The sequence below is a fragment of the Mixophyes fleayi genome, chromosome 9 (assembly GCF_038048845.1).
Source record: "Mixophyes fleayi isolate aMixFle1 chromosome 9, aMixFle1.hap1, whole genome shotgun sequence".
Classification (NCBI taxonomy): Eukaryota; Metazoa; Chordata; class Amphibia; order Anura; family Limnodynastidae; genus Mixophyes; species Mixophyes fleayi.
In genome coordinates, this window is record NC_134410.1 from 29051198 (window position 1) to 29195376 (window position 144179).

The following is a 144179-nucleotide window of genomic DNA, read 5'->3' on the forward strand; positions in this document are numbered from 1 at the left end:
TTACCAATAACCAGTATTTTGGTTGGATCATTCACTTAACAAGAATCTCTATTTCCAGCTTGTGCATGACATATAATCATGCTGCTCTATCCAACACACCCTCCTCCATTAGGGAAGTGTAGCTGTCAGGTAAAGGTTTATGGTAAAGAAGGGAGTATTATAAACAATGATAAAAAGGAAAATAAAAAATAAAATAAACATAAAATCATTTACATGCATTGGTTAATTGTCTAGTTTTCCTACATGGTGAACAGAGCCCGGAGGCACAAAAGGGGTACGTCAGTGGTTATGATATGTTTGGTGGTGCAGTGTTTTACTTAGAATTTGCTGAACATAATCATTTCAGTTTGAAGAATTTATCATTCATTTTTCTAGGCCTCTTGTAAAACAAACTATACATGTTTCAATCATCATATCATATAAAGAGCATATAAAAGAAAATATCAGCTCCAGGAAGCTGGAAACCTTAGTGACAGACAGAATGAAACAGAACTCTGCTAGAGAGAGATGTATCAGAAATCAATGTCAGGAGGGTGCACAGGCCTGACAGTAACATGAGCTCATGCTTACCATGCAAAGTTCATTCTGTCTAGCGAAACAAAACAAGAGATCCTGCCAGCCATTGCTATTACCAGAAGAAGGGTCAGTAATTTATGTTCATTTCTACATGTGCAGTAACAAAACACTGCAGGGCAAATGTTTGTTGCTTGAAACACAGTACACATAATATACTACAGGCAACATTATACTGAAGAAAACACATTTTTTTTTTTCAATTGATGAAAATGTATCATTAGGAAATAAAAATAAATATTTTTAGAAATGTTCATAAATGACAAACTACTGGTTAATAGCGTATTGCGGATTATGAAATGGTGCAGGAGTCTAATTTAGCCCCTGCCATATCCCCTATAATCACAGCTTTTGGAGTCTGAGAGGAAGAGCTTAAAAAATTTAGAAGCATAGTATTGGTAAATATGAACGAAGATTGGCTCTGTATCAGAGGCGGGCTGGACCGGGGGGCAGGGGGGCAGCGGGCACCCGGGCCGCTTGGTCTAGCGGCTGTTCGGGCCGGCCGCCTCCCTTCATTTTTACCCCGCGGCCGCATCGCGTGTCACGTGATGCGGCTGCCTGTGCGCCCCCCCCCGGGGCCGAAAACTGCCAGCCCGCGCCTGCTCTGTATTATTCTCTAAGCCATACTTGCCTACTTTTTATATGTACCTCCGTTAGATGCAGTGGTCATACATAAAAAGAAGTGTTTGCCATGAGATGATCAAACTATTTGCATCATTAAGTAGACAGGGCAAGGCATATGATGATGGGTATGGGAACACCACAACCCCACCATCCATTCGAATCAAGTGGTTGGAGCAAAGCATATGATGGCACAATCATTATTACTGCACATCCTCACTCCCTTTCCAGGCCATTGAGTACCCTTCTGGCAGCACTCTGGTAGGTCAACCAAATAACCAGAATTCTCCCAGTAGGCAACTATGCAGTAACCTAAACTGGGAGACGTTTTTTTTTATCTCTAAGAAAAAGACTATACTGCTCTCTATCCTTTGCACAACATGTATTTAAAAACAATTAGATTTTTTTAATGTGTTAATATCTGTCTATTAGAAATCCTTCAAAATTGTTGGTTGGCCATGCGCACAGCACTTTGAGTTAAAAACAATAAAAAATAGGAAAAAGGTATGTGCTATAGAGCAAATGCATGATTTTTGATTACTCTGAGACGCTAATAATTCAGAGTCTGATTCATCTTCGGACGTAATTTCTTTTGCTTGCTGTATCTTGCGTGAAATAGCTCTGCACGTGCTCAGAAACAGACTTTACGCCAATGAACGCAATTGCATGCAATTCATTTCTGAATGTGAATGCAAGGAAGATAGACTATAACAATGCATTGTATGTACAATACAGTACACATTAGGAACATTCTGATTTATGTATTAATGTAGAAGGCTTTCTAAACTACATTGTACATGGGCGCATACTTACATTATCCCCTTGACAACAGCGATAATACCGTCGCCATGGTGAATGACGTCATGAAGTAGAGCCGGCTTCTAACTTTATCGTGATTGGTTGAAGATGCTTTGAAGAGTAGTCGTCATCAAGCTACTACAGGCAGCTTGGTGATGATGTCATCAAGTAAAGCCAGATATTATTTTGCGCTGTTTAATGGTGGTTGATCAGTGGTTGATAAACTCTCCACTGAAGTGTATCTAACAGCAATGCACCCCTGACTTTTTGGAATCAAAGCCATTGAATGGGAACACTGTTTCTGGAATGCCTGCCCCACATATACCCAAATACCCAAATGTGGAAACAGTTCTAATTGTTTGATACTTCAGTGACATGAGATATATGATGTGGTGGAAAATATGCTCCCTGCAGGAGTAGTTGTATGGTATAGAATAAAAGCATAGCACCCACTTTAGATCAAGTTTAATTGCTTTACTTCAACTCAATTTAAAGTGAAGGATGAAAGGACTGTGCATGACTTGCTTGCATGCATCTGCCCAGCAGTAAAGTGTCACTGGAGATTATTTGAATATACTGGCTGGGGGCGTATTGGGAGCTTTAAATGTAAAAAAATTCTGAAAGTGGCCTCATGTAGGCAGGATCAAATCAACTGTAGGCAGGGTCAACACAAAGTAGATGGAGTTAGCACACCATTAGCCTTAGCAAAAATGGTGGCAAGTGGGGCCAATGCTGAGGTCGTTATAACATAACAGGTATTGCGATGGTACAAGTACTGCCACAATAATTGTTAAATAGACTTCCCCATACAAAGGAAATCTTTCTGCTGGCGAGTTACCATTGGCGATAGCAGCATTATCCCATGCAGTAACTTTACCATTCTAATTTATTAAATAGCTTTTCACCCTTTGATAATTTAGCACCTTTGTGCATGTAAATTTCTCAATGAGCAATCCCTGACCAGCAGTGTCTCACAACACCATTAGTGTGTGCACTAAATGGTTTTGAGAAGGATGAATAAGACCCATAATGTAACAAAAGTTTACCATTCAAGTACTTAGACAATCAGAAAATTGTGCTTACCTGCCATCCTTAGGATCAGTTATGTGGCGTAGGAAAAAATAAGAGTTGAAAAAATCTTTCCTTTAGCGTTTAGTGTCACAGTAGGGCCCCTTTTGCCCCTAGTGATTGAATTTGACTCCTCACTTGAAGATATATTGATATAGTAGACTTTGAACAATACAAAATATTCATGAAGTGCAAAATGGCTGTTCCTCATAGGTGGCAACTGAAACACAAAATGGCCACCAACAAACTAAGCCTTTCTGCTTCTGTAAACAGTATCCCTAAAGGGACATTTTTAAAATTAAGGAGGAACTGCTTGGACCTGACAACCATTAGCAACAGAGCCAACGATTTAGAGGCTCATCTGATGGAAAGAGGCTATAGTAATAGATTGATAAAATATAATCAAGAAGAGAGGTTGAACGTCATATAGATAATTTGATATTTTCAAAATCTAAAAAAACAAATACCTTTGGGAGAGTATTAGGACCATCTTGCACTGGTCAGTTCTACTTACGGATGAAGATCTAAAACATATCTTGGGACCAAATGTATCCATCAGTTGGAGACACTCTAAGCATATTAAAGATCTACGGGTTCACAGCCACTTTATCAGCAATCCAATAAAAAAATTTAAATAATAGGAACCTATCCTTACAGTAAATGCAAGGAATGTTGACATGTCATTAATAAGACAATCATGACAGATTGATATAATATGCAACAAAAAAATCAAGGAGTACTTTAATTTAATGTTAATGTTCATGCAATAAGATCTATACAGGGATGGCCTTTGAAAAAAAAATGCATCTTAGAAGACCTAGGAAATATCAGAATTGCGGATACAGATCAAAAGAAATGTAAGACTCTAATCTCAGTGGCCAAGCACTTTCTGGACAAACATGGAGGAAACTCTAATGATTTGGTGGCCTTTGGCTTGGAGAAGGTTATTTTAGGCATTAGGTGACCTCAATGGAGAATTGCTAAAAAGAGAGAGCAAATAGATATTCTTGATGGACAGTGTTGCATCTATTGGTATTAATGAGTGTGTCAGCTATGGAGTCTTTCTGTGATATGGAGAAAACATCACCTGAAATAAAGAGAATTCGAAAAAACTTTTAAATTACATTTTCTTCATAATAACAGAAATGGAGACTGAGCCCTGTTTTCTACCCATTGTCTAATTTACATTAAGTCATTAGGAAAAACAAATAATATGCAAATAATATTAATCAATTGGAAACACTTATCTTTGATGTTGGTCTGGAGTGGTTGTGCGTTTTCCCCTCCCCAGGTGGCAACCTAGAGAGAAAAAATATATCACAAGATTTATGACCATAATAAATATGACACCACTTTAGGTAGTTCTGGTTGTCCAGGAGATGACTAGAGTAAATAAACAATATTTTCAACCAATCAATTGCAAACTATTATACTATATATTTTTTCATGCTTAAAAGGTAAATAAATATGAGACAATTTCAAGTGTCAATCAATCAACTCTATTAGTGATTGGCCACAAGAGATTTAAAAACTTCACCGGAATAAGAGATGAGTTGATACCCTGATGATGCTAAATCGAAACACGTGCCAGTGGCAGGGACACAAGATACTAATTTAGAGATTTTTGTAAAATAAAGGCATTGCCACCAGAAAAATAGTATGCTCATGATTGATCAGATTTCTGTCTGCTGGGAGAGCATGAATTCACTGGAACACTTATTGTGAAGGTAGCAGTTTTTCTGGCCCAATTCTACCCACTTCACTTTGGTTGACCACCAACGGGTGTCTTCCTATGCCAGGGAAGTCTACCCAGTACCTTCTAGGGTTCTTGGTCACTCAGGCAAAATGCAGTTAGAAAGTAAAGCAATACATTTATTGTGATAAAAACAATCACTAGATTATTATGTACACACAGTAAATAAATGCCAGGCAGGTGTACCACATCATCTGTTCCTTACCCCACTAGCTTAAGAAGCTACAGTCACCTGGCTGTCCAGACTTGATGACCCATGGATCTTTCTCAGCTGCATATGTAGACTCTGGTAGAGAACGACAACTCAAAACCAGATCTTGCACCTTCCATGAATGAAATCCCAGAATGAACACCACCTCCCCCCTGGAGTGGCTCCTTATATCTGGGGTAAAGTTTCCACAGTGCTTTCCCCTCCCTCTCAAAAACCCCTGGGTCTCTCTCTCTTTAAACATTGGTAGGTCCTTGATCAGTGGGTTGGAGGGGGGAGTGAAGATGAGCTGTGCTTCCACAGAAGCCCCCTGCTGGGACGCAGACTAAACATCTGGACAAGTCCTATGGAGAACAATGGATGCTAATTGGCTTCCCCCACCTCCAACGATAGGGTAGCAGTCAGCCCCTCTTAAAATTAACCCATTACACTACTCTGTTATGTCACAGGGTCCCCAGCTGTTCCATGCTTCCTCTAGAGGAAGGAGAGGGGAAAATGAATGCAGCTCCAGCCCCCTCACCCGTATCCTGGACACCATCTGATCTTTACCCATAACCCACCTGGCTTCATTTTAAGGACAATGAATAACAACCTCACTGTCACATCATCAAAATACAATACACAATATACATATTTACTATGAGCTGTAATGTCCCCTTATCCACATATAATTAGACACTGCAGTGGTATTCTGTTGAGCTGGGGAACAAAAGCAAGGGCTATAAAAAGTACACACTATAATCCACATTTTGTGAGAAATGAGAAATAGGCTGGTTACAGTGTTATCACACTCATTTTGTCACACTTCTCAATATGAAATTGAATGCCAAGAGTGAACAAATATGTTATCTTTACAAGACATGTTAAACATACTTCAGGTGTCCACAGCCCTTCTTCCACTGTGAAGTCAGAACCAAAAAGTCTGTGTACATGCTAATGAGTTTCACAAAAGTCTTTTTAATTCATCTGTCAAGTCAGGGATTCTTTACACAGGCCTATCTACTTACCAGAGTGTCGTACAAAGATGATAGTTCCTCCACACAATAGGTCATAAGTTTCCCTTAATTTACATACTAGATAAGACTCCTGTAAGTATGATATTTGAGAAAATATGATATTTTCCACTGTTCTTATTTCCCTTAATTCAAATTTATCCCATCAACCCAGTCTCCTGTCACCCACTTGAAATGTCCTCAGATATCATAAAGGGGTCTGTTGTTGGATATTATTGATGACATTAACATAATCCTAAACAGAGATTCCCAGAGGTTTTAACTTTTATGCCTGTGCCATAAATTGGTATGTGGTACTCATCAGTAGCTAAGAACACACATCTGGATCTCTTTCTACATAATCACATCATGGCTAGAGCACTAGAAATTAGAGAAAAGGAGATAACAATGTAATCTAGACTCTCCCGCTCAGATTTTAATCCATGGTTGAAAACAAAGTTCCTGTGTGCCACACAATATTAATACTATGAATTAAATAAAAAAACACCTATTTGCAGATTATACGACTTGAAAGTAATTTGCATATGGCACTCACAATCACACTATTATTCCTACAGTACTCCCATATAAAAGCCTTATAGACTTAGTAAATGATGCTGCAGAGCATAGGCAGCTGAATCAAGTGCTACATGATATGGCTGCGTCACTTACTGATACAATAATAACAATAATAGTCCTAAAGGACTCCCGTAGGTTACAGGATTTTTATAGGAAAACTGCAGCGATTAGCAGCTCCTGGATCTTCATCTAGGTGAAGGGGCATGTTAGTAAAATATTTTCCACAGTAGTGCCGCTAGAAAACTGAGATACACTTGCAACAACTTTCTGTGATCTATAAGTACCACTGCTGTACACTAGCTTTCTTTAAGATGAGACACGAATGATCACAGTTAAACTATCAATCCAGACTCGAATTTGAGGGCCGCACAATTGGCAAGAGCCTAGAGTGGCAATAACTGTAGTCCAGATGTGAGCAAATTAAATTAGCATTAAAAATAACAGATTTCCAGTGGCAATAAAAAGAACAGATATCAGCCCTACATTTGCGGAAGATTAGCAGACCTCAGGTGCCCCCCAGGGCCGGTGCTAGGGTCCACGGCGCCCTAGGCATTTTTAAAAAAGTGCTGCCCCCCCCCCCGCAAAAATCGCCGCCCTCCTCCCTCCTCTCCTTACCTTGTCTCACCACCGCCGCCTCTCTGCTCCGTCTCCTCCCCTCCACTCACTGACACTAGTAAGTAGAGGGGAGGAGACGGAGCAGAGAGGCGGCGGTGGTGACAAAATAGCCTCTTCCCCCCTCCCCGTGCATCTGAATGCTGTGCGGCGGCCCTGACAGGTATGGTCAGCGGTCGCCGCACAGTTTTAAAGTATTTCAGAATTCTGTGGAGCCCTCCAGAGCCTGGCGCCCTAGGCAAGTGCCTAACCTTGCCTAATGGGAGCGCCGGGCCTGGTGCCCCCACATGTGTTCCTGTAATAATGTGACCTGCCTCAGCAGGCACAGAAAACAAGTTTTGTGCACAGCAAAATGAAGGTAAATTAGTTAAAATACCATGTACTAAAATAGTAATATTTTAGTTGCCATCTCATGCAGAAGAATGGCTGCACACACTTGGGTGTCCAATATGATTCTGTATATTTCCCTTGTAAAGAGAATCTATACAGCTTTTTATTTTACACAATTAAATGTGGATAGGGTGCAGGACCTCAGCATGTTAATTCAGTGCACTAATGTATAACAGAAAACAGACACGTGAGGAGATGTAAAAGAGGAACAACTATAACTGATCTTCCAAGAGGAAATGCTATTCCCAGCTGAAAGCTATTTATAGGTGAGAGGTGGAGTGATTTCCCCTGTTCAGAGACAAGCTTTCAGTGATGACATCACAGCGATTATTTGTTAACCACTTAGTAAGTTGAAACAATAATTGTCATGCCACATAAATGCTTGCAATAAAGGGTGCTTCAGTCCATTGCACTTCAAATATAATTCCAACCACACTTATTATAAAAGGTGCAGAGGTGCAGAATCATCCCTTAGGTTGCAGAAAAATTGATATCCCCCACAAATCATGCATAATATATGCTGGATAAACATTATATATACATATTAACACACTGATATATATAAATGAACACACTGATGAATCACATTTATTTAATTATTCTCCCGTCAGTTGGGTTTTAGCACAATACAGCCTGTGAGGAATCTTGCTAGTGGGGCTGTTCCTGACACCAAAAACTGTCATCCCACCTCAGGGGCAGGAACATAATTAAACAATCATCCTTTGGTGTCACTGCCCACTATTCCCCCTACTCCATTCACTGAAAGTTCTCCATCACCACCCGTACTTGTGCACTTCCCATACACTGACAGGGTTAAGGTCATATACTGACCAATTAGCTGCTTCTTTTTGTCAGTGTCTGAATAGTGACAGTGACTGACATTCAGGGATAATGAAGGAGAACAACATGAGAGAGGATTATTAAAGACCTGGTTACGTGGATGTGACACAGCAAAAATACATAAATATGATTTAATATATTATTAATGATAAATATAATTTTTTTCTGTTACTTAATAAAGTGATAATTGGTGGCTTACCCTGGAGCCCCTATAGAGTCTCCTGCCAGAGATGAGTTGCTCACCTTGTCTCACATCAGAAACATCCCCTCTGTGTTAGAAGAAAGTGATTGTGCAACCTTTATTTTGTGCTACAGTCAGGCCAGACTTTTTGATCTGAAATCTTATTAAGAGATCCAATATTTTTTGCATCAGATCTTAGCATTGATCTTTTGGCATTAAATGCATTGTCTGGAAAATGCATAGCAAATACACATGTGGGGCCTGAGTCATTAGGGAGAGCAAGGCAAAGAAAGGAGTAAATGTGATCCTGGACAAAACCATGTTACGATGCAAGGGGTGCAAAATAGCTTATTGTATTGCACATATCATCATCATCATCATCATCATCATCATTATCATCATCATTTATTTATATAGCGCCAACATATTCCGTAGCGCTTTACAATTGGGGACAAACATAATAAACTAATAAACAAACTGGGTAAAACAGACAAAGAGGTGAGAAGGCCCTGCTCGCAAGCTTTTAATCTATGAAAATACTGACTTTTTGTAAATACTTGACAACTTTATTTTTACACTGAAATTTAAAGTTCATCTAGAACATGCTGTACCCCAACTATAAATCTGTCCCCACATTTTAAATTTACCTCCCCTCCAATACAACATGGTTTTGCCGAGGTGCAAAGTTACTCCTTATTTTTGTTCTATTCTCCTTAATGAATCAGGCCCGTAATGTGCATGGGTTCTTGCACAGAATTAATAAGGTCCTCTACCAATCCCTGATTTACATGTCAGTGAAAGGTTTGGGTCTGGTGAAGGACGTCTGGGGCTGTTTTTTGTGCTATAAATGTTTCAGTGAAGGCTTAAGTGACAAGGGTGCCAAAGGGGCAAGAAATGGATGTTTTGCTTGTCTACAGGGCTGTCCAGCAGAATGATCCTGAATTTGGTGTTGATATTAGACAGCTTAGTACCTTCCCATTAATGAACTGTTCCAAGAAGGCTCTAAGCTGGAGCCATTTATCCCACATTCCAATGTATTATTGACTTTAAAAGTAAAGCATTCTATAGCTGCAGGGATAATGTTTTCACTACATACTTGTCATACAAGCTAAAAGTCTATGCTACTAGCCACCCTAAATGCATTAGCAATTGACATCTCATCTTGTATGAGGTGGCCTGTTATATCCTGAGGCTCTCTAGAATAGAGTCCATTTTTCAAATAATTATAAAGGTTCCCAAATGCTTAAGCACTAAATGTCCCACCAAGAGACTGGTTGCAGGTGATGAAGTTCCAGAGTTTTCCAATGATAAGTAAGTAGGTAAGTAAATCAATGTGCTGGACTTCTTTCTGGCCTTGGTAAGCTATTCACTAACAAATAGCACCTATTAGATGATGATCCAAACTGGCAGACCAATCAACTCTCCAGATCAATAGAGGAAGTACAGTGTGAATGATGGTGGGGTCTCATTCCCTGCCGATATTGAAATAAGCTCAGGTTATTCAGCTGTATTTTTTTCTCTTATCTCAAATTCACATTGCATTATATTTCTATCTTGCAGAACATCCGCTGGGGTCAATCTGCTACTCCAAAACTGGTTGCGTCCCTTAAGTGACTAGTTCTCCAATGCCATAAAGATATTCCATGCAGTTATTTACTCACCAATTAAATACTTTTCAGCTATTAATTAAATGTTTTTTACTGACATTTGTAAGGAACTGAGATTTAGCATGTAAGAATGCAATTTGTCCTTTAACAGAGTTCTTATTGCAGAAGGTTAACGGAACAGGCTAAAATTCCCTGTTTTTAGAGAAAGTGAGGGCAACATTAGTGTTAATTATGTGATATATGCAGACTACAGACTTACCTACTTCATTGCGGGGATGGAGGACTTCTCTGCACGTTTGGCCAGCACGCCTGTTTTCAAGTAATAGGATGCAATCCCCATATTCTATTGCCGGCCTGACGCTGTCTCTGAGCCTGCGCCACTATTGCCAGGGACGCGTTTCCCCAATTCTGTCGGCAGTCAGTGATGTCACTGACCACCTAATTGAATCACCTATTTAAGGCAGACTTTGGCATTCTATTGCTGCCAGAGTATTGGGTCTTTTGCATCTAGCTCCAGTGTTAGTTCCTGCTATTTACAATTAATTTGTGGTTTGACCTCTGCTGCTTGACTACCCCTCTTGGATTCTGATTTGGCTCTACTGATTATCTGGTATGACTTTACTATTTCTTAATATCCCTACTGGGAATCCAATTTGGTTCCATTGATCTCCTGGCTCTGACCTCTGCTGTTCCTGACTACCCTGTTGGTTCCTGATTTGGCTTCAGTTTTACCATACGGTATTGACCTCGGCTTGTTTGACCATTCTGTTCACATTCTGCCTCACCAGTGGCTTGAGGGCTTCAACCTGCACATCTCACACAGCTGAGCCCAAACCTCCTTGTGCCAGCTACTGGTAAGCAGTCACCATCAAATTCTTGTGTGATCATGACACACGGACTCCGCAATATCATGAAATGTCTTTTAAATTAAAAATCAGTTTTGGAAGGGAACAATAACGTAAGATAATTTTCTTAAGATTGTTTGCTGAAAACAATCATCCTTTAGCTTAAATTATAGCAGATAGCAACTGAGTGTTGCTTTTATTGCAGGATAGTCGTACAGTCTAGAGATATCTCAGAAGCATAACTTGACCTTGATCTAATGTTTCATAAATCATAGCTTCTAGTTTTATCTAAAAATCACTTATATTCATGTTTTTGTTTTTTTTCTCTTTTAATTGATAATGTTTTCTTTTCAGTGACATAGCAAAGCTTAGTAAATATGGCTACGATATTAGTCATAACCATTTATTTCGACAGCAAATGTCAAACTCCACGTAACCAAAGTTCTGTTTGCCAGCTTTTTTAATAAAAAAAGGAAGTTAATAAATAATGTACAACATAGAATGCATTAATGAAAGAGAGAGAGAGAAAGAGAGAGAGGGAGAGAGGGAAAGGAAAGGGCAAGGAGAAAGCCAGTGATATTCCTGCATTTATTGATTGTATATGATTACATTAGGCACATCAAATATTCATAATGACATCCCACAAGAGGTCATTGTGTGTATTCTTTCCAGCATAGCATTGTCTTAGTTATAGGTGCAGATGCAAAGGCAATTCTCTCTCCATTGAACAGCATAGAACCATACTGCAAAAATGTTCAAACTGAATGCAGCAGGCCAGACAATTTGAGCAAGAACAATGAAAACTGACATCATGTGATACAGAAAATATTGGTGAATTAAGTGGGCCATCTACTGACTTACATTCATTTGCATAGACTATGACATGCAATAACAACCTTTATATAGAACCGTTATATATAATTTCAAAGAGCTGAGATGCGATGTATGTCTATTTGTAAAGGTTGGATGTACACAGACATGTGTTAGACACCACAATCATTACGCACCAGTTTTACAAGAGCATCCTATCACTCCACAGTTGATAACATTGTCATGCTTTGATTGGCTCACATCAAACTGGAAGCAGGTTGACCTAGCTCCTCCTGTTTCAAACTTGCCTACGCATTGGCAGTCAGGGTTTGAGCTGACATAATATGTGCTGCTGTTAACATTGTAATGCTTATATTGAGTTATTGAGTTCATCTACTGCACATCATTATACACCCATTTTTAAACAGTGAAGAAAATGGGTGTATAATGATCAAACCATGTTTCAAAATAAAAGATGGGTGATTCCTTATCTGAAAGGTATTCCTTTAAGCCTTACTGCATGATCATTCCATTAGATTTATTTAATAGTGTAACTATTTTGTTGTATCCCATTAGAAACTCACCAGATAATAGTTTTGATTAATGTAGTGTAGGTTATGCAAAACGCAAATGGGCAAAATTCTGTACAAGTCCGCTTTTTGGAAATTCCATGCTCCTCGATTGGCACAAGATCTAAATTTCCATCAGATGGTACCCTTTGTTGAGGAATAGAAATTTGCACCAGTCTATGGAAGGAGTTGGGTACAGTGGGAGTGTTCCTTGCAAAATATGGAGCACAGATGAGATTTTTATTTGCAGAGCGAAAAAGAATCTTTGGTTGTGTTCCTTGCTGTACAGAAGGGTGTATGTGCCTTTTCCACTCTATAAAATGGACTTAAATGTTGCACTTGGTAGGAGCTCGGATCTTCAGATTTCATTGTATATTTTTAATGGGGCCCATCGTTTTGGTTCTCCTGTTGACATTTGCTCTTACAAAAGTAGTAAACCAAAAGTACATATGTATGAAGAGCTCAAAAACTTGCTACCTCCCATGTGTGTAGATGACAGGTGTTCATTGGAATATAGGGCTGTCCAATTTTTGTCAAAAAAGTATGAAAACAATAACAACCTAGAATGAATTGATTAAGTCAGTGGTTCTCAACTTATTTGAGCATTTGGAACCCCCCAAAAAGGCTGCAGAGATTACTGAGGAATTCCTACATATCGATATCCTATCCCCCTCCAAAGCAGAACTACAAGTTTATGGTACTTTAACTAAAAACATATACTTGAGTAGTAGGTAAAAAACTATGTAAAAAATATAATACCAGCATTAATATATCTTTTGTGTCAATTGTGAAGCGTTGTCATCTGCTTTTGTGGAAAGGTAGAGAAATTAAAGTTTAGCAAAGTGAAGCATAGAGATTCCCATACAGCATTTGGTGATGAGTCATCTGGAGTAATAAACAGAGTCTTCTGGAGTGAATCAGTGGTGAATTGGCCATATTCTATCTATGGAGGAATGGTTAGTGTAGACTGTCGCCACACAAATTTTAATTTGTTAATAGGAATTTAGGACCGCATGTGTTCGTCTTGTGGAACCCCTGACAACCGGTGGCGGAATCTTAAGGTTTGAGAAACAGGGATTAGGTTATAGTGCTGATATGTTCAGATAGGTAAATAACACATATCTTGTTATCTAATGGACAAAAAAGTTGTGGCATAACCTAGTAGAGGCTGCAGGAAGTATAATAATCTAATTTTATAGGAGTTAAGCAACATTCAACCATTTAGTATTTATTCAAAGTCAAGGAGTGGATAACCTAATGTGACTGTAATTTATTCAGCCATTGATATAAAATGAAAACACAAACTAAATACATAATTTATTAATTTTGTAGTATATATCGGTTTCCATTTCGTTCTGTACTGTTTACCACCTAGATTTTTTTTTCTAACTAATTAAAATCATAAAAAAATATTATAAATCCAACCCAAAAAGTGAATTCATTGTCTAAACTCTATAATCTGCAAAGTGAATTTCTTTCAAAATCATATGAATTGTGGTGTTATTTTATCTATTTCATTTAATGGTGTTCTGTGGTTTCCCATTTAACTGGATGGGCCATTGAAATGAAAGGAGCTCCACAACATTGTTAATTGTTTTTTTTTCTCACTTCAATAGATATGTAATTAGACTCTACGGATGTAGGCTCCAAGCAGGAAAACGCTTCTCATTTGTTAGCGGCAAAGGGGAGTCCCCATTGGACTACGAAATAAGACAAAATAAAATATTTTATTTCCCAATGTATCAAGAATGAAGTCAGCATAAAATAATATAACTTCTCACTTCACTACTTTGGATCAACAAATTAGAAAATATTTTATTTTATATTGAATAGAGCAGTAAATAAGGGTTTGGGTGTTTTATACAGGCTTTATTTATTTCTGTGTGTATGATTTACTATTTCAGTATAATGGAATTTTCTATACTTAACACTGCATACATTTTTTGGATGTTTGAAAAACTAGTGATTTCAATGGCAATTTCCTAATAATTGTTTTGGCAATTTGAACATTTCCATGTAAATCACTAAAAGATTATTAATGGTGCTTCAGTAGATTCCACCAAAGTCTAAATTAATGGCCGGGCAAGTAGCAAGCTGAATCATTCATCTGCTCAAGCAGAAACCCTACATAGTGAGATTAAGACATTTTGAGATATTCCTGAGTTCATTTCTCTCTTGAGTGAAGTCTTCCTCCGGTGCATGCAAGTACCTAGCCTGTTAGCTGCATTCATGTTAGGATCCCAAGGTTTCATTGTGGCTACTTATGACTTGGTAACTAGAATGATTGAGTGTCAACCGTTTAATAAACTTCACAAACATTATACTGAATAATGTATGTGTGTGACTGGGTGTGACTTGGATGAAGCTAGAGTGATGCTATTACATTTATTGCAAGAAGTAAATTAAATGGAGTCGGGAAGTATAACATAATAATTCCAGGCAGATCTTCTCTTCTTATCTTCAGAATCATCTCCATGTCTTGTACTGCGTATTTTCAGGAGCTATATAAAAGCAATCCAGGATTCTGCAATAACTTCTTCCATTTTCAGAGGATAAAATGGTAGTGACAGTTAGTGCTACATACAACCCCTTACTCTCATACACTATTGTTGACTTTGAAGTCTATCTCCATCTACCCTTATATATTTCCATCTAGACCAATCCCCCTCCTGTACAATAAGCAAGCACTGTAATATGTCAATCCACTCAAATGAGATGTATGGATAGGTGACAACTCCTTTGTCGAAAAAGATTAATCTTTTAGGTGCAGACTACCACAAATGTCTCTCAGGAACTTCAATGGACATCCCATCAGCCTTGAGAGTGGGTTACTTGAGTTATTTGTGCACTTCTGTTAAAGAGCCAAAAAACTGGAGCCCATTACCTACAAAATGCTACATACTATTCTATAAGGTCTCTGTTCATGTATAGTATTCACAATATATGCTCAAATGACACATGCTTCTAGACAGGGCTGGATTAAGGGAATGGAGACCCCTGGGCTAAGGGGCCTCTAAGCACTTACCTCCTTCTCCTGTCACTGTAGTCCTTCCGCGGCGCGCTGTAAGCTCCTTACTAAGGAGATCTCGTGACACTCTAACGAGATCTTCTCAGTAAGGAGATTACTGAGCGCCTCGGAAGGACTTCAGTGACAGGCTCATCAGCATTGATCTGGCCGGGGGCGCCCCCGTACCGATCAATAATGCTGCTGAGCACTTTCAAAGGCCCCCTGTATGCCCGAGGCTCCTGGGCTGTAGCCCAGTTAGACCTCGAGTTAATCCTGCCCTGCTTCTAGACCGTCATAGGCCTGAAGCTCTTCATGACAGCTGAAATATCACATGAACAGGATAAGTCTGACTTTTAGATCTGCACCATTTGGAATAGGGTTAGTGAATCTGTTATACAAGTAGAGTGTAAGTCTGTTTTTATACAAAGCACAAATTTGTAGATAGGAAAATATTTCAATCAAATAATTCTAAATGACCCTTTTAAAGAAAAAATGTACAATTACAGCACACTAATAGTAGGTAACAAGGAGTTGATGTGTGCAGCCTGCAGAGTAACTTGGAGACCTCCAAACAAGTCCTAAGTATACAGCTACAAATATACAGAGTCATTAAAGAGAACAAAGCAAAAAAAAAAAAAAGAGTAAATCTTCTCATGGGACAAACCATGTTAAAATGCAAGGGGTGCAAATTAGCTTATTATTTTACACATAAATTAAATACTGGCTGCTTTTTCATCTAGCACACAAATACTTGATAGCTTTATTTTTACACTGAAATTAAAGTTGATCTAGGACATGCCCTACCCCAACTATAAACCTGTTCCCCCAATTTAATTTTACCTCCCCCTCCAATGCAACATTGTTTTGCCCAAGTGCAAAGTTACTCCTTATTTATACTTTGCTCTCCTTAATGACTCAGGCCCAGAGGGTTTTCAGTGCACATAAATATTTTTATACACGCAACATAAGGATGATTGAAGCACTTTATATCTACCCCACTTAATTAACCGTATGCCTTACATTTTATTACACAAATATAACTCTTTATATTTCTTTATTTGTTCTCTTGTTACAGCCATCTCTCAGCAGCTGTAATAGATTACCTCAAGGTTTCAAAGACCTGTTGATATCAGGTGAATGACAATGCAGGGAGATGACTGCTGTCTGACTGATAGGTTCTATTATTCTTGAGGTGCAATTTAGAGACAGAGATTCTTTACAGCCACTAAGAAAAGCTGTAAAAAGAGGCACAGAAGGAACTATATCCAAATAAACTTTTTGGAACTGTATATAAATCATACTTACCTACTTTCTTCAGCTCTCTTCCGGGAGCCAGCCAGTGGAGGGGGGCGTGAGGGGGCGGGGCGGCCAAAATCGCGTCATTTCGGCCCCGCCCCCTGTGACGTCATGACGCAAATTGCGTCATTTGACAGCGGGGGGCGGGGCTAAACGCCGCAATTCATCGGGAATCGCGGCGTTTGGGATCTAATTCTGCCCACTTCACTAGGAAGTGGGCACTTCCTAGTGAAGTGGGCAGAATTCGGGAGATTGCCACACTCGCCCGGGAGTCCGGGAGACTCTCGCAAAATGCGGGAGTCTCCCGGACATTCCGGGAGAGTTGGCAAGTATGATATAAATCCAGTTGTATTGATTTACTAGATTATACGTTGTAATGTGGTTTGGTAGTTAAGTGCAATATTCTGACTGCAAAACAATCACACAGAGTATTGCTGGAGGCCCAGATTCATCTCCCATTCTCTGGATATGACTTGACTTTGAACATATTGCCTTGTACCTGATGAATTATCTGCACTGTGGTAAAGTTATGTCTGCTAAACAAAAATGAATCTAATGTTAATCTTATTCCTTCATAATGCAAATGTTTAACACACTGAGCTGTTTTTGAGAGCAAGGGCTAGATTTACTAAACCGCGGGTTTCAAAAAGTGGAGATGTTGCCTATAGCAACCAATCAGATTCTAGCTTTCATTTATTTAGTGCATTCTACAAAATGACAGCTAGTATCTAATTGGTTGCTATAGGCAACATCTCCATTTTTTCAAACCCATAGTTTAGTAATTATAGCCCCAAATGTACTTATCAGACAACATTGTGCAGATTTACAAAGTATGTTTTGTAGAATGTTATAGTCCACAAATAGAACTTGACCTTGAGGTAACGATTGATTGCGTAGCTATGTGTCCATGTCTTCATTTTGCAATATTTTCAGGATTAGGGTAACAATGTGTATTATGAAGTCTCCTGATATTAAAATGTACCCATTGCCTATGCAAGTAGATATTTTGTGGATTAAACCAATATTCATGATACATAATCACTTATGCCAGCCTATTAATTAGAGATGGGCGGGCTCGGTTCCCCGAGATCTGAATCCATCCGGATTTAGCCAATCCGAGTACCGAGCCGAGCCCGCTCGGTACTCTCCCGCCCATTCGGAATCGAATTTGAGGCAAAACGTCATTGTGACGTATTCGTATTTCTGAGCTCGGTTCTCGCGAGATTTGAAAAGCATAAATACCAGTCTCCACAGCAATCCATTGCCATTTGACAGAGGGAGAGAGCAGGGTTAGGTCACACAGGCTATATCAGCGCAGGGACAGAGCAGTAATTGGACACATTATTGTTTCTATTCTATACAATTCTAATCTTAATACCAATTGTTACAGCAGTAAGAGGAGGATAGAGGAGGGTTTTTTTTTCCATTTCTGGCACTCCAAGTGCTTTTGGGGTGTCCCTTATTCCCCATTCTTTTGCATTAATTTTTCTGGCTGTCAAAATTCATATTTGTCAGCAGTATAAAAAAAAATATTTAGCTCTCCAAGTGCTTTTGGGGTGTTCCCCATTCTTTTGCAGTAATTTTTCTGGCTGTCAAAAGTAATATTTGTCAGCAGTATAAAAAACATTTTTTAGCACTACAAGTGCTTTTGGGGTGTCCCATATTCCCCAGTGTTTTACTGTAATTTTTCTGGCTGTCAAAAGTCATATTTGTCAGCAGTATCTAAAACAATTTGTAGCACTACAAGTGCTTTGGCCTCATTATCATGGATTCAAAGCAGTCCACATATGAGCAGAATCCGCAACCAGGTTCTGTCACCAGTCCTGATGGTAGTGTTCCCAGTACGTCATCTGGGAAAGGCGATGTCAAACTACATAGTCTTTGAAATCAGGAAAAAAAAACACACATCCCAAAAAATTTACAGTATTGAAGCGAAAAAGAAGTGAAACTGAGGAAAAGTTAACTGCCGATGAAAAAAAAATTGCCAACATGCCATTCTACACATGCAGTGGCAAAGAGAGAATGAGGCCTTCGCCTTTCTCTATTAGTGGCAGATCCAAAAATGTTACTGATCCTTTTACTTGTACGGTCAGTCGTGACCAAGCAAGACCAAGTAATTTGGAGTCTACAAGTGGTGCACAAGTACTGTTACGCATCAAAGCCGAGCTGAAAGATAACAGTAAGGCATTAGAGGATAATGTATGCTCTGAATCAGAAATGACACCAATCCCTGTGGAGATTCTATCCACCAGTGGTATGTCTAATCGTGAGCATTCTGTTAGTGACAGTGTACCCATAAGGAAGGGTCCTTTCAACAGTTCTGCTGATGTGTGCCTGAACAGCCCGAGTGTAGCCGGTGATACACCAATTGAGGATGCCACTTTGGAATTAGATGTTGATGATTATGATGCAGACAGATACCAAATTGCCTTTCTCAATTTCTATTTATATTCTAGACTCTATAATGCTTTGCTATTTTACTCCTAGTGGAGAGGGGGTCTGATGCAGACAGATACCAAACTGCCTTGGTCCATTTATTTTTATATTCTAATTGTTCAGTCTATGCAGGGTGCTTTTTTTCTATTCAACTACAATTGGAGGGCGGGGGGGGGGTCATAGACAGCCACCAAACTACCTTGGTCCATTTATTTTTATATTCTAATTGTTCAGTCTATGCAGGCTCCTTTTTTTCTATTCAACTACAAGTGGAGGGCCATAGACAGCCACCAAACTACCTTGGTCCATTTATTTTTTATATTGTTCCATCTATGCAGGCTGAAACCAAACTGCCTTTGTACATTTCAATTTATATTGTACAGTCTATAACGGCTCAATTTTTTAGTATTTTCTACAAGTGGAGGGGGGCCTAGAGAGACAGAAACCAAACTGCCTTTTTCCATTTCTTTATATATTTAACTATAAGTGTAGGGTGTAATATACATCCAAAGACGATGGCTGCATTGCCAATAGGCTAAGATGAAGAAGAAGAAAATCAGGTTTGTGTGCAGAATTAAGGACGACCTACCAGGGATTAAACTGTTTTCTTCCTAATGTATTAGATTTAGAATTATCTTACTTATCCAAGTAACAGGTGGAGCACTAAATTTGGTTATTTTAATGCCCAAAACATTGATTTTTAAACAAAATAGCAAAACAAAACCAAAACACGCAATGCCGGTTTGGCAAAACCAAAACACAACGGTAATCCAGATACAAAACCAAAACCAAAACCAAAACACGGGGGTCAGTGAGCATCTCTACTATTAATTCACACAAAACTAGTGAGTTCACAAACTGATTGCTTCAGTCCACAAAATGCCTGCCTCCATGAGTACTGGCTGTGAAGCCAACAGGTACACTTAAAAATTGGACCTGTTGCAGAATTGTTGGTGTAATTTGCGCAAAAAATAAAAGTCACACATAAAAATAGCATATTAAAGCCTATATGTTCAAACATACGTATCTTAAGAACCGTGCAGGTTGGCATCTGTAGCGTATGTGCCTGGTTTACCACCAGGCACAAGTCACTGACAATTACTTCTTACTTCCTGTGTTGCTTAAACATGCACAAAAGTATAAAATATGCCAGCGCGCCAAAGATAGCAACAATCAGTGTCAGCGGTAAAATTACACAACAGCCTATTGCAAGCGGTTCGCTACTGCAAGAGACGACCTGCAAATAATACAGCTTTCTCATGTATCATTTTCCCGGTCTGCATCCGTTCACAGTTGTGGAAACATTCCTTTAATGTACTCTGCCTTCGTTATTATAACCCTGCCATCCTGCCTCTCCAGACTCAGGCTGGTGTAAGTGGCAGGATCATATAAATCTGCATGGGCGCATAAGTGTGCGCCCTCTCTCTGGGCATGAGCAGGGGTGCAGAGAGGCGTGGGGGGGAGAGCAGGTACAAATTACTGGGGCCTGGGCTGCCTGGGGCGCCTGGGCCCGGCAGTCTAGTATTTTTTATTAAAAAAAAAAAGATTCTATTAGCAGATTGTGCTAGCACGCACTCGTGAATTGGAGGTGTGGGTAATTTTATGCACCTATACATTCCAGGATCCAGACAAGAATCCAGTACCAAGTTGTGAAAGCTGCAATAACAGGTAGGTGAGAGTAACACCATTTTAATACACAATGGGGGGAATTCAATTGGCGGTGATGTGGTGCGCGGACATTTCTGACAAAATCTCCGCCGCAAAGTGTCTCACAGACGTTCCAGAGACACTTCGTGGCTAATTGAATTTCCCCCATAATGTCATGTGTAAAGAGGTGCAGCCACAGCCCATGTTTGCCACGCCCCATCACTATGTGACCACGCCCCCTTGGACGGCTGCGCGGCAGCAAACATTCCTTCTCCTACTATGTGTGATGGGGGGGCCCAGAAAGTTGCTGTTTCGGGGCCCCAAATTCCAGGCAGCCCTGGACATGAGCACAAGATACGCTACACAAACTTGCACTAACTCTGCATCAGTCCCTAAATCAGTGATTGATGTGAAAATGATGTGAAAATGTGATCAATGCACCCAGGACAATGGCCAGTCATTTCAGCTCTTAGCCCCAATGGCTTGCTTTCCATAACTAATACGTCTTTAGTAACTATCTACATTTTGTTTTGCAGTATAACTTTTCTTCTGACATCTTTCATTTTGAACTTCTGGTTTTGTTTCTAAAATCCCTGAGACAGACTACATTTTCTCTGATAGAAAAGGGAATTAAACTGCACTCTGAACAGCCGGTATTAAATTATTCATAGCTGATAGGGAAAGGCTTTTGTAGCATCTATCTCCTCACAGCAAAATGCTTACAATTAGCAAAACAACCAGACTAATAACATTTAAATAGGGAAAATTACCTGCTCTGCTGCCCACTTCCATGTCAAACATCTCAGACAGCTATAAAACAGATTAACCTTTTTCTTACTTGATAAGCCCAAAAGGAAATAAAATATTTCAATATGGTATGTTTGCTTGTTAAGTTTCCTTTTTCTCTTTAATAATACATAATGGGCAGATTTGGGAGAGATTGGTAAATCATTTAAATAGACAATTTAACTTACTTTCCTGGATTTATAGTGCTAATTTTCAAATAAAGGTTGAGTTGCTATATCAAACTATTATGCAAGAGCTTTAAAAAAAATGAAATCTTTCTGTCATAAAAAATTAAAGGTCTATTGGCAACTTTAACAAGTTACACTCTATGGTAAGTACTTATTGTTCTTGTTTTGGGTTTAGGGGGAGCTGGCAATAGGAGCAATTCATCATCATCATTTATTTATATAGTGCTACTGATTCCGCAGCACTGTACAGAGAACTCATTCACATCAGTCCCTGCATTGGAGCTTACAGTCTAAATTCCCTAACATACACACAGACACACACACAGACACACACACACACACACACACAGACTAGGGTCAATTTGTTAGCAGTTAATTAACCTACCAGTATGTTTTTGGAATGTGGGAGGAAACCGGAGTACCCGAAGGAAACCCACACAAACACAAAGAGAACATATAAACTCCTCACATATAAGGGCCATGGTCAGGAATTGAACTCATGACCCCAGTGCTGTAAGGCAGAAGTGCTAACTACTGAGCCACCACGATGCCCATAATTGGGCAATTATCTTCTTTTACACATGAGAGGAAGCAGAGGCGGACAAGCGAACTGTAGGCCATGGTGCAGGGAGGCGGGAAGGTGGGAGCCAGGACCACCAACCTTCTGCATCTGTCATGCAGCGGGCCCCATTATCTCCATGGGCCCTGAAGCACGGCCCCTGCCGCTCCAATGGTAGTTCCGCCACATGTTTCTTCCTATTTTTGAATAATATACTATCAAGATTTTCAATTTAAATTTCTCACCTGGACCTACAAAGCCCTTGACAACTTAATCCCATCATAAATCTCAAAATTCATCTCAAAATACTCTCCCTCTTGCCCTCTTAGATCTAGCATCCTGGGAACTGTCACAATCTCCATTTTGACAACAAGCAAATCCTTCCCTTTGTATTTTACTGTGATCTGTCTTCCCCTGGATCCTCCCATACATACATTGAACATTTCTCAGCCTGTAATCTTCAGCATCGGGTTGAAGGTAAGTCTTTTGTTTTTCACATCTGTTTTTCAGATTTTTGGAATTTATTTGGAGGCCTTGTCCATGTCGGTATACTCAGCATAGATAAAGCATACCAAACCCAAACAGGTAGCCTAGCGATTGGTTGCATGTTGCTGTCCCGCTGACCACCAATGTTTTTGAGCATTTTCTTCACACCCCCCTCCGTGGCCACACCCCCAGTACCTGTGATCGAGCCCCCTGATCTTGCCCCCCATCGCGTCCCTCCCCCCCGCAACCACTATCAAGTTCCCCTGCTCCTGTTCTGAAACATCTGGGCCATGTATAGACCCAGTGGCGCACGCATGGGGGGTTTCTGGTTCTCCAGAAACCCCTCCAACCCGGCGAACCAATGGTACTGTACAGCAGCCGCGGCGCTGTCAAAGAAGCGTCCGCGGTAGTGCTGTATTGTAGTATAATACAGCACTGCCGCGGATGCTGCTTGACAGCGCCGCGGCTGCTGTACAATTCAGACTCGCCGAAATGGAGCTGCTGCGCAATATTTTTTTTTTTTCCGGGGGGTTTCCCCCTTCTAAATCCTGCGTTCGCCCCTGAGACCTGCACCAGGGAATGTTCTAATGATCTGCTGTTGTGATGTTTTGCCAGCACCTAAGGCATGTTGCCATAATTTCATGCCTATATAAGCAGCACATTACAAGTTTATTGAGCTTTACTCTGTGAACCAGCACTCTATTGCCTGTACTTTCTTGACTGCATTCCTATGTTTGAGCCCTGGGATTTGGACTACTAACTCCCTAGCTCTTGCCTCCTGTCTCTAAGAGGACTACCTCTCTGGCTCCTGACCTTTTGTTCTCTGTGGACTACTTTCTGTCACGCACTGGACCCTCACCTCACTCTCCAGGGTCCGGCCCTTCCTCTCCAGCGCTGCAGGCGGCATATTGGATTCTTCAGACATGTGCAGTAGCAAGCATGCCTGTTCTGTTTATCAAATAGCCTCCAGTATATATATGGCTGCACAGTCCAGAAGTCTTACCTTGGAATATTTGATCCTTGTTCCCTCCTGTGTTTCCTGCATATTGCATCCCTGTGCCTATCATTGGGTCCTGGTTATTCTATTCATGCCAGTGTGTCTTGGTTATTCTAATGATGCAACTGTGTCCTGGTTATTACATCCATGCCACTATGTCCTGGTTATTCCATCCATGCATTTGTATCATGGTTATTCCATCCATACCAGTGTGTCCTGCTTATTCCATCCATACCAGTGTGTCCCAGGGGCGGATCCAGACTTTTGCTATACCCCGGGCGATTTTAGGGGGGGCGATTTAGGCCCCGCCCCCTTTCTAATTTCTAAGGCTGCCAGCGGCTGCACAGTATGTGCAGGTCCGCTCGGCAGTGACAGTGTGCTGCCCCGCTGCTCTGATTGTGTTTAAAACACAATCAGAGCAGCCGGGCAGCACACTGTCACTGCTGAACGGACCTGCACAGTGTGCAGCCGCCGGCAGCAAGCCCCTGCTAGGGGGGGGGCGATCGCCCCGATCGCCCCCCCTGGATCCGCCACTGGTGTGTCCTGCTTATTCCATCCACAACAATGTGTCCTGATTATTGCTTCCATGCCAGTGTGTTCTAGCAAATCCACCCATTCCAAAGTGTCCTAGTTATTCCATCTACTACGTGTGTCTTGATTATTGCATCCACGCCAGTGTCCTGGTTATTCCATCCACGTCACTGTGTCCTGCTTATTTCATCCACACCAATGAGGCCCGGTAATTCCATTTATGCCAATGTATCCTAGTTGTTCCATTCACGCTAGTGAGTACCAGATTATTCGCTCTCTTGTATTACACATCATTCTCGCTTGTTCCCTACCACATTCCAGTTACATCCAATACCTGATCAGATGGCAGCGACCTGTGAAGGGATAGCAATCAAGCTTATATCTCCTTGCTGGGGTCCCTTATAAATACCTACCCCTTGTTAGACTCTGCGCCTCAGCTGTAGTTAGTACCAAATCGGACTGTCTGTTGAATAAAGAAGATTCCACTTTCCATGGCACTTAACCCCTGGCTGTTCTTTGGACTTGTTATTGTTTGAGTCCACTGACTCACTCTCTATACTTAAAGGTACAGTACACCATTTCTCACTGCCATTGGAATACACCAATCAGTATCTTCCATGCAAAGACCATAATCCCTGTCAATTATTGCAGCATTGCACCACATACATTGGTAAGTTAACTATACAAGCAGTGTCCTATTGTATTACCATAACTTAAATGGTTCTAACAGCTCTGTACACTCATTGATTTAGTAAGCACCGTATCCCTATTGTTTATTCCAGCATTACTCCAGTGATTAAGAATCAACTTCTGCCATTGAGTACACAACCACTGTTCCCATTGATTATACCAGTGCAATCATTATTTATATTGATTGCGATATCACTGCACAGCATTGATTATACTAGTAAAATCATCATAGATTGTGCCAGTACTGTGCCAGTGCATGTTACTAATATAATCAATAAGAGTAATGCTTTGTTGCTATAATGCTAGATTAATAAATTATTGCAAAGCTTGGGGCAGCATGGTGGCTTAGTGGTTAGCACTTCTACCTCACAGCACTGGGGTCATGAATTCAATTCCCGACCATGGTCTTATCTGTGTGGAGTTTGTATGTTCATCCCGTGTTTGTGTTTGTTTTTACATACTGGTAAGTTAATTGCCTGTTATCAAATGGACTCTAGTCTTTCTCTCTTTGTCTGTGTGTATGTTAGGGAATTTAGACTGTAAACTTCATTGGGGCAGGGACTAATGTGAGTGATTATACCAATACTGCCAGCGCTGTCCCTAATTTATTACATCAGCATTTGTCCCCTTTGATTATATCAGCATTTCCCTAATGATTATTTCTGCACTGGTCCCATCATTACAAAATTGCTACCATTGTTTATACAGGCCCTGAGCTCTTAGATTATATTCATTTCACTGCCATTAATTATACCACCATTGTTCTTCCCAATCAATATACTAGTTTATTTTCATGTTGATTATACTGCCAACATAGAGCATACAAGTAAATAATAGGAAAGGGCATCAAATGGGGAAGTATACAAAAAGACTATGGGCCTGATTCATTATGGAACTTAGGCAAGAATTTGAGTAAGTTTTCTTACCTAAGTTTTCTGGGCAAAACCATGCTGCACATAAGTTAAATACTGGCTGTTTTTTCAACAATAATAAAGGTGCATCACCGTTGTGACTAAATTTACAAAATATAGGACAAAGATGCAGGAGCACACTTTAGACATTAAAGACAAACTAATAAATATTTGTGTATTAGGCTCAGTAATATAATTTATAAAATATGACATAAAAATGAGGCTCTTAGTTCACATTTTGAGCAAACTGTGAATGCCCATTTATGGTGTCAAGGTGACCTCATTGAGACATGTCACATGGGTACATATCTCTTTCTATTGCATCTTCATACAGGTTAGCGATAGTGCTGGTAGGACACTAGCTGAAAGCTACACTAATTAAAAATACGTAGGTCAGTAAATTAATCATTTCAATCAGTTATCATAATCCTTGCAACAGTTATAATAACTACATTAAGAGCAAGTAGCTAACAATTGAGATAGCTACAGTATTGTTGCAATTCTTCCTCATTCCATTTATGTGGGTGTGCAACTAAATAGCATAGGATTAAAATGTAGAATCTTACCAAGTAGCAATAAGAATACAATTATGTACTACTCTTATTTTTAGGAAGTTAAATTAATAGCTATTAACAGATAATGTGTAACAAATAATTATACCATAAAAAAGTGAATATACCAAATTTGATTCATTAAGGTATAAATTAATGGCAAGCAGAGGGCACCACACATAGCAAAACATTTTATTACACTTATGTTTTATTTCCACTGGTTTTATTATTTTGTTTGGTAACAGATCTATAAGTGTAAATATACATTAATAAATATATGCTACTCTGCCTGTGCATCATCAAGAGAGTAACTCTTATTCTTTACCTATATTATAAATCTGATCATTCGACTTCTGATGATAGCATCTTCTGCAGATGAAATAAATAAGGAAATAACGGAATAATATAAATAAGAGGGAGGAAAAAGAACACAAACAAGCTAGATATTGAAGACACTAGTGTGGTTATTTTTTGCTTTTTGGTTTGAAACCTCTAAGGAATTGTAAAAATCAGGTGGAGGGACAAATGCAGTTCACTAAACTAAGAGCACATCCCTAATTGTGCTCTCTCCTTTACCTCAACAGCAGCGGCAGCTATTTATATAGCGACACTAATTCCGCAGCGCTGTACAGAGAACTCACTCACATCAGTCCCTGCCCCGTTGAAGCTTACAGTCTAAATTCCTTAACATTCATACACACAGACAGAGAGAGAGAGAGAGACTAGGGGCAATTTGATAGCAGCCAATTAACCTACCAGTATGTTTTTGGAGTATAGGAGAAAACCGGAGCAACCGGAGAAAACCCAGACAAACGCGGGGAGAACATACAAACTCCAAATTGACCTTAGTCTCTCTCTCTGTCTGTGTGTGTGTGTGTGTGTGTGTGTGTGTGTGTGTGTGTATGTCAGGGGATTTAGATTGTCAGCTCCAATAGGGCAGGGACTGATGTGAGTGAGTTCTCTGTACAGCGCTGCGGAATTAGTGGTGCTATATAAAATAACTGATGATGATACAAAGGGGGCAAATTATAATCTAGAGGTTTAACCGAAGGTTCAGCTGACACATATTTACTTGTACAAGTTGAAATCAGTAATCACATTGATGCATGCATGACTCCTGAGCTCCTTAAACATTTCTGCACAATAAATTATTTCCAGTATAAAGGACAGTGTCCACTTAGCAATCCATCTAATGGAATAAGCAACTCCCTCCCAGGAACTGTAGGGTTAAACATCTTCCAATTCTCTCATCAGCAACCATTTTAGGCAGTTTCAGTCAGCTGGCAGAAAACTTTAAATACAGCAGATTTGTCTGGAACAAACTCTTCCTTTACCCAGTGCTATAACATCACTCAATAGCATATTACAGCCCGGTCAGAGGTTTTAATAACACAGTTTGATGTCTCACTTAAATAACTTGAACATAGCAAAGCAAAATAAACTTATTTGTCTTCATATGAGTCCTGTTGACTTCTCATGGGCAGTGGCAAGTTAGGTCTCTTCCTATACTGCAAAGGTGCTTCTTTCTGGGCTGGCTGCAAACATCCCTTAGGACAACAATTCAGCCATAGCATTCAGTTGCTCTTTGTGGGAAGATCCCTCATTAGCTCAGCCAGCAGTCATACATCACTTCTCTCACAACCTAGTCCGTTTTTGGCTCCTCCCATTTTCCCCAAGAATCTCCTGGAACCTTCTAGTTCATTCACTGCAGCTTGCCTATCCCAAAATAGCAGATGCAATTTGCATTTAACTTCCCAGAGGCATTCTGGGGAATTGTAGTTTTGTGAATGATTCATACAGTAATATACCTTTGATTTGCAGGGTTCTACACATGTAAATATCTTGTTCCACAACGATAAATCTCCTTTTTGAATGTGAGAGAAATATGAGTGCCATTAGCATGTCATGCCTCACATCCAGGAAACTCTGATTAACCTAGGTTTCTTATGACAAGAAGCCAAAATTTTGTACTATTGCATTTGATACCATCCTGAGCAAAGCCTTGGGTTTAAATGTATAAAGGCATACATTTGTACAAAAATAGACACATAATAAAACAAAATATCATCTGTACAGAGGAGCAGCATTGGTTTAAAGAATTATAATTTCACCAGAGATGTTTAAAAATCTCAGATCTTTTCCTATTCATTTCAATGATGTTTCCAGCATGTGTGCTTGATGTAGAAACGCCAATGAAAGTAATAGATTGATTAAAATGAATGGAAAAAAATCTCTGCAATTCCATTACTAGACAAATGGGCTAATTATAGAATAATCTGACATTTGGATACCCTGCTGGAGTTGTATGATATATTGTAAATGATCCTACGTTTTATTTTTTGCGTTTTCCAAGTGCCAGGAGTTCCCCAGAAGTGTTAATTGCTTTATCACCCACATCAATAGCAAAAATTAAGTTTGGAAATTTAATTTACAAAACCAATGAAATCATATGTACAAATTTTCTTTATCTCACCCATCTCACTCATTTTGAATTTATCTTCATTGTGTGAAACCATAAAAAAAACATTTTTGGTAATTTCAAGACAGGGGCCTGATTCATTAAGTATCTTAACTTGAGAAACTTCTTATTTCAGTCTCCTGGACAAAACCATGTTACAATGCAAGGGGTGCAAATTAGTATCTGTTTTGCACATAAGTTAAATACTGTTTTTTCATGTAGCACACAATATGTGTATGCATATTGAAATGTGTGTACATAATACATTTTGAGTGTAATAGGGCATCAAGATGAAGGCGGCCTTCACCCATATTAATAAATTCAAAGACTGCATACACTATATATTGAACATTAGACAGCATGCATCATGGAGAGTGATTGCAACTGTCTATCCATTCGGCTGCTACCTGATGCTGGTATGCTTGCTACTATACACAATTTGCAATGGTTGGAAATACAACTTGAATGAACTCACTGCAAATGACATCACAGGGAGGATGTGCCTTAATGCTCAACGTCCCTTCCTCTACTTATTCTGGCCAGGCAAAGGCTACATATGCCTTGACAAATGTTGTCTGGGTTAGGATAAAATATTTCCAAACAGAAGAGGTGTTTTTTTTGTCTTATGCCCTGGCATGATAATGCATTTGTCGTGGGCATGACGTGGTGGTAACGCTGGTGGCTGCCATAGTTCAACACAATCACCATCATCATCATCCGCCTCATTATCTTGTTCAAGTACAACATATTCATTTTCAGATCCACAGATATCCCCCTCATCCTCTTGCACATTTGCAACTTCCAAAGTAGCCTCCTCGGTTTCCATATGTAAATCATGATCATTGATATTACTAATACTACTACTTATCCTCACGTTTGGAAGGATGCTACTGTATAATGACAGTGTGAGAATCTGAAACCTCAGACTCAAATATAGCACTCACGAACTCTCCTCAGGATTCTGTGAGTGCTCAAGTTGTTCTTCAGCTTTAGTGTTATTTTCAGGCACTGAAAGAGTGACAGTGATAGACCTACACTCTGAGCGAGAGAGTTAAGGAAAATGCATGACCACATTGGGCACTCTGTTTTGTATTGGCCATTCTAGTACATATACCAGTACCAGCAGGAGCAAGACAACCACTAGCAAAAAGTGGGCATAGTCTGAGCCTTGTATTGCCACTGCAGGTGGCGTATGGATTGTTAGCTATTTTCCATTTTTTGGACAATTCAGCACATTCATCAGAAACTTCTCTCTTACTCTTGCTCCTTACATCAAGAGCTGACATTGAAAACAGTGTTCGGATTTTGAGAATGCTTTCTTACACTTTGTTCTTCCATGACCTTTACTAGTAGAGGTGGAAAACGTACTACTACTGCCAATGCTCCTGATCTTTAGACTGATCCATAGTTGTCATTGACAAGAGGAGTATAGCTACTTGAATTTAGAGCTACTTGTAGCTGCCACAACAGGTGAACGCCCAATTAGATAGAGAAAGGAGGGGAATAACTTACAATTCTTTTGACACTGTTCCACAATTATATAATTGAAATTTAGAAAATTGGTTCTTTAAAAAGCTACATTTATATTTTTTGGAGCTGTAAGACTCCACTGATGCTCACATACAAACACTGTTTTTGGACCGCTTAATAAATATGTCACTGAATAAACCTCACAAAAATTGGTTTAAATAGAAAACACTTTAGATTTTAGAATATATAGGTTTTTTGGGGGTCTGACGCTCACTTGCAAACACCCTGTTTTTGGACTGCATAATAAATATGTCATTATCCTCACAAGTATAGATTTAAATAGAAAATACTTTAGAATTGGAATATATAGGTTTTTGCACTGACGCTCACACACAAACACCCTGTTTTTGGACCATCTAATAAAGATGTCACTGCCCCACACAAGATTACTTTAATTAGAAACACTTTAAATTGTAAAATAGATAAATCTAATTGTTTTTTGGGTTCTGCTGCTAAGAGTCATACAGTAAAAGCATACTGTTTTCCTCCACTAAAACACTAGTTCAGAATGATGTCTTTATATAATAGTCACTACACCGTCTAAACTCTCCAACAGACTGAAAAAAAATTGATCAACAAGCTATTCTAGATGACTGATCCCTACAGAAATAAACTGCATTATAATAATCACAGCTATTCTATTGTTTTCTCTGTCCTTCTTTCACACTCTATAATGCTGTATTTTGTAGTGTAAATGCAATTTTAAGAGTAGAGCACTGCAGCTAACATCCTCCCTACATGCTGTCTGTTCTAAAATGGTAGATGAGAACATGTGGGAGGGCTAGGTAGCAAAGATATTGTTTATTTCCATTTGTTTAGCTACAGCCAGCGGTAGTACCAGCTAGGGGGCGAGGTTATTTATTTGTTATTTTTTTCAGTACTGGCGACGGTAGTTCTGGCAGGGGAAGGGTTGTTTATTTACTTTTTTATTAGGCAGTGCCAGCGGTAAATTTAATGCCTTCTGTCGACATTGTGATTGTCAACATTACAAAGTAACGACAGTCACAATGTGGACATTTTAACTGTGGCGACATAATGCACAATTAGCCATTCTGATTGTCGACATTTTCTTTGTCGCCACATCATACCCAACCAGCAGTTATGACGTTGAAGTGACTGACGGAGCTGCTCTCTTCCTATCATCATCACCATTTATTTATATAGCGCCACTAATTCCACAGTGCTGTACAGAGAACTCATTCACATCAGTCCCTGCCCCATTGGAGCTTACAGTCTAAATTCCCTAACATACACACACACAGACAGACAGACTAGGGTCAATTTTGATAGCAGCCAATTAACCTACCAGTATGTTTTTGGAGTGTAGGAGGAAACCGGAGCACACGGAGGAAACCCACGCAAACATGGGGAGAACATACAAACTCCTCACAGATAAGGCCATTGTTGGGAATTGAACTCATAACCCAAGTGCTGTGAGGCAGAAGTGCTAACCACTTTGCCACTGTGCTGCCCAATGGATGTGAAGAGAGGGGGAAGGAGTCCAGTAAATAGGGAAGCCTCCGTAAGTCCATGGTATTACAATGTGAGTTAATCCCCCTGGCTCTATTTAAGAACTTAGATGGTTTTAGTCCATGTACAAGTCCAGTGAGTGAAAGTTCTTAAACACCCAAAACCCCAAATATAAATAAACTGTCTTAGTTAAGAAGGAGCAAAGTTATATCCATAAGATCCAGTAAAGTTCATGAAAAGACAGCAGGTAGGAATGTTCACTGTATTCCGTGCTGTCACACACCACTACTTGTCAATGATTTAAGTGGTTTGGCGATTTCTGCCATTTTTTTTTACTTTGGAAAACAAGTGGTTTATAGGTCAACTTACCTGTAAATCACAAAAGATATCATTTTAAAACTATTTCTGCAATTCAACATTTAGGGCTAGATTTACTAAGCTGCGGGTTTGAAAGAGTGGGGATGTTGCCTATAGCAACCAATCAGATTCTAGCTGTCATTTTGTAGAAGGTACTAAATAAATGAAAGCTAGAATCTGATTGGTTGCTATAGGCAACATCCCCACTTTTTCAAACCCGCAGCTTAGTAAATCTAGCCCTTAGAATCTCCAGCATAGTCTGTTGTCATGGGAAGAGAAAATAAAGAAGCCATTCATAGGCAACAACAGAATAGTGCCAACTGGTGAACAGATTATCAAGTAATCTATGTTGTTTGGGCATTGCTAAATACATTCTGTTTGTCAGTTATACACATTTTTAATATTACTGAGCCAGTTGTTGATAAGGATACACTTTCTACATTTGTATGACATATTACTTCACTGTACATTACAAGAGCTTCAATACAATAATGATATACACAAAGCAATGGGATTCCACTCATAATGTTCTATCCTATAGGTTTATACGGCATTGCACTGCAGTCTATTTCCCTGCTCATCACTACATCAGCGCAACCAAAGCCAGCAATGCATTCTCCCTTTACATTAATAACATTTTTACTGTGCGGTGGCAGGAAATGCATTTTCAGTTCATCTGCTGCAGCTATTAGATTACCAGGAAATTGCTGTCTGGCCAGCAGCCAGGACTGTTACTTAAAGGCCAACACAGCCAGAGGAAGAAAGAGAAAGGGAGAGAAGATACAAGGCAGGATGCTGCACGGTCTAATGGAAATGTTGCTGAGCATACGGCTTAAGAGAAGGAAGAGATTTCCCTAATATTAAACCAATAATGCTGTGTATATTCCCTATGATAATATGTCAGTGCAGCTAAATATTGCAGCAGTACCAGTATAGCTTCCTTAATAGCTAAATTAACTAATGAACAAATGCCTTAAATTACTTTAACACATTATTTCTATATTATAATAGTTATTTAGGTGAGGCATCTATTACTGCACCATGGAAACAGCAATGACACATGATCAGTGGCGCATGCAGGGGGGTTTCTGGGTCTCCAGAAACCCATCCGCTAAAGAAGTGCCCCATCTCTATCCAGCAGCCGCGGCTGCGAAACGGAGCTGCTGCGCATGCTTTCATTTTTTTTCATTTTTTTTTGGGGGGGGGGGGGGGTGTGGGGGAGAGAACCCCCCTTAAAAATCCTGCGTGCGCCCCTGATGATCTATAGCAGGCCTGTCCAATCTGCGGCCCTCCAGATGTTGTGAAACTACAAGTCCCAGCATGCCCTTCCAGCTATCAACAGGTTGTCTACTGGCAAAGCATGCTGGGGCTTGTAGTTTCACAACACCTGGAGGGCCGCAGGTTGGACAGGCCTGACCTATAGTTTCCACATGCAGGAAGTGTCATAGTGACTTGTATGGTCTTCTAGAGACTGTGGATCACAAGTTGTGGAATTCACCTCTAGATTTGATGTGGATAAATCTATAGTATTTCTAAAATGGTCTCATCAATAAAATGTAGTTTTAATAGACTCAAGTTTGCTAACCTGCCAACTGTTTGATTTTTGCCAATTATTTTTTTAAAAGGTTGTTGTATATACAAGGCATAACAACAGGCGATGCAGGCAGTGTGGCTTGTCCGGGGCCTGCAGGCGAGAGGGGTTTGGCAATGCCAGGATCTGCCCCCCCATAGGCCCAGCTCCCTCTGAGGCCCCCACTCTACTTTCAGAAGAGCACATTGCAGAGCCGGCCTCTGGAGGCTTGAGCTGCATTACGGTCCTCCTCCAAATTTTCCTTGGTTTCTGGTCCTTTATTGCCTGTACCATCTCCTCGATAGACACTTCAGTAATTGTTTTGCTTAGGCCATGGATTGGCAGCAATTTTCCCAATATTCTGGGTTTTTCTTGACCCAAATTTATTCTCCAGTGATTCCAATAGTTAACAGATCCCAGTAGTATCCAAGAAAAATCCTGGTGGACAGTGATACTGTGGCAATAAGAGGCCTAGCTCCTGCCCTCAAGCCTTGGGCTTTCCCAGTCTGACACCACCCAAGATGAAAGGTAGCTTTGGTGGAGCCCACCCTGACACAATGTCAGCGCACTGCAAAGTGCAGTGAAGCCCAATCCCTGATCCATGTTCAGGGAATATTCAGCAGGATCTCCTCCCAGCAAGAACCTCAAGTTAAGCCTCACTGCAGCCTACTGACCATGGCTGTGTGATCATAACTGCAGAAGAGAAGTCCCAACAAAGAAAGCCAGGAAAGTCCTGGCAATCACAGCAACACCTCAACCACACAAAAGAGGCGTAAGTATATTTTCAAGTGAGCACACATAGTTTGAATGTGGCCTAAGCTAGAGATTTCACATCATCATCATTCTAATAATAATAATAATAATAATAATAAAAATAATAATAATAATAATAATATAAATTAATTTACAAAAGCTGTGCTCAGAACACTCCAAGGGGTAAATTTATCAAGCTACGGATTTGAAAAAGTGGAGATGCTGCCTAGGGGCAACCAATCAGATTCTAGCTATCATTTTGTAGAATGCACTGTATAAACGATTACTAGAATCTGATTGGTTGCTATAGGCAACATCTCCACTTTTCCAAATCCATAGCTTGATAAATTTACCCCCTAGGCTCTAATTGAAATAAATATCAGGAGGGGCATGACTTTGCAGCCACTACTACAGGGCGCATTTACACTGAGCTCCTTACATTAATCTCTCTCCTTTAATAACATTGGGGATCCCCCCCATACCCTTTGCCTACTCCTATTATATCCAAGTTATGTAGAATCGTCATTATGTCTTATTGAAGTAAAAAAAAAAAACACCCTCCATATAAAGCTTCAAAATTCTTCAAGAAGAAGGAATAAACTGTCACTTCCATTCTACCACCCAGCACTGGCTCCAGGGACTCATCCAGCCCATCCAGTCCTATCCATAGTTTAAAAAGCCAGTGGATTAATTTAAATCAGAGATAACACTGTTGGGGAACAGAAATGATGCTATTGAAATTCTAGCTGATGACCTGTTTAGCTCTCAAATTGTAATTGAAAAAGATATTACAAATGTTAAAATGAAACTCGAAGTGCTGGAAGAAACAACAAGAAAATCTAGAAAATATGTCCAGAAGAAATAAACATAATAATGAAAAACTTCCCTGAATTAGTGAATAATACCACTCTTCTTGAATATCTTGAAAAGCTATTAAAGCACATTTCATCAGAATTCACAGGTTTTGAATTATAATTGGACAGAGCTCATAGGCCATTAGAATTAAATCTCTGGCAGATCATTGTTTGACTACGTCTTACAAAACCAAACAGTGAATCATGTTACTCACTATTTCACCTATTTCAAAATCTTCCACTATTTACTATCTAGGGAGGGAACTTCAAGAAGATGCAAAACTTCACCTCCTGCATACTTATAAATATCTTTGGCGTTTCCCCTTCCTACTTAAGGTGTTCATGGAATCCAGACCACTTTGAGATTCTACAGCAATACCGGCTACAGACACCAGGTGGCAGTTCTTTTTCACTTGCAGATTGTTTTTCACTTACTGCTATCAGCACTTTGCTCAATATAAAGACAGTTAGGACTTAGAGATCTCACATGTATGCAGCCTTTATAAGGCCTTCTCTCCTACCAAAATTTGCACTAGCAAAGTTGGATTTTAATTTCTCAGCTGTTGCCTGTTTATTGACTTCATCCCTCATGATTCTACCTTCTCCAACACTTCGACTTCAGCTTTTATCTCTCATTACTTGTCCTCTCAGGAATAGGTGGCTTGGCTGGTCATGGTGTGTCTTGGTAGCTACCTCAGTTACTTGGTTCTCTCCTTGGAGTAACCAGCATCAAAAACCTGCAACAAGCTTGTCAAACCCTTGAGAACCTAGGCATTTCAATGGAATCGGAAAATACCAGCACTGATCATCTTGCACCAAAACCAACATCAGCAGAAATTCTCTTCATCATGCTCCCCTTCTACAATGATTCAGACATGAACAGTTTCCCTTAAGTCATATAGCATAAACCTATATTATGTAACATGTTTTGTACCTTGAACACTCGTTTATAAAAAAAATATTGATCTGACTATCTCCTAATAGCCAAAATATGCTTTGATACATCTCAGCTATACCCGTTTGCACCTCTTTATACTTTATTCCATTACAATCCGTTCCACTAAATTTAGAAATTTTGTTTGTTTGGTTTAAATATTATTTATTATTTAACAAGTATAAAGAAATTATATACATACTTGGGCGCTTACACAAAATTTACCTATGAGGTAGATTTCTAAAATCTTCAAAGACAATAACTACGCGTTATTGGCTTGGGAACAGTTTATATTATGGGAATGTTTTGGGTCACTTATATGCATTAATAAAGAAATTAATGGAGAAAGCGAAACGCGTTGGTTTACTAGGTGGCTTCCAATATACCAGGATCATTCAGCTGTATGAAAATCTTGCAGATGACAATATAAACCTGGGACTGATTCAATCTTCACTATTTTTTCTTACCCACTTCTGTGACTTTCCGGTAGGGAATCCTCCCTTTGTTTATACAGAGGACCCTAATTTTTTAATTTATTACCACAAGTGCTTTTTTCTATCACATGTTTTAATATTGGGAGTGATAGTCTGAAGGGAGGTGCCATGGAGACAAAAAACTTTGAGAGAGTAGAAGGCAAAACCTCAAGACAGTTCAGAGTAATCGCAACTAACAAGAGGGGCCACCATATTATTATTATTATTATTATTATTATTATTATTGTTTATTTGTAAGGCACCACAAGGTTTCTGCAGCACCGTACATGGTACAAACAGTAGACTATACAGGGTAAAACAGTACAGAACAATAAACACAAAGTACCAATACTTCAGAAACTCTGGGCAGGTGAATACAGTAGAGACGGAGCGGAAGAACAGGTATGGAGACAGGAGGGAAGAGGGGCCCTGCTCATATGAGCTTACATCCTAAGGGAGGGTAAACAAAATCAGACACAAAAGGGAGCCAGTGAAGCAAAGGGGAGAGAGAAGAGGGGAGAACGAGTAGAAGAGATGAGAGGTTAAGTGGATGGTTGGTAGGCCTTAAGGAACAGGTTAGTTTTAAGTGCCCGTTTGAAGGAGCACAGATTGGGTGAGAGACGGATGGAGCGAGGGAGGTCTTTCCAGTGAAGGGGGCAGCGCAGGAGAAGTCTTGGATTCTAGAGTGGGAAGAGGTGATCAGAGTGGAGGAGAGGCGGCGATCTTTGGCCGAGCGCAGGGAGCGGGCGGGAGTGTGAATGGAGAGGAGGTTAGAGATGTAAGGGGCTGTGGACTGGGAGAGAGCCTTGTAAGTGGTGGTAAGGAGTTTGAAAAGGATTCTGTAGGGGAAGGGGAGCCAGTTTAAGGCAAGACAGAGAGGGGAGTCTGAGGAGGAGTGGCGTGAGAGGGAGATGAGTCTTGCAGCCGCATTGAGTATAGAGCGGAGGGGGGCGAGGTGGGAGCGGGGGAAGCCAGTAAGGAGAAGGTTGCAGTAATTGAGGCGGGAGATGATGAGAGCATGGATGATAGTTTTGGTGGCATCTTTAGAGAGGAAGGGACGGATGCGGGCAATGTTACGGAGTTGGAAGCGACAGGCTTGGGCGAAGGATAGAATGTGTGGGGCAAAAGAGAGAGAGGAGTCAAGAGTGACTCCCAGGCAGCGGAGTTGGGTGACAGAGGAGATAGTGGAGTTATTAACAACGATAGAGAGGTCGTGGTGGGATGGGAGTCTGGGTGGGGGAAAGACAATGAGTTCAGTTTTGGAGATGTTCATTTTAAGAAAGTGTGAGGACATCCAGGAGGAGATGGCTGAGAGGCAGTCAGTTACACGAGAGAGGAGGGAGGAGGAAAGATCAGGAGAAGAGATGTAGAGTTGAATATCATCAGCATAAAGGTGATACTGAAGACCTAACGAGGAGATGAGAGCACCAAGGGAGGAAGTATAGAGCAAAAAGAGTAAAGGGCCGAGAACAGAGCCCTGAGGGACTCCTACAGGGAGAGGGGAGGGGGTGAAGGAAGAACCAGACGTGGATACAGAGAAGGAGCGTTTAGCAAGGTATGGGGTGAACCAGGCATGGACAGAACCAGAGAGACAGAGAGAGAGAAGAGTTTGCAGCAGGAGGGGGTGGTCCACGGTGTTGAACACACCATATTCCCCATCACGTTGTTTTCCTGATTGGAGCGATATCTACATCTACCTATTTTCTATTACTATTTATTATTTAAGTCTCTTAAGATAATTTGTCATATTCCGAGAAAATCCCTATTTGGACTGGATGACCAGGACGCCGACTTGACTCATCTAAAAATGTTGGGCTCACAATTATTTAACAGTATCGGCATATTGATGCTGACCTTCCATTTATCCAACACCAAATTTTAGTATGTGATCTAGTCCAGTTGATGTTTAGTTGTTGGCAGGAGCTAGGCTTCTTACATTGAAGACTGTTGTCCACCCTTGCCTTGATGCTCTTGCTTGCCTCTTTAGGGGTGCGGGCAGAGTGAAGTTTAATTTGTGCGTAGATCAGTGAGCAAAATAGGAACATTTATCTCCGCTGATCTAAAAGTGATTTAGACGCCAGAGGCTAAAATTCACAAATAATGCACTATAAAAAGGCAAGTTATGGTCTTCACCTAGAGTAGCCTCCTTTCCCTTAGAGATGAAAGTGCTCACCGGTAGTTGATTGTCCCCAGGTTTTCGGTACACAGCAGTAGAGGCTTATTCCAAAACTGACCCTGGCACTATAAATATTGGAGACATCAATCAATGATTCTGGAAAGAGGACAAGAAACACAGGTTCTCACACTGGCAAGAAAAGGTGAACTGGTCCCTTGTTCATACTGTAGTCTGGATAGATTCCATTCATAGACAGGGTTCAACAAAGAGTAAGACATGGTAGATTACAGGGAATAGTCAGAGTCCACAGAAAAGGCCAGGGCAGCCAGCAATCCAGAAAGTAGTCACAGCCCAATTCATAGGTCAGAATCAGAACCAGGCTACACACATAGCAGGAGTTCCATAGGCACAGCATTACTGCACCTGTTAAGGGCACAGAAGCATGAAACGATCTGCAACATAAAGTGCAGGCAGGACCTACTTTTGTAATTCAATGCAGTGCAATCACATGATCTCACTTCACTACCCATCAACTGCTAGGAGAAATTGATAGCAACCAAGCAGCACTGTGGAGAGCATCTGAGCCCACTGTGGAGAATTCTTAAAGAAACAATTGCAGGACAACTCATATGTCTGGGTCTAAGAGCCCTCTGGGCAATGTCCATTGAGTACCACTTGGGGAAAAATCTGGGGCCAGTTTCTGGAATAGCCATGTGAAATATGCACCCACATTTGTTCCACACTGGAATTCCCTTTAACCAGAGATTATTTCTTTGAATTTTATTTTTGAAATCTTACTGGTGGTTATAAAATTTAGAAATATTGTTCAGCATCTGACAGAGCTCATATGTTATTGTGGCCTGTTAGGCCAGATTTGAAATGTCCAAGCACAGTTTGGATTTTTTGGTGAATAAGGTTTTTTTAAGCGACTTCATTTGTGCAAACAGTGCAAGGAGAACCCTCATTGTCTTCCAATGCAAAGTCTTTCCTGTATCAAGTTGGCACGTCTTGGGTTGGCAATTAATTTTGACATTTCTTGCCTATTTGCTCCTCTGACTACCATAGAACAGGTGATATGCCGTGTCGAGGGTGTGAAGTTTCCTTGATGAGCCCTCTATTTCATATACATTTTTAGTGGATGTGACACAATGTGTTTTTTTTGTTCTATTGTCTGAGTTACTAGCCTAATTTACATACTTATGAACAGAACATCATCTTCTGATTATATATGTAACTATTGATGTAGTTGTGAACTAAAGCATGACAAACTGACACACAAGGTTCTTAAATGTAGCCGGATGGGCTGCTCATGTCCTATTTGGATTACCATTGGCTGACATACTGTTTCCTGACCAGCTACTGAGAAATGTGGATCCCCTTCCATTTCACAAAAGTATAGAAGTGGTTAATCAATCTGGATTAAGTCATTCACAAACTGGTTTGATCCATCATTATTCTCCCTTGGACTGTGCTAGACCTCTGGGCACCAATCCAGCAGGGAAGATGTGGCGATGATCATCTTCCACGCCCATCTCCAACCAATAGCAATATTCCATCCCAGCTATCCTTAGGATTATGTTGCAGGGTGGGAATTTCCTTGTAGGAATCCTGGACTGGTTAAATAGACCCTGCAATGGAAATTCTGGGTGTTCGTGGTTTAATTGAGCTTAATGTTGAAGTTCTGTCTCCTGTCAGCTCCACCATCATTCCATCATTCCAGTATCCAGCTTGGAAATGGAAGCAACTTGGATGCCCGAAACTCTGCCTGGTGAACTTTTCCCTGAAGCAGGCTCGGCATCTGCGGTTTCCACATTTCAGCACAATGGTTGTATGCGGATCTGAGTAAGAGATGGCAACGAGGAACAGAGATCCTGATACAAAAGCTCCATTGCTCCACTGTGAGATGCTCGTGAGTCTGAGCATCTAGTAAGCCTACTGGAGTAAGGATACTAGAAATCAGGCCTCTGTCATGCTGGTAGAGAGATCTGGACTGAGTAGCCAGCAAAAGGAGGGTATCAGATCGAAAGGATAACAGGGAATTCTGGGACGTCACAAGTCAGCAGGTTTAACAGTGGAGGCTAGAATTTGCATCAACCACATCTGGGAAACTGTACTCTTGTCAACTACTGGGAGTTTCTTGTTTTTTGTCCGGAGACCCTGGTTTTTCTTACACGGAACAGAATTGAAGTTCACTGGACCTTTGCCACTCTGAGTGATCGAGTATAGTATCATTGGAGAATTCTTAAAGAAACAATTGCAGAACAACTCTTCATCCGCATAACTGGATCTAGACATTTCAAACACTTGGTCAATACTAGCTGTTATTCTGAGCCATGAACTGCATATTTGATTTTTATGTATATTTCCAATGTAACCCTGGCCTGATGGACATTTTTGTGAATGGATTGACTGGGAATAAGATCAATAGAAGATGCATAGATGATGCTGGGGTATGGACTCTTGCTTACTGTGTTGGACTCTTTTAAGCGTTACACCCTGGCATTTATTTTAATTGTTATTCTAGATTGTTTGCTATTATTTTATAGTTGTGTTACACCTACTGTAATATATCTTCTAATATATAAAAGCCTAGCGGCGTGTGTTAGTGTGTGTGTGTGTGTGTGTGTGGAAAAAACTATTTTCTCAGAAAGGGTTCATCCAATTGACCTGAAATTTGGTATACTGACATTATTTGACAAAAAAATTATAATAGTGAAGTCAGTTAACTTCCATCATCCCCCCTTCCCCCCGTGGGAGGGGTAGTAAAGGCTAAATTTACGAGTTGAGGGGTCAAACTCATTTTCGTGAGGTAATTTTACCTCATGAACACACATGCTGTGTTAGTGTGTGTGTGTGTGTGTGGAAAAAAACTACCGGGTGACAGAGTGCTCAAGCTGCAGCGCCACCTGCTGGGCGGAGTTATATACTACACTGACCTACTAAATTCTTAGCATTATCTAATATATAAAAGCCTAGCAGCGTGTGTGTGTGTGGCGATGAAGATGGCAAGAACCTTTTTAACACCTTAAGTAGCTTGATTTGACTAGAATGCCTGAGTATCATGCACGGGTTAACTTGTATATATATATATATATATATATATATATGATTTGTATCTTCCCTCTCTATTTGCCTGGGTGATCCAAAGAACCCTATGGTATCAGAGTTATCTAGTGATCCCAGGCTCTCACACAGTAGTATCCTGATGTAAGGTTAGGCAGATGGAGCTGCAGCAGTTTGTATCCTACTATATGAAGCTTGCAGCTTGCACATGTGCCCTGCATAATTTAAAAAAACAAACAAAAAACAGCAATATGTGTCCATATGGGGAATTTATGGGCTCTAGGTATATCTGTTGAGCCAGAGAAAGCTGGAGTTTAAGATCTCCATTGGAAGCATAACAGGCTACAGCGAACACCTGCCACAAGTGCAGAGTCTTCAGCAGTTGTGTTACATTAATAAATTATATTTAAGTACGGTTGGCACTTATATTAAAATAAAAACAATAATATTTGTTAAAAAAATTCAATTGTTAAACCTTTAATTTTAATCACTATCAAAGGTGACTAAAAAGAGGATAGAGTTTGTAACTATGATTGACAGACTCACCTTCAGATAAATTTAATTTGCTGGCTTGTATATAGCCCCCTGCTAGTTTCCCTAAATCCCACTTTCTTTCCTCTTTATTCTGTGCTTTTCAGAAAAGGCTTTACATTACCTTGGCACAACTGTTTACTTTTTGTATTCGGATGCAACACACATATGGTTTGCAATGCATTGGATATAATTGTCTCAGCGGAAATGTTCTGTGTCATATCCAAAGTCAATTTAAATTAGCCTTGCTGTCTGTATAATAAGGTCCTTGCTGAAAAGCAAACCCTTTAAAATAACAATTTAAGGTTGATATTGTCTTAAATCACTTTTTGGGCTGTATGCTAACTCTTGAATATTGTCCATATATTCACAAGTATAAAGTTCAGCAACTAAACTTTTGTGTCACATTAATTTCACCATGAACATAGAGACTCTGATAATTGAAATTATCTCTATGCAAGTAAAGGCCAAATAAGGACATTAAAACAACAAAGCATCCTTTATTTTGATATTTTTTTCTTTTGAAAAATCAATCTTGATCACATTTAAGTATTCTAATGTACAGCTACGTAATTTATCGGCAGTAAGGTGATTTAAAGAAAATATTATCATCATCACCATTTATTTATATAGCGCCACTAATTCTGCAGCGCTGTACAGAGAACTCACTCACATCAGTGAGTCTATGTTATGTATTCAAAGTGGAAGCATGAGTAATAACTCCAACAATCTTAGTCTCCAGATGAAAGGGGTTAATAACTCCCTAATTACACAACTGATAACTATGATTACAAAATAAAGTGTAACAAATCTGTTGAAGAGCTACAGTTCCAAAATCTGTCACAATTGATTTATTTGGCCCTAAAATCCAGGGTGATAACATGATTTTATTTGGAGCATAGAAGACCGTGGCATTAAGGAGCCAAATCAATTAAGCCGCATTATTCTACAAATAGCACGGCCTGCGCACTATTGACGTTAGTATGATAAAAGTGTGCAGTATTACTGCTAGTACGGTAATTTTAACGCTGATTTTTTACTTGCACCTCACGGGGCCGTGAGTAAAAATCCAGGTTAAAATTACTGTATTTAAGGTAATAGTACTAATGCCGCCTTAATCCTAGACTACCGTGGCCGAATTGAATCTGCCCCTAAGGGAGGAATTCAATTCCCCCCGAATTAGCACAGCGTTAAAGTTATTACTGTTATTAGGTAATTTTAACCCGGCTTTCTGCTCACAGCTCAGGGAGCTGCGAGGAAAAAACTGACGTTGAAACTACCGTAATAACAGTAATAAGGCGCAGGCCGCGTTACTTTTAACGCGGCCAATTGAATTCCTCCTCAAGAGTCATTTTCAGGCAACAGTAAGGCAAATCACCTTGATTGCGCTATTGTGGTGTTTGTCTAGTTCATCATCATCACCATTTATTTATATAGCGCCACTGATTCCGCAGCGCTGTACAGAGAACTCATTCACATCAGTCCCTGCCCCATTGGAGCTTACAGTTTAAATTCCCTAACACATACACACACACACACACACACAGACTAGGGTCAATTTTTGATAGCAGCCAATCAACCTACAAGTATATTTTTGGAGTGTGGGAGGAAACCCATGCAAACACAGGGAGAACATACAAACTCCTCACAGATAAGGCCATGGTTGGGAATTGAACTCATGACCACAGCGCTGTGAGGCAGAAGTACTAACCACTAAGCCACCGTTCAATTGTCTAATAAACAGCTAAATTAAGAGAACTAATTGGCGCTTTTTGGGCTAACATAAAATAAGTCAAACTCTGTACATCGATCCATAATTAAACAGCAAAAGGGCAAGTTCATAACAAGGTTAAAGGAGAGCTTCTTTCCTGACAGCCATAAAAGCACAAAAGTACGGTTGAGGGAAATGTCTTTCTAAATTCTCCAGGACTAAATACTGAAAACGTAACACTTTCATACCAAATACGTGCATGAAATCTCCTTTATAAATACTATGAATACCTAATCATGAATTTTTAAAAGTTCAAAGATTTTCTATCTTTGCAACATAAGCACCTAATGAAATTCCATTTGCTTTAATCTAATTATGAGTTATTTTTTCCTGTAATTGTCCTTCCTGCGTCTCACAAAGTCATGGTTTTGCAGCTGTTCTGTGAGTAAGTAAACCACACACTAACGTCCTATCCTATTACAAAATGTAACATTTTCATTATAAGTAATAAATGTGGCTTGTGTGCTATTTCTACACATTTACTGATGATTTTCTGTAACAAAGGGAGCACACAATGAGAAGTACAAAATTAGTTTTCTGCCTAGGGTTTTATTAAGGTTTCACAGGAAACCAATCTCTTGGTGAGAGGACCTGCTATTTTTGGAAATGGCTAGAATGACAGTTTTCAAATTAGTTCTCTAGAAGATCTAAATTTAATTACCTTGCTTATCATGCTTGTGTTCAGACGCTGCTTTGAGAGTCATGTAGACAATTTAAATCTGTGTGCCAACTGGGGATCCCGGCAATCTTGTAGATGTTAGATGTCACGTTTACAGAACCTATGCCAACATTTCATGCCACATTTGTCATGTTCCATTTTTAGCACAATTTTAACAAGCAAACTATCCATGGTCCCATAGCAGGGCCCTCTTACCTCTCTGTCTGTTCCACCCAGTATTGTTTTATTACTGTTTGTTCCCAATTCTAAAATGCTACAGAATTTGATGACGTTATATAAATAAATGTTGATGATGATGATGATCCACTTTCAGTCCCCTTGAGGTTAGCCTATTGACTTCCTAATTATACGTAATATCCCTGCAGGCGAACTTTCTGCTGTTTCTGATGCCAAAAAGTCAACAGATTGCATTGGAAAAGCCTATGTAGGGTGGAATGCCATGGCTGATTGGTGATATCTTCTCACCAGTGACACCATGGGTTCACCTGAGGTTTCAGCTGTATGAACATACTACAAGCCCATGAAAGTTCCACTATTTTCCACTTGCTGTAAATGTAATGTGTGTTTTCTCGAAAGACCATTTGGTACACAAGAGAGAAAAGTCACATTTTCCATATTAAATATAATTAAGTACAAACACTCCAACATCTTTTGTTTACCCCTTTACAAATTCAATAGGAATCTTCATTCCTGCATTAGTCCAAATGGAAATGACAAATAACTATTCTAAATAGATGGCTATGACTTGTCCTAATCTAGCTGCAAAGCTAATGAATTAAGTTCTATAAGTTGAAGGTATCAATACACAAACAGACATCAGAAATGGCTATATACTGCTGCTGCTATCATCCTCATGATCATCGAAAATCTTTACACCAGGCCTCCAGTGCCCTCAAAAGACATGCCTCCAAAGAAACTTATCTAGGGATGCATCCATTTCTAAATACACAGCTTCCACAGGGGGCATGGTATGCTTATGTGAACATGCCCTTACTGTACTCAACTAACACTTGTACGTTACAGCTTACACTTATCCGTAAGGGGCTGCATGCCTAAAATAGGCACATATCTAGATATAGATGCATTTTGTGCACATGTGCCATATGGAAATGCATATATGTGTGCCACAAAATTTGACATACATTACTATCAGCATACAAATAATAATGAACGGTACTGGCCTTTATCAGTCCCTTTATCAGTTCACCAAGAAAGAATTCTGTAGATGGAAAATAATAGAAGGGGTTGAAGTATTTCAACAAATGTGGGAGAGGAGAAGATACACCAAGTGGAAAGAGAGACAATAATATTCATTTGATTAAATATTTGGTCTCCATAGTATGGCACGAGCACCCCCCTGGAGATGCATACACGAACAACTTCTTGCTGTATAAATGCTACTTTTATTGTTCCATCACAATAAAACAGCACACACTGCCATCAGGATGACACCAAGCAACCTAGCACTGAATAAACACAGTCCTTCTGTCTAGACACTGGCCACCATCTGGCATCGGTCTCCCTGAAAATAAAAATATTTTAGAAAAGGTTTAAATAAAAAGGTTTTTATACTTGACATCAGTCCCACAGTCCTAGCCCCTTCAAACCATTTCAAAACATAAAAGTTAAATCACACTCTATACTATTATTTTGTCATACCTATGTCCTCCACCTATTTATCTTTGAACTAGGCACACTGCTGTATAAGTGTAAGGTGTCTGCAGACTCGCACTGCAGACTGTCAGTTGAATATATAATTCCTCTCTTAGGTGGCTCTGGCAAATCACTCCCAATAGCCATTCCTGATAAAATATTGATACTCATTACTTCTCAGAATGTCCCTAGCTTTTTGCATTGACTTGGAGTTGCGTTTTCTCAATGTGCATTAAACAATTGTGGATATAAAGGTTATACTTTTATAGAACTACAATACTCATTGGATAATCATGGAAAGTATTAACAAAAAATATATACACTTTTTAACTTATTTTTTAATGGGCCTAGTCTGTATGCCTGTACATTACAGTGATGATAGAAGAGGTGAGTGTCAATATATTACTGGTAAAAAGAATACTTTATAAAAAATAAATAGTAAAACCAAACTCAGGTGCTCCCAGTATAATATGAACATGATGTATCCAGTGCACTAACCACTCATCAGACATATAATTTGTAAAGCTTTAGTGCTCACAAGGTAGAATTAGATGTCCACTCGCTAGATATACAGAATTATTCATCATTTAAGCAAAGTACCATTCAAATCAATTTGAAGCGATGATGAGATTTCCAGTAATGTTCAATCTACAAGGATGTATCCGACTCTCACGTTTCTACAGCGAAGCAGCAAAAGAAATAAGAACCTTCGTTGAATATGGACATGCAGAGTACATCAGTCTACAAACTCAGGGTAACATGAAAGGACGCAACATAGAGTAACCCTTTCAATAAATATAAGAAATAATAACACAAAAGGTGAAATGTCCGGCATGTAAACGGAATCACATATCATAAATAGTCACCACTGTAGAGAGATGTGTTATCACTATGAAGGATTCCCATTCAAGGCAATGTTATCAAACAGAACAACAGAACTGCAGACTTGACATCACAGACAAGGCATTCCAGAGTCCATCATATGCAAATCACATGGATAGGTTTAAGATGCACTGGATTGTTCTCACCGGCTCTTATGTTAGTACCACTCTGAGAATCCCTTCCTGTGACATAAAGATCAGCCAGCAGGAACTTCAGGCTGCTTTAAAATTCTTTGCATTACACGACCATATATTTTAACCTTGGAGCGCCTGAGTTTTATTGTACTGCTTGGATACTGTTTCCTTTTCTTACAGTCACGGTAACACTAGGAAACGTAGCCGCTTGACTGTACTACCGTTTATTTTTATGACATAAGTAAATTAAACAATGTCTAGTTGCACTCAGGGCCATCTTAACAACATTATGGGCCCCCGGACAAAGCAGTGCACCGGGGCCCCTAGATATAGATATATAGATGTATACAGATACATATATAGATATATAGAGATAGAGATAGATAGATGTACTTGCTCAGTGACCCTTGTAGGTTTTTTTTGCAGGTTTTTTTCTTTTGCAGGATTATTTATTCTCATTAAGAACCGTGCCTATGGGGCCCCCTTGCCCGTGGGGCCCCCGGGCAGCTGCCCATCGTGCCCAATGGAAAAGATGGCCCTGGTTGCACTTTAAAAATTAAGTAATGTAAATTGTAAAAAGTGGGAATTTTAGCTCACAAAAGTCATGTTTTCCATCGTTCTCTTCTTTTAACCGATGCAGAAAATCATTGCAATATCACACATAGTATAATTATTAAAAGAGATTAAAAACAAACCCAAAAGCCAAGGTGACTGTGTGAAGAGGGACCAGTCAGTTGTACGTGTGTCAAGCCCTGTCTGTTTTCCATACAAACAAGAATTTGGAGATTTGCCATAGATTCGGTAATGTCCGACACAAAGATATGTCCTATTGCCCCAACAGGATTTATTCCATTGCCATTGGTCAGTTATTATTTACGTCTATTATTTGGCTATTTTGGATTTTTGCTGTAGTACATGCAGTAATATAAAATTAAATTATATCAAATACAGTTTATCTATATATTTGGGTCCAGACCTGTAGCTTGGCCACACACACAGCAACACCTTTTTCCTAAAGTAAGCTGTGCTTCTGCACAAAATAATTTGCCTCTTGATTTTAAATCTGTTTAGGGAACAGGTCATTTACCAGTGGCAGAACTACCATTGGTATAGCAGTGGTGGCTTAGTAGTTAGCACTTCTGCCTTATAGCACTGGGGTCATGAGTTCAATTCCCGACCATGGCCTTATCTGTGAGGAGTTTGTATGTTCTCTCTGTGTTTGCGTGGGTTTCCTCTGAGTGCTCCGCTTTCCTCCCACATTAAAAAAACCCGCATACTGGTAGGTTAATTGGCTGCTAACAAATTGACCCTAGTCTGTGTGTCTGTCTCTGTGTGTATGTTAGGGAATTTGGACTGTAAGCCCCAATGGGACAGGAACTGATGTGAGTGAATTCTCTGTACAGTGCTGTGGAATTAGTGGCGTTATATAAATAAATGGTAATAATAATAATGGCAGATGCGGAGGTTTGGGGGCCCCGGTTCCCCCCTACCTGCACCTTGGCCCACAGTTTGCTAGTTCCCCCTATGTCATTCACTGATGCCAATTTCTGCTCAATAATTGTCTATTTACAGATAAACAGTAACATTTATAGGTATTTTAATAAAGACCCTGCAATAGTGAAGATTTTCTATTGCTGACTATCGTAGCGATAGGAAATCTTCAGGAACACAATTTATCATTAAATGTCACCAGGGCAGCTGAAACTGCTGAGCTGTGCTCAGCTCACCGGCAACATTGGCCAGTAATGGTCTGAGGAGTCAGACCTGTGCAGGAGGAGTAGTTAGGTCCTTAATATCTCCAGAAGGATATAAAACATTAGAGACTGTACAAAGTAAGTCAACTAAAATGGTGCATGGTCTACAGCACAAAACTAAAAGATGGAAAGATCTTAATATGTCTAGTTTAGAGCAGAGAATAGAACGGGGGACATGATAGAAACTTTCAAATATATCAAAGGTTTTAACAAGGTACGGGAGGGAAACATTCTTCAAAGGAAGAGAAGTATTAGCACACAAGGACATGCACTGAGACTGGAAGTAGGTTCAGAGGAATAACTACTTCACAAAAAATGTAGTGGATAAGTGGAATAGCCTCCCATCAGAGGTGGTAGAGGTTTACACAGTAGAGCAATTTAAGCATGCTTGCGATAGACATAAGAATATCAGGATTTTTACACTTTAATATCCGTGTACTAACCCTTTAGTTTATGGAAAAACAATTGTGAAAAAATTAAGTGAGAAACAGGCTTTTAAATACATTTGTCATGTGTAAAAAAAAGTAAAGATATAAATTAATGTAGAAACATCTAGGGGCAAATGTATTAACATGCGGGTTCTTCAACACCCGCAGGTTCAGCGTCTTCGGCGATAAAATTTAAAGCGGCGCTGCATTGTAAAGGGAAACTTACTTGAAAGTCCTAATAACTATACTTTTAGGCCACGCAATTTGGTGTGAGATGGTCACTCACTTAATTACATTTCATAACATACTGCTGGAACATAGTTGCCTACGGGAGACTCCCGAATTTTTGGGAGTTCTCCCGGACTCCCGAGATAGCAGGCAAACATCCCAGATGCAGCCATCTCCGTTGTTGAAGAGAGTGGAGACGGGCTAAATGCTGCATCATGGCCCCGCCCTCTGCTGCGATTGGCCAAAATTGTCTAAGATTGACCGGGGCGGGGCCTAACGGCTCCACATGCGTGGACAAGCCCGCTCGACGGACCCCCTCCCGGACAGTTGCCTTTTAGAAGTAGGCAAGTATGTGCTAGAGCCTTATTCATGTCATTATTTGGAGTAAGGTGATAATTGGAAATTGCTTAAATTTTCACCTGGTTTGTAGAAAAGTTTCCCAATGAATGAATAGGCCAACCACCTCCAAGAATGTGTAAAACTAAAGATGTTTTGCTGGCGGAAAGAAGCAATTTGTACTCCTAGAAACTCATTTAAATAGATTGCCCCACATCATAAACTTTTATTTCAGCATTATACAAGGCATATTCCTGCACCAATCCTGCATTCAGTGAAAACACACATTCCATCTGATCGAAAGTAGCAACAATCCACTTCTTAATTCATAATTTAAGCTTGCATCTGTCAAGACTCACTGAATAATATTACTAAGCTATTTTCTCTCTATTATTTCTTAGTTCTCATGAATTACAGAGCATTAATAAGCAATCATAATCATAAATAAACATATGTGGCATCATTCACTAAGGCTCGCAAAACAAATGTATTCTGCATTTTTTTTAAAAAACGCCCATACTTCAGGCATGTACGTGTCCGTATTCAACTAGAAGCATGTGTGAAGAAACATCTCTTGTTGAATATGGTTAGATACGCTCTTCTTAAAAGGCAGTATTGAAACAGACACAACTCACTGCTGAATACGTATAATACATATGTTCAATATAAAGTCCCATCAGAACGTACAGGAAAAAAATGTATTCAGTGATTGTCACGTGTTAATAATATAGTTACTATTAGAGATGTTCACTGACCCCTGGTTTTGGTTTTCATTTTGGATCTGGATTAACTTCGTGTTTTGGTTTTGGTTTTGGCAAAACCACCCTTGCGTGTTTTGGTTTTGGATCCCGAATTTTTTTCTAAAATCTCGATTTTTTTAAAAAAAAATAAAAAAAATAAAATCACATATTTTTGCCCCCCGACCCTTCATTATTATTAACCTCAATAACACTAAATTCAAGTCATTTGCAGTCAATTTTGACCACCTCACAGGTCATAATATTATTTTCATACACTTTCAAACAAAAACTGCAGATTTAGAAGACCAAGTTTGCCAGACCTACTATTTCAGCAATGTCAGTTAGCAATGGAGCAATGGAGCTCTCCTGAATGTCACTGGAGACTTTGAAGAACACTGCTACCCTCCTCTTTCTATTCTACCTATGACGCTGCCCAACTGCTCTACAGACTGCCAAGAACTGTGCAACCCCTTCTGTGTCCCTCTGTGAAATGACGCTGGATCGCCGTGGAGTGCGGTAGTTATAGAATCCAAAACTTGCGAGATCCGAGGTAACGATGAAGTTTTGCCTCGTTCTCAATTCTGAGGGCGCGCGGTACTCGGATCTGCTAAGTTCAGATGTGTTTGGTTCTTGGGGAACTGAGCCTGAGCATCTCTAGTTATCTAAAAAAAAATTAAAAACAAACAAACTCCAAACCCTGTCTAAAAATACATTGTTCATGATGTTGTTAATGTCTACGGCACATAAAAGTCTTTTTTACAGTTGCTCTTGATTGCAAACACATGTTCTAGCATGTATTTGAGACCGCCATCACTATCACTTGGCACTTAGACCTGCCCTATAGCTGGTGCAAGTGATACAATAGAATAAAACCTTAGAGATGCCCTAAGATTGAAATGGGCGCTGCTGCGTGCACTCGAGCTTGGCACACCTTTACTGTAAATTGACTACTTGCATTTGCCCATTCCCCTCCCTGTTCCGCCCATGACATCATAGCCTGTTGTAAGTGTCCTTTGTGCCCAAAGACGAACTGTATACAATTGTGTTGTCTGACATATAGTCCATTTCTGTGCATGCGCACAGCAAATTAATGAGGTATCAAAACCTAGACATTCCATACTCACCGTTTCAGATTCAAATTTGCTGTGAGATGGTGGCTCAAAATTCACCTCACCCAGTTTTAAAAATGTCTGTGTTTTTTTCGGAGTGCTAATGGCTGCACGCCTCTCCACAAATATATTTTGCACAGGTCAACAAAGCTAGGCATAGTCCCCGAATTGTCCGCATGGTAAATCTCCCATCAGCCAGTGCTAGAGCAGCTATCTTGTCCTGCAAATAAGTAAACTGTGGCAGGGAACTAGGAGCACAAAGTACCGTAACCCGTCAGGATATTGCACTGTGCCTTAGAAGCCTTGTGTGCCGTAAATGTCCTCTTAAGAGTTCAAGTTGGCATACTCTGTCTGACGTGGGTTCTGCTGCAAAATGAAACAATTATGACAAAAAAGAGCACATGTCGCTTAATATCTTATGAATCTATATCCTACTTGAAAACATCTATCATGGTACAGAATATTTTTGGATACACTTAGGACCTCATTTAGAGTCGAACGCAAAGTCTGTGTAAGAAGTGTAGGAGTGGGAGCGTGCCGCAGCTTGGTAGGGTATTACGAGTGGCAAGCAACCACAGTTCCGTCCCACTCGTAATACCCTATCGAGCTGCGAGCAGTTCCTGCAGCTAGCTAACCACTTGCGCCACCTAATTGCTGATGGACAGCTTTAGCCCTGTGTTGCGTCTGCGCCTCACTGCGACTAGGATGTATTTACATGGTTACGCCTTCACAATTCCGCATTCCGCCCATTCTCCCGTACTGTCGCAAGTGTTAATTGCGTCCAAGATGCAGGCAGATTTGGTGTTTTCTACACATGCGTGATAGTGGGTTTTTTTTTGGATGCGCCTAAAACGGACTTTGCCTTACTGTTCTTGTGACTCTTGTGCATAGTTGGGTTCTTGTCACAAATGTCAACAGTCCTGCATTTTTCAACTACAATTTCACTAGCAGCGCTAAACACACATTCAGACAATTCTCTATAACATGGCAGCTTTTAATCATTCTGGCCAAATGTCAAGTTTCTTCTGCCAATATGCCAGTGGATTATGCTTAGGTTGAAATACTGTAGGGCAAGCCATGTATTATTCCAACTTTTTCTTCTTCAACATCATTCCTATCAATATTACATTTTTTCAAAAATTTATGAGAAGTTTTATTAGAAGTTGGGTGAGAGTTTTAGTTTGATGAATGTCTTTATTTCATTCATTACCACTGACATGAAGTTGTTGTTAACACAGTGACATGATTTCTCTTGATGAATTTCTTTTAGTTGCTGTGGGAATGACTGGAGAGTTTGTTTAAACATTTTTAATGTGCACTGTCAAGATTCACTTTTTTTGTGGCTGGTGTTCGTGGTTTGAGAAAAAATCAGGACATTAATTTAAAAAAAAATAAAGGCACAGCAAAGTTTCCTTCCAAAATGAATAATCAAACAAACAAACAAACAGGAAATTGGAATTTTAAATTTGTGTGTAACTTTAACTAGCCCAAACTCCAAGGATTGTTTGAATGACAAATTACACCATTTATGACTAGCATCACATCGAACATTTTAAACATTAATACATATCTCTATTGGTCTTTGAGCACCTATTTGTGGAGATTGTTCTCAAAGGAGTAGGTTCCAGGAAATGGTGAAAAAGTGAAAACAAAAATTTAAATTAAAAGTAAAAGGTTAATGTATGTGGGGAAAATATTACTAGCGACTGAAATATAAGAGATAGGTAATCACATAGTAACATAGTTGATGAGGTTGAAAAAAGACACCAGTCCATCAAGTTCAACCTATTTTGGATCTCCTGAGATCCCTCATTTATATTTGATATTGATCCAGTTTAAGCAACCGCCAATCTGTTTCAATCCGGAAAAATCCCCCCAGACCCAATATTGCAGTCCTAATTTTACCCTATATCCACTACTAACCTTCATTTTAATTAACGGTCGTATCCCTAGATACACTTTTCCGCTAAAAATTTGTCTAACCCTTTCTTAAACAAATCTCTTAAATCTGCCATCACAACCTTCCCCAGCAGTGAATTCCATATCTTGATTACCCTTACTGTAAAGAACCCCTTCCTTTGCTGGTTGTGATATTTCCTATCCTCTAACCTTAGGGGGTGACCACGTGTCCTGTGTATAGTCCTTGGGGGAAAAAGTTTCCATGAAAGTTCTCTGTATTGACCCCTAATGTATTTGTACATAGTAATCATATCTCCCCTTAGACGCCTCTTTTCTAAAGTAAACATACCTAAACTGGCTAACCTTTCCTCATAACTTAATGACTCCATACCCTTTATCAATTTTGCCGCCCTTCTTTGAACCCTATCTAGTTGCAAAATATCTTTTTTAGAGAGTGGTGGCCAGAACTGTACTACATATTCAAGATGAGGTTTTACCAACATTTTATACAGCGGCAAAATGACACTATCTTCCCTTGTATCTATGCTCATTTTTATGCATGTCAATACTTTATTTGCCCTTGCAGCTGCTGCCTGACATTGAGTATTATTGCTACTCCAATTCATTTTGCTAAATTAATGATTCTTGCAAATCCCCTTTTATTGCTGTAATATAGAAATAGTAAATGGTATATAAGCAACTGAGAATCTGATGGTCTCTAAAAATTACTGCCGACTCCTGATTGGATTGTTGTAACGCTCATCCAGTAAAAAATTGGCTTTCATTTCTAGCTGTGTGTCAGTTTCCTCCCTCCCAACACATAAAGATCATTATAGGTGTTGGTCTGCAGAGGTCCTCACTAATAGTAAGAGCAGGTACATTGTTGAATTGAGCAATAAGCAAGGGAACCCCTATGAAGTACTAGTGTGAGGCAATGGGATTTTCACTGCACCAGTTGGAAGGTGGTAATTCTCTTTAAAGTAACCTAAGACCTAATGACTTTGGTGTTTGCGTGGGTCTCCTCCGGGGGCTCCAGTTTCCTCCCACACTCCAAAAACATACTGGTAGATTAATTGGCTTCTGGCAAAATTAACACCAGTGTGTGTGTGTTAGGGAATTAGACTGTAAGCTCCAATGGGGCAGGGACTGATGTGAATTCTCTGTACAGCGCTGCGGAATTAGTGGCGCTATATTAATAAATGATGATGATGATGATGACGACATGACAATTTCAGTTGTGCAATGATGGACCTCAAATTTTCCATGTGATAGTCAAAGATTGTTGGATTTTTCCAATCTGTAACTGTAAATAGATTTATTGCTGACATGCCTTTAGGGCATGTTTGTACTTCAATTCATGACATGCAAGGGAAACCCCTTACATTGTTATAAAAAAAAATTAAGAGAAAAAGTAAACTGTTAGTTATAATAACTGGATACTGATATACATTTGTTTACTCACTTCTGTTTTATGTTTACTAATTTTGATATTTTGTTTTGCTATAAGAAAGGATGTAATGGTTTAGATAATAAATATATATTACTTAGTTTTTGATTATTATTTCTGGCTTATATCTGACTACCCTCTTGTGTGCCCACCTAGCTTACATTTGGGTATTTACCACTCTATACAATTGGGCTGTATTTGAAACTAATTTTGATTTTTATATATTAAAAAAACCAAAAACTTTTTTTTAACTTTAATAAAATAATTAGTATTCATTTGTCTCTAGTAAAGCATGGGTTAATATGTATAACCATAGGTTTAGATGCCATAAACACAGTAACAGAGATGATCAGGGTGCTAGAAAAAACACAAATGATCTATTTCATGGTGGAAACGCAAGTGATCATGTCACTGGTATGTCCTGTCTGTTACTGGGGGTGTACTGCATGCACGGGGATAGAGATCTCTCAATAATGTTTCAAGCCAATGGCAACAGCTTAGAAAACTATCTACGAGAGTTTCATGTGGATGGTCTCGTAAGTGTGGAACAGGCCTCAACATAAATCTTGTTGTGCAGGGAAAGATCTTAGCCTGCACAACAAAAACTTATGTTTGCTGATTTTACATGCATCTTTGTTCCTATACAGCAGCAGAGAGGAATGCCCCCTACATGCACAGTATAATGTACCAGTCCACTCCCCATCCTACACAAAAACTACTCGTTTCCATTCACCCATATGCAGTTTGTTAGTAAAAGATGCACAGTCCACAAATATCCATTCTTGATGTTACAACACTTACACGACACTTGCACTGTCCCTCTGATTCAAAAATGACAAAGGAATGACCATTGTTCAAGGAATCACCTCTACAATATTCAATACCATCATTTAATACCAAATAGTTTAATATCCATGTGAAATAAGCAGCTTGCATCTTAAAGTATCTCTGCACATTTTTAAATGGGCCAAAGAATGAACAAAAACAGAAAAAACACTAATCATAATCTCAAAAAAAAAAAAAAACTTAAATAGTGAAATCTATTTCAAGCTAGAGCCAGATGAATTGCTGCTTTAAAAAACATTTTTTTTTTTTTTGCATTATTTTTCCTTGTTTAATTCTGTTGCTGTCAGAGCCATGGGACCGGATACAGAGAAGCCTATGGGGAGATCTAATGGACCGATTCAATTTCCAAAGGATGACGCCACTTAAGCATTAGGAGTGGAGCAAAGAGAGAGAGAGAGGGAGAGAAAGAGAGAGAGAGAGAGAGAGAGAGGGAGAGAGAGAGAGAGAGAGAGAGAGAGAGAGAGAGAGAGGGAGAGAGGGAGAGAGGGAGAGAGAATGAAGAAGAATTAAATGCTGGGAAAAGATGAGAGAACTGTGCATGGAAAAATATGCTGTCCTCAATTCAAGTGAGTTCAATAATACCATTTTTTTTCTCTGCTCAAGCATTTAATGGCTCTCAAAGAAATCCCAGCTAAAAAGCAAATAAGGCTGTCATGTGGCTTGAAGCACAAGCCATTACAAGTGATTCAAGCTAGATGCAGAGAACAGGACATTTCAAACACAAGATTTATCAGAAAATGATTATACAATGAGAGGGAGAAACTGAGACCCACACATCCAGTGAGCAGACTGACAAAAACCCTCTGGGCTCCACCTCTCTCCACCCCCTTAACTCATTCACAAGATAACTCAGAATATCCGCATTCACAAAACAGAGTGTCAGAGATCAGCACCACCTCTCAGCATTCAGGCAGAATCAGCCTGTGCTGACCAGAGATGTACACAGAGAGAGAGAGGGGAGGAAGCCAAGAAAAACATCTCTCCAGCTAATCATTGCACACAAATGTTTATATATAATACTAGATATATAGATGTTTTATACATTGAACTACAGACACATCTGCGGATATAACAGAAAGATTGTAGGCAATGCAGCATCAGGCTTGGGAGTGTGCGGTGCTCAGTTGTGCTTCCATCTGTCTGTAGCATCTCTGGACCTCAGATGCTAGCTGCATGCCCTGCTTGTGATTACTGGCTGCTGGTGTGTTGTTTAAGGGACACACCTTCGCTTCTGGAGGAGTATTCATTCAGACTTTTCCTATAACTGGGATGCATACAAAGGGCAAAACGGAGAACCAGTAACTACCTAAATCTGGGTGGGGACTATATACACTCATAGCACCATGGACCTAAAGTATCACATAGGTAAGTTCACTACAATACTATTATTATTTTTATTATTATTATTATTATTATATTATTATTATTTTTCCTGTAGCATCGCTTGATAGTGGCTTGAGGTTAATAATAATAATAATACGGATACAAATTCACATACAGCATACACATCCTAAAATAAGTACTTGTCTGCAGCATTTCAATCTGTGAAGAGATATAAACCAGCATGCATTTGAGGAAATGCAGTGGACATCAATCTTTCAGTGCAGATAGAAGGAAGTCTATAAGTCACAGCAAAGTGCTATTCACACTAGGTTCAGTGTAGGACAGGAGCAGGAATATAATCAAATATTGTTTCCTATATAAATTGTGGCATACTATTTACATTGATGTATTAAATAAACATATCTAAGATTAAAATATAAAACATAGGCTGTGACATTTTTGTTTCACAATTTTATCATTATGATTTTGTTAAAGGGAGAAACCATCAGTGTATATATTGAGGGGTAACCTTCCAGTCTAACTTTATACTTTGCAGGCTATTATCATTTAAATACATGCATGCTTATGTTTCTTAAAAATGAGGATCCCTTCAAATTAACATGGATAAATTTGTATTTGTTCCAATAGTTTATCACAAAATGCTAGTAAATAGGGCCGTTAAAATTAATACTGAAAGCCAATTGCAATCAATAGAACAAATCATAGGGTTTTATTTTGTGTATCTTTATGCAATGCAGTATTGGTCCAGATTTAAGCTGCATTTATAATGCAACCTACATAACCACTCCTTAATCGGTATCATGCAGCCATGAAGAGGCATAGATTTAATGTCTATGTAAACAAGCAGTAAACAGTCGATACATATCTATTTACAAAAACAGTGTGCTTTGCTTAAAGATTATTCTTTTTAAAAGATCAGTTATCCGTTATGCAGTAAGCTAACCAGTTTGTAAAGTACGTTGGTATCAGTGTAGACGAGAAAAGGTGTGGATATATCACAATGTTAATGATGATCAGATGAAATAGAAAATCGTATTGTACAGTAAGTCAAGTAACACAATTTTAACCAATCCTAGTTTTACAGAAAGTGGTAAGTATATTTATTATTGCTCAGATATTTAAGATCTGCAAATTAAAGGCAGACACGCACTGCGATGAAATTCAATTGAGTGGCAAATATATAATTTAAATGCGTATAATCTTTATGGTTGAAGATGCTCGGAATTTTCATTAGCCAGCTCCCAATATTAAACATTCTATGAATGAAAAGGGAGTTGACAAGTGAAAATAGCAGAGTCTTAGAGGCCAGAGGAGAATGCAGTTCATTATTCACTGGTCCTGGTAACATTGGCTAAATCACCCTGCATCATCCATCAATAGAGAATAGCACGTTCTTAGGTTCCTTCCATTTACAAGAGAGTCTACAGTGACTTTTACATAGGGATGAACACCTTGTTCTCGTCAGCTGTTCAAGTATTATAAAGTAGTCACAAACTAACCAACGGCTGGCAGGGGTTGATGGGATTGTCATCCAGCAACAGTTTTGAGCAATGTCCACTCACTCCTTTAATATAAGTAAAAAAAAAGATTTCCCTTATTCTTTTACATTTTTGAGATCTTTATTGTTTAGACAATTTGTGTGTGTTTAAGAAAATGAGGGACTTCTAACATGTTTCATTTTAGTAGTGACATTTGCATTAATATTATCCTATTATAGATACAATATAAACCATTAGCCATAAAAAGATATAATACAAAGCATTATATAAAATAAATACTACTACTATGCTGCATGCAATATATAAATAACCTTGGGCTCTTTTGGAGAATTCCCATTAATTGATCATTTTTGTAGTCTTAAGAATCATAGTAGTTCAATAAGGCCCTTATTGATTGACTGAATCCATCTACTTGATAAAAATCCCAAGTTTGTCCCATGTGAGTCTACATTCCATGGAGCGAGCCTGGGGCTAGATGTTATCGAACTTAGATCACTGACAGCAATTAAAGCTCATGTGGGTATTTAATGGCATTTCTTCCCTCTAGCCCTCCTCCGCTTAAGCAGTAGCAGGACTGAGTGTGAAGGATATCGCTTCTGGGTGCTATCTTATTTAGCCCCTCTTGTGGATTTCTTGATAAACACATAATACTATCCAATAAACAATATGTTATAATTATAGGGCCCCTCTGCCCCAAACGTAAAACCCAAAAGTGCAGATCTATTGGAGTGCAATTATCCTTTAAATGCCATCAGAATGCATTATATTTACCCAAATATGGCTGGTATATTGTCCATAATGTAGAAAATATTGTTTTGGGGCCTATATATAACCCCTTATCATTCTTACCAATCCTTATTCTATAGTAAAGTAACTAATGTCTTTGATAGAGCATCCTAGGGGGTAAATCCAGTGCTGCCACCTACTGGTGGATGACCCCTTCCTGATGACATTGCCCATCAGTCTGTGACTAGATTTCCTGTTGTAGCATTGACGTCAGAGAGCAGTGGAAAATACTGTTCTCCATTAATGAGAATATGTTACACATCCTGCTGACACAACTAGTATCTATAAAAAGCTTAAGAGATTTTGGACGTTTAAAGATCCAGATTTTTCTCCATATTAAAGATGTACAAAATTCACTTACTAATAATAGCATATTAAAAAAATATAGAACTCGTTTTGCTGTGAAATAGAAAATATCTAAAACACTTTGGTTAGTAAAAAGTAATATGTAGGCCTTAAGCCAAGTAGCCAAGACATTGCACCAATACGCATCTGAAATCACAGAAAAATGCACAATTTAAGCAAAAAACAACAACAACAGTACAGGGCATGCAGTGATAGCCAGTCAAAAAAAGGCTATACAAACTAGTTTTGACTGTTATGAAATAATAGTTGTACATCTGTGGGGCAAGAAATTCTATTGTCCCCCCAAACAAAGGAAGTGGTATAATATCCACCAGGGGTCATTTCAGGGACAGGTGTTTCAGAGTGAGGTGATTTACCTCTCCCCAATTTCAGAAGGCCCCTCACTCCAGGATTTGCAGAATATATTAATAGTTGGGTAGACTAGCTAGATTTCTGTCTTAGGCTCCCTGATTTCTATTCCAGGTTCTGAATTCCGAAATATACAGTATATAATTAGCATTATGCTTCATGTTTTTTGTTTGCATGTTAAGTTAAAAGCAGCTGATATGATACTATAGTAATGTATATAGCAAATCATAATAATAATATAATAGATAAAAAAAAATATTAAATAGTATAAAAAATAGAATATACAAATATTCAACTAGCCAATATTTGGTAGTATTAGACAGTCCTTATGATGTTGGTACTTTTAATGGGATCATTTCATCAATATTTTCTATTACTTTATGTTTTCAGCTTGTTTTTCAAACAGTTCCGAAGGTATATTAGTCCTAAACGTGTCTCATTTCAGACTCTTTCATCATTTGGGGGCTCTGTTCTTCTACCTAGAACATATCTGTTGGCCAAACTTATAGGATGTACTGACAGAAAAGAGATAAGAATCAGTGACCTGTCTGACATTGAAATCATGCTAGTAGGCAAATCTACGTCATTAGACTGGCGGATGAGATGTTCTAGAATCAGTGAAACACTTACTGTACAATAAAATGAGTTGCTTGCATGTTGCGATCCTCTTATCTAGAGCACTTTCAAAATGAGTGATAGACACCAATAGCTGGAGCCTGTTGGTGGATCACTTTTTGGCTATCCACATAATTTTAAATGCATAGACAAAGTTCATAGTCAAATGAGGATTTCAGTTTAGAGAATGTCAGAATTATATGAACATATCATGCATGTCCAAGTGTATAATATAGCCAAAAAAAAGACAATTAATATTTGATATAAAATATACATTTTCAGCCTTACGTATGCAAAAGGTCATAAAATATAGCTTGCCATACATAACTATAAATAATACAAAACATTAAAATACCTACTAAACAGGATGGAAGCTTTGATAAATTTTGGAAACGAAAGATACTTTTGGGACCAGTGAACAAATGTATCCATCCAGATCAGACTCAAAATAGGACCAGACTGAAAAGGATGGTGAAATCGGAACTGGGGTCAGGTGTGAGATATGATGTACTTAGTATATATGGTTTGTCTCTTAAACGTACTCAGGGCATGTTATAGCTCCATCTGTTTTTGATCAAAATATAATACAATTTGCCCTGGGTATTTAATAAGTTTAATTAAGGGACTGCTGGCTTGCAGTGATGAGACGTCTCTTACCACTTCACCAGCCAGTACAACCGGGTAATAAAGAATTTTCTTTGCAGTAGGGAGACTCTTCTATGGCCATCCTACTACGTCACAGTCCATGGTAAATAGACCTAACCATGGGGAAGCCTCACCAGAGGGAAGCTTCAACAGAGCCACCCCCCACCCCCGTCGATACCTGCCATTGGTCTACGCCAGCCTGGGATCTTTAAATAGACACCTTAGCTGTGATTGTGAGTAGGGGATTTATGGTAGTTTGCACTGTCAACTAATGTAACTGTACAAATGAAAATTAACAGTATCTTAGTGCACATTTAGATGTCCACATTTGACTTTTTGAATGACTGAAGTAATGGAACAAAGTGGTTTCAATTAAAGCAAAACAAAGTTTCCATTTCTTTAGAAGCGAAAAAAAAATTAGGTTAGGCGAATTGTTCCTAAAACAATCTTTGATGGACTGACTATACAATTTTGCACCCTAATCTATTTAAATATTTTATTTAGAATGTAAAAATGTCTGTTTTTGTAAATTTTCTACTCCTTGCGTAGTACTTTTTATGTGATTTTTTTTAAATATATGTTAAAAAAAAGAATTTATAACTTGTATTCTATAAAAGAGTTTTTTCTTGAGATATTAATAAAACCACGCCCATGTTTTATTCATTAGCACAAGAAGAGGACAAATGGTGATATAACATATCTAGAATATGGGAAGCAAAGATAGACAATCCTAAAGACAATTTAAGGCTAAACTTACATTCTTTCTCTTTTATAGAACATGCACCTAGGGGTAGATGTATAAAGCTGCAAGTTTCTGGCAGGTTTGAAAAGTGGAGATGTTGCCTATAGCAACCAATCAGATTCTTGCTATCATTTTGTAGAATGTACTATATAAATGATAGCTAACATCTGATTGGTTGCTATAGGCAACGTCTCCACTTTTCAAACCCGCCAGAAACTCGCAGCTTAATACATTACCCCCTAGAGTCAGTTAAATCTTGGGTATGTGTCCGTTCACTTATAAGGTCCCACTTTATAGTTGCCACATGTTAGATTATAAATACATAGTTACATGCAACATATACATATGTTAGTAATAATTTAGCCACATCGGATGAAGTGTACTTTTCCTTCATATCCCTAATATATAATAAGGGCCAACTGAGGTTTAGCGTCATCTGGTGGATGCAAACCTGATTTACTTTTATAACATAAAATTGCATACATATTACATATTTTTATTACAATAAAATGTTGAATGCAAGGTCCCCATTAAACTTTATCTTGTCTGTCAACTAATGCATGATAATTTCAACTAAACTAAACTCAACAGTAGTTATCAAGTCATTTCATAAGTAACAATTAACATCAATTATTTGTTTAAGTGTAGTAAGTTTTTGTCATGTATTTTGTACAATTCTCAAATACTTTTGGAATTTACTAAATCAAATTGTAGAGTTTTCCATGTAGTAAGTGTATAGTTCATAATTTATATAAGATTTGTTTCATCAGAGGAATACGAATGTTTTTACAGAAAAACCTGTAAGAAATGTGTGTTGGTGAAAAACCTTATTTACAACAATAAGAAATAATTTAAAAATGGCAAAAGCTAGAAAAAATGCAATATGTATAGTAAAAGTTGTCAATAAATTAAAGTCCATGAGGGTTGAAAACTCCTTTATTTTTACTGTAAATATTGATTTTAAAAGTATTTTAAACCAGTTGCTCTACTGTTCTGTATATCTAAATATAATACTTCAGCAACATTTTAAGATCAGCAATCTTAATGATTTGTTTGCCCTGGCAAAATAATTTCAATACTTTCAGAGGAAGCTTGGGCTAAAAAATTTTTTTTCATTTTGAATCACAAAAAAACCCCATATTAGTCGATTTTGATGAATTATGAAGAATATTTAAGCCCTAGTAGTTTTCCCGAATTTCTAGTTCTCCCAGACTCCAAGAGTGCAGAGCAAACTCCCGCATGCTGCTCACTTTCCTGGTGCAGAGGATGGGAGCAGGGCTTAATGACGCAATTATGCCAAAAATCATGGCATTGAACCGCTTGGGGCGGGGCTTAATGACGTGATTCACATGGCCACTCCCCCTCACACCTGCCCCCAGGATCTCCCGGAGGGAAAATGAAAATGTTGGTTGCTGTGATACCATCTTTGAGTTCCCTATTCCACACTATATTTGTAAATACCTAGTTTGCAGAATTGGTAGTCTATTAAGAGAGCTGAGACAATGATGGTCTATTCAGTCAAGAGTGATATGATTGGACTGAGGATACGTAAAAGTCAAATTCCGCCAGTGGAACGTGTGTTGTTTCATAGCCAAATCCAGAATCAGGCGAATATTTCGTGGAACATTTTCAAAACTTTTACTCATCCAAAGGAGTTATGCTTCCAATAGTGAATTTACACATTTTAACGTTTCTTTTTTAAGTTTGTAAAATATATCCTTTCCAATAATATATTCTATATTTTATAATATTTGACTTATGCAGGAGGGTGTAAATGACATACAGTACAACACTTCACTTACTCTACTCGTGTCTCCTGGAAGCCTCTCTGGGGAATAATGCCTGGAAAAGCAATTAGAGCCACGTTAATAAGATATAAAGTGGTTTTCTCCAAGCAGTCTGCAGTATAGATAAGGTCATGTTTTTCCCTTGTGGTTGGAGTTAAGTTAAAACTTTCACTGAATGTATTTTAATACACATTAAATCAGGGCTTGTATTTAGAAAATAATAATGAAATCCACTACTATAAAAGGTGTTGCAATGATAACCTTCCACTAAAACATCAGTCACCAGTTAATCAGAACTGGCTGCTAATTTGATACACAACTTTACACAAAATGAATTTATTTGTTAAAAAAAAAATAACTAATGCTAAGTTTTCTCTATGCTAAGATGGTTATGAGCATATGGATATAGTTTAGTATACAAACACAGGTCTAATATGTAATGTGCAGTATTTATTTCCTTGATAAAGGCGGGGCAAGGTTAAGCTTGACAGCTAATCTGGCACTTCCTGAATGGGATGCATTACAGGTGGGAGGCGAAATGAGTGCACCTAGGGACTGCCATCAGTGTTGCCATTAGTGTAGTTTAATCTTTCGCCATCTGCATTACAATTGGGTTGTGGATTATCATTAGAATCGCTTGGGAAATAAACCAAAGCCCCAAACTGCAGACGGCATAACCATCCCATCCATCACTAGTGGTCCAAGTGTGCTCCTGCAGAATCCTTTATGCCTGTAAGAGACAAAGGGTCATATTTATTATTTTGGAATTAATTTAGGAGAATCTATAATGGAAAAGGATTTGGGAGAGCTCGTAGACAGTAGACTTAGCAATAGTGCTCAATGTCAAGCAGCAGCTGCAAGGTCAAACAAAGTATTGGCATGCATAAAAAGGGGCATAGATGCAAGGGAAGACAGTGTAATTTTGCCACTGTATAAATCGTTGGTAAGACCTCATCTTGAATATGTAGTACAGTTCTGGGCACCACTCTATAAAAAAGATAATTTGGAACTAGAAAGGGTTCAGAGAAGGGCGACAAAATTGATAAAGGGTATGGAGTCATTAAGTTATGAGGAAAGGTTAGCCAGTTTAGGCATGTTTACTTTAGAAAAGAGGCGTCTAAGGGGAGATATGATTACTATGTACAAATACATTAGGGGTCAATACAGAGAGCTTTCATGGGAACTTTTTACCCCAAGGACTATACACAGGACACGTGGTCATCCCCTAAGGTTAGAGGAGAGGAAATTTCACAACCAGCAAAGGAAGGGGTTCTTTACAGTAAGGGCAGTCAAGATATGGAATTCATTGCCAGGGAAGGTTGTGATGGCAGATTCAATAGATATGTTTAAGAAAGGTTTAGACAAATTTTTAGCAGAAAGGTGTATCCAGGGATACGACCGTTAATTTAAAATGAAGGATAGTATTGGATATAGGGTAAAAATAGGACTGCAATATTGAGTCTGGGGAGATTTTCACAATTGAAACAGATTGGCGGTTGCTTACTCTGGATTAATTTCAAATATAAGTGCAGGATCGCAGGAGATCCAAAATAGTTTGAACTTGATGGACTGGTGTCTTTTTTCAACCTCATCAACTATGTTACTATGTTACATTTACTAAACTGCGGGTTTGAAAAAAATGGAGACGTTGCCTATAGCTACCAATCAGATTCTAGATATCATTTATTTAGTACATTCTACAAAATGACAGCTAGAATCTGATTGGTTACTATAGGAAAAATCTCCACTTTTTCAAACCCACAGTTTAGTAAATATACCCCAAAATCTGAAAGAACTCTAAGCAAACAAACCTACACACAAGCAACTAATGCACAGGCGATTTTGGATTTTCTCACTATTTATGTTGCTTTTCACTGTTTATGACCTTGTAGGATATACTGCCAAATTCTCTACCACCTGTTCTTGTGTGATCTAGGCAATATTTGACACATTTAGGGTTTGGCATAGATCTGTCTGATTCTGTTTGCTTGGGTTGGTTACCTGGTTCAAGGTCTAATATATAGTTTATTCAGTTTGTTATTTTATTCTAAAAGTATGAATATATATATATATATATATATATATATATATATATATATATATATATATATTGTATTTTAGGTCAGTATGTGAATGAAATCATCTCTGATTTTTCATATGTCCAGACAACAGGCTATCTACGATCTAAGATGGCAGCCATATTTAGTGTTCATATGGCATTATGGATGAGTATAATGTGTATAGAGTGAGAGAAAAGGGATATTATTATATCTAGAGTTCTTTAGCACTCCTTTACAGAAATAGTATTTGAACTTTAAATAAAGGCCGCGTGTAAATAAAAAAAACAACTATTTCTGTGCTCTATGCCTTATTGTTACCTCAGGTGTCCCTGAGAGGATTAGATCTGCTCAGAAAAAATGGGAAACTGATCTTTCTGATGAGGGGTGGAATATGGTGGTGGGAAGTACTAGACATGCCACATCTTGTGTTAGGTTTCAGTAGATCCATTTTTATATTGTACACCAGCCAAGATGCATGCGATGGGACTGCGCACCTTTTCGGAGTGCCCCAGGAGCGGTATCACTGAGGGGACTTTTTGCCATCTTTTATGGTCATGCCCAGTTGTCCACTCTTTCTGGAGCCAAATATGGGACTGCATCTCCTCCACACTACCTGTGACTCTCTGGTTAAGCCCTAAGATCTGTCTATTTGGCACTACATTAGAAGAAAATTTAAGTAAACCACACTCACATATATATTTACCTTAACCTCCCTGGCTAAGGTTATTATAGCTAAGGGATGGATGGCGACTGTACCACCTAGTGTACCTCACTGGATTAATCTAGTTACTGAAGTATGGAGGCATGAGCGGTTCATGTATAAGAGTAGAAAGGCCATACATAAATACCATAAGATGTGGCACCACTGGTATGAATCAAGTTATGTCATCCACCCTCACCAGGATGATATGGTGGGTTTGGGGATTCACCAGGTGAATGGATAACTCTCAGTCCTGTGCAGCTTCAATTGATCTGACCTGGAGTATAGTGAAAATTCTATGATGATATCATCACCTAAAAGTTCACTGGACATCACTGTATAATGTTTATAGTGACATAGGCAGAGATCAATATTAGTTAGATTAGATGTTAAATATGCTATTTGAATGTCGTAGCATTAAAATCTCAATAAAAATACTTTTTTCGAAATAAATGCCGCGTGGAGCTAAAAAGATGACGTGAAGACAATTTAAGTCTGTTGTTTACACTTAAAAATACTGTTGTGGCTAAATAAAATACTTCATTATTAAACAAATTGTATGCATTATTGTACCTTTAGTATTGACAAGGACCTCAGATGTTTACATCAATTTGTAAATGTTATTAGCAACTCAACTAGTAACTTAGACATGTATATATGAAACATTAAGGTAGTTAGTAGATTATTTATGACATGGTATCCAGCAGTAAAAGGTAGATTTGTGTTCCGTGGTAACAACAGAAAATGTCTAACCAGGATGGAGGGTAGGAGGCCAATTTTCACAAATAATGACATTTTTTTTTACAATTAGAGCACATGGGTTATTTCATACTGCAATCAGCATAAAGTCACTATACTTATGTACTTATTGGGTCTCTATTTCCAAAAGCAGCAGTTCCACAACACATTTCATCATAAGGTTTCAACTAACGAAATATATATTATCTTGCAGAGGGACATGTCAAAATCATGGAGTATCCGGTATACTGGGAATGGGGATACATGGTATAGAACAAACTGTATGGGGGGAATTGAATTGGCTGCGTTACTTGAAAAAGTAACACGGCCTGCGCACTATTACCGTTATTATGGTAATAGTGCGCGTAAATACTGTTGTTATTACTAGAGTTTTAACGCCGGCTTTTTGATCGCAGCGCTGGGTTAATATTACCGTGATAACGGTAATACGTTTAACGCGCCGGTACTTCGGGAGGAATTGAATTCCCCCCTGTAACTCAATAGCTTTAAATGAAATATTACACTTAAGCAAAATGTGAACTGTGGCAAGGAATTAGGTTTGAGAAGGTGTTTGAGTAATTAGCACATAGTTTATTGGAATTAAGACCTAGATATTAAGTATATGATTATTTATTTTCTGGAATGGATTGTAACAACCTAAATGTACTTGGTAGAAATAAAAATGTTGTAGAATTACTGATTGAAATAGACATAGTATGGAAGTCTAATTATTTCTTCTTCTTTTCTGCAGGTTCTTCTGATGTACCTTGATGGATAATAGCACTTAAAATTGTGACTATCCAAAGAGTGACTGTTGTTGCATAGACAAGATCATGGATATTTCTACTGGAGACATCCAACAGGTTCTTTCCATTGACCAAATCCGTTCAATCAGGGCCAACAATGATTATGTGGAGCGACCCACTGTCTCATTCTTGCAAACTTGGTCTAATCCTTCCATTTCCCAACATGCTGCAAAGCAGGAGTGGCCTAATGATCAACTGGTGTCCCACAACCATCAAGATCTTCATCGCAGCCAAAGTCATCAACACCATTCACAACATCTTATGCATGATCTCAGTCATTCCAGTACCATAAGCTCAGTTTCTCAGAGCACCACAGCCTCGGATCAGAGATTGCTAACTGGAATCACCCCATCTCATTCAGGGCATTCACTTATGAGGACACAGCCCAAGGATGGTGACCTGAAGCAAGATCAGTTTATTAAAGGGATAATGGAAAACTCTGACAGATATGTGGGCCATCTTTTCATCTGCGAGGAGTGCGGCCGCTGCATATGTGATGAGTGTGCACAAGTTCGGAAACTTCCTTCATGTTGGATTTGTGACCAGCGCTGCTTGTGCTCGGCTGAAAATGTCATCGACTATGGAACTTGCCTTTGTTGTATCAAAGGTCTCTTCTACCACTGCTCTTCTGATGATGAGGACAACTGTGCTGATAACCCCTGTTCTTGCAGCCAGGGATCCTGCTGTGCTCGGTGGGCGGTCATGAGCTTCCTTTCATTCTTCATGCCCTGTCTATGCTGCTATCCTCCTATCAAAGGCTGTATGACCCTCTGCCAGAAGGGCTACGATAGAGTAAAAAGACCAGGCTGTCGTTGTGAAAATCACACCAACACAGTCTGCAGGAAAATATCCTCATCTAGTGGCACACCATTCCCAAGGCCTTTCGACAAGCCCGTATGACCTAAGAAAGGCCATGTTGAATATGATCCTACTTCTTTCTCTCCCTTAATATTTCCTGCTCTCCTCTTCTTGGAAACAATTGGTGCCAGAGTCAGTGAAAGCCTTACCAAGACCCCATTAACAATTCAGGAATGTAAGAAAGATTTTAAGAGAATATAATTTGCATAAAAGATTAACAAGAGAGACAATATCATAAAGAAGTAGATACATTTGATACTCCACAACTTTCTGCTGGAATATCGGTTTTGGTTGCACAGTTGTGATACGGAGACCTCTACCACATTACCTCCTCTGAGTAGGATTTCACATGCTTGCCAGGATGGAGTTCATTTGAAAGAGGCTTGAAGACTTACGCCACCGAAATCTTTTAAACAAAAGACAGAACTATTGTCAGTGTAGTGAACAAATTGGTATATAGTGAAATATCCTCTGACCTTGTCAGCAGGCTGAATTTAGGAAGGAATCACAATATAGAAATCTAAAACTCAACTTCAAAAGCGTATGGTAAACATGAAAATGTGTGCACTTTAATTTAGCAGACATAGCAATTGCAAGAGGAACTGTACTTAGTAAAACAGTATAAATATTAGTGTTAAAATGTCAACATGAGTCATACAGGGAAATGGTGGGGACACATCTTCAGAGGATGCTTGGATTGGTTGACGTAGAGTTAATGCCTGAATAACCACAACTAGAATGCACAGGATTCAATGGCAAGTTAGGGAGCCATTTGTTTTTTTTTTTATTTCAATTCAAGAAAGAAGTCTTTAGCAAACTTATCGATTAGATAAAATGCATTTTGTCAAATATCATAATATGATATAAACCAAAGATATATTTTGCATGGATAGGTTATGTTTCTCTTCTTTCTTGCCCATGCCCCTATATTAATATATTTGTTCATTTTGCAGCCATTACTTCTCAGGTGGCATTGATTTAAATAACTATTCCATAGAAACCTTACTGGAAGCGTTTTCCTATTCTTCTTTTGTGGTGGATTAATTGGAGTAGTCATCTGTGGACAGAATTCACGTTGTATGTTATACTGACATCATATGTGAGAGTTGCCTTTCAGTTGTGCGTATTTATGAAACGGTCTACCGATCCCTCCAAAATAGGTACAAATCTCATAGCTTGGGATAAATGAATGTTGTGGGCTATCTATACATCTATAACTCAGCACTATACCACATTATCTCTTATTGACACTTTATGCTGAAGCATCATTATATATTGCACTTAATAATAAGCAGTAATTCCGCAAAAAAATATACATACATATAAAGGTGCTTTTATACATATATTGTCCCAGCAAATCGTTTGGATTGTTGTTCATAATTTTCCAATTTTTGTTGGAAAGTAGTTTTATTTTTCCTGGATATGGCTAATACCATTCTTACTTCATCATTTATAAAATTCTCACTGTGGTACCAAGGCAGCTTGGTGTTACTTAACTTAAAGATGCGTTGGGGGTTTTTTTTGTTTGGCAAAATTCAGCATTCGACTGTTGGTCAACTACATGTCTCATGATACTTTGTAGGGTCAGCAGTTCATCCCTATTATGGCTTGGATTTAATATAGTATTCATATATAAAAATATATAGGGGCTAGATTTAATCAATCACTCTGGTGCTCATCTACATGTCTCACACAACAGTCCACAGACACATGATTAAAAACTAAAAAAGTGCCGTACCCTATGGCAACTGTCAGATCTTTGCCTTCATTAGACTTACTATGCTATACTGATATAAGCTGATTTCTTATTGATTGTTATGGGTTATAGCATCATTGCTCTTTCTGTACCAGGTTATTACATTACATAGTTCCATAGTTACTGTTTTAGGAATTATGGGCTTTAAATTTGTCTGAAAAATGCAGATAGCCCCTATAGGAGGGCATCACATTGTCAACCCATTGTCTTCAGCAGAAGTGGACAACCTACAATTCTCAAGTCAAAGTCAACCCCATCCAGTAGGGCTTAATGTTTTACAGCAGCAAGAGTCACATTCTCATTTAAAAGAAAACAATAAAATAAAAAACACAACTCCATCCAATCTACTGGTAAAAAAAATAATAATACCATCTTGTAAATAATTATAATAAACGAATATTGCACTTTAATTAGCCATTAAGTAAAGATGAGCGAAATTCCACATTTCACGCAAGTTGAGTTTGACAACGGAATAAGACGTTTTTCACAGGCTCCAAGTTCCAGTCTTACAATCTTCGTGTTCCATTTTTGCTTCGCCATTCTGCAGCTTGCCCTTCTGTAATGTATTTTCGCCTCTTGCTGGTTTTATAGTCAATGGGGCAACAATGGTGAGGTCATTCTGCTGTTTGGTGCGGTTGGGGCAGGACTAGGAACACGTAAAGCCAAATTCCGCCATCAAAACGTGCAAGATTTCAGGGCCCCAATTGAGAATGAGTCGAATATTTTGCGCGATGGTTTTAAAAAATTTCGCTCAGCTTTACTTTTAAGAAACTAGTCAGATTTTTTTCTGATATTTTTTATTTTCCATCTTAACCACTAAACCTGAGATGCAAGTTGCCTTACATGTACGTGCTACTACTAACATTCAAAAATAAACATGCAAATCTCTCAAAAACTAGAGAGAAGACCAGGGGGTAAATGTATTATGGTCCGGTTTTGTCAACTCGCGGGAGTTCGTGATTTTATCATTGAACAATTGTTTATCTTTCCTATTAGGATCTGTGAGTTTTACTTGTGAATGTAAAAAGATGCCATTTAATATTTAATTATCTTCTATTGCCAGTGTAGTGGCTTCTTAAAGGGCACCAATTGCCACCTGCAATGGAGGCAGCCATTTTGTGAGTTGAACCGATATTAACGGAAATGCAGGATATTGCTTCAAGTATATCAGCAATGTCACCAGTTCCTAGTGATGTGATTGAAGCACTTTGTGCAGCCTTCTACATGAAGTGACTTGATGTCTAAGTGCTTGATCTAGATGGTGCTTTGTTTCGTTGTCCTTATTGGCTCCGCCCACGAATTGGCTATGACCTCTGTGTGTAGGCTTTAAGAGAGATCTATTCATAATAATAATTATGAGTATGTGTTTTTTAAAAGTTACAGGGCCCTCAATATCAAGATCTATTAATGATTATAATATACTTGTAGAATCCTTACCAAGAGAATAAATGTATGTAAAGTGTTGAAGAAAAATATATTTTTGAGCACATTTTTACAAACATGAAAATAATAGGATTAAAAAAAAAAATATTTATGAGAATTAATGTATGCTGTATTTCATAACTGGACCTTGGTAGAACTGGTCTTGGTGCATGCATGGTGCTGATGTCATAAATTTGATAAGCATGAAGAAAATGAATAAGAAACTCTATATATTCAAAATACACTACGTGGGAAGGCTTCCATTAATGTTCCACTCCTGTAGCAGTATTTTTGAGGCACTTTACCAATATTTTTAAGTGCATTTTGTCCTGCAGAGAGGATATGTGCGTTCTACACTTGGGGCTAGATTTACTAAACTGCGGGTTTGAAAAAGTGGAGGTGTTGCCTATAGCAACCAATCAGATTCTAGCTTTCATTTATTTAGTGCATTCTAGAAAATGACAGCTAGAATCTGATTGGTTGCTATAGGCAACATCTCCACTTTTTCAAACCTGCAGTTTAGTAAATATACCCCTTGGTGACATCTTGAAGCCTATGTTTAAAATGATTACCTATGGTTGACATAGTTAAATACGTTGGTTGTCCATTCACAATTGGTCACAGGGGAAAACATGAAGTCAGAGCACATTGTCCCACAGGCAAGACAGAATTAAGTTGTTTCCATGTCTCCTGGTGGAATCGTAGAAAAATAAGGTTTACCTTCCACCTTTCTTTATTCTTCAAAATTATATATGACCATTGGTTGCATGGTTTCTAAAACTGCATAACTTTGAAAAGCAAAGGAGAACAAAAACTGAGGAAAAAGTATAGTGTTGACATTACCAGGCACACTGATTTCATTCATGATATACATCAGTATTCAATAAAGTTACTCCAGCACTGCTAAGATCATTTCATACTTGCCAACATTGAATGTTTGACCTCCGGAATGGGGGCGTGGTGGGAGGGCAGCAAATCGTGTCATTTTGCCCCTTCCCCCAGCCCTCCCTACTTAACTAAGGAGTGTGAAGGATGCTGGAGAAGTGTCTGCTCACAGAGCCCTTACACATCATCATCATCTTCATCATCATCATCATCATCACCATTTATTTATATAGCGCCACTGATTCCGCAGCACTGTACAGAGAACTCATTCACATCAGTCCCTGCCCCATTGGAGCTTACAGTGTAAATTCCCTAACATACACACACAGACAGAGACAGAGAGAGACTAAGGTCAATTTTGATAGCAGCCAATTAACCTACCAGTATGTTTTTGGAGTGTGGGAGGAAACCGGAGCACCTGGAGAAAACCCACGCAAACACGGGGAGAACATACAAACTCCACACAGATAAGGCCATGGTTGGGAATTGAACTCATGACCACAGTGCTGTGAGGCAGGAGTGCTAACCACTTAGCCACCGTGCTGCCCGTACACATGTGCATAAACATAAAATAAATGTGCATTAAAAAGGATATACATTAGATCAAACATAATCATTCCCACATTATGACTAATGCATATCTTACAATGTAGTGCAATTAAGAACGCAGGTTTTTCAACTCGCATTTCACTTAAATATGCTTCTTGATCTTTTCACACATACTACACAACTGTATATAAACCTGGAATTTGAAATCCATCCATTTGTTGCACATGTGATAGGGCCGTCAGTTTAATAGACATAAGGATTCTGTGCATTTTTATCAAAAATTAGAATAAAGACAAAGGGGTTGATTTGTCAAATCAGATTCTAGCCAACATCTTCTAGAATGCACTAGATAGCTAGAATCTGATTGGTTGCTATGGGCAATACCTCCACTTTTCCTTTTTAGAATGTTTGATAAATTTACTCTTAAAACAGAAATGTAACTAAACAGTATCTCACAATTAGGTCCACTGGAAAACCAAAACTTCCTAATAAAAAAATTACACTAGTACCATTTATTACTAAAGTACAAATATAAAATTAGTCACAGAAAAGTCTAATTTATACATCACTACATGCGCAACTGCAGTTGTCTTCAAATGCTTCGTAGTTGTAAAACCTGCCTTTGAAGTATGATATACTGCTGTTTTATCCCACACTTAAAAGAAACGCTCTTCGGGATACAGAAGGTGTTAAATGACCTGTGTGCCTTTATCAAACTATAGAGGAAGTGTACTTACCCGGCTAACAAGCACATCCTATCACACTAGCATCATTTAACTCACCTTGCTTGTATGCAAGTCATGAAAAGAATAATCATTTTTCTTTACATGTGTTTCTCTTTATATAATATAGCGATTGTCATGTGAGCTGTCAACAGTTACATCATACTTGCCTACTTTCAGCTAGCGTAGTACGGGAGAGGGGCGTGGCTCGAGGGCGGTGGGGGCGTGCCATGACCAAACATGTCGTTTTGGCCCCACCTACCGCAACGGAAATGACGTTATGTCGCGGGGGCGGGTCCAAAATGACACGATTCACCGCGAATCGCATCATTTAGGCTAGGCAGTTGCGGGATGCGCGAAACTTAATAATTCCAGCCATTTACTATACTTTTTAATGTATTTAATTGGAAACGCTGTTTCTCTATCACACTAGAACTATTCATAGCACTTTAACTATGAACCTTCTGCATGCAGTATTTTATATATTACTGGGAACAAATTATTGTAGAGTGCTCTTGTTTTCAAATGTGTCCTGCTTTTCACAGGGATGTGCTCTGAAGAATGGCCATAGCAACCAATCAGATTCCAGCTATCATTTTCTAGAATGTGCTAGATAAATGATACCTAGAATATGATTGGTTGCTAAGGACAACACTTCCACTATTTAGAAGCTTTAGTAAATCCACCCCTAGTTTTCTATGGAAACAGTGTTAACTACTGAATACTACAGTATGTGTTCTAAGCAAGCTTCTGACTGGAAAAGAGCTGATTCTAATATGTGACACTAACCTAACAGGAGCTGTATGAGCTACAACAAACCTCTACATTTAAACAAAATAATCCCCCAAACTCCGCCATACTTGTCCATATTATACTGCCTACACTCTAGAAGAAGCAATGTAAGCAATCTAACTTAATGGCTCTAACAGATAGTACTGTCAACCATAGCTACTATAGATCCCGCAGTTTGTACACCCAGGATTTCTTTAGGCACTTTAATAAAATTATACCAGTATTATTTTCTTACTTGAGATAAAACAACTTGTTTAATCTGGGCCTCCATTTTCTAGTATTACCTAGCACTGTGAGAAATCTGCTGAAACAAAATATCCGTTCTTATTTTTAAGAAAATATTCACTTTAACAACATTATGTAAATGTATCAAGCTGAGAGTTTTCCGGCGGGTTTGAAAAACCAATCAGATTCTAGCTATCATTTATTTAGTACATTCTACAAAATGAAAGCTAGAATCTGATTGGTTGCTATAGGCAACATCTCCACTTTTTAAACCCGCTGGAAAACTCTCAGCTTGATACATTTACCCCTATACATATTGAATCATACGTGGTTATTTAGAAAGCACGAGTACATTATCAACAAAATTCACCTCAAATTGACTAGTTTGAATATGGTGGGGTCTGTTAAAGTATGTAGATGCCATCTACCATAGCTTTGCTGTCACCGTAAAATGTACTTTTATATTTCAAGATATTTTATCAGTTAACCTCTCTCAGGTAGACAGAGCCAGTTATACAAGATGGATTTATTGTAAAGCGGTTTGTGTATAAGAATTAGGGACCCTTTTTAATGATTGTTTTTCTGCCACAAGGATATACATTGTCATCTAGCCATAAAAAGACAGTAAATATGCCACTGTCTATAAAGGATCCCAAATTTCAAATTTGGGAATAAAAAGTGCAATGCAAAATATTACGACATGTAACCTGTGTGCTTGTATACATAATGTACAAAGACTTTGGGGTCTATATATTAAGGTATTTTTGGAGCAGAAAATGTTGGCGATCCATTATGATGGCTGCCAATGTAAATCTCATTCTCCATGTCTTAATGAGAGTCATTTTGTATTCACATTTGAAGGACTACATTGGTGCTAATTGTGAAAAAAAAAAAGAATTTCACACACAATAACGTGTACTACCATTGCATTTAGGTGCAAAAATTGCACTGAATCACAACAACCAATCAACAATTAGCTTTTATCTGTCTAGTGTAAGTTGCACAATGAAAGCACAGGTCTGATTGGTTGCTATGTTCTAGTGCACATTTTGTGTCTACATGTTTGTAAATGTGTCCTAATGAAACATCTGCACAATGTGAAAACATTGAATTAAAACACATATGGTAATTATTGTAAGAAGTCTTCAACGGTTTTGCTCCTTGTAGGAATTTTCTTAAAATTGGAAAAGTATAATTTACCAAAATTTAGATCCGGAGTGAAAATAAACCTGCTATGCATCGACTGAAAAGTTGATACATTTGTGGCCAGTAAATATATTAGTATTGTTTATATTTTTGTGTATTTAGTATATATTTTTTTGTGTACTACAGATCTTTTTGCTCAAATAATTTATTTGAAAACCTTTAAAAAAAATGTTATATTTTGCTTCAAAATTACCATAAAGCATGGACCACCAAACACTTCTCCTCTTTATTTAACCTTTAATAAGCTAATCACTAAAATCGTAAGAATTTTCTTCACTCTCAGAACCAAGAAATTTTATTATATACTGAACGCTGCACCTTCCATTATGTGTATGTGTGCAAAAGAATATAATATATAGCGATTGTAACCTTGGATATTATATGAAAAAGAAAAAGAAAAAGCTAAACAATTATCAATTATATGCTAATGAAACTGAACTTTGGACTCTTCCTCTTTGTGTAAAATTACTTTGATATATTTTTGTATGTATGTGTGTGATATATATATATATATATATATATATATATATATATATATATATATATATATATATAGTAATAATGTTGTGAATGGTGCCATAATTAATGCAATGTTTGATTTTCTGATGAATTCACAATATATTCAGTATGTATGTATATATATATGTAGAATGATTATATATTATATATATATCATAGATAATTTCTAGGCAACCAATGGGGCGTTAACTTGTAGGCAACCAACAACAAGTAAAAAAAAGGAATACTTTTTTTTTAAAGCTTTACAGATTTTGTTTCAATTTATTTTTCCCATCATTGGAAATGTCCAATTTTTAGATAATAAATTGTCTTATGTACTGCAGCTAAAATAATCACTGACATGATCATTTATGTGGCAAAAAGTGTTTTATAAATCCCATAAAGTGGCATTTACTGAGGTTTGGGCTTACCAGGCACTCAAGTTACATTCAATTATAAATGTGTGATAAACATTAAAAAAAAAATCTCACTTTTTTTCATTTCGGTTCATTTTTTTTCTTTCACACGTTCTCGTCAATCTAATTAGCTTATAAATGAAAAGAGATGGCCATTTGTTTTAATTCATGTTTTCATTTAATTCATGATTTGCAAATATTTGTATTCATTATTCGGCTGCCATGCAGATGAAATACAACATTTACGCTTATTAGCTTCACTGCTGCTTTGTGAGTTAACTGTTTAACATTGTTGCAACAATGTAAGAACTGACATTGTTGCAACAACGTAAGAACTAGCATTGGTTGAGCCTTACTGCCTATAGCATTGTATTGTATTGAACACTGACAATTAATACTGAAAGCCTATACTGTATGTAATGTATACACATCAACTGAAATATACAGCACACAAGTATGTAGTTTATAAATACCCCTAATATTTCTTTATATTTTTACCAGAAGGCATCAAGAAAGATCATAATAATATTTAACAAATTGCCCAATTATAAATTGGCGGACATGACTTTTTATAAATGATGTGATATGTTTCTCTCTTTTGCTTATTATACATCAAACATACCTAAATTAGTATTTTTCCCACAGACTAAAACCCCAACCCACTTGCTTAAAAAAACATGCTACTACCAGCAACGCTATCATGAACATGTACTTATGGATTCCAATGACCCAATATATGCTTATATTTGCGATTGGGAGGGATGACATCTACACAGTGTTTTTTGGATGCTGCATACTCTACTTACTTGCATTCTCTACAAGTTAATGCTTTGAGGTCAATGGAGTGCCCAAGCATGGACTGGTTACCACTGCCCATCAAATCCATTTAAAATGTGCAACACCATTGCAGAACTATGAGATGCATAGGATCAGAATCTTCTTCCATTAGGTTAAAGCTTCATACTCATAGGCATTTTACTTACATTTTCAATGATAATAAAATGCTGGAAAAAGCTCTTATCTAATGCAAATGCTTTTAGAAACATTTTAGCGTTACTGTTTGCTGCCCGATCTATATAGATGTGTTTAACACAGAAATGGAACCAAGAAATGCTACCACAAAGCGGTGCAAGTAAAATGACAATGGTTTCTAGGGCCATACTCTTATACATGCAGTTTAAAAGCCATGTAAGACACATTTAAAAAAACACCAGTGGGTATAAGACCTGAGAGTTTTAGACCCATGTACCAAAATGCAACTATCCTGGCAGACTTGTGTAGTTCTGCCAGTTACGTCAGCCTGCACGGTCCTGGATAGGCGTGACGGGGGATTCTAACATAGTCCAAGTACATTAAGGGTGTGTTAGCAGGGGCGGATCTAGGAAATTGCTATACCCGGGGCGATGTAGGGGGGGGGGGGCAATTTAGGCCCCGCCCCCTTTCCAACTTCTAAGGCTGCCGGCGGCTGCACAGTATGTGCTGCCCCGCTGCTCTGATTGTGTTTAAAACACAATCAGAGCAGCCGGGCAGCACACGGTCACTGCTGAACGGACCTGCACAGTGTGCAGCTGTCGGCAGCAAGCCCCTGGTAGGGGGGGGCCATTGCTCCCCCCTGGATCCGCCACTGTGTGTTAGTGCAAAAGCCATATTATTGGCTGTTAGTCAGGGGCTGCTGCAAATCACAAAACATGATGATCACAGTCTCCGGCACTAGTGATACATTAGTGATTGGCTGTTTGCTTTTTCACTGATTATGTAGATTGGTGCTTTCTTCGTTGCTCAGGCATATATTATGCTTCTGTGTGCCTATTTAAGGAAAAACATCTATTTTTGGTACACAAGAGGGGGATTTGTTTCTACTGTATTAGAGAAGGTTTTTTTTATTTTTATTTATACCTAATAGCAAATGTGTTTGTTGCAAATCAACTGGATAAAAACCTGAGCGGAAGTGGTCATAAGTGTCTGTGACGTGTGCCTTGTATAAAATGGGTTCATTTGTTACCGATGCTGACCTGCACGGATTCTGCGTTTGGACGTAAATACTCTATTTGTATTGTCCCTTGTTTTAAATCTTCCGCTGCCTGGCTCATCTCAGTGAATAATTTATCATGTCAGCCAGGCAACGCAGCTTCTTGTTGGCAGTAACCGAAACTGACAACTGACAGCCAAGAAGGTGTCCAAGTCGTAAGAAGGCGCCTGCTGCTACCAAGAGCCGGAGAAAAGCCAAGAAACTAGCAGCTTTTTTCAAATTTACCGCTGCCTGACTGACATGATAATTTATTTATTGACTTGAGTCAGGTAGCGGAAGATTTGGAAAAGTGGAAAAAGTTGCTTAAGTGGAAGAGTCGCTTTGCAGCGCTGGTCAGTTACAGAGGGGCCTATATAATGATCAAGTACCAAAAGTGCCGATGGAAACCAATAGGTGATGTGAACTATTCAAATTCACCTCAAAATGGAAATCCTCAATTTATATTTAACAGTAGTAAGTTTCTATAAAATATAATTAGTCTTGCAACCAACACATTTCATTTTAATCTTTCACATAGATGTCCATCATAAATGCACTGTGCTTTTATTGTCTTGTTTATTTGTGTTGAATAAAGAACAAACAATCTGCAAAAACAGTCATTTAAGTTTAGGTCACAAGGTAAAAAAGATGATAAGAATATTAAGACCTATAAACTGAAGCTGGTCAGACATGCTGCAATATTGACATGTGTATAATATGTTTGGACCCAACATAAACCCAAATGTCCATAATATTCAGGCTAATATCAAGTTGCTACATTTATGTGTTTGAGATATTTCTGCTACATCTATTTCTGCACATATAAATGTATGTATCGGCATCAAATGAATTTGGGGACAACAGCTGTCCTATGGAAAGTATGGGGTGATTTATAATTACTGGAACCTCCTGAGCATCCCTACAAATATCCTGTTGACCAAGACAACCCCCTCGTACATTCATCATCTGCACACCATGAATGTCACGTGTGTGCAATTCTAGGTATACTTATGCACCCAGCCTACATTAAGCTAGTAACACATCGATCTGCCAAGACTGATATGATGCACTCATCCACTGTCCCTACTAAAGGCACCAACATCTGGATGTGTTGATCCCGGGGTTTCCTGTAAAAACTGGAACATTTGCACAAAAATAGGTGCATGAGGTTACTAATTGCAATTGCAGCACAAATTCTCATTGTAATATGTACTTCAAAATCGTTACTGACAAGTGCGTCACTGAGGACAGCACACTGCCTCATTTACAAAGAATACATATCATCATCATCATTTAATTATATAGTGCCAACATATTCCGTAGCGCTTTATAATTGGGAACAAACATAGTAAACTAATAAACAAACAGTGAAAAGCAGACAAAGACATATATAAAATAACACATTGGTTTTACACTAGGGCATCTGGATGGTTTGTCCAGTGTACATCAAGTTACATAAATAAACGAGTACCAAGGTTTGGGGAGAAGGGTGAAATTTGTAAGGGAGCACTATGCAAATGTTTAAAGACATTCTCCTACTTTGGATCTGATCCTCCACAAATGCTGTTATCTTGCTCCGTAAACCCTGTAAACTATGACGGAAGTCTAGGCTCACTTGCACTAACTAAACCACACCGTCGGACCAAAGCGGATGCTGCACCTCAACCATTACTGCTCAAATGACCTCCTGCACAAGGAGATGAAAACAAGAAAGCCAACACTCCAAGGGTGTTATCAAATGTCCACCTTGATGCCACCAGGTATGGGACCACCATGTTTTTTATGGGAACAATGAATAATTGCCACTGCATTCCTACACTGTCCTATGAAATTACTTGATAGCTGGCCCTCAGTAAAATCTAGCAAATAGGCCCAAATTGTTCCTTAGGCCTTTTCTTTTTTTGAAAACAGATGTCTTGTATTACTGACAGGTGTCTTGTCACTTCTGGGCTCCTATTCTGTATTAACCAGGTGTATCAGGAACAGTGGACACAGGTGTGCTCCACAACAAACCTTCTCCGAGCCGCGAGGCAGATAGGCATAGGGCTACTCCATATTTTCCATCCTATGTCAGTGCCTACGTTCTCTTATTATTCAGCCTCCAGTATTCATGATTAGTGTCTCCAATATTTTTAGTTCCGAGTCCGGGATAAAACTTTACTACGTATGTAATACCCGGGGGAAACCAAGTACTGGTGAGAATGATTAGCTCTAAGGGAAAGGGGGCTGCTATAGGCAGAGACCATGACTAGCCTGCTCTAGAGGTTCATTCTTAGAATTCAGCGTATGTCCTCACATCAGATCAATTCAGCACATGATGTTGGTTTTAGAAGCTAATCTGTGCTTGTCAACACCGGTCTAGTTGCATCCAATGTAGGGAGCCATAATTGGATTTTAACCACCTCTAATCAAAGAAACCAATATCCCAATAATAATACTAATTAGCCACATGTAACAAGCAAAGACGGCTTGTTATAGAATATGTTATTCAAACAGACTCTGGACATGCCCACAAAGGCACACAGTGCCAAATATGCAAACTTCTTTGGCACCTGGCAGCCAAACAGATTAACTCATAAAATGACTCCACAGAGAATGAAAGACCATAAATTAGACTTTACTCAGTCTGCCAAAAAATGTAGTAAATGGCATAACATATAATGTTACTAACATAGTAACATAGTGACATAGTAGGTAATGTTGAATTTATGAACTTCATTTCATATAGAGGTGCGTTTAACACAATCACTCTGCATCAGTGTGACACGAGCTTGACATCACTTCCAGTACTATTGCTCCCTGCTCCACAATGTAACTCTCCGTCTGTGACAATCTCCATGTATCTGTTCCCCTCATCATATTATGACTCTGCACCTGTCACAGGCAGCCCTGTCCTCATTGACATAGTAAGATGAGTGGACAGGTCACTCTCTCCCACAAGATCAGCACATTATCTACTGCTGCTCTAAAGATTCTGATGATCTGGTTGGTCACAACACTGCCTGCCGCAAAATAAACAAAGTGATTGCCTACTACTGTGAACATTCTGATGATCTGATTGGACAGATCGCTGCCTACCACATAACCAGCATCCTGCTGCTGTGAATATACTGATGGACACACCATATACTGGTTGGACACACCACTGCTATTTACAAGATTATCATCATCATCATCATTTATTTATATAGCGCCACTGATTCCGCAGCGCTGTACAGAGAACTCACTCACATCAGTCCCTGCCCCATTGGACCTTACAGTCTAAATTCCCTAACAAACACACATGGACAGACAGACAGAGATTAGGGTCAATTTTAATAGCAGCCAATTACCCAAAGTATGTTTTTTTGGACTGTCGGAGGAAACCGGAGCACCCGGAGGAAACCCATGCAAACACGGGGAGAACATACAAACTCCACACAGATAAGGCCATGATTGGGGATTGAACTCATGACCCCAGTGCTGTGAGGCAGAAGTGCTAACCACTTAGCCGGCTCACAAGCCTATTCGGATCCCCTAAGTTTGGGTGGGTTTCGGTTTTCAGAAAACCGATGCCAAACATCTCTACTGTTTATATTAAGTTACTTTGTGAGGAACAATCAAGCCACAAACTCCATCTTATCTTTCTACATTAGTTTTTTCCCAGACCCTCTAAAATGTGTACTAGATGTACAATAGAAAAACATACAAAGAGATATATTAAATGCATTTTCCATATCTATATGTTATGTAGGTCTGGGTTGTTTCTCTTGTTATATCAGAATATTCTATCCAGTTGAGATATTAACTACCCTCCTTTCTTTGATGTCAATTTGTGCTAGTTCCTGGAACAGAGAAACAATAACAAAATTGTCAAGACCATTTAGCTAAGAATGGGCAAGTCAACTGTTTGGCCACTCCAGGCTGACATGCAACAAAATGACTGACTTTAACCACCGAGGGCATTATTCTATTGGTAATTACCTTCTGTTAATTTCCATGGGCCCTTTTTCAGTGAAAAAAAACTGTTGGACCAGGACTAACAACAGGCCTGTAATTAACATCCTTCCCCCCCTTGGCCTCTTGTCCTTTGCCTTAGGACTCCATGGCCCCGATATGCCAGAATCTGTATAACATAAATAAGTGTAAGAAATAAATGTATTTAATAGATAACCATTGTCTTTAAATACTGACAGGCTTACAAAGTAAAAATAATTAGTAATATGTAAGATAATAAAATAAAGGGACAGCCTGTCACCCCTAGAATTCTGCCACCTTAGGCTAGGGCCTGTTTAGCCCATCCACAAATCCGACTATAAAGACGTGTACAGGAATACTAAACACTCTAAAATTGAATGTACAGATAGGAACCATTAAGGTAAAATACAATCTTAATTTGCCATTTTATTGCAACTGTGTTACTAAGGGGCATATTCAATTGTTGGCATTACTGCCTAAAGTAACGCGGCGCGCGCACTATTACCGTCATTACGGTAATAGTGCACGTAAATACCGTTATTACTGTACCATTCACGCTGGATTTCAGCTCGCGGCTCAGGGAGCTGTGAGCTGGAATCCGGCTTAGTATTACCGTAATAACGGTATTCTGATCAGCGTTGACATATTCACATATTGGAAATAGCAAGCATAGACCTGAAAATTCTCCACGAACAATAACAGCAGCATCTGAGATAAAGAAAAAAAAGGGAAAATTATACCCTGCACAAAACGGGATCCCATTCTATCACAAATAATTTTGATTTTACATACAAGCTGATTTTTAATCATTAAACATAAGCCATGTCACCATGGCATATTTTACACTATTTTATTCCTGGTTAAATACTTTAAAAATAAATAGAATCATCTTTCATCAAATACTTAGGTACTAAAATAATCATACACAATTAAAGTAGCTATGGTATCTATAATTTTTCTTCATATGTAATAACCTAATTTTTTTCCTCACTAGAACCATGGCACAATATACCACTTTTGCCTACAACTGACTGCATTTGTACAGCCATATAAAAGGGAAGACACTGTACCTTATATGACAGGGCTTTAACATTAAAAACTGTCTTTCTGCAGAGGTATGCTAAAGAAAGAGTCACTTCACTGCCTCCAGTTCCCCGATGTCAAAAGCTGGACTGCAGGGTGATTGAAATCAACCAGTTCCATTCTACAGATTTAAATACATACCTCACAACATTTTAACTGTGTTCCTTGGGATAGTGTGTGTGTGCAGCAATGCCACGTGTTGCGTTGACAGGTGACATGGCATTGTCACATTGGGCCATGCCACGTTCCCCAGGCTGTGCCTAGCACTTCTAAAGACACTGCTGAGGGTAAATCTATCAAGCTGCGATTTTTTTTGCAAATCGTTAGAGGCAACCGGCGATTTGAAGTGCAAAATTGCTATATGTATTAACTAAAGATGCTCAGGCTCGGTTCCTGGAGAACCGAACACACCCGAACTTAGGGTAGCCGGCTCGGTACTGTTGCGCACCCTCGGAATTGAAAAACATCTTTGTGATGTCGTCGGATCTCGGATCTCGCGAGTTTTGTGTTCCTTTTTAACATCCATCATGGGGAGGGCAGACCCCCATTTATCTTTTCTGCCACTGCTGTGTGCCAATGTGTCCTAGATGTGCTAGGAACTATCGTGTGTTTGTGTCATTGCTCTGTCGCTTAGCATCCAGCCAGGTCGCTGCAAAATTTGTCCGAAAGTGTATGAAAATAATATTGTGACCTGTGAGGTGGTCTAAATTGACTGCAAATGACTTGAAATTAGTGTTATTGAGGTTAATAATAATGTAGGTACAAAAAAGAGCAAAATTATGTGATTTTAGCATATTTTAGGATTTTTTCTAAAATATCCAAAACCAAAACACACGAGGGTGGTTTTGCCAAAACCCAAATCAAAACCAAAACACAAAGCTAATCCAGATCCAAAACCAAAACCAAAACCAGTTCACGGGGGATCAGTATCATCTCTAGTATTAACCAGCGATTTTGACCTTCCTAAATCCAATCTCTGGCGATTTGTGTCGATTTTAAAGCACCTATCTCTTCCATGTTAAGATCAAACTTGCAGGAGATTAAACACAAAATCACAGAGAATTAATAATCCTTTTTGCCCCTCTACAACAAAAGAGATGGTTTATTGAAACTTGCATTGTGCCTCCTGTTATATTAACATTGCCCTGCAGTGTAACAGTGATGTGTTTGCCAATCTCGCCTATAGAAAGCAGCGTGTGGTATCTGGCAATTTTTAAATCAAACTCAGGCGAGTTTGCAAAATCGCAGCTTTATACATTTGGCAATTTATATTGCAAGAGTGGGAAAAAAACGGGACCATAATTTTTAGCGATTTTAAGAATGGCGATTTTGAAAGAAACATCAAATCGCTGGATAATAAATCAGCGATTTTAAAATCACCTGAGAAAAATCGCTGACAATTAAAAATCGCAGCTTCAAGCATTTACCCCCTGGACTGTGATACACAGCGGCAGTGAGGAGGACACACCCTGAAACATCCTCAGCAATCAGGACAACAGTCAAAGCCTGAATAGTTGGAATGTATGTTTTGTTCAGCTCTAATGAACAGTACGGGATGGAATGAGTCCCCCTGTGCTTAGAGCTACATCCGCCAACATATAAAATGTGTTCTGTTTTAATTTTTGCTCTTCACATTTGCTGTTCAATTAATAAATAGTGCATTTAAATATTTTTCTTCTTAAACACTTTTTAAATAACATTTTAAAATAATAAGGTATTTTTTCAATTTGAACCATTCACGATCGAAGCTCGCTATTAAAAATGAATAAAATGTATCAGTTTAAGCTCAAACAGGATTGAACCAGCTTCAACCTGTTTACATTTCTGAAATTTAGCTTGATTCTTTCAACCAATCAAAAATTTGATAAATTACGATTACTTTCACATTTTTTGTGCAGATTCGATGAGCCAGTTGGAGAAATGATACGTGTCCGGCTTGAGCATCTTCACACACTCAATGTGCAGAGCAAAACACTTGGGTTGAGCACTGGCGTTCCAGATTCATCCGCCCAGTGCACATTAATTTGCATGCCTGCTGTGTTCTGAAGAGATACCTCCACAAACTAGACCTGTGCTTATGTACGTAGAAAGAGAGATATATTGTGGAATTGTGTAAACATCACATCACAGTCTAAGTTTCTATCTCTTTAGTAGCATCCCTTCCATTAAATTACACATTTTCTCCTAATATTATTAGGTGTAGCATCGTTGATGCCTTAAATTGCTCATGAGAGTGAGGGGACTGTTTTTGTTACATGTGGCACTTGTGTCCTTGAAGCTGTTTACTTCACAGCACAGATATTAAAATTAGAATGATACAAAGAAGATTAGCACAACCCCTGTGCAAGTATGACGTGCAAATTTGTCAATAGTTCCATATATTTTGCGACCGGGTATAACCGAGATTGCCCTAGTCCGGTGAATCCTTAAAACACTTACCATTCCAGCTCCTTTTCTAGGTCCAGTTGAGCCAACTGCACCGTTCCCTTCGAGCACTGGCATAAAGTTTGAGAATAGGGGTACTGAGCTGGATTTGGGAGACAGGCTGGCCTGAAATTTGGAAGGTTCTGGCTTCAGTGAGCGCTGTGTAGAAAATTAGAGTAATGGCAGACATGTTTGGGCTGACACTGCTGGTTTGACTGCTGAGAGACAGGGACAGTGCCCAAGGTGAGTGAGTGTTAACACCGAGTCATACTAGTGATGCACTGTCTATTATATTTACTACCTTTAACCAAGTGATGTGCTGGAAGAGTTAATAAAACAGTGTTATACAATGCGAGATGGTCTGGAACCTATTTTATTCAACATCTGTGTATGTACTACTACACCTGTGTCACCTGAAGTATTAAACATGGTTATTAAACAAATGGTTATGTGCAAGGGCACTTTTACACCTAAGCTTCCCCCGAAGCCTGAGATAAGGGGAAAGGGTACTGAGCTAACTGAAAAATTGCCAGGGCCAGAGGTAGGTGCATGTGCAAAACCACCTACCTCATACCATACCAGTATAAATGGATATATACTAGGAGTATGTGTGCCAATAAATGTGCTTCTTCACTGAATGCTACATGGAGGCGCAAACTAAGTCCAACTAAAAATTATAGCACAAGACTTGATAGCTGTCAGCTGTTTCCAAATTTAAGCTCTTCTGTATAGCCCCTTAAATTGGTCTCTCTTCTTCTTTCTTTCATTTGAATAATCACAATACACAAAAGAAAATCTATTTTTTGCATTGTGCCACAAGACTAGGTGCATAGGGGCACTTACTCTGTGGTTTGCTAGAAATGTCCTCCCTCTGTCCAGCTTCTTCCATTTCTAGTGCAAACATCTGCCCCTTGGCAAATGCAACCATCTTGCTTCATAAACCTATGTGCTTTGTTGATAATCTAGGAGCACTTGAACCATATGAGGCACTTGGCACGCCCATAGATTTTGCGCTGTACTTCACCTATTTTGCAAACTGAGAACTGGTGTGGTCCAGTCACTTGTCTTTTTCTGGACAAGTATTTTGTGGAAAATTATGAGAAATATTAAAGGAATGTGTTGGGACTACTGATAATTAGATAAACTTTTAGAACCGAGCTAATAGAGGTCTTCAGTAGCAGCTGCCTTTCCCATAGACCTAGAATTGTTCAGAGGTTCTCGGATGCCCCCAGGACTCTAAGGTAGTAGAAGTTTATCAATATAGCTGTAGCGCAGGGTGTGGGGAAACTGGAATACTGGAGGCAGGAACCAAGGACAGGCCAAAGGTTGGGGCAGGTTGCAGACACGGAAATCCAGAAACAGGCAGAGGTCAAGGGACACAGGCATTCAAACAGGGTTCAAGTAACAAGCCAAGGTCACAACATGTTGACAGATCTAGGACAGCAAGGTATCCACAAGACAGCAAGTCAGCAATCTGTGCATCACAATAACGCTAGAAGGCTAAACCCTCCCTGCCTTAAATACATGGATTGACCAAGCAATGAGGAGGTACACAGAATGCATAATTAGCCTCCTCAGGTTGTTATTAAGTTCTTAAGTGAGGCATGCACACGCCCAGCTGTGAGATTAGCAGGACCATGGTGAGAGAGAAAATGTCCCGACTGTTGCCCTGGTAACACCCAGGACACAGAAAATGGAAGTGGCCGGCTGTCAGGGCAACAGCTGGGAGGCGGCCCCTTATAATGAGAGATGAGTCACCACAGCAGGGATCCAGAATAGCTTCTAGAATGTATACATTTGACTTTATTACGGGATGGAGATGGTGAATAAGAGAAATACCATTGGTCACAGTGACTTGAAACTGAGGTGGCTGTTCATGGCATTAATGTTTATAAAGTTATGAGATAACCATGGCAACCACCATAACACCATTTCTAGTCTTAACTAGGTTGGATTTCAGTCTCTCTGTATGCCTCAAACAAGTGTAACCTGAATAGACAATAGGTGGCTCTCTATAGGAGAGCTATCTTTTGTCTCCAACTGGGTGAACTTTAGACTGTGTTGAAAATTTCTATAGTCACTTCATGGGTAAACGTACTAGAAGCACTGGAATTGACTATTGCCAGTATGCTCCTGAATGTCAAACTGAAGATCCAGACAAGTACTGTTTCTGAATTATGGCTTCTCATGAGTTATGCACCCTGAAGGGAGATTAATGTGAAGGTCTATGGTCTCAAGACAAGTTAATTGGCTCACTTTGTTGTATCCAGCTTCCTCTGTGTCATCCAAATTATTGCAGAGGAGACAAGATAGAAATTGGGGCAAAGCTGCATGATGCGCAAGTTCTGTCCAGCGAGCATCTATTTTAAAACATCTTGAAGTAAACTCCTCCATCTCCTCTGGTAATACATTTGGGCGATGTCATCTCTCTGTCATTGTCTGAACCAGAACATTCCAGTCGGCATCTACTACCCATTTGTGAATCTTTCTGGAGTACTCTGAGATGGACAAAGGGTCTTGACGCAGGTGATGTAGTCAAAGCTGTCAATGTCCAATGAAGATTATCAAAAGCAGCAAATGCATTCAAGAACTGAGGCAAGGAATTCAACACATGATCATTATTTTTCAGAAAAAGTGTTGCCTATTCCAGGGCAGCCCCTTTAACAAGACTGAAAACAATTGAGCATGGTCAAGAGGCTGGTCAACTGCCTGGCTGAATATTTGAGTCCAAGGATCTACAGCATGAAGTTTTTCCAGCTGAACCTGTATCATGTTCATCTGTGTGGCTAGTATATTTTGCCTGGGATTGGTATTTTGAGAGGGGCAATGGAAGGGACATAATCTCTGATAGCTGGAAGCTGTTGATGTAGATAGCAGAGTCAGCTAATAAAAAAAACTAAAAGGGTAGTCAGTAAAACCAAAGGTTCAGATCCAGAAGTGAAGTCATCTGCCGCAAAAGGTAAATCACAGGATAATCTTGACATTAACGGTGAAGGGTGGTAAATAGATTAAAGTCCGAACGTGGCAGACTGAGTTTGAGGCATATACCTTTGACATCGTCTATGGTGGAGACTTAAGAGTCCACTTTTTCTTGCAGAATCTGTTGGATAGTGAAATTTGTCAGCACCAACATGAATTGGTTCTGAGCCTTAGCAGCAGTGGCAGACTGGGCTGGGGGGCAGGGGGGCATCTGCCCCCCAGGCTGATCCCATAATAGGCTACTTTGGGCAGGGTCACTGGGCCACCTGCATTTTTTTTCCATTAAAATAGGCTGCCGAGTCGAGTCTTGACCCCCGGGCTGAAATTTGCCAGCCCTCCCCTGCTTAGCAGGCTATTTTCTCGCTATCTTTCCACTAGAGAGCGCTCCTAAGTTCAGTGAGTTGGAAAAGGATAGTAGCCTTTCTGTGGAAATGGGCAAAAACATTGTAACCAAATTAGTAATTTTAGAATCCTGATGATGCAATCTAGAGAAGTTTGTTCTTTCTTTGATTTCAATAGCACTGTCAAAAAAGTATCACCATCGAGCAGATTTAGGGTCAATTCTACTAGTGTCTCCAGGTAACATAGTGCAGCCTGATGGAACCTGTCAACCACTCCACTGAGTCAATTAGCATTAAATATGCATAGTCAAAGTTGGACAAGTGAACAAGGATGGTCTCCACTGGTGCCTTGGCTGGTTGGAGAGCGGTGGTAGAGTTATTGATACTGGTTGACTCCATCTCTCTCAGTGGGCATCTACAGATTTTGCCATTTATAACAGAAATTTTTGCAAAGTACACCCTCAGCTAATGACAAGAATAGAGGCTCAGCAATAGTTTGTTTTCTTTATTACAGAACACTGTATTAATCACAGTTCACTCCAGTTGTCCAAATGTATAACACGTGTCAATGAAATTGTTGGTACAGGGGTGTCACACGCCGGTCCCATACATTAGTGTCGTTTTTTTCACCACCTTCCTGGAATCGTTGATCCAGGCTACTACTTTGTGTCAAGGCTCCTGTGTAGTTGGTTCTGCGCATGTGCTGCCTGTTGCCCTTATTTGTTACCTCCTACCAGTTCCCATTGGTGCATAAGATTATGGAGCGCTATTTAAACCTCCCATGGTCCCTCTGTCCATTGCCTGTTCTATGAGTTACATACTCTTCCTATGGGATTAGGCTCCTGTTGGTTTGTCTCCTCCATATACCTCCACTGTGCCTTGCCTTGTTTGTCTGGATCAGCCAGCTCTACTCCGTTGCTGCTTCTACGTTGGGACTACTGCAGTAACAAGCAAACTCACCTGTTACCATAATCGCTATTCACCGATCAGCCGGTTCAACTCCACTACTACTTCCATGCTGGGACTGCCGCTGTAACAAGCAAACTCACCTGTGGCCAGAATCGCTATCCACGGATCAGCCAGCTTAACTTCATCGCTGCTTCTACGCTGGGACTACCGCTGTACAAGTAACTCACCTGTTATTGGAATCCCCATTTACGGATCAGCTAGGTTCTCCTTCCTTATTATGTGCATATTGAACTGTCGCTGTAACCAGTAACTCACCTGTAGTAACAATTATCATGTACCAGGACCAGGTCTTAATTTGCACCCATCAGACAGCAGGAGAACTTATTGCAGATACATTGGGGAGTAGGAAGGATGGGACAGGAAGAGAGGAACAGCTAGAAGCCCTGACACATAACAAAAGAATGGTAAAGCGTTAATTTCAGGAGGGACTGTGTGTTAGCCAAGATCTGGAGGTGGAGTAAAATAAGTATCACCCATTATCTTCCACAGGACTGGTCCAGGCATTGTGGCAGGGACACAGTAGGGGAGCCACTGTGGAAGGACAGCTCATCTCCACTTCCACTCCAACCCCCTGGCCTAGCACCCACCAATGTTTAAGAAGGAGAGACCCAGGGGTTTCACTGGGAGGGGAAAACACTGTGGAAATTTGACCATGGATATAAGGAGCCACTTCAGGGAGGGGGTAGTCATTCTGGGGATTTATTCCTGAAAGGTGTGGGGCCGACTGGTGTTGAGTCCCTGTTCTCTCCCAGCAGACCCAGTGACCATCACTGTCCAGTAACTGGGGAAACACGATATTGCTCCATCTTGGGACCTGTCATCACCTCACTCCATCGGGAGATACTCGCCAGTTTCAGGACAAATTGGTGCAATCACAGGAGTGGAGAGAGTGATACCCATAGCCCCACCACACTGGTGGAGAGTTGGCCAAGTGGCCAGGAACAGCAAGATACCAAGACTCCCTGGACCTTTTGTAGACAGACTCTTTTGTCTGTGGAACTTTTGCATGGCAAAGGTGACTGGAGAACCTTGCTGGGACTCCTATTGACACTGGTGATCCGCTGAACTATTGTTTAAAGTGTGTTTTATATTCGGTTGTTTTACTGTAAAGATAGATTTATATCTTGTTCTCCTCCTTGCCTGTGCAAATTCTGAACATAAGGGGGGCCAGGTAACCAAGTGAACTTCGGTTCTAAAACCCGGTATCCTCACACTAGAGAACAGAAGATGTATGCCTTGTCACTTGTGTTACTGTTGACGGCCCTTGATCTAAGGTGACTGGCTAGACATGTTTTCATCTCTTTTGAAGGGTTGGCTACTTCATCCTGTGCATTATCCTAAAGCCTGCTGCTATTGATACTCAGCCAATATGCCTAGACAGTCCTATATACATTGCAACCTAACAAAACACAGCAAAGTAATGGTGCATAACAATATAAAATTAACTATGTTACTACAGAAGATCTCAAAAATGTTTAACAGAAAGTCCTTACATGATGCGGCTCTTTTGTTTTAGCAAGTGCAGATTTCAGTAGCTCCATTAACAGCAGAGGATAACCTGCGCCACCCAACTAAGGTCTTCACCTGCCAACTATAGCTTAGATTCTGTAAGATTGTGAATTAGCAATGTCATTCACTAGTTAATGGTAATTTTGGAGGGCTGGTTGGCTCATCTCTATTAAGGGCATTGTTCCAAGACCTATGAAAGGTTTAGTACAGTTCTGTACTAAACCTTTCTTTACTTCTGTATCCGATAGCAATTTATGGGAACATGACAAACTAAGAAATAAAAATTAATTTTGACCTATACAAATGTTCCATTTGTGACTCATCTGGTTCATGGGAAACTTCTGCTACTACAAGTCAAACAGATTTTCCCATACAATATTTCTAGTTTGAGATATGTAAAAGGGAAGATATGTTCAACAATTCTACTGTGTACAGCATATGGGAATTTTCAGATTACGTCATACTGAAGTGTAAACAGAAAATAACAAGCTTACGCAATTCATATTTATATGAACATTTTTATCCCTGCTACCAAAATTCTGATGATCTTGCCACAATTTCCCGTGAAGACAACAAAAAGATATTATGCTGAACGACTTTAAAAACAATATAAAAATTAATCTTCTCACTGGTGAAAATGAGCATAGTTCCAATTTCCAAGATATATATGTATATATATATATATATATATATATATATATATATATATTATTTGTTCTTGATTAGTAAATGCAAATAAGTTTTCTACCAATTGCCATAGGTTTCAGAGTTGGATTTATGAATTATTTGTCATACATTAAAGGGACATATTCATTGCGGATATTCTATTGAGTTCTCAATGACATTACATTTGTAGATGTGTGTTAAATTCTGTTATTAACTTTTCAGTTTCCTTTAGTAACACTGCTTTGGTGATAATATTTACAAAGCTTTATTTATTAAGATTAATAAAAAAACTATTTAATGGTTTTAATGGACAGTGCTATACAATATCTATCTATCTATCTATTAGATAGATAGATAGATAGATAGATAGATAGATAGATAGATAGATTAGATGGATAAATAATTGTATTCCTTTACTAGATACATATACAACCTTTTTCCTTATAAAGTAAGAACAGATGTGACAGAAGATCACTAAGTAATACAGGATTCCATAATGGAATTGACCTTGCAAAGTAAATTTCTGGGTAGCTTTCTCCCACAAACACAAGTCAAAACAAGGGAGAGATAAACTCCCTGTGTAGTACAAGTAGTAACTGCAAACAGAGTGAGTTTGAGTTGAGTTTCACAACATAACACCCTTCCTCCCCTAGAGCCGTTTCAGTTGAACCTGACATTTTGATACAGGAAGGAGTCTCAGTGGCTACAGCTAGGGAGGGATGCTTTGTTTTTCAGCACTTCAATTCTTTCCTGCCAGGCTAAACTTTGCTTTCCTGGATGGGATATCCAGCTCCCTACAGACACCCGTCATGCTTCCCTCTCCTAAACACAACTCTTCAGCCTAAAAATAGCCCTTATGATGTCCATCCAGCAATGGTAGGAGTCATTTGTGAAAGTGACTTAAGTGCTCTGCAGAGGGCTGATGGCTGTTTTCACTAACACGCACACACGTACATTGTCCATGAACTGGAATAGCAGCTGAAAAGTGATGTTGATTAATATGAGCTGATAGGGCAACATCTTGTGTGCCAACAAGTGATAGGTCATAGGGTGCAAAGTGAACATTTGATGTTTGCACCTTTATATTCTGTCTACTATATTCCAAGATAGATAGATAGATAGATAGATAGATAGATAGATAGATAGATAGATAGATAGATAGATAAAGCCATTTTGGGGCAGGTCATCATCAAATATGTGTATGGATTGTTGCAATTGAGGTATGGCTTATGCAGATCAGGGACATTCCAAATTTTGCTAATTTTTGTAATAGAACTTTTGAGGTATTGAGACAGCCAGGAACTTTTCAGTAAGTAAATTTGCATCTTTCCTGGATTCAATCTGCCATAGAACATTTGACTCAAGTCTATTTTTAGCCATGCAAAGGAAACAGGAAATGAAACATAGGACATATTAAATGATGATCATCATCACCATTTATTTATATAGCGCCACTGATTCCGCAGCGCTGAACAGAGAACTTATTTACATCTGTCCCTGCCCCATTGGAGCTTACAGTCTAATTTCCCTAATATAGACACACACTCACAGACAGACTCATACAGACAGACAGTGAGGGAGACAGACAGGTAGAGACTAGGGTCAATTTTGATAGCAGCCAATTAACCTACTAGTATGTTTTTGGAGTGTGGGAGGAAACCGGAGCAAACCCATGCAAACACGGGGAGAACATACAAACTCCACACAGATAAGGCCATGGTTGGGAATTGAACTCATGATCCCAGTGCTGTGGGGCAGAAGAGCTACCACTACGCCACCGTGCTGCCCATGAACTGGAATAGCAGCAAAATAAAAAATCAATTGTGCACAGTATCCTTTTAAATCCAATTCTTTGGAAAGATAAGAAAACAAGAGGACAGTGAGTTTTCAGTGTAGATAATGCCCTGTATCAAGGACTGTTAAGTAACTTTTATGTGGAGATCTGGGCCGGACTGGGACTAAAAATCAGCCCTGGCATTTAAAGTACACAAGCCCCCCTCAGTTCCAGCAGGAAAGAAACTATGTGCCATCGCGCAGTGGCGGCGCCGAAAAGGTTGTGACCACAATGTGTTGTGGGTGTGGCCAACATGGGGCATTGATACATACATTATAATAAAACATTACATTTATCACGCCCTCCCAGCTACATCACGCCACCCCCCCAGGCACATTATGACACCCCCAGCCCACTGTACTTATCTATGCTTCTGGTGCTGCTGACATCCATAAGGGTGGGAACTTCCTGTAGAGTGAGCAGGGAGGCTCTTTGTCTCACGAGATTACCAAATCTTGTGATACTTAGAGCTCCTTGGCTTGCTTTGCAGTCTGTGTCCTGTCCGGGAACTGGGAGCAGCTATCAGTTCCCTTCCCCTAATTAGAGGTGGATTAAGGCTCAGTGTATTTAAGACAGCAGGGCCCCTATTATGTAACATGGTTATCATTTTAGACAAATACACAGGCACTACTGTTAGAAGCACACAGCTCTGTCTTCACAAGCAGTACGTTGTGAAGCGGGACATACCTCCCAACTGTCCTTGCAGTTGGACCAAATCCTCACTAAGTGAGACAGTCACCCAAATTCAGGACTGCCCCACCAGATTCAGGACAGTTGGCAGACTGTCCTGCTCTCTCCTACCTGTCTTGGTCACTTTTCCCACTTGTAGCAGCTGGTTTCTTTAGCTCAGTTCCTTCTTGTCTTGATCCTGGAATATTGGATGCCCTGTTTTGAAAGAAAATGGGTACATGAGATTTAGAAAACTCCAACCAGCCCCATTAAAACAATAGCACACACGTTTTATAATTAGGCCTCCCTCCAGTCCTCCCAATATTAATATTCACATTTAATAAGTAGACCTATTTCCCTCCAACCAGCCCCATTATTAAATTAACAGTATACTCATTTACTCAAAACACATTTCCCTCGCTCCAAACAGTCCAAGCAATAAATTAAACAGCATTAAAGTTTAATAAATATAGTCATTTTCCTCAACCATCCCTGGCAATAAATAATTCATATTCACATTTAATAAATAGCCCTCCTCCCCAAAATCAGCCTCATATTCAATTGATAGCCCTAAACCACCCCATCATTAAATTAAATAAAATTTCTTTACCTCACCTTAAATAATTAGCCCTCACCTACACTCCACCATTAAATAGCCTACCTCCCTTCCCTCACATATTATATTAAAATACTGCACGCGTGCACACACGCACGCTATATTATAATACTGCACACACGCACACTATATTTAAATACTGCACGTGTGCACACACACGCACACCATAATAAAATACTGTACGCGCGCACACACACACACTATATTTAACATACTGCAGACACACACGCAGACTATATGAACATGGCCAAACACATACACTATAGCAACATGGGGCCACACACACACACTATCGCAACATGGGGCCACACACACACACTATCGCAACATGGGGCCACACACACACACACTATAGCAACACGGGGCCACACACGCACACTATAGCAACATGGGGCCACACATGTACACTTTGGAATGCAGACACAGGGGCTGGATAGGCCACAGAGTGTAGATGCAGAATTGATAGTAGTGCAATGGAATGCAGACACAGTAAAGCAGGATGGTCAAATAAGCCAGGGGTCAAAGATCCAGGGTGCACAGATGAGAAGTCACAACAAATATGAGAAGTCACAAGAAGATGAGGTGCAAAACAAGGGGCCAAGAAGAGGTAAAAACCAGGAAATCAACCAGGATTCATACACAGGCAAACCAGCAGCAGTAAAGACAACAGATGAACTGACAAGGGCTGCTGGGAATTTCAGTCTTTTATAGACCATGGACAGGTGCTAAGCATCCCGGAGTAATGAGCTTAACTCTGGCAGGTATGAGAGCAGTCCAAGTACCACAGGGGCCCCTTTGGTGGAACACTGGTACTGCAGGCTGGATACATATAATGGCAAAGTCAACAAAGTTCTTGGCAGACAGGAGCTGCAGGAGGCCAGCAGCATCCACAAGGGAGATGCTGCAGAACAGCCGGAGGCAGATCGGGACAGTAAGAGAAGCTGTCCAAAAAAGAATGCTGGAGAATACTCCTACATTTTCCTTTAATGATTTGAGGGGTGGGGGCACCACAGGTGAATTAGCTTAGGGCAGCCAGAACCCTTAATCAGGCCCTGGTCTCATTGAAACTGTACAAGGTGGGAAGACTGAAATGTCACTTCAAAGTCCAACCTACTAACAATTTAGGGTTACTCCCTTTATGTTGGTTTACGTTCATGTATGTGTCTAAAATTTATCACGAGAGTGAGGGGACATCAGAACTGTCTTATGTGTGTCACTTTTGTACATTATTAATACTGCTAGAAGTGCTCCTAGTAATACACATTTCTGTAGAAGTGCAACTGGAATTTGCAAAAATGTGTCCCAGTAAAGTGTACAATGAGATGCAATTTCTGGCACACCAGAGTGAGTGAAAATTACATGCTGCACATATTCTTTTACATCATGTGCTATTTAAGCAGAAAACATTACATGATACAGATAAACCCTGATTCACATGACAGCTTATTGTCTCTGTACAGTAGTATAAGGAGACTTAAAAAAGAGTTTGGTCATGTCTACTGATGCGAATACATAAGTTGGCCCAGAGCAGACTTCTAGAGAAGAAGTATAGTGGGAACACAAGGGAGTATAAAATGATCCCATTGTGGTGGCAAAAGAAAATCAAAGAAAGGGAATGGAAGGAATAAAAGAACAGAGGAGGTGGAACCAAGGTATGGTAAGGGGTGCGCAGAGCCGGGTGAGAGTCGTGGTTGCCACATTTTCAAGTAGAAAAAATAATGTGATTCAGCACAAGAAGCAGGACCTTCCTCATTATCTGAGTCATACTTGTATGTATCAAAAAATATAATATATCTGGGGGAGAGTGCCCATTATGTATAGCTCTATTTCATAAGGACCAGAATACCAAAAGAGCTTTTATATAGATAGCAGCTAGTTAGGCCACATTTTCATTAGGAATGACAGCAAAACCAAAAATAATTGAAGAACTTTGATAATATATTAATACATGTATTGTTAAATATTATCCAGTCCCACCAGGTACACTTGTGAATGATGAGGAGCACTTTGACCACTTTTAATAGTCCCCCAGCCCAGTCCTCAGTAGAAGGGATTTCAGCCTCACTAATCCTAGAGATGATAAAGAAATAATAAAGGGGAAAGGGGGAAGCTGAAACTAACAAGAAAAAAAAGCAAAGAAGCAGGATCAGAACAAAGCACCTGTTTATCTTCAATCTGCATCAATAACTTTAAGGGGTAAATTTATCAAGCTGCGAGTTTCTGGCAGGTATGAAAAGTGGATATATAGCCTTTAGCAAGCAATCAGATTCTAGTTATCATTTATTTAGCGACATTGTACAAAATGATATCTAGAGTCTGATTGATTGCTATAGGCAACATCTCCATTTTTCAAACCCGGAGGAAACTCGCGGCTTGATATATTTACCCCTAGGGGATAGATTTACTAAGCTGCGGGTTAGAAAAAGTGGGGATGTTGCCTATAGCAGCCAATCAGATGCTAGCTATCATTTTGTAGAAGGTTCTAAATAAATGAAAGCTAGAATCTGATTGGTTGCTATAGGTAACATTCCCACTTTTTCAACCGCAGCTTAGTAAATCTAGCCCTAGGTGTCAAAAAAGAAATGGAGTATATCTTCTACTCAGAATTAATAGGACTCTGAATCCTTTGAGTTGATGGTTACAGCCGCCACTGTTTTGATGACCTTTTTTGGCCAAATTCCAAGGATTTTGTCTTATGTTATGCATGTCATTTTTAACAGTGGACATTACAGTTATTTCAAAGCAAATATTATGCAACTACATCATCAGCTATTTATATAGCGCCACTAATTCCGCCGTGCTGTACAGAGAACTCACTCATATCAGTCCCTGCCCCATTGGAGCTTACAGTCTAAATTCCCTAACATACAGACACACATAGACAATTAACCTACCAGTATGTTTTTGGAGTGTGGGAGGAAACCAGAGCACCTGAAGGAAACCCACGCAAACACGGGGAGAACAAACAAACTCCACACAGATGAGGCTATGGCCAGGAATCAAAACTATGACCCCAGCGCTGTGAGGCTGAAATGCTAACCACTGAGCCACCATACTGTGTACATACAATGATATGACTAATATAATATTTTAGTCATAATGAAGCACAACTCATCTTTTCAGCATTGTCCGCAGTGCTTTTCAGTTTTGTTTTTTTAGTTTTGGGTCTTACCTTTGAATTGATCTCTCTCTAATTTCTTTATATAATCTTTTAATTGAAATAACTCCATCCTTAACCTTATCCATCGCTCAGGTTTTTATTTTTAGTTCCTTCCACACAATTGTCTTTTGAATGGTTAGAGCTTACAAGAATTATGCAGGAGACCTGAACACATTAGACTTTCAAGGACAATTGATTCCATTTGAATAACTTTATTTATAAGTCTGCAATTGTTTCCCTACAAGTAAGAAGAGACAGCACAATATTGTTCATTACACTGCTCTATGTAATGGTGGAAGTAGGGAAAAATCATACAGATTCCTTTGAATTTCATAAGAAATTCGGATTGACAAGCGCAATAGGTGTTTCCGATCATTGTATGCATTATCATAGAGCTTTTGCTATATTAGTGATATTTGGAACTCACACTAATGGTTGCATTCCATTGCAAACATGTGTACACAGTGCATAAGTCAGTGAATAACTCCTTCAGCTAATGCCTTTGATCTGTAATGAATGGTCTCTCCTCTACAGCATCTGACAGATGATCAATACCGAGAGGAAGAAGATTTCCTTTAGCCAGCCAGCTCCTGACATACTCTCTGCCTCCACTCTGCTCTTTGTAATTCATTTCCCTCCCTTCTACCCCTTCTCCCCTCCTTCAAACAATCCATCCCTATCGAGTTTGCTGTGTGAGATCTATTTGTCATAACCTCCACCAAAGAAATCCATTAACACCACTAAAAACCTAATTTCCTGGAACATGTGTGGCATGTAATCCAGCAATAAAGAAAATGGGATCAAAACGTTGATTGTAGAATACAGAGGAAACGTAAATGAAAGATTGTGTCCAATTACATATTTTATAGGATTTTGAAAAAAATGTTTTTACTATTTGCAAACATGTTTTCATTTATTTCTGTTCATTTTTCATTAAATTGTTTTAGAAAAAAAAAATGCTCACCAGCTATGTTCCAAAGGATTTGTTGCTATGCTTTGCCGACTCTGGCATCCAGCACTCAGCATACATTTTTTGAAAGCTGGATGGTGGGGTTGACAAGGCTTAACCAGGAACAGACAGAACTTGCTAAATGCTACGTATCAATTTTTGCTTTAACAGCCTTTGTTAATCTCTTGAGTTTGTTTATAGAATATGTCAATTTGAGTGTCAGGCAGCTGCTACTAAGGCTGTCAATATTCTGCATCAGGGAAGGTGCCACCACTAGGTGTCCTGAGGTGGTTGCACAGGGAGGCAAGATTTAGGGGGCACCTAAACAATGAATGAGTGGCATAATGTCACTCTTTCAGTGTTTTTTTTCCCCTATGACCACCCCAGCACTAGGCGCCGGACACTGACGCGGAGGAGCAACATCATCATCATCATTTATTTATATAGCGCCACTGATTCTGCAGCGCTGTACAGAGAACTCATTCACATCAATCCCTGACCCATTGGAGTTTACAGTCTAAACTACCTAACATACACACACAGACAGAGACTAGGGTCAATTTTGATAGCAGCCAATTAACCTACCAGTATGTTCTTGGAGTGTGGGAGGAAATTGGAGCACCCAGAGGAAACCCACGCAAACACGGGGAGAACATACAAACTCCACACAGATAGGGCCATGGTCGGGAATTAAACTCATGACCCCAGTACTGTGAGGCAGAAGTGCTAACCACTTAGCCACCGTGCAACAGCCATCGACTGCTTACCTGTTAAGCTGCTGGCTGTTATTCCTCTATGTCAGTAAAGAGCGGGTCTAAACTTTGATTTTCAACCCTCAGACTGACACAGAGGAGCAGAAGATGCCAACCCCCTGCTTGCATACTCCACACAAGGTAGGAAGAGGGGAGGTAAATGGGTGAAGTGCCTGGGATGCATAAAAAGGGTGATGATACAAACCTAATATAACTCTGTATAAGTAATTTGTCAGACTGTATCTGAAATAAGGGGTACAGTATTTGACACCAGCCTACAAGAAGGGCATAACAGAACCCGCGACTTCTATTGGTGGCGTCCCGGCTGTCTCCATGACAACCGGGGCGTCACTTCTGGCTCTCTCCCTCCCTCTGGCTGCATGCTCCCTGCTGCTACTCCCCCGGCCAGCTGTCAAACAGCCAGGCGCGCGCAGGGTTGTTTAAGGCTCAGCCATTCATGGCTGATTAGATTAGGATGCAGCTGGGTACTCTGCTCTTTTCATTGGCCGACAGTGCCATTGATTTATTAAGCAAGTCCTGGGGATACTTGCAGGGCTTTGCCCTGATTGGCTCTTAGTACTATTTAAGGCAGTGAGGACTGAGCCTCACTGCCGGTTATAGCGTTCTGTTCCAGTTTGCTACCTGCTTCTATGCTGTGTTGGTGTGTAACCTTGGATTGCTTTCCCGTGTATGATCTCTGCCTGTTCCCGGACTCTGAACCTTTGCCTGTGACCCTGATCTTCTACCTGTACCTGGACTCTGAACCTTTTCCTGTGGCCCTGACCCAGCGTGTACCAGACGTCTCCACCTGTGCTCTGTCAGGCCAGTCAGACATTGTCATCTCTGTCCAGTCCGCAGACCTCTGGCCTATTCCTACTCCGTGTATTACCTCCTGTACCTGAACGCTGTCGTGTGACCATAAACTTGTACTACACTGAGTGTAAGTCCTGGGGGCATCCGAGTACCTGTGAACATAACCAGTCTCTATGGGAAAGGCAGTTGCTATAGGTGAAGACCTCTTCTGCTAAGTTCTACAAGTTTATGCTGCATTGGTTGCCATAACAGGACAACCCAATAAATTAAGGAAATAGACAGGCTAGATTGTAAAGAAAGAGTAGAGAAAATAACTTTGGTTAGATTTGGACTTGTTTGCATACTGTACATGCCCACAAAAATATTTTTTTTTCGTCCATGTCTACTTACACCGAGAGGTGGAATGGGAGCAGGTAGGGGCTGAAAAGCATAGGCAGAGTAAAATACATCACCCCTCTTTCATCCTCCCTCTTCATCTCACCCATTCTTGATTCAACTCCAGCCATCTGATATCCAAAACCCCTTACGCCATGTGTCTGGCCCTTCCTCACTAGGTTGTAAACTCTTGCGAGCAGGGCCCTCTTTCCTCATTTCTTCCTCCTTTCATTACCTATGCCTTCTGCACGCCAGTTATGTTTTGCACCTCCTCCCTGGGCTCTCTGCCCCTGGATTTCACATGTCCCTTATCTTTGCAGTGGCTCTGATCCTGCTGGCTGCTCCCATGCTAAAGGGCAAAGGTTTCAGCTGGCCCTGTGTATACCCCTTGCACATAATATGGCTATCGATAGCTGTATCTTCAAACATTATGATATTGTGCACAAATAGAATAATGCAACCTCAGCATTTACTACTAATATCTCTACACTATGTCTATTGTTGGTCCATAAGTATTCACATTTGCTATGCCTGAAGTGTCCTACTCAACATGTGTATAGCCATCCAACTCTAATTAAGCCCCAATATGTCCTAATTCAATATAATGATTTGCTTAATGAGCTTTTCATACCTATTACTATACAGGTGACAAAGAAACACCCACTAAGCCTGGAAGGAAGACAGAAAGGATTTCTTAAATAGTCAGACAATGAATCTTTTTTACCTAGAAATGGCACAATAACCACTTCATTACATGTATTTAAAATGTGGAGTGGATGCCTGTCTTACTAGAAATGGTATCTCCAGCTATAATTAATACAATTTATTCTTTGGGGGTTTATTAGGGGAGTTAATCTGATTGCCATGGGATTATATTGGTAGCTGTCTTGTTGGGCTTTAGCTTTGCTTTCATCTGGATTGATACTTCTTTTGTATATAAGAATAGGTTGCACTTCATGGACTTTTGTGTGTTTTCAAACTTTCTAAATATATAACTAGACAATTGATTGCAATTAGATCACAAAAAAATAATAACATGGGGCATAGATAACTCAAGACTATCTTAACCATTACATATAATCTGAGGATTCACAACACTAGCTATAAATGACAGCTATCAGAAAGTAATTACTGTGAGGATTCACAAAACTAGCCCTAGATGGCAGCTTTCACAAAACTTTTCACAATGACAGCTTCAAACACCTATTCTCAATTCCTGTAATCAGCACTCTGCTAAGAACAGCAATCTAGCTAGTCACCTCACATGAACTACTGCACAGCTTCCCCTACTCTGCAATCAGCCCTTCAGTGAAAAGGTCAAATCAAGCAGAACAATTCATGTCACCTATTTGCAGTCTTTATAAGTCCCTCAGTTCTACCAAATCTTTTGCAGGAGAAAAGCTTTGTTTTAAATTTCTCTGCTTGTGCTTTGAAGAAGACTTGTTTTGTTTGACTCTACATCACAATTCTACCTACTCCAATCATTCAACCTTGGCTTCGTTCCCCACTATTCTACCTTCTCTAATCCCTTGACATTGGCTATGTCCATCAATATTCTACCTTCAACAATCCCTTCAGCATGTACCTCACAACCATTCCTTTTAGGACTAAATGACCTGGCCGGACGTGGTGTATCTCTGATAGCTACCTCAGCCCAGTGGTTCCGTCCTGGAAGCTGCCAGCACCATGACATGATCAACAGCATTATTTAGCTTGGCTGATTGCGTATTGACCCCTCCAACCGACAATATTTGAATCATGAGTGTAGCAGCTATATATTCATTCATTCAGTATATCATTTAATTTGTATTTGTGTTTGTAGGTAATTACTTTTAATATGGGAGGCTTTGTATTCCCAGAGAAGAAAGAGTTTGCAGTAGTAGAGAGTGATCAACTGCTTAGCAGTTATTCCAGCTCTGACTTGTTCAAGTTACATATCTTCACGTATTTTACTTTCTACGCAAAGAAGAATTAAATCCTGTTTTAAAATAGGGTGTATTTTCTTATAATGTTTCCGGAGGGAATCAATTTATTTACATTTAAAAACAAAACAAGAAATGCTGTAAACACTTTTGCCCAAAACCAAAGGAATCGGACATCCACTAAAATGCCGTATGATTTCTGTTTTCAGATGCGAAAGGATGTAAACTTACTTGAGTTTTAATTACATTTCATAAATAAACATAAAAGCTTGAAACTGTTTACATTTTCTTAGACAACACCAGGATGAACTAATAACATTGCTTGAACATGAACCTGCTGTGCTGTCTCTTGAGTGGTTTCTAAAGATAGCCAGACTTCCCATGCAGACCCTGTCTAACATGAAGCCCCAAAAAGGCCAGATGTCTGTGAAGCTGTATTTTCTCAGACTGAATAGATCCTGTCAAAAAAGGGAGAAAACAGGAAACGCACACATTCCTGACATTTTCAGACAGAACACATTTCATTGTAAAATGTGCATGATTGCAAACAGAATGACATCAAGAACAATATGGTCAAAATTAGCTTCTATTATATGAGAAATTCAATTTTTTAATGATCACTTGCACATTATCTGAATATTTATGTTGCTTGGGTAATTGAAAACATGGACCTTCTATTGCCGTTAGACTCCCGTGAACTCGTCTGCAGAAAATTCAAAGCATTTACAATTCCACGATTGGCCAGTCTTTTTCTGTAAGCAACTGAACGCATCAATCAATAAACTTGGACCACCTATATCTTTATCATCACTACCACTTTCGGGCTACCAGTGCTGAATTTACTGCAGACCCATATTAACTTGTGTGTATGGCAGTACAGAGCAGTAAGAATGTGTTCAGAACCTTGCAGCATATGCTACTATGCAGCAGCTGATTTGGAAATTTAGAATTTGCGATACAGAAAATGTAAGTAAATGGAGCTTTGCGGTCAAATCAGTAGGAGAAGTGGTGGTATGGCATGCCACAGTATGCCAGCCTACTTCTATCACTGCATATATGCATAGGCCAATGGTTTCCAAACGGTGTGCCCGGGATTCCTGGGGTGCAGTGGAAATCTCACAGGGGTGTTGCTGCCAGGGTCGGTGATAAGCAAGACAATGGACTACTTGATAATTATTTGGGTTAAGGGTGCCTTGAAAAAATTATGGAGACCCCAAGGGTGCCTCAAACAAAATCAACACACATAATTTTTTTAAGCAATTTTTGAAGCAATGCTCTGCAAAGAAATTTCGCAAATGTTTGTGTTGAACACTTGATTAATAATAAATAATTCATACTGTGCCATCCTCATCTGTATGATTTACCAACCGAGCACCGTTTTCATGTTGAATTTCTTGTTTTCCAACTTTAAGGCTCATGTTGTATTGTTTAAACATTTGTGTGGATTAATCTCTGCTGTACAGCATGTTTTTTAAGGTTTAAACACTGATTTTGTTGGAAGTACCAATAAATATAAGCTTAAATTTATTGATATCTTAAATTTTTATTCCTGTGAGTAGTTGTGTAGGTAGGGCCCCAGAGTACTGCTTTGCTCGGGGGCCTATAATGCTGTTAAAATGGCCCTGGGTGATGATCAGCGTGAAGTAGGCCTGAGGTTAAGAAAACAGGGCTAAGAAGGCAGGCCAAGAGGTACAGAGGATGATGGAATAGTAGAAGGAGAAGACAAGGGAAGAGAAGTTAGACAGCATACTTACAACAAGATTTAAATATAGTCGGAACTACGCTCAAGTTCCGTGCTCCTCTTTAAAACGCAACTTGCACACAAGTCCCATAGAGAGGAAACTGGGAGTGAGCATAGATTAGTATGTGGCCCAACTCTGAAGCCAAGACAGATCCATGTGCTGATCTATCCGTTGTTTCCCAGGTGATTTTTCACACATACATGTTGCAAAAAACAAGTCTTGCTACAACGTGCCATTCTTATAAAATGCTATTTAACAATAACACCAACTTTCTATTTAATAGTAGCATAAGAGGGATCATTGTTCTAGAACTACTTTATTATCACCCACTACTTACTTTATTGGAATTTCAAAAAATATACCATGACATTCTTCAATCTCCAATTAAAAGCAGCTGTCCGTGTCATTAATAAGGCAAGTCTGCTAAACATCTGCTCCATCTTAACACATTGTGACATATGTGGTGGCATTCTCTTTTGTTATTCTCTAGACATTGGTAATATGTCCTGATTTAATTACATATACCATTTTGTAATGGATCTGTTCTAAATTTGCACAAGCTTTAAAAAAAATAAAAAAAAAATATATATATCTATAAATATTTTGTTATTTATTTGTCTAGGAAAGACACCATGGGGTAAATGTATCAAGCGGAGAGTTTTCCGGTTTGAAAAGTGGAGATGTTGCCTATTGCAACCAATCAGATTCTAGCTATCATTTTGTAGAATGTACTAAATAAATGATATCTAGAATCTCATTGGTTTTTCAAACCGCCGGAAAACTCTCAGCTTGATACATTTACCCCCATGTTAACATCTAATTATTATTTATTGATTTATAGGCCGTTAGGAAATACGTTCCAGTAAGAAAGTAAAACACTGTAAACACATAGCTAAAGCATAAAGCACTGCCAAAGATAATGGAAAAAAAAATAAATATATATTTTTTGTTAGAATAGGTGTTTGAAATTTCTCACTGTCACTTTCAGAATACAATACATGAAAGGGGAAATAATCACATGTCATATTGTTAGATTTTTTTTTTTACTCCTCTAAATATGAACTGTCGCAGAATAGACCCACAATGTGTTTCCTTGCTGGGAGAAAAGAGGAAGTCAATGGGACAACAGGATGTGTCTCGGTTAAAATAAAAAGGATAAAAAAATGATCATAGAAAATGAAAAAGTCTGTTGTTCTGAGTGTATAAATGTAAATGACAGATGCTCTAAAATAAATCCTTGCGGTAAATGTATTAAAGTGCGGATTATGTAAGTCGCAAAACTTGCCTTTAAAGGTTTTAAATTTTCCCAGCAAAGTTGCCGAATATCGGCGACTTGCAAAATCCGCACTTTAATACATTTACCCCCCCTGTTTTTCTTTATGTGATCAAAAACGAAAGGTGACTGAATCCAGATGTGTAAGAATCTGAATGATATGCTGTTTATTTCTTCTTGAACTGTAATAAGCAAAAATCTTCAAATAAGAGAGTCTCAATTGTCTGGTTTGAAGACATATTAAAATTAGAGATGCTCAGGCTCGATTCCTGGAGAACCAAACACACCCAAACTTAGGGGATACGAGTACGGAGCTGGCTCGCCACTGTCGCGTGCCCTCGGAATCGAAAATGAGGCAAAACGTCATTGTGCCGTCATCTGATCTCCGATCTCGCGAGTTTTGAATTCCTTTTTAAGATCCAACATAGCGAGGGGTGCTAGGGAAGGCGTACCCCCATTTTTCTTTTCTGCCACTGCTGTGTGCCAATGTTTCCTAGATGTGCTAGCAACAGCCATGTGTTTGTGTCATTGCTCTGTCGCTTACCATCCAGCCAGGTCGCTGCAGTATTTGTCCGAAAGTGTGTGAAAATAATATTGTGACCTGTGAGGTGGTCAAAATTGACAGCAAATGACTTGAAATTAGTGTTATTGAGGTTAATAATGTAGGATCAAAAAAAAGAGCATAATTATGTGATTTTAGCATATTTTAGGATTTTTTCTAAAAAAAAAACAAAACCAAAACACACGAGGGTGGTTTTGCCAAAACCAAAACACAAAGCTAATCCAGATCCAAAACCAAAACCAGTTCACGGGGGTCAGTGAGCATCATTGGGCTGTGGTCGGGTGGTTAACACAAACCGCTCTCATTGTGAGCAGTAGACACGGAGGGCTGAGAGATTAACTAAATTGCAGCCAAATTTCAGTTTTGAGTCGGAACAGGTAATTTCATGGAAGTGCAAAGTCATAGTGATACAGTCACAAACTGACGCAATTGTAGCCCCAGGGCTAGATTTACTAAGCTGCAGGTTTGAAAAAGTGGAGATGTTGCCTATAGCAACCAATCAGATTCTAGCTGTCATTTTGTAGAAGGTACTAAATAAATGAAAGCTAGAATCTGATTGGTTGCTATAGGCAACATCCCTACTTTTTCAAACCCACAGCTTAGTAAATCTAGCCCCCAGTGTGTGTACAACGAGTCATGTTATCCCAGGTGCTGGACGTTCACCTGTCTCTATAAGTATCTGGCAACAGCAAGTATGAGTTTGCTAGATGTGAATTTGCCAGATTGAGTTCCTTGGATTTGTTTCCAATTTAGTTTTACATTTAATAAATAGACCTATTTCTCTCCAGCAAGCCCCAACATTAATAGTATTCACATTTAATAAATAAACCTATTTCCCTCTCTCCAAGCAGCCCCGGCAATAAATTAATAGCATGTACATTTAATAAATATAACTATTTCCCACAACTATCCCTGGCATTAAATAATTCATACTCACATTTAATAAATAGCCCTCCTCCCCAAACTCAGCCATACATTCAATTCATAGCCCCAAACTATCCCAGCATTAAATTAAATGTCCTGTCACCTCAGCTTAAATTAATAGGCCCCACTGTTAAATTAAATAGTCCAACCTTGATCCGTCCCCCCAAAAAAAATTAGTAGCACCCTCCATTAAATAATTAGCTCAGACCCAGGGTCCACCATTAAATTAATAGCCTACCTCTCAACCAAATTGCATTAGAGACCCCCCCACCACCAGCCCCGTCAGTAAATTAATAGAATTTACATATAATAAATAGGGGTGTGCACCGGTCACTTTTCGTGTTTTGGGTTTTGGGTTCTGATTAGCTTGAGGTTTTGGGTTCTGATTTTTTTTTTAAAAAAGCATAAAAGTCTATCATTTTGTAGAATGTACTAAAATAGATGATATCTAGAATGTGACTGGTTGCTATAAGCAACATCTCCACTTTTCAAACCAGCCGGAAACTCGAATCTGGTGAGTCCGATTGGTTAGCCATGAAAGGGAAGATATGGGATATGGGCTATTATGTTTTCTCATAGCGCCTACAGAGCGGTAGAAGGAGAGGGGCCTCAATATAAACAAAATAGTAGAAAAGAAGGCACAAAGATAAGATTTGCATAGGCACTATTTCACTTTTACTTTTTTAATCAAATCCCACATTGAATTTCTGATATCTGCATACTATACATAAAATATACACATACGTATAGTAAATATAAACTAGCTAGTATAGAAAAGAAATAAGACAGTGCTCAGACTTACCTGTATTTTCAGGATATTGGCTGCACGGCAAATATAATATATAAGAACAATTCCATGTGACGTATATTTTTGGCTTTTTGTGTTTGTATGTGAGGGTTCTTGTAAAACGGGTGCTATGTACGTCTAATGGATGGACAGTAGAATGGGGTTAATACTACAATATTCCCCTTATAGAAGTTTCCACTGTGAGTATACTTTCTTACAAAACAATGATTATGCACTACATACCATACAATTGCAAACCAATACATTTATTGCAGAAGGCCTGTCCAATTCAGTGTTGTCCAGCTTCCCAGAGACAGAAACATATAAATGGTGATTTGCCTAAAAATGCACCTCAGCTTATAGCTTTAAAGCTTACCTTATGCCTGATGATACTATTCACCCTCACAGCTATCCCAATCTCCACTCTGAACCACACTTGCTCCGTTTGTTTCAGCTGTGCCCTCTTCCATTTAGAATGTAAGCTCTCTAATGAGCAGGGTCCTTCAAACCCTTTTATTTTGTCTGTCTTGTATGTCCTTGTTTTATGTATGTTCTTGTTTTATGTATGTCCTGTTTTCCCTACTGTACAGCGCTGCGGAGCACTGTGGCACCTTAAAAATCTATGATAATAATAATATTAATAATAGGGATGTTGGCACCAAAAAGTAGTGATGAACAGCAACACCAGCTTGAGAAATTGTCACATTCGACAGGTGTCATTGTTTTTTTTGGTTTTAAAAATTGGGCACTCCAATTTCACCTCTTTAATGGGATTTACCTCAGTATAATTTGTAGTTTCTATAACCTGCGTTCTTAAATGGGAGTTGGGGAAAGTTAAACTCATTTTCCAACTAAATGGAAGTCTAGTTTGGAGTCCGGTTTCCAGTATTTCATTTATTTCCCGGAATGGCCTCCTACTGATTGATGGGCATGTTTAAAAAGCAGAGAACAGCTAGAGCGAATACAGACACGGCAGCATCATCCTGATTAGCAGGTGAACTGAAGTTGAGCAGTGGTGGGACCAGCTGGTACAGGGAATGTGAGGAATGTGGAAGCCCCTCTTTCCTAAGGCAGGAAGCGCATCTCAGCACTGTCCTCTCTATGTAGCCTGTCCTCCCTTTTACATAAATAACGTCTTTGCATAGCACAGTGTCTGTGAGTGGGAGCAGTGGAATCAGGCAAACAGAGAGTAAACAGATTAAAGAGGAGGAAAAGAGGAAATGACTGTGACCTGAGCGGAGGGGTTTACTATCCTTATCTGCTAGAAATATTGATACTGCCCAAATTATTTTATAACACATTTCATCTGCCTCCGTTATCAGCACGTTTTATAAACACCATTAAACAGGAAGGATCCTAATGATTATAAAGCATAGGCAAAAAGCAAATACTTGCTCAGCATCTATTGAGAGAGTGATGCAGAGACTGACATAGTGTACAGTGCAAGATGTGAAACATATATACCAAACCAAATAGACAGACAGATTATAAAGGTCACTTATGAAGGCAGGATAGTCAAGTGGCCTTTTTGTCCAATATGGTCAAGTGACTGTAGAGGGAGCTGGTGTACAAAGGACCTGTCACACATTGGAATCTTAGCTGCACTTACCTCATCCGCTGCTGTCATATCACGGCTACCTGGGTCCCTAATGGTCGTCTGCAGCATTCCCGTCGTCTACACCTCCGTTTGTAAACAAACACATACTGTTTGTTCTGCTGCATGGGCGTGGCCATCTTGGATGCAGCCAGGTGATCTTTCCAGACCAACCAGATTCAGTAGCTGTGATCACATGCTCTGTACAGCCAATAGTTGTTTGTGACACCCTATTTAAACCTGCTGCTGTGATCTGTTCATTGCCAGAACAACACACTGCTCTCCAGAGGATAGTTCTTGGCTTCAGTGTTCCTGTCAGCATTTCCAGACTGCTCATTCCCCTGCTATATTCTACATTCAGTAAGAACATGAGCAGGACGATCATCCAGGCTGCTAGGTTCTGTTTCAGTCTTGCTCCAGCTAGTCCCAAGGGTCCCGAACCAGATCAAGAAATACAGACGACCGTGACAGAACCTTTCTGATTAGGGATTGGCTGGGCTGGGGGGCATCTGCCCACCGGGGCCGGTCCTATAGTGGGATCTCTTGGGCTGGGTCACTGGGCTACCTGAATTTTGTTTCCTTTAAAATGATCCTAATGGGCCACTAAGCCGAGTCTCACCCCCTGGGCTAAAATTTGCCAGCCCTCCCCTCTTTCTGATCATACTCTGAGGTGGACATGATCAGGTGACAACATTTCAATGGGGTGTTTTTTATCTAGGCACAATTCAAACATGGGAACATAATCATATTGATGTGTTTTCGGAAACCAATATAAATGTGACATATTAAATAAAAGATCCATATGTACCCTTACTTTCCTGAGTTCCTCAGGGTGAAACTGCAATTCATTAAGGAGATGGTCTAAAAGTGATAGTCAGGACTTTGAGGTGTAATTGTTCCTTTTGTTGCAAAGGTAACATCAAAAAGTGGAATGGGGGAATATAAGCGTGTCTGTGACTGATGCTAAATAAGCATTAGTTCTGCAAAATAAGATATGATGCACATTTTGCCCTTAATCATCCATTGTCTGCACCTGTATAATAATATGTCACAAAGAAAAAAAGGTGTTTAAGGTCAATTGGACAGAAACTGCAGCAGCTCATTCTATTCTATTATCTTATAGAAATGAAGGCAGGAGGGGCCACCTTCTGGGTCCAACAAGAACTGGGAGGAGTAGCAGTTACAAGCTAAGTGAAAGGATACCGGGGAGGAACTACCACAAAGGGGCTGTAGTACTACAAGCGCCAGCATACCTAATCACTTTAAGTCTGACAAGGATTGCTGGGCCCTGTTGTTCACCATGTAAACATGCTTAAATCTACTTTTTACTATATTTATGACTCCACTCCCACCGCACCAGGGGTATAGGATTAGCCCTCGGGCTGTTATTTCCAAAGGGGGCTGGCATATTTTTGTGAGGCCAATCCACCTACGTAATCAGGCTAGGGTTGGTTATCATTATAGCATGGGTCCCCGTGCAACAGGTTTCTCTGCTATGGCTATACCAGCACAGCCTGTCATAGCATAGTGCTAGCATCAGTATTTTCACGGAGATGCCCTATGTGTTTCTTCTCCCTGATTTTGCTAATATCATACTTGCCAACTGTTCCTTGTTGGCTTCAGGGAGATCCTGGGGGAGGAGAGGCGTGTGGAGGCGGGGCTTGATGAATCACCTCATTTTGGCCCCGCCCCCTAAATGATTGTCCCTATTTTGGCCAATTACAGCAGGGGCGCCCCCCCCATGCCACTTATCTATTGTAGGGGTGAAAGCCGGGAGGTTGCCCTGCTCTCCCGGGAGCCCGGGAGGTCTCCCAAAAATGCAGGAGTCTCCCAGACATTCCAGGAGAGTAGGCAACTACGTGTTAAAGAAAAGCAGCTAATAAATCTCTAGAGACTGAAGTGTCTTTTACATTTCTGTCTCCATTACTGAAGTCATGTTGTCTTACCTGTCAGTCTTTAATTAAATATTGGTCTCCATGAAAATGGCCACCTCCACAGGCATCAATACATGGACATAGGACACAATTTCGGATTTGTGTCATCATGCCACAGATGGCGAAGCCAACCACGTCTTGTACTGGCTCAGCATCAGGGAGAATGCCAGACTCTTCAGGGAGTGAGGGAGATCACCCCTATATCAGGGGGTCTCCCTGACATTCAGGGAGAGTTGGCAAGTATGGCTAATACCAGCCTAGGCTATGAGTGTTAGTGCTGATAGTAGTTTGTGGGTGGTAAGGGATGTACATGCTCTTTTTAAAAATTATTTATTTGTTTACATAAAAAATCTCATTCGCACATCTGTCATGACCTTATGATAAGCTCACAGCATCGTGGCTCCTATGTGTGTATGGATGCATAAAACTGCTTATGTGATGAAGACAAAAAGCTGTCTAACAAATATAGTTCACTTATGTTATGTTTGCTATCAGCGTCCCTTTAAAAGGATAGGGGAGAGACCAGGGATTGGCTGGCAAATTTTAGCCCAGGTGGCATGAGTCAGCAGCCTATTAGGAACATTTTAAAGGAATAAAAATGCAGGTGACCCAGACATCCAGTCCAATGTACCCCACTACCAGCCTGCGGGGGCAAAGGCCCTCCTGCCCCCTAGCCCGGCCAGCCGCTTCACGAGTCCTGATCTCAAGAACTACAGAATTGGAGGTGGAAAGTCCTTTTGTAACTATAAAAGGTCTTTGTGCCTACCTGCAAAGCAAGGAATTAACCCGTAAAGGTGAGCTCTACACCCCTTTAAAATCTTGTTTCTGCACTTCTGATAGCAGAGCGAGGGGGCCTTAGGCGGAGTGCAGAAGTATCAGGTGGGGAGAGAGGGTCTTGAATTTGAAGGGTGACTTGGCATTGGTAGGTCCCCCTCACCTCCTGAACCCGTAACAGCCACATCCTCTGCCCCCACAATAGTACCGCCACTGATTTCAGGGAACAGGACACAGACCTAGTGATATAATAGAAATAATAGAATAAGTACATTAAAATCTTCTTTCTCAGCAAAGAAATCCTTCCAACTTTTTTTCATGTGAGTTTCTCCTAAACAAAGCATTTGTTATATAGATAACTGTATTCACTGACATTTTAACATCTAAAGACACTTCCAGGTGAAAGATATATCAAACACTGAACATCAACAACAATGATTCTCTGACGATAAGTAACTGAATCTGACAGACTTGCCTGGGTTGTAGGGGAGTTGTGATCATTTATCAAAGTTTCCTCCCAACAAAGCAGAAATTATTCAACTGCAGAAAATGCACCAGAGGAAAACATTCATTTACTTTCAATTAACATTCTTGGACCAATTTTCTCTAGCTAGATATAGTAAACTGCTAGATGTAATAATGCTTAAAATGAGTGTTTAGTGCACAATGCATATACAGACGTTGTTGATAGTTTGTGTATAAGATGAAGGGCCTGATTCATTAAGGATCTTAACTTACGAAACTTCTTATTTCAGTCTCCTGGACAAAACCATGTTACAATGCAAGGGGTGCAAATTAGTATTCTGTTTTGCACATAAGTTAAATACTGACTGTTTTTTCATGTAGCACACAAAGATCAACTTTAAATTTCAGTGTACAAATAAGCTATCAAGTATTTGTGTGTTACATGAAAAAACAGTCAGTATTTAACTTATGTACAAAACAGAATACTAATTTGCACCCCTTGCATTGTAACATGGTTTTGTCCAGGAGACTGAAATAAGAAGCTTCTTAAGTTAAGATTCTTAATGAATCAGGCCCGAGAAGCCTGCTAGCTAGTACAGATGATATCTCAGGCAGCATAATGGCTAGCCAATATCCCGATTAGAAGTCACCAATATGGATCATGACCTTGTCTGTGCTGTATAAAGGCACAAATCTATATGCTAATATTCTTTTCACAGTTGAGAGGTACATTATAATGTGAAGAGAGGTCATTAAGCCAATCACATTTAAAATTATGTGTTTGTGTCTGACATGCACTTACCACTTCGCGGTCAAGTCTCCAGAAGGAACAGCCAATGGGATCCAGTGGGAGTGTCTGGCACTTTCTATATTGGTAGCTGTAGCAGAGTGTCACTTCCTCTTCTCCTGGATCCGGATATCTTCCCCTACAGACAGGTACAGCTTAGTAGGAGAGAATCGCAGTCAGCTTTCAGATAGAATACGGAACATACTCGGTTTGGTCACTGGTCACTGTCCCCTCCGAAGTTATCAGACTCTTTGTTTCTCTGGTAAGGAGAACCCTGGGATGCCTAGTAAGGGCATAACATTGTTGAGTCCAGAGGGGGTATAGTCACTTATTGCCTCATAATAGTACCAGCCAATAGATAAGGTATAACCTGGGTCGGTGGAAATGTGATCTTCCACCTTATTAGTTCATGTATTTTTAGCCGACTTCCCTGATCTCGCCGCCACCTCACTTGGTTCAATGATAATTATAAATAAACTGTGACCTTCTTCCAAACTTAAGTTGGTGTCAGTGTCATTATTTATTGGTTTGGAGTTTAAGCTATGTAGAGTTTAAGGTGAAGTGGTTTGGGTACATGAAAGGAGAAATCAACACTATGGGGCATATTCAAATCTTGGCGTTATAGCCAAAAATCTCGTGGTGCGCGCACACGGTAATAGTGAGCGTAAATACCGTTATTACAGTAGTTTTCTCGCTGGATTTCAGCTCGCGGCTCAGGGAGCTGCGAGCTGAAATCCAGCTTACTATTACCGTAATAACGGTAATAGTTTTAACGCCGTGGGGAAACTAAAGAATTGAATATGCCCTTATGCATTATGTACGCAGGCTATAAATGTTATACACACCCACACACAGTTTTGGGCAATTGTTTGTCCTGCCGAATCTCTAAATAAAGAAGTTTACACAGTCGCTGTAGGGCACTAATGGTAACATGACATATTTCTACACATGTAATACATTTAATTGCTATTTGTTTATGGAACTTAAAAAATATATTTTTTTTTATAAAGTTAATGTAGCATGTGCATATGTTTGGGCAACATTCCATTCGATGTATTAATACCTTTTGTTTTTATTTTTAAAGCTCTCAACTCATTAGGCCTTAAATTAAGCCAGGTGAAGACATTTCCAGAGATGAGTAAATGCTTTGACCCTTCTAACCTCTAAGGATGTGGTGCCTACTCTCAACAACCATGGGCTTCCTTTAAGCTGACTGATGACTTGAAAATAAAGATAATTGACTGTTATAAAGCTGCGGAAGGCTATTTAAAGATATCATAATGCTTTCAGCTTGGAATTTCATAATCATCATTAAGAAATGGAAGTTAAGAGGAACTGTTACAGTCAAGGCAACATCTGGAAGACCCAGAAATATATCTGATAGAACTACCCATAAACAGCTAAAATATGCAAGCAGAACTCACTCTGTAAAAGATCTACAGAAAGGTTTAGCTGATACCAGAGTAGTGATCCATAGAAAAAAGGAGGACTGGCAAATGTTAGCCCGGGGGGGCAAGACTCCACTCAGCAGCCTATTTTAAAAGAAAATAATTGTAGGTGGCCCATTGACCCAGCCCAAGGTAGCCCACTATGGGACCAGCCCCAGGGGCAGATGCCCCCCTGCCCCCAGCCCAGCCTGCCCCTGTCCACAGAACAATGTTGCTTACATAAAAATGATCTGCATGGAAGATTGTCAGAAGAAAACCTTTCCCATGACCTCATTACAAACCTCTTAAGTATTCAAAACAATACTTAAATAAGATAGAACTTTTTTTTGGAACAAAGTGCTTTGGACTGATTAAACAAAAATGTTACTTTCAATCACAAGAATACATTTGGATAAAAACAGGTGAAGAATTGAAAATAATGACACCTTGCCAACCATCAAACATAGGGATGGATCTTTTATGTTTTGGGTGGGGGGTTGGGGTGGTGTTAGTGTTAGAAATATTGTCCAAGTGGAAGGAAGAATGGATTTAATTAAATATAAATGAATTCTAGAAGCCAATTTCTGAGAGTCAGTGAAGACAATGAAGCTGAAAATAGGTTGGATCTTTCAACAATACAATGTTCCAAATCAAACCTCAAACCCAACCGTTAAGTACTTACAGGAATAAAAGATTAAAGTTTTAGAATGTCCTTCAGAGTTCCCAGATTGGAATATTATTGAAACTCTGTGGGGACATCTCAAGAACAAAGGCAAGGCCAAAATATAATTCTGAGCTAGAAGAATGCTGTAAGGCAGCAACTATGTCACATTCGCTATTTTATTTATTTCAATCTGTTAAATTCAGCAAGTAAATAGTAACTGTGCATGTAGGGACTCATGCCTTAGTGCCCCAAACATTATCAGGAAAAGACGTGCACATGAAATAGTGAGTATGTTCCATCAGACGCATATCATGTGTCCAGTTGTACATGACTGGTAAATATCAGGAGTAACAAGTGCAGGGGCAAACACAGGATTTGTAGAGGGGGTGTTTCCACACCATGCCGCCAGTGGGCGTTACCAGTATGCATGGGGGCGTGGCTATAATTTTAGACAGTGCTTGGCTGCTCTCCAACTCTTCCTATCCCCATAATATACATGGGCAATGCTGCGTGCACTACTGTTAGGTGCACGTAGCTCTCCCTTTTCAAGCAGAGCCGTGTGAAGCGGGGGCAGGGTCCAACCACCTCAATTACACAGTGCTGCAGGCTTGGAGGGGGGTTTCCACGCACTATTAAAACCCCCACCCCCCTCGGTTTGCTTATGAAGTGGGTATACTTACATCTCACAATAGCATAGACATGGCTTGGAAGTGATAGCAATAAATTTTTTATTTTAAAAAAACGGATCACCCTATTTGTACACAATATAATAATGTAATGAGGTGTCATTTGCACAAGAGAGAACAGTGTCTTGACAGTGTTAATAACAAATGTGAAAGTCGCATTTATCATACGCAATGCATTTAAATACAAACATCTGTTACTTTATTCTTTAACAATCAAATGAGAATATTCTTTCCTGCCTCAGTGCAAATGTAAATGTAAATTGTCATGTGAACAGATGGACACGAATTCATAGCTACTCATAATACAGCATAATTCAGTAGCCATGCTAATGAAGTGGAAGGGGTCAATCCACAATCAGCCAATCAGAAGCGGCTAGCTAGTGCTGCTGATTGTCAGCTTTGTGTCTCATTTCACCAGCTCTCAGCACCCACAAGAGATACGCCTCCTGATAGGTCTATACGTGCCTGCGCCCAGGTACTTCCTGCACTAGACCTACACTTGGCTGCCCCTCCTTGCCTCCATTCTGCCTCTCCATGCGTAAGGAGTCTTAAGTGTAAGATGCGTCAAAAAATTGCATACAGACATATCCGAGTGCATTATTGATGAGCATGCATAGTACGTAGAAGAACAGATGTATATCCAACGCTACATGAGCTCCTAAATGTGCTGAAATATTTCATGTACCATTACCAAGATAACCTCCAAGTGCTTGGTGCTAACAGCTGTGGAGAATTGTCTCTAATATCTTCCAAAAGACCCTGTGCAGGACCTCAGTCGCCCCACACCAGACATTGAGAACAGTCCACACCTAACTGCTTAGAGTTTAGAAAATTATCTAAGGCGCAAGACTAGAGGACATTTTTTAATATAAATAATAAACCCCAAATATATTTTGTAAATATATTGCTTAGCTAACTTTCATTTTTGGTTAGATACAATTTTTAGCAGTATGTATCTAACAAATACTCTTAAAAGTGTGCATGTTCAGTGGATCAGGCGTATGCTTTTCTTTGCATATAGGCAGCTCTCACTGCTGTATCATCTGGCCAATGTCAGTGGGGTTAAAGATCGATTCCTAAAGAGTGTATCTAAACCTCTAACTCTCTGCTAGATTATATCTAACCAATGCTTAAAAGCTAGATAATCTTTCTATTCTCTTTATTATGCATATTTAAAACAAAAAAAAATCAAGAAAGATGAACTTTCCATTCTCAGGGACAAATGGAGAAAAGTCTGTTGATATGGATCAAATAGCCCTAGCAGCAAACCATAGCATGTCAATAACTCCTCTTTAAAGGTAAAGTGACCTTACTGTTCATAACCACATGTATGAATCCACCATCTCAACAACACATCTCTGTTACCTAGGAGACTGCAAACCAATAACTAAAACTTAAGTTTATGCATTGCCTTATATCTTCCACTCCTTTCTAGAGGGATGCACAATGGAAAATCTCCATCTGAAACAGCTTTCCCAACCACCAACAATATATCTCCATTAGCGTTGGATGGGCTTTTTGCTGAGGTGCTGTTTATAAATGACAGACATCCAGTGGATTGACCAAAAGCCAGCACTCATGGTTTCTGGCCACCCGAACACTTTAAATAGCTTTCAAAGTGGGCTGACCTGAATGAGGTGGTGGGAGGGAGGGCAGACGCATTTGTCTTTTCTGCCACTGCTGTGTGCCACTTTGTCCTAGATGTGCTAGGAACTGCCGTGTGTTTGTGTCATTGCTCTGTCGCTTACCATCCAGCCAGGTCGCTGCAGTATTTGTCCGAAAGTGTATGAAAATAATATTGTGATCTGTGAGGTGGCCAAATTGACTGCAAATGACTTGAAATTAGTGTTATTGAGGTTAATAATAATGTAGGAACAAAAAAGAGCAAAATTATGTGATTTTATCATATTTTAGGATTTTTTTCTAGAAAATCCAAAACCAAAACCAAAACACATGAGGGCGGTTTTGCCAAAAGCAAAGCCAAAACATGAACCAAATTCAAATCCAAAACCAAAACCAGTTTACGGGGGTCAGTAAGAATCTCTATTATATATGGCTTATATATTAGTTAACTTTTTTTGTAAGAAGTGGAACTGACAGTCCAAGTCAGGACTACCAGTTTCACCATGCAGGTGTCAACCGGCAAAGAACAGACTTGTTTCTGTAAGCAAATACAGATTGCTTTATTTTTTGGCCAAAAAGGTGAAAACATGAGATAATAAAATTCAATTAATGCAAACACCTACAGTCATGGGCAAAAGTTTCGAGAATGACACAAGTATTGGTTTTCACAAAACCTGCTGCCTTAGTGTTTTTAGACCTTTTTGTCAAATGTTGCTATGGTTACTGAAGTAAAATTACAAGCATTTCATAAGTGTCAAAGGCTTTTATTGATAATTATATTAAGTTTATGCAAAGAGTCAATATTTGCAGTGTTGACCTTCTTTTTGAAGACCTCTGCAATTCGCCCTGGCATGCTGTCAATCAACTTCTGGGCCACATACTGACTGATGGCCGCCCATTCTTGCCTAGTCAATGCTTGGAGTTTGTCAGAATCTGTGGGTTTTTGTTTGCCCACCTGCCTCTGGAGGATTGACCACAAGTTCTCAATGGGATTAAGGTCTGGAGAGTTTCCTGGCCATAGACCCAAAATTTAAATATTTTGATCCCCGAGTCACTTAGTTATCACTTTTGCCTTATGGCAAGGTACTCCATCATGCTGGAAAAGCCATTGTTCGTCACCACTGGTTTGCGGTCTCCTAGGTAACAGAAATGTATTGTTGATATGGTGGATTCATACATGTGGTTATGACCAGTAATATTAGTTCAACACTGTTATGTCTATGTTAACAAACATGGCTTTTAAATAGGCTAATATGCTAAATGTATCTACCTTCCTCTGGGTTCAGCTTCAATGGGCCATCCACCTCCACCTCTTGCCCCATCACCTCTTGCCCCTCACCCTCCGCCACCTCCTCTTCAGGTACCTCCTCCACCATGGCCTCTGGGAAACAGAGAATAAAAATAGTTTGGTTTTTTTCTACACTTATGTCCAAGTTAACAATTTGGAGTTTTTTTTAAGATAGTAAATCAATAAATAATGCACTGTTTTACTACACTCTTCACATTACATTACATTTTTATAACTTATATAAAAGTGTGAGCAAACTTTATAAGGTGGTGGACATAGTAAATCACAAAATTGTAATATATTAACCATTTTTCATTTTATTATTTTTTTACAGTTTATAATCTTAAAAACAGTTGCAATAACAATTACATAACCCTTTGTTTTCTTTTGAGGGGGGGGGGGGGGGGGGTAGGGTTGCAGACTTATTACAATCCCACATTATTTTAAACACAACGTTCCAAAGCCATGTAGGATTTGAGCCTATTTGACATATTTTAAAGATAACAAATATTCTCATGAACATAAACTGTTAACTTACGCCTCTTAGGGCTAGATTTACTAAGCTGCGGGTTTGAAAAAGTGGGGATATTGCCTATAGCAACCAATCAGATTCTAGCTTTCATTTATTAAGTACTTTCTACAAAATGAGAGCTAGAATCTGATTGGTTGCTATAGGCAACATCTCCACTTTTTCAAACCCGCAGCTTAGTAAATCTAGCCCTTAGTGTTTTATTGTTTATACATAGAACTAAAATAAATTAATGGTCTTTATTTATTATCTTACTTGATCCAACATACCTCTATAGAACTCCAGTGCTGTGTTAGCAAATGAACTCCTGCTAACAAATGCCCACTAAATCCTGTAATATAGGCAAGAGCAACGAAGGAACCACTATCAGCTGAAGAGGTGAATCTGGAATTATCTATTCAGAAGTGACTAACTATTGTTACTGATGGTCATCATCAGTGTACACCGATCAGCTACAACATTAAAACCACCGACAAGTGAAATGAATAACATTGATTATGTTGTTGCAGTGGCACCTGTCAAGGGCTGGGATAAACTAGGCAGAAAGAGAACAGTCAGTTATTGAAGTTGATGTGTTAGAAGCAGGAAAAATGGACAAGCGTAAGAATCTGAGCGACTTTGACAAGGGCAAAGTTGTGATGGTTAAACGACTGGGTCAGAGCATCTCCACAACAGCAGGTCCTGTGGGGTGTTCCTGGTATGCAGGGGTTAGTACCTACCAATAGTGGTCCAAGGAAGGACAACCGGTGAACCAACAACAAAGTCATGGACCCCCCGAGCTCATTGATGCACATAAGGAGCAAAAGCCTGGCCCAATCCCACAAAAGAGCTATTGTGAATCATTTACCTTGGGAAGAGATGGCACCAGGATGCACTAAGGGAAGAAGGCAAGCCAGCGGAAGCAGTGTGATGTTCTGGGCAATGTTCTTATGGAAAATCTTGGGTTCATGTGGATGTTCCTTTGACAAGTTACTTTGACACGAACCACCTACCTAAACATTGTTGCAGACTAAGTACACCCCTTCATGGCAACTGAATTCCCTGATGTAAGTCACCTCTTTCAGCAGGATATGCGCCCTGCCACACTGCACAAATTGTTCAGGAATAGTTTGTGGAACATGACAAAGAATTCAAGGTGTTGACTTGGCCTCCAAATTCCCCATATCTCAATCCGATCAAGCATCTGTGGGATGTGCTGGAAAAACAAGTCCTGAGCCATGGAGGCCCCACCTCACAACTTACAGGTCCAAAAGGATCTGCTGCTAGCGTCTTGATGCCAGATACAAAGGGCACCTTCAGAGGTCTTGTGGAGTGATGTCACTCATTCAGTTATTTCAATACCCCCACAAGGAGCGCCAGAGAAGAAGCCCAGTGTCTTACCTGTGAACCTGTTGGCTGTTCCTCTTCAATGTCAGTGATACGCTGGGAGTGTGGTGCATGGCTATGATGTCACAGCCAAGCGCCACATTACCAGTCTGAGGAACCAAGGATATCGCCCCTCTGCCAAGATAAGTAGCAGCGGGGATGTGTGGGGCAGGAGGGGAGGGGTAGCAGCTAGGGCACACCATGGCTAGCACTGTCCTGTGACTAACACCTCTTGAAATGAAGCTTATACATTCTGCTTGCTAAGGGGAACACCCAAAACGCCAAGACAAGTTTCACTAAGTTCCAAAAGAAAGAATGTTTCTGAGAAGGAAAACTATAAAATAAGCAGAAGTTACTCATATCTGGCTATGGAAAAGGATAATAAAATAAATAGGAAAAAATGTGACTTTAAATTATATCTCATCACTGTTATTTCAAAACAAGAACAGCTGCTTGAGAAGAATATTTTGATCTGTAGCTGTCCTCTATGCACGTCTCACCGCCTTACAATGGATCATGTGTGATTCAGAACTGAAGAACATTTGTGATGTCATCGGAAGAATATTTTTGTCAATGCAGAAAAGCTTGCAGGAAGCACAGAGAAAAATGCTGACCGAGAAACATGACAAAACTGGCCAGACTGAGGCTTTTACATTTTTCCCACGCTTTTTTTTTTATTATTATATTTTCTGTGGACTGTGTATAACTCCACAGAAAACAGGAAGCATCAGTCAGAAGAGAGAAGGGTTCTGAGGAAGTGCCAAGCCAGGATGTTACATTCACAAAGAGGCAATGGAAACTAAATTTTCCTTCATCAATTATGTAGGTTATCCATTAATTCCATCTCAGCTGGAGAATTCCATTAGCTGGGTTCTCTGACATTTCCAATTTGAAATAAAACAAATATCTACTCTTAAACTCTTAGTTATTTTTTTTAAAGACAATTCTGTGGAAATAAAAGTATTTTCCTCAGAAATTACAGTTACTATAGTTGCATATCAGCCAAACAGGACACTTAGGGCTAGATTTACTAAACGACGGGTTCGGAAAAGTGGTGATAATGCCTATAGCAACCTATCAGATTCTAGCTTTCATTTATTTAGTGCATTCTACAAAATAACAGCTAAAATCTGATTGGTTGCTATAGGCAACATCTCCACTTTTTCAAACCCGCAGTTTAGTAAATATACCTCTTAGTTGTTGGTCCCCCATTCATTTGTGGGCATCACATTCATCCAGAGTTGTCAGATTATTTGGAAAGCAATACTTTACGGGAAAATAATGCCTAAATCAGCAACAAGTGGTACAATTTAGTTACAAGTTGATCCATCCGATGTAATAGTAAAAATGAGAAGACACACAAACCTTCAAAACACATAACAAGCTCAGTCTTATCTACTACTTACCAACTAGCTCCTTCAGTGTATGCTAGTTCAAAGTTATATCCCCATTCACCACAGATATCTTCATTCCTAAATTTTTCACCCTTACTGGAGTGGATAATGGTGCTGATAGGAAGAAAAATATAGCTGCTGTACCAATACCACCAAGGACTACAAAATGCTTTCACCTCATTGTAAAATGTAGTTTACCGACTAAACTAGTTCAGTGCTTATTATGCCTATATTATAATTGCTTTATACACATAAAAAATGTGATTTGTCACAAGTAAGGATGGAAGTCCACCCCTGTGAAAAGTTTACTAAAACTTTAACAATTGTGATCTCCCCAATCCATTAAATCCTGTGCTTGTTCTGTAGACATTTAAAACAAGAACAGATATTCAGTGATTTTTATCTAGAGGCTCATGTTAAGTTGAACGCAAATTGTGTTTTTAGCATTTAATACTCAATACTTTTTTTACTTCTGCGCAAGTAGTTACGAAACTAGTATTTTGTGCGCATGCTCAGATGAACAAAAACTTATTATATGCCAAAAACGCAATTTGCACTCACGGTAACACGATCCCCCTAGTCCACAGAAGTGGTACTGTGTCCAAACTTCTGTTACCAACCAGAAAAGAATTAAACCCCCACCCGCCAAACATTGCACATTGCCACACAGTGATGGCAGAACCCTTTTTACTATATACCCAACCCCTTGTAAAACCACTTGATTTCTACATATTCTTAGACGTTGTGAAGGTCATGCTTTGGTCATTACTTTAAATGAAAGCACGTGCATCTGCTAAAACACAACTGTAAATAGTGCATGTGCAATCCTGACGCAGACCGCCATCCTGCAAATTGCACTAAGGGCTAGATTTACTAACCTGCGGGTTAGAAAAAGTGGAGGTGTTGCCTATAGCAACCAATCAGATTCTAGCTGTCATTTATTTAGTGCATTCTACAAAATAACAGCTAAAATCTGATTGGTTGCTATAGGCAACATCTCCACTTTTTCAAACCCACAGCTTTCTAAATCTAGCCCTAAGTGTCTGTATGAAGGCACTTCCAAAAAGTAAAATGAGGGCATGCGTCTGTGTATGTGCATGAGAAGTAGCTGTACTTGAGCAATAATTAGACATTGTGGGCCCATATTTTTGCCTATTGACCTTAAAGTACCAATGACAATTATCGATTTTCTTTCTTCTACGTATGGAAACCCAGCTCAACATTCTGCAGGGTGTGGAATTTGTAGACACACAATTTGGAGGGCGCTGAAAGAGCCAAATGGTTGTAGGTTTATTGTGTACAAATCGAAATGTAAAGCATTTACGTGGACTACTCTGCATCACACCCAGCAATGGTCCCAATCGATCAGGTATTAACAACTCCAGTTAGACATTTTTAGACGTCTCCATAAAGTCAGTAGAACAATTGGCGGCTTAGTGGTTAGCACTTCTGCCTCACAGCACTGGGGTCGTGAGATCGATTCCTGACCATGTCCTTATCTGTGTGGTGTTTGTATGTTCTCCCCGTGTTTGTGTGGGTTTCCTCCCACACTCCAAAAACATATTAGTAGGTTAAGTGGCTGCTATCAATTTGACCCTAGTCTATGTTTCTATCTGTGTGTGTGTTAGGGAATTTAGACTTTAAGATCCAATGAGGCAGGGACTGATGTGAGTTCTCTGTACAGCGCTGCAAAATTTGAGGCGCTATATAAATGATGATGATATATAATTCTTGAAATGCATAGTTGGAGATGACAATACCCAAGTTATTAGGCCATTGCCTGGCTGGTGCAGAGCAGTCACCTTAAATACTCTGATGCCAGATGACTGCTGGAAATTTTATTTCTATTTCTGCACAATAAACATATAAATACTTGATTTATTGTAGTCTTTTTCTTCATCCAGTGCCATACTGTGCGAAGCTTCATCTGGAACTATATATTCTGTCCTTAACACTTTATTTAATATTACATTCGGCATTTGTGAGTGTGTTAAATAGCAGGAACTATTTTGAGCTTGTTCTGTTCCTGAGTATTTTTATATTATTTCTTAAAGGCAGCAATGCATAATAGAATGAATATGCAAGGTCTGGTATTTCACTGAGGAAAAGGAGAGTTTCTGCAATATAGGAAGCAATGCACTTGGTGAGTTTTGAAGCTACAGAAGTATGAATCAACATAGATTTCTCTGAAGTATCCCACTTCTACTCTTTTGTTCCACTCACTTTATTGGTTCAAATTGACATTTTAAGAATATAAAATATTGTTTGTGTATATTTATACATCGAATATATTTTTTATGTATTTTGTTGGTGTTGGTGTTATTTCTTACTTTTTTGGGATTTGTTCAAAAGCAACATTTTAAAACAATTTGGATCCTAAGGGGCATATTCAATTAGCTTTTGGATTCGCGGTAACGCGCGTTGCCGCGAAAAGTGCGCGTTCTTGCGGGTATTACGGTACCGCATTAACGTGGATTTTCGTTCGCAACCCTATGGGCTGCGAACGAAAATCCACGTTATTGCGGTACCGTGTATTACGTTTCGCGGCTGTTCCGGCGCGTTACCGCAAATCCAAAAGCTAATTGAATATGCCCCAAATTGTCTAATTGTCATAGAAAGTAGGGAGTGTGGGTTAGCTCACTGTGCCCAGAGGCAGGGGGGAATCTGCCCCCCGGGCTGGTCCCATAGAGGGCTACCTTGGGCTGGGTCACTGGGCCACCTACATTCTCTTCCCTTTAAAATGTTCCTAATAGACTGCTGAGTTGAGTCTTGCCCCCCGGAAAAATTATGTGATTCACTGAGACCCGCCCCCTGACTCCCACCTATCCTCCCAACCCCCCCTTCACATCTCCCAAAGGCAAACTTGTAGAGTATACATTTGCTATATCATACAGTATAACACATAAGCGATACATTTATACGTCAAAAAGCCTGTAAATAATATCGGTGTAATTAGTGAGTTCTGATGTCATTGCACAGAATTGGTGAGTTTTGATATCAACACATCAATGCTCATGAGGAAGCCTGCGTAACTCTAGAAATACCACAACCGCGCTGTATATTATAATGGATATTAGAAGTCACCTCAGATTTTTGTGTTTTTATAAAATCTTATCAGCCTACAACCTTGTCTTATGTATAAGTACAGAGTACCTTGGCAACCGCTAATATTCTGATAATTTACAAATAAAAAGTGCATTACTCCATATACTGTATCTGCTGCTCTGGAAAGCGCTACCAATTTAATTTCCCATCAAAGATCAGCCATTATGTGTTGTTCTGTACTGTAAGGAATGATTAAGCATTAGATATTTGTTTTGTTTTTACAGTGATTTTGGTCTAGATGGCATATTCCAGACATAGTAATGCCTCTTTCACATGGGCAGGGGCGCATGCAAGGGGGGTTTCTGGCTCTCCAAAAACCCCTCTCCTCCGCGAACAAACGGCCCTGTACAGCAGCCGCAGCGCTGTCAAAGAAGCGTCCGCGACGGTGCTGTATTGTACTACAATACAGCACTGCCGTGAACCTTTCTGTGACAGCGCCGCGGCTGCTGTCCAATTCAGAATCGCCGAAATGGAACCACTGCTCGTGCTCTCTCTCTAATTTTTTTTTTTTGGGGGGGGACCCCCCCTTAAAAATCCTGCATTTGCCCCTGATGGGCATTAATTGTAAGCATGCTTTGACATTAATAGACCACAAAATAATATATACGTGAGCGGCCCCGCTTACACACACTGTCTGACAAGCATCTGCTTCTCTGCACCCTGCTCAGTAACCTACAATGGAGCTCTATAGGAACTTTCAGTATTTACATAGTAGATTATGCTGCCATGAAGTACAAGCTTTGAACTACTCTTTTTTAACTGCATATTGTTGATGCCCCCTTTCCACTGCACAACGCAACCTTCCCACATGTTATAACTTAATACTCTATATTGCAAATAACGACTCAGACACAGTTGTAAATTTGGCAAAATTGAGCCACAGTTTGAATTCTAATAAATTGGTGGCAAAACGCGAGACAGCTCAAACAACTGAATACTGTACCAAACGAGTGGATGGCCAAATGGCCCTGAATCCACTAAACCAAGGAGAAACTCCCTTACTGATTGGCCGGTGCTAAATCTGGCATCAGAGTGACTACACCCCCTCTAGACTCACAATGACCTACCCTCACTAAGCAGATCAAGGGGTCCCCCAAACAAAAAGACCAGGTCGCTGCTCCTAGAAGGGACAATGCGGCCAATCAGCGAAAGCATCGTATGTTATCAGTTGCTGATCGTAGTGTTTCCCAGCCAACTGTGCCTGCTCTGTATGAGGGAGAGGAAAGGTTAATAAGCACAAAACAATCAAACTACAATGCATGATCAAAAGGGTGCGAGGGAGGGATTTTGTGCAGACAAATGAGGCAAAACAGCTGCCAGTGAGGGTTTTTATATAAAAAGCCCAGAACACGCCCCCAGGGCCGCCGAGAGGAGGGGGGGGGCGGGTACTATTTTTTTTTTGCAGCGGGGGGAGAGAGGGAGGGGGGGCTCGGTCATTGGTGGGGGGGAGCAGGGTAGTTAAAAAAACAAAAAAAACCATACTCACGTCATTGCGGCGCCGGCGTCCCTCCTCTCTGCTGCTCTGTGCTCCATTCAGATTGTCTGAATGCCGGGTGTGACGTCATCATGTCACACCCAGCATTCAGTCAGTCTGGAGCAATGGAGCATAGAGCAGCAGAGAAGACCATGAAAGAAGAGAGAAGAAAAGGTAAGTGAAGGGAGGAAAACAGGGGGGGGGGGGGGCACAGAGGGGTTAAAAAATGGGCGGGGGGGCAGCATGACACAGAGGGGTTAAAAAACGAGGGGGGCATGGCACAGAGGGGTTAAAAAACGGGGGGGGGCAGCACAGAGGGGTTAAAAAACGAGGGGCAGCATGACAGAGGGGTTAAAAAAACGACGGGGGCATGGCACAGATGGGTTAAAAAACGAGGGGCAGCATGGCACAGAGGGGTTAAAAAATGAGGGGGGGCATGGCACAGAGGGGTTAAAAATGGGGGGGCAGCATGACACAGAGGGGGTTAAAAAATGGGGGGGGCAGCATGGCACAGAGGGGTTAAAAAACGGGGCGGCATGGCACAGAGGGGTTAAAAAATGAGGGGGCAGCACGGCACAGAGGGGTTAAAAAATGAGGGGGGGCATGGCACAGAGGGGTTAAAAATGGGGGGGCAGCATGACACAGAGGGGTTAAAAAATGGGGGGGCAGCATGGCACAGAGAGGGTTAAAAAACGGGGGGGGGGGGGCATGGCAAAGAGGGGTTAAAAAAGGAGGGGGCAGCACAGAAGTGTTAAAAAAACGAGGGGGGGCATGGCACAGAGGGGTTAAAAAACGAGGGGGCAGCACGGCACAGAGGGGTTAAAAAACGAGGGGGACATGGCACAGAGGGGTTAAAAAATGGGGGGGCAGCATGGCACAGAGGGGTTAAAAAAGGAGGTGGGCAGCACAGAGTGGTTATAAGACGAGGGGGGGCATGGCACAGAGGGATTAAAAAACGGGGGGGGCAGCATGGCACAGAGGGGTTAAAAAATGAGGGGGGCAGCATGGCACAGAGGGGTTAAAAAACGAGGGGGCATGGCACGGAGGGGTTAAAAAATGGGGGGCAGCATGACACAGAGGGGTTAAAAAATGGGGGGGAAGCATGGCACAGAGGGGTTAAAAAATGGGGGGGGGCATGGCACAGAGGGGTTAAAAAACGAGGGGGGGGCATGCCACAGAGGGATTAAAAAACGAGGGGGGGCATGGTACAGAGGGGTTAAAAATGGGGGGCGGCATGACACAGTGGGGTTAAAAAATGGGGGTGGGGGGGCATGGCACAGAGGGGTTAAAAAAAGAGGGGTGGCATGGCACAGAGGGGTTAAAAAACGAGGGGGGGCATGGCACAGAGGGGTTAAAAACGGGGGGCGGCATGACACAGTGGGGTTAAAAAATGGGGGGGGCATGGCACAGTGGGGATAAAAAATGGATGGCAGCATAGCACAGTGGGGTTAAAAAGGGGGGGGAGCATGGCACAGTGGGATTGAAAAGGGGGGGAGCAGCATAGTAAAGTGTGATGAAGGGGAGCCAGGTGAAGGGGACAAAAGCAGCATGGAGGGCGCAGTGTGATCATAAGGCATGGCGATGATGAAGGGGCACATTATTGTAATATTGGAGCTGGAGGAAGGCCTAATTATTAATCGTGGGTGGTAATGATTTAACGCCATGGTTGTTTGGAATTATCTAAATGTAGCCATTTTTTTCCAAATAGGGCCCCCGGCATTCCAGGATCCAGACAAGCCGCAACTAAAGAAACCTGCAGCCACAGGTGGTGAAAGTGAGAAGAACAGGTAGGAAAGAGCAGGACAGTATGTGAAATGTTGTGATTCTAGTAGGGACAATGGCAGATTTTGGTGAGTGTTCTGCCCAATGTAAGGTGCCGGCCAAGACTGAACTCTTTGTGTACACACTGTATTCTTTCTATACTACACTGTGGTGCTAGATGTCCTGAAAGTCAGGAGTGCTTGGACATATGTGACGCTCCGGTGAATTGAGAGCTTAGTGATTTTGATGTATTAGCCACGCCACAATGGCGCATTAGCCACGCCCCCAAATGCATGCCCACACCTCTGAAAAATTTTGCGTAAGGCGTCACAATTTTTTTTAGCATACTCGAATATAAGGGGGGGCCCCATGAATTTGTTGTACCGGGGTCCTGAATTCCTCTTGGCAGCCCTGCACTCCCCCCCAATGGATCCTATTGGCTAGAATGAACCTACAGAAAGTGTTGTATGTGTATGAGAGCAGAAAATTCATGAGTTTAAGTGCATTCGGCTTTAGGGCCTCTCTTGTTAAACTTGCCTTCTTTTCAATGGTCTGTGTGTATGAGCTCTAAGACAGGTTTATTTTTGTCAACTTATTAATAAACACACTAGTTGTGAATGGTGAAATATACACAGGGATTTGTACAAGTGCTTGCTTGCCATTAACATGTTAATGTAGATTTTTTGGAATGTATCATTCTCTCTACAGATCCACCAGGCACGTATCCATGTCAATATACTGTGCACTGAAAATGTATTTAAACTAGAGATGTTCACTGACCCCCGTGTTTTGGTTTTGGAGCTGAACTAACTTCGTGTTTTGGTAAAACCTCCCTCAAGTGTTTTGGTTTTGGACCCCAATTTTTTTTCTACAATCCCTCTTTGTTTTTGCTAAAATCACATAATTTGGCTCTTTTCTATCCCTATATTATTATTAACCTCAATAACATTAATTTCCAATCATTTCCAGTCAATTGTTTTCAAGTGACAAGAACACTGCTACCTCTCCTGTTTCTGGATGAGCAATGGCACTGAGCAATGTCACTAGAGACTGGAGAGTGACAAGAACACTGCTACCCCTCCTGTTTCTGTATGAGCAATGGCACTGAGCAATGTCACTAGAGACTGGAGAGTGACAAGAACACTGCTACCCCTCCTGTTTCTGTATGAGCAATGGCACTGAGCAATGTCACTAGAGACTGGAGAGTGGCAAGAACACTGTTACCCCTGTTTCTGTGTGAGCAATGGCACTGAGCAATGTCACTGGAGAGTGATAAGAACACTGTTACCCCTGTTTCTGTGTGAGCAATGGCACTGGATCTCCTGGGGAGGGAGAAACTTATGGAATCCAAAACCCGGGAGATCCGACACCGCAACAATGACGTTTTGCCTCAATTCAGATCCAGGGACGCGCAAAAGTAACGAGCCGGCTCGCAAACCTATTCGAATCTCCTAAGTTCGGGTGGGCTCGGTTTTCACAAAACCGAGCCTGAGCATCTGTAATTGAAACTGCCTTTATGCTGCCTTAACACATATGCTCAGAGGCATTCCATATAATACCTGTGTGTTCTATGCATAGCCTAAAGTAACACTATGTTATAGTGCTCAGATTGTTTAATGATTGATCAAGACAGAGTTGAAAACTAGATATAGTAGATAACAGAGGTTATTTACAAAAGTGTGAACGTCTGACTCTCGTAATGTAATTTCATCTAAAAATGAATAGAAATGAACTATGTTGCAGATATGGGTTTTTCATAGCTAAATGCTGATTAAACACAATTTTATTCTGCAAGACACATTCATAAAATAATGATTGATTCAAGAGGTGAAGTGGGCACATTTATGGGGTTGTACACATCCTGCGTGCTGGAACCAGGTATTGGCCTGTACTTTCAATCAGGCTGCATTGTCCCTTTGAGGAACTCTTTATACAGGATACTTCTTGGTCCATTTCTACCAATATATTAGAATTAAAAATATTTTTGTGCGATAGTAACACCCTACTTGCCAACTCTCCCAGAATGTCCGGGAGACTCCCGAAATTCAGGTAGGTCTCCCAGACTCCCGGGAGAGCAGGCAAGTATACCGCATACGTGAACTTGCTGACAAAATGAAGCAATTCGCGGTGAATCGCGTCATTTTGGCCCTGCGACAAAAACGGCATTTTGTCATGGGGCGCGGCCAAAATGACGCCCCGCCCCATCCGCCCTCCGACCACGCCCCCCCTGCCCGGGATCTCCCGAAATGAGGTTTTAAAAAGTTGTCAAGTATGAGTAACATAATAAATATATTCCTGATATCCGCTTACTCTCATGTTCTGTTTAAGGTATCAAGGAGGCTAAAGAAATTTAGGACAAAATGGAAAATTTTAAATTGATGAAGGGGGCAGTCCCAAATTAATAAAAGGACTTCACAGTGACTCTTCTACTCTTTCCACTATGTGCTTTTCCAGCCAGACCCATTATCATGCAAAAGTAGGCCACGGGGCCAGTTCCAGAAACCAGAATGTGTGTGTGTGCTTCCCTATACCGCTGTACACTTTTGCATGATATGAAGTGGTTATACAGTCAGTGTGTATGATAAACTTTGTGTTTATGGTAGATTGTGTCAAGAGAGTCTGGTAAAGTGGTCTTTAAAAATTAAATCTTGCGTCTCTATACTATCTGAAATGTTGTAATGCTTGAAATATACTGCAGGACTTATTTATGAAACAAATAGTGTCAGTAGTTTAAAACCTACACAATTTGTATTTTTCAATGACCAAGTTGTAAACTACGCTTTTCGAACAGTGATTTTTTTTTTTAATATTTCATACAGACTTATTTAAATATGAAGTCTTTTAAATATCGGGAAGATAATCTTTCAGAAGATTTACTATGCACATTTTGGTAAATCTTTTAAATTAGACTACATCGCCCTCTTCTGGGGGTTAAAATATTTTTTTCTGCTTGAAGGTGTACAATTTATATAATCCCTCTTTAAATGTTCAGGGTGGCAGTCATCTTTCTTCTCAACTGTTGTATAAAGAAATAACTGATACAACGCAGCTACAGGTAATACGTGACTGTGTACCAAAGAGAAGAAAATGTGAACGTATCTGCAATGTTCATGTCCTTGTCGGACCTTCTTTGCCATGCGGTGAAGATACTGAAGTTATAAACCTCTTGTCTGGTATAGGTCCCTTAAATCCTAGTGAACAGTAAAATATGGACAAAGAATGGAAGTATATTGTGTATATTTAATATATTGTAATATTGGTTATTTCTGCCTAGAGGAACAATAGTTCGCCCGTCAGATAGGATGGGGGTCAGTTGGGCATCAGAGCGGTGGACTATTACGTTTTCCAGAATAGCGAAGTCCAGTGAAGTGATTCATTCTACGCGTTTCGCTCTTTGTCGGAGCTTCCTCTGGAAAATATGGCCGGGATCCTTGGACACCCTTTAAATACAGATTCCTATTTATTGTTTTAAGTGAACTGCACAAGTGCTAGCGCCTACTCTGTGCCTAACAAAGTCCTCACTTCACCCAACTGCTCCCATCAACTGGTGCAAATTTTTACTCCTCTGCAGGCACGTTCATTTTGCTCCACAAACGTATGTCAATACCAAAAATATAATGTGTGTGTTTCCATAGGCACATGTAAGCACCTTCAGAAAATTTACTGAAAGTAATTATAATAAAGCACATTCTACTATACACAACGCCAAGATAGAGACATCTACTGAGGTTCAAATGTTTCCACCATCTTACTGAGGAACTATCAGATTGTCATATTACTAGCCTAATGAGGCATAATCATGTGCCTCATATTACATCTCAGATCAAAAATGAGATATTAGTTTTGCAGTGATCCATAGTTAGATGGGATTCAAGGGGTTGAGAGAGTTAAAGGGTGTTCCATGGTTAGAGGGTGGCAGTCTGGCTTCTGTATCCATGCAGAAGAACTGGACGCCCAATATATTGTTAACTAGGTGTCATTTTATACTTTTTCTTGAACAGTTCTGGTACTATCCAGGCGAATGTGATTCAGGTAAGCACATCTAAAAGTTCACAAATGCCTGTGTAATAAAAGAAATCAAGCACACAATTTACACTTGTAATAAAATAAAGTATTATCTCCTCACTCTCTTGATTAATTTAAGAAATAAATGAGGCTAGAATAAACAGTATTTTTGGAGAAAAAAAGTAAGCTTACAGAGTGGGGTCGTCCGAAAATGATAAAAGGCAGGACTTTAAAGTGAGGATTTTACTTTTTCTACCCTCTGCATTTCCAGCCTGAACCCCCATCAAGCAAAGCATCGAGAGGCTCCTAAGTATTACCTTAGCAGACTAATAGGTGCATTTGCATAGTTATTGGTTAGTAAATAATTCTTAGTGTTTTTGTGAAAGCTGAAAATGTACTGTCACATTTGTATTACAGCCATGAGTATATTTTAGGATCATTCTTTGCACTTTCATGTTTGGTAGTCAGGAATCTTGGTTCTCCTTATGTTAATGTTAATTTGGATAGGTATAGCATCTTAACTCTGCTCACTGTTTAATACTTTGCAGTTACTATGACAGTGCTAGAGTTCATCTCTTCCTCTGTGTTTTCTAAAAGTACAGACTTGTGACACTACAAGTGCGTATGTGCATGCTGACACTTGTAGTGACACAGTTCTGTACTTTCAATGGTGTCCCGATTAGGAAATTTTAAGTGTTGACATATCATTAAAATATACATATTGTCCCACTGCTGATGAAATAGTAAGCCACTGAAAAAAACAAAAAAACAAAACAAAAACAAAAAACACTTATAGTTAATCTATAATTACATTTGGCCCACTAATTTATTCTTAAAATAAATTGACCCCCGTAAGAAAATTCATAATAATTTTTGCCCCTCTACAACAGAAAATATGGTTCTATTGTGTCTCCTGTTATATTAACATTGCCCTGCAGTGTAACAGGGATGTGTTTGCCAATCTCGCCTATAGAAAGCAGAGTGTGGTATCTAGCGATTTTGAATTCAAACTCTTGCGAGTTTGCATTCAATCTCCCGTGAGTTTGTCTATAACATGGGAGATAGTGGTGTTTAAAAATTTACACAAATCGCCATAGATTGGATTTAGGAAAGTCAAATCGCTGGATAACACATAAGGCGATTTTGCACTTCAAATCGACAGTTATTTATCGGGATTTGCGGCGATTCTAAATCACCCAAAAAAATTTCATCTTGATACATTTACCCCCTGCTCTCATTTCTGCTCTTTGATAACATTTGGCATCAGTTAACTACCAGCTGACAAAGCTATACTTTGTCGAGACCTTTCTTGGTACGCACAATTTTTTTTTTTGCAATGTTACAATATTTTGGCTATGCATCATGCTTAACACTTTGCTGTAAATTGTTTATCTTTATTGATTCCCTTAATAAACAGTTTTATTAAAGTAGAAGAAAACTGTAATATTACTTATGACCACGGGGTGGTGCAAAGCCCTGCTATTTACATTGTATATTGGCTGTACAATGTAGCCAGTAGACTATATTACATATACAATACCCGTGTGCATTTATCTTATGCAAAGTATATATAAAGTACCATATTAATTATGATGAATGTTTTCCCTGTAATAGTTTCCATTTTACTATGCTTTTAGCATTTGCTATCCTTTTCCAAATTATGTCGTGTGTTGTGACGGTTGATTAACTGTGTGTCGTTTCTTTATTTTCATATATGGGAATACCATAAATGCATACACATACATCTGTATATACAGTTTTCACATCGTCGTAGGGCACGTACAACAAGGGTGTGTTCACATAATTGCGACAGAATTAGACGCGACTGCACGCACAGATACGTCTGTGTCTGTGGATGCTGGAGGGTTAGTGCAACTATGCACAATGATGATGATGACTAACAGCGGCACTATCTAGCTTCTGTTGGTCGTCTGATTGGGTATTAACCACTTCAGCTGATAGTACTTAAGTCATTAGTACTGGGCATTGTTTTATATTAAATAACGTTCACCTATTTAAATTATTTAACTGACATATCCAATTGGACGACTGTAGGAATTAAAATTCCTATTTGATTTTTTTTTAAAGGGAAAAATAACAGATGCTTGTATTTAATTTTATTAGAATTTGTCATTTATATTTAATTACATTTTATATTAAAAATGTGAACTTCATATTTATTAATAACTCAAGACAATATTTATTCCTGGCTGGCCTGGGCCTATTTCTGTGGAGAGGCCTGGGGCTGCAGCTCCATCAGGCCCATTGTTAATCCGGTCCCAGTTCCACCTCTTCATGTAACTATGCTTCTTTTCATATACATTTGAACAGCAAATGCATCCACTTCTAAGCATACAGGGATTCCCTTAGTCTACATATACAAGTATTTATGTTATAGTGCTTGAAAATTAAATGAACCTACCTGGTAACAGTTGATAATAATAAAAGCTGATTATCTTCTGGTCCACTCCGCAGCTAGTTTAGGACAGTCTCAGGGCCAGCAGCTGCAGGGAGCTATGTGGAGTGAGGTACCAAGTCCATCCAGCCAACGGAGTCAGCATTTAACACGTGGACTCCTGGCTTTGCCTCCCATCTGGTGGGGGATCAGCAGTAGAAGTGATTGGGTCCCATATCAATGCTCCTCCTGCCGTTTCACAATAAAGATCAGAGCTCTCCTTGACTGTTGGGTCTGTGTGCACTGTACTATATGAATAATAGTTTTTGCTAGCGCCCTTTCAGTGGAAATGGCTTTATTAATTGCAATGCACCGATTTAATCAATATCTCTGTTTATATGGACACAGTTCGCCCAACCTGTCTCAAAACCTAAGCAATCTTCAAAACCAGCCATTCCAGGCCGACTATGTCTACCCACACCTTCATCATCATGCACAGGCTGTAATTTTTTGGACATATGACGCCAGTCCTTGGCCCAGTTAGATGATGCCCACAGAGGCCTATCAGCGTCTTGGCAGTGGGGATGCCAAAATGTACCAAAAACTTTGGAGACGTTCTGATCCTTGAGCTCATTGGGGTACTCCAGAAATTGTGCTTCAATCTCAGTTGCTACCCTGATCTCAGCTAGATTGGCTGTGAGCCTAGTCCCTGGCTAACATATTTTATCTATCATCGGTGTCTTTCCTTTCTGCCTGATGCAGAACAATGCAGCTTATACCTTTGTATATCAAGGAAACTTTACTCAGCTATCAGCTCCTGTGTGCTGGCTAACTTACTCAGCTCTTCTACGGCCCAGTGGTCCTATACCTGCTTCTGGCCAAGTCACGCCATATTAATATTATTTTTATCTTTAATTTATAATGAGCATATATCTCCCATACTCCATCCCCGATGCCCAGATACAGTGTGCCACCCCTCACATCTACCTAATAAGTAAATATGTGTTTTCAGATGGATCCTCTGTGCTTTTTCGCACTTGTTGATTAAGGGACAAATACATCTGGATCTACCCAGTCCATCCCTCAAGTTACCCTAATTCCTTTACCATCTCTCTTCCCAAGAGAGCTGTGCAAGCTCACTACTACTAAATGTGAACCTTAAGCTATTTACAAAGATCTTGGTGATACCATTGAACACAGTCATCCCCTCCCTAAGCCATCTGAGCCAAATTAGATTTATCTCCATCTGACAGGCCACAGATAACATCAGACACACAAAGCATTTAATCAATTATGTAAATATTGCCAAAGCCTCAACCTTGTTTATGGCTGAGAGGCATTTGACAGAGTGAGCTGGAACTTCAGCACTGCCAGCAATCCCTGGCATCTATAGGAGTTGAAGGTAACTGTATAAGTGGAGTCCTCTGTTATCACCCTCCACTACAATCCCTGTAGATTGCTTCTCAGCATCCTCTGTCACACAGCAATGCTGTCTGCTCTCCCTCCTTATTATTGTCATTTTTATAGAGCTTCTTGCAGCAAACCTACAAGCTAACATTCATACCTCCTGCATTGGTCACTTTCACTATAGCAGACCCCCCCATACTCCTTTCCCTGATCAACACTAAAATCACTTTCACCTTTTTCATTAAAATTTCAACGGCCTCATTTCTACAATACTCTTATCTTCATCACCGATACCTGTTAAACATTCACACAAAATGAAATGGGAACAGGAGGTGGGGTGGCTTTGGATTTGGTCCAAGGATTCACAATTATCGAACCCTACTAAAGGTTTCCATCTGTGTATACATAAAAAAAATCTGCTTACAATTTATATTATAAATGGTATATAGACCCCAGGGTGTAGGCCTATTCTCCAACTACCTCAAATCTATAGTGACACTTTTGGGCACATTGGTTACACTCTGCCCCCAAATTTGTGGTTATAATGTATTTAATGTATTTAATGTGGTTATACACATTAAAAAATAATGTTGGAAGGTTTTGGGGTCCCAAAGAAGGCATGAAAGGGAGAAGGTCGATCCATCCCCCGATGAGAACTGTTGGGAAACATTTAGGGAAGTAACTGCTGCCAGCTACATCTCCACTTTTATTAAAGAAAATGCTTAAAAGATCTATTATAGATAGTAATACACCTCATATAAACTGTCAGCTATGTAGCCTTATGCTTTCTCAGACTGCTGGAGAGACCTTGACCAGCAGGGCTCACTCCTCCATATTTGGGGGACAAGCCCAAAAATCTCAGCCTTCTGGGACAAGGTTTGGGATCTCTTAACCTTACCATGCTCTGTGATTAAAAACCATTGGACCTTTCTTCTGTGCTATCCACTAAAGGATGCAGATAAACAGTCAGCTAAGTGAGTGAAATGTCTGATCGCTAAATTCTGGAAGAAACAAGACCCGTCCCTTGTTTCCTACTATCAGGTACATCACACTCATCGAAAAAATTACCTACCTCCTACATAATATAGAAAACCCATTCACTCAGGTTTAGACCCCCTGGCGTCTTTAATAGTTAGCCCACCTACCCCTATGGACCACGGTTACCCTGACCATTCTATTCTCCTTTAAATACACTAGAATTAATGGCCTGGTTAGTCCCCTTGACTTAAACTATCCTCTAGCCTAGGTAGTGAGAACTTGTTCCTATATTGCTTTATACTATATTAACCAGTTAATTCCCCCTCCGCCTTCCCATACCATTTTAAACTTCTTACCAATTTGTTTTTCCTTTTGCTATATTGATGTTAATATTGTAAAATCTTGGACACCATCAATTTACATATTGCATAAACTGTATTGTTGTATTCTTTTTGTTATTGTGTTTTTTTTATCTTGTCTGAGTTCTGACAAATAAATAATAATGTTGTGTTATAAACTATATCTTTATAATTTCATTGGTGTCACATTTATTAACTGATTTTGTGGCTACACAAATTATTTTGTGGGGGGGTTTTTTAGACTTTAAAGTTATATTTGTTATGCCATAAGCTGCACAAAACTGATTTTATGGTTATAAACCAATTCTGTGGCTACAAAATCAATTTTGTTACACAGTTTATTTATTTTTGTCTCACAAAAAAATATTCTGCTTGAAAATCATGTGTGCAACTAAAAATTGTGCGCACCCAATTAGCAAAATTATTTAGGATAGTGTTCTAAATGAACTGTGTTATCTGCCACAATATATTGTGTATAATGAATTATTGGATTTTGTTGACAAAATATCCTGTTGACAAATGGCACCTTAAAAAATTGTACAGCTGACAATGTAAAAGTAATTACAATACACACAGTACAGAATTGTAATATCTGAAAGCATCCACAAGATGTCAATATATAGTTGAGAAATATATTGTATATCCTGTACATCAGAATCAGGAACCCTGTAGCTCTAGATAGCCTGAGCAGTGTACACAGTTTAATATATTGTGATTACCTATTTATTCATAAAATGACAAAAGAAAAAAAAACATTATAATGATAAATATATATACAACAGTTACTGAAATATGATATGTTATCCTTGCCATAGGAGGGGGGCATTATGAATTTATGATTAACTTATGGGGGTAAATGTATTTTTACAGAATATTAGGGAGCAATATTATTTGATTGCTGTTGGTGCAAATAATTATTTCATGATGGGGCACACAATTTATACATGTGGCACTTTATATTAGGTGCATGCTGGCACTTGTAGTGCCACACCTATGCAGTACAGGTCATGAGAAATCCCCCAGTTATAAATAAGACTGTATGAACACTAAAAGCTCTTTCGTGAATGGAGCTCTTAGTGGAGCTAATACTGCATTGTATGGTTTATTTTTTAGCCAAGTCATGAATGTAAAGAAGAAGCAGATTCCAGGGATGCCAGTACGAATCTAGGTGAGAAATAAAGAGGGTAAATAAGAGCAATATAGCTGTGTTTTTATTTCAAACAAACTTTTTTTTTTTTATAAAACCGGTGTCTGTGACGTTATTCCCTGATGTACTACAGGTTCCAGCAGGCCGACTCTGCATGGCCCCTCTGTGATAAATGTACTGAAAAGTTTCACACACAAAATTGACACACTTAATGAAAAAAGTCCCAATGTGCTGTCACTCTCACAACATACATGGTGCTAAACCAAGCAGTATTTTAGGTGAAAACAGAAAAGTTTTATTTTATTGAAAGGGGTGGTAGGAGGATAAACTCTGATGTGACATTTACACTTTTGGTTAGTGCACTTCTGGAGAGGTTTCCACCTCAAAATGGGTCTTATTTTTAAAGGAAGATACAGGGTCTGAGTCATTAAGCAGAGCAAAGCAAAAAAAAAAGGAGTAACTTTGCACCTTGGCAAAACCATGTTGCATTGGAGGGGGAGCTAAATTTAAAATGTGGGGACAGATCTATAATTGGGGTAGGGCATGTCCTAGATCAACTTTAAATTTCAATATAAAAATAAAGCTATCAAGTATTTGTGTGTTACATGAAAAATCAGCCAGTGTTTTCCTTACGTGCAAAATAATTAACTAATTTGCACCCCTTGCATTGTAACATGGTTTGTTCAGGAAAAAACGTACTCCTTTTTTGTGCCTTGCTCTCCTTAATGACTCAGGCCAATAGAGTACTGAATCGCAGAAAACAACCTACATCTTATAAGTCAAAAATGAAAGGTATGTAACGAGTATATATATATAGTTTAAAATCTTTTATGTTTAACGATACAAAACATTCCTAACTGTAAATATGAATGCTACAAAATACTCCTTCAGTTTGATTTACAAGTATTTCAACTATAATCCTCTTTGGATTTAAAATATAACCCATAAAAAAACCAAATCAGATATTTTCAGAAAATGTACAATGATCACTAAATATAACCTATATATATATATATATATATATATATATATAGTCTTCAGTAGGAAGAAACAAAATGAAAAATTATAAAGTCTGCTTTTCACCATGTTCTGTGTCAATCTACGTTTATTTCACCAGTAGCGGGCACTGCTCTGTCAAAAACAATCAACCTTTGTTACCGATCCAGAATACTTTGTTATGGACCCATTGGAGGCAGTGTATTTTTCCCCATGATATTTTACCATTCTAATAAATATTCACCTGCATTTACATAAAAACTGCACTTATGTTTTTTTTTTAGTTTATTTAATAGGCTGCAGAAATAAAACCATAGTCCTATGAGGTGCAGTTTCTCAACAGTATATTGTATCTACAAAAAAGAAACATTTAAACAAATTATTTTGTAACACAAATTAAATTTTAAAACCACATAAATAACTGTAGCCACAAAATTTGCTATAAAACATGATTGTGTATCCACCAAATCAGTTATTTCAATAGCTAAGATAGTACCTAGATTATAAAGCTCTATTTTGTAGCACAAAATTTATTTTGTAAAATAAAATAATTGTTATGTCTTTAAAATAAGGTGTGAATTTCTGCCGATTTAGGGCCCTATCTAGAATCAGACGTAAGTCTCAATTGTAAATGCAAAAAGTGTTTTTTTTTTAAAATTATGTATATGCAGTAGGCCAGGAAACTGGGCTTTAGTTTCAGGTCATGGGAAATTCCCTTGTTATATATATGACTACTGTCGCTAAGAGCTCATTTGCACCAGGAGCTCTTAGGAGCTAGTATTACGTCGTATATCAGGGTTTTTTTTTTTTTGCTAAGCCAAACATTCATGGATTTACAGCTGATGAAAAAGATGCATTGCCTGGTTCTAGGTAAGAAATAAAGTGGGTGAACGAGGGTTGTTTTGGGGTGCTTTGATTTCAAATAAAATTAATTTTAAATCTGTGTCCGTATTTTATTGACATTTTTTCATTATGTGCTACAGGTCCCTGTGGGCCCTGGCAGCCATGGTACTACAAGTCTCTACATAAGACTCATAATCTTACGATAGTATTTCTGCTTAGCCACTCCCCAAATGGCCATTCAATCCTATATTTCTAAACTTGGCTCATAAGGGTCAATTCATGTAGCTGTGTGGTGTGGTTGGGGTAGGTCTACGAACACTTAAGGCTAAATTTCCCCATGTAAACATGAGAAAATTTTGAGGCTGCATGTGGATTGAATCAAATGTTTTGTGGAACAGTTTTTAAAATGTTCTTCATCTCTACAATTAAAAGGAACTATTACAAAATCAGTTTTGTCCTAACAACCTTCTAAAGCGTGATTTTGCAGCCACACAATCACTTATTCCAATAAATATGTTACTATTAAAATTATAAAGTACTAATTTTTTTAACAA

The 144179-nt window shown here is 39.5% G+C and overlaps 1 protein-coding gene and 1 non-coding gene across 2 annotated transcripts; both read left to right on the forward strand.

Annotated features, from left to right (window-relative positions):
- The first annotated feature begins 57418 nt into the window (after positions 1-57418).
- SPRY3 (sprouty RTK signaling antagonist 3) lies at positions 57419-78395 on the forward strand. The gene is made up of 2 exons (XM_075187173.1): positions 57419-57911; positions 68928-78395. The coding sequence occupies exon 2, from the start codon at positions 69010-69012 to the stop codon at positions 69880-69882; it is 873 nt and encodes a 290-aa protein (XP_075043274.1). The 5' UTR covers positions 57419-57911; positions 68928-69009; the 3' UTR covers positions 69883-78395.
- A 9244-nt stretch (positions 78396-87639) lies between these two features.
- Positions 87640-87743, forward strand: LOC142102630 (U6 spliceosomal RNA). The gene has a single exon (XR_012679288.1). It is a non-coding gene; the product is annotated as a U6 spliceosomal RNA (small nuclear RNA).
- Positions 87744-144179: the final 56436 nt, after the last annotated feature.

Excerpts from the sequence above, each read along its gene's own strand:
- SPRY3 (XM_075187173.1), top strand. The coding sequence starts at position 69,010 with ATGGATATTTCTACTGGAGACATCCAACAGGTTCTTTCCATTGACCAA.